At 39.4% G+C, this 144,179-nt stretch overlaps 1 protein-coding gene and 1 long non-coding RNA gene across 3 annotated transcripts; one reads left to right on the plus strand and one right to left on the minus strand.

Annotated features, from left to right (window-relative positions):
• Window positions 1–39,990: 39,990 nt before the first annotated feature.
• Window positions 39,991–44,934, minus strand: LOC124229257 (uncharacterized). Its single transcript, XR_006885840.1, has 3 exons — window positions 44,831–44,934; window positions 40,656–40,749; window positions 39,991–40,237 (listed from the first exon to the last, which is right to left on the minus strand). It is a non-coding gene; the product is annotated as an uncharacterized LOC124229257 (long non-coding RNA).
• Window positions 44,935–45,050: 116 nt separating this feature from the next.
• SLC38A4 (solute carrier family 38 member 4) lies at window positions 45,051–115,440 on the plus strand. 2 transcript variants are annotated; one of them, XM_046644375.1, is made up of 17 exons: window positions 45,051–45,157; window positions 75,452–75,509; window positions 87,129–87,359; window positions 91,501–91,591; window positions 92,098–92,213; window positions 95,014–95,087; window positions 95,550–95,642; window positions 99,932–100,013; window positions 100,104–100,186; window positions 100,287–100,345; window positions 101,165–101,440; window positions 101,556–101,635; window positions 102,931–103,031; window positions 104,969–105,093; window positions 110,495–110,639; window positions 111,549–111,646; window positions 113,130–115,440. In XM_046644375.1, exons 3-17 carry the CDS (start codon window positions 87,241–87,243, stop codon window positions 113,229–113,231), a joined length of 1,644 nt encoding a protein of 547 aa, XP_046500331.1. In that variant the 5' UTR covers window positions 45,051–45,157; window positions 75,452–75,509; window positions 87,129–87,240; the 3' UTR covers window positions 113,232–115,440. The 2 variants fall into 2 exon arrangements, with proteins under 2 accessions (XP_046500331.1, XP_046500341.1); XM_046644385.1 differs by lacking the exon at window positions 75,452–75,509 and having other exon boundaries at window positions 45,054–45,157.
• The last annotated feature ends 28,739 nt before the right edge of the window (window positions 115,441–144,179 follow it).

Consider the following 144,179-nt stretch of genomic DNA (forward strand, 5'->3'; position numbering starts at 1 on the left):
GTGGAAGCTCATGTCCTCTAGTCATAGGAATTTTTCTTGCTATTTCTTTTACCTTTCTCTACGCTGTATTCTCTGCTCTTTCTTTCTAGAAATCTTATTGTTGAAATTCCTAGGTTGATCCTCTAATTTTGTTATCTTGTCTCTATTGGGTTGCAACTCTTTTCTTTTTGTTTCGCTTTTTGGGATAGTTCCTTTGATTTGCTTGTAATCATATTTTTATATTCAGGGGCTCTTTCTTTATTCCCCAATAGCAGCCTGGTCTGCTAGGAAAATACCGAGATGAAATATTTTCTCTTATCTCTCTGAGGATACTAACAAAATATGTTCAATTTGACCTTTTCTTCTATTTCTCATATCATGTCTTTTTCTTCCAAGTTCATTTTTGTGGTTTGTTTTCATTACTGTGTTTTCGTGGTGGCTTTCCACAGATGTTTGGTATTCTGTGGGTGTCCATTCACATTTTCCGAAGAGCTTTATTGAGATATACTTCACATACCATACAATTTACCCAAAGTATGCACTTCAGTGGTTTGTAGTATTGTCACAGAGTTGTGCAACCATCACCACAATACACTTTAGAACATTTTCATCACCCCAAAAAGAAGCCCTATACTGACTAGTAGTCATTTCCCGCTTCCCCTCCATCAATCTACTCTCCCCTGCCCTCGCCTGACCCAGCCTTAGGAAACCACTAATTTACTTTCGATTTCTATTTATTTGCCAATTCTCAACATTTCCTATAAATGGGGTCACACAAAGTACGTCTTCCATGACTGACTTCTTTCGCTTAAAATGTTTTCAGGATTCATCCACGTTACAGTATGTATCAGTACTTCAGTCCTTTTCATTGCTGAATAGTATTCCCCTGTATGGATATACCATATTTAGTTTAACCATTCATCAGTTTATGGATATTTGGGTTGTTTCTACTTTTTGACTATTATGAGTAAGGCTGCTATGAACATTCATGTATAACTTTTTGTGTGAACATATGTTTTCATTTTTCTTGGGTTTGTATCTAGGGGTGGAACTGCTGGATCATATGATAACTCTACAAGTAACTCTTTAAGGTAATGTCAGAGAGATTTCCAAAGTGCTGCACCATTTTATATTCCTACCAGCAATGTAGGAGGTTTCAGTTTCTCTACATTCTTGCCAATAGCTGGTAGCTGTTATTATCTGACCTTTTGCTAATAGCCATGCTAGAGGGTAGGAAGTGGTATCTTGCAGTTTTGATTTGCATTTCTCTAATGGCTAATGATATTGAGCATCTTTTCATGTGCTTATTGCCTATGGGTATGTTTTCTTTGGAGAAATGTCTCTTCAGATCCTCTGTCCATTTTTAATTGAGCTATTTGTCTTTTTATTATTGAGTTGTAAAGGTTTTCATATATTCTCAATGCAAGTCCTTTATCAGATATATGATTTGCAAGTTTTTTCTCACATTCTGTGGGTTGCCTTTTTGCTTTCTTGATGGTATCCTTTGAAACACAAAAGTTTTAATTTTAATAAAGCCCAATTTATCTATATTTTTTCTTGCTTAACCTACAGTCACAAAGATTTAATCCTATCTTTTCTTCTATGAGTTTTATAGTTTTAGTTCTTACATTTAGATCTATGATTCATGTTGAGTTGTTTTTTGTGTTCGATGTGAGGAAGCAGTCCAATTTAATTCTTTTGCATATGAATATCCCGTTGCCCCAACACCATTTGCTGAAAAGACTTGTCCATCCGTATTTAAGAGCGAAATACTAAAAGACTAATTGGAAGTGCTGTGTGCATGAGAGGGGCTAAGCAACCAGTAGGCTTTACTCTAGGGTTATTGGGCTGTGAGCTGGCCTTTTCCCTAGGTTCCCTAAGAAGATAACATTCAAAGATATATCGCTCTATCCTCAACCCTGCTCCTTACCCCATTGTACCTACTACTTTTAGGTTCAGAACATCTCTTGCTTAACTTCTCCAAAGAATTAGCCTGTGGTCCCTTAGAGAGAGGTGATGGGTAGGTGGGTAGGAGAAGGTTGTCACTTGTCCAGTGAGAGTTGGAGGAGAAGATCTGGGGGTGTGCCACTACTTCAAATGCAGACTTCCACCTTATTCCCCTGATTTTAACCTTTTGTTATATCCACAGCTTGGTGCCTCCGAGTCTTGAGATTTCTATGTGAGTTTCAGTGGAGCAAATTGACTCATTCCTCATCTGTGTCTCTTTCAGCAGGCACTTCAGTTTTAGCTTCTTCCACTCTGCTAAGTCACTTCCCATGCCTTCTTTCAATTTTATCATCTGAAAATCTACTGAAAGCCTTTGTCTACTGATGACTCATCTCCCTTTCTTGTTTTGGTCATTTATCATTTTAATGGTGTTTGGGAGCAAGAGAAGATAACCACGTGATAAGTATGCCACGTTTAAAGGAAATTTCTCTTTAGTTCTAACTGTGCTCTGCTTTCAACTGAACTGCATTTCAAATCAGAGTATAGCTCATTTCAGTAGGAGAATCTGATTTAACAATTGTAAATTTACAGTTAAAGAGGAAGAAAGTGACAGAGAATAATTTTTCTAAATTTAGAGCCTATTTTCTTCATTAGATGCCATCGCATTGACAAGTTTAACCTCCCTTAATGGCAGGCACCATGTCTCTTGGTTTCACCAATTATTTCTCAGAGCTTAGCACAGTATTTAATGCTTTGGGAGTTCTCAATAAATGTTTTGTAAATGAATGGAAGGATTAATGAGCAATCACACGACACCAATCAGAGTTTCCAATTACCATTAGTAGCCTCCTGTTACCCAGTAATTTTTTTCAGCACTTACAGAACTGATTTTGACTGACTTTTACATCCTGACTTGAGGGAGGTAAATGAAGGACATTAGTTTCTCAACTCTAGCTCCAAAGCTGAGCTGTGTTTTACTCATATGCGAGTCAATACAGACTGATGAGGTATAAGAATTTACTCCTAGTTCAAAGAAATCTGACTTCAAAGCAAGTTAAATTTACTCTTAAGTCAATCTTCCCACATTCTTCCTCCCACCAACTCCAGAAGACAAAGTGTTATTGTTCACTAACTCGTCTCTGAAATTGAATTAATAAATTCAATCCATTTTGATAGTTATAAAAAGATACCTGAATTTGTAACAAGATACTAATATATTACCATGCTGTTTCAAGATTATTTATCCTTTAAAGCCTATTTAGATATATGAGACAAAATAAATATTTCCGTTGAGTGTGCTTTGGTTTTATTTTATCACGAAAATTCTGAAAAGATATTTAGAGTCATATCACTTAGAGACATTTTCTCTGAGTTTAATATTTTTCTTGTATGAGGTCATCAAATGCCATGAGAGCTGTAAAAATAATAAGTTACTCAAAGTTGAGCTAGCAGGAGGAAAATGGGCAAATAGAGAACATTATATATTATATGATTATAGTTTTATGTAGTTTTACTCACTGTATTTACTACACCTTAATTTAATCTATTAGTAAACTCTGGAAATGGAAAAAGCAAAATAGAAGATGTTGGTGAATTGACTTCTGAAAATGCTTAGCTTGCTCAGAAAGTTTCAGATAACTTTTTAGATAACAGCACATCTAAATTGTTAAACTCATCTCAATCCATTGCCTGCATCTTGGATTGCTGCCTAGCAATTTCTTTAGAATTGTTGGAAGGTGTTGTTGCTTGTCTTTTCGAGAATAGCTGAGACATGATCAAGAAAAGAACATGTTCCCATCATTCTGAAAAAATGTAGAAGCAAAGTGTTTTTCTCCCCAAAGCAGAGAAAAAAGTTGTTTGATCTCAACTAAGTTCTGCTTGATAATTACAATGCTTTGTTTGTGTTTGTTTTTGTTTTTGTTTTGGCTTAGATGTTTATAATTAGTGGCCCTCATTGGTTTTATTTGTTATCATTCAAGTATTTTTTAAATTATATGAACATAATTTTTAAAAATCTCAAATAACAATAAGTTGAAAAGTCATTTATGTTACATTACTTATACTATGATTATGTAAATATTTTGCTAGCAGAACCACATGCTGAGCTTGGAGTTCCAGAGAAGTAAGTATATTGTTTTCATTTATATTTTTCTGAAGAGGACCTTTTACAAGCTCCAGCCTAATGAGTTCACTTTTAATTTTGTTCTGGAGTCTTTCATTTCTGCATTATATTCAACTGCTGATGTTTCCTGTAACTCAAGTCCTACTGTTTCTTAAAATTATTTTGCTGTAGACTGAATGTTTGTGTCCTCCCTCTCAAAATTCAGATGTTGAAAGCTTATCCCCCCATGTGATGGTATTTGGAGGTGGCGCCTTTGGGAGGTCATTAGTCATCATGCAGGTGGAGGCCTCATGAATGGGATTAGTGTCCTTATAAGAGATCCCAGAGAGCTCCCTCACCTCTTCTGCTATGTGAGGGCACAGCGAGAAGACAGCCGACTGTGAACCAGGAAGCAGGCTCTCGCCAGACACCGAATCTGCCCACACCTTGATCTTGGACCTCCAGCCTCCAGAACAGTGAGAAATAAACAAGTGCTGTTTATAAACCACCTAGTCTATGGTATTCTCTTATAGCAGCCCAAACTGACTAAGATACACTTTATAGTTTATAAATTTGTCTGTCCAAATAGCAACGGATGCTAGACTTTGTGAATTCTTGAATGACCAAAAATGTCTTTATTTTGCCTGACCATTTGATTAATATTTGTCTGGGTATAGAATTCTAAGTCCAAAACTTCAGAATTTATCAACCATTATTCCATTGCTCTATATGAAACATCTGATGCTAACCTGATTTGCAGTACTCTAGCTAGTTGTTTTTTCTCTGGAGGCTTTTAAGTTTTTCTCTTTATCCAGGAGTTCTAAAATTTCACGATATGTGTCTAGATATGTTATCTTTTTAAGTTATTATGCTGGGCACTTCGTGGGGTCTTTCAAGTCTTTTTCTAGCTCAGTACAGTTTCTACACTTGTTTCTTGGTTATTTCCTTCTTTCTATTCATCCTGTTTGCTTCTTTTGAATTCCAATTAGGTGGTCATTGGACTTCCTGAATGTATCTTCCATGTCTCTTAACTTATCTCCTCCTTTTTAAATAGGCAATGTAGAATACAATAATTTAAGAGCAAGGACTCTGGGATCAGATTCCCTAGATTTGAATTTCATCTCTGTTATCCCATTAGCTGTGTGACTTTGGGCATGTTACTTAATCTCTCTCTGCATATAACAATAGTAGTTCTTAGCTCAGATAGTTGTTATGAAAATTAAATAAGTTATTATAACTAAAACACTTAAAACAGTCTGGCACGTTTTAAGTGCTACCATTATTTCCCACCTCATTGACTCTTTGCTCTGTATATTCTAAAGCGTTCCCTGAATTTACCATCCATATCATCAACTTTTCTAGTTGTCCAATTCATTATTTAGACCATTCATTAGTTTCTTTCATTTGGGTAATTGTATTTTTAATTGCAATAAGTCTTCCCCATTTTCTGATTGCCTTGTTTTCATAGCAGCCTGTTTTCATTTTCAACTGCAAAATCTTCTTAATTCTAATTTTGTTTCTTTGAAAAGCATAAGGTCTTTTTTGTTCACTAACTTAGTTCCTTTTCTCTAGGGTTAGTTTTTCTGTTGTTCTTCTTGGTCTTTTCTTCCATGGTGTTGATTTCCCTCAAATGCCTGGTGACCCTTGATTTTCTTTTCATATTTGTGAATATTGATAAGTACATATACTGACCTTGCATTTCCTTTGTAGTCGTGTTCCATCTGGCTCTATATCAGTCAGAATCCAAAGAGGAATACAGAAACCACACTAGGTATTTCAAACATTAATACAGATCAAATTTAATACAAGGCTCCTTTACAAGATTGTTGGAAATTTTGGAGAAGCAAAGTTACTCAAGAGATTACTCAAGTTACTCAGAGATTAGTAACTAAAGGAAAGTGCTACCATCTCTATGCTTAAGAGGCAAAACTTTGCCCAAAGGCCAGGTTCGGTGTGCTGCTAAGGCTCCTGATGTTGGAGCCCAGTTGCACAAGCAGGAACCAGTAATTTGAGGTAAATGTTTGGGACTGGGCTCTACAAACTCAAATGCCTTCAGGGGCTTGGCAAGCCCCATAATATATGAAGCAGGCGGGCTGGAGGGCATGAAACAACAAGGGTGGCAGGCACCGTGGCTAGCGGGAGAAGGCATGCCGGGCCAAAGCCTTTGCGTTCAATTTCTACAGAAAACAAAACTGACTTTCAGCTAGATTCTATGTCTATTGGTTTCCACTCCCCCAAACTATTTTAAATATATGTCTTAAAGAAAAACTTCTTTTCAAATTTACCAAAGGCTTAATGCACTCCTCAGAGAGTGAGTTTACTATTATTTGTGGAATTTGACCATTTGCAACTTGTATCCAACTTTATTTTGTTTTAGTCATTTATCTCAGTATGATTTTGGTCATACTGGACTAATCATTCAGTTGTTTTTTGTGTCAGTTCTTTGGAGGATATAGGAAAATATTTCTGTTCCTTTTAATATTTTATGTTCTGTTTTTTGTAGCCCTGTCTGACAAACATGAGCTGGAGTATCATTATGATTTGGATGCTTTCCAGATATGAATATCACTTTTCAGACCATAAAAGGAGTGATAGGATCCTTGGCAAGTGGACTAGAACTGACTGAACCTCAGAAGGACTGACTGTATGCTGACTGAGGCACTGGGGAAAAGAAAGCAAGGAAAAGCAGAGCAAATCTGTCATAGAAGGCTCGGATTTTTCCATATACTATCAAACTTATGGGGGAAAAGCTCACACCAAGATCAAGCAATTATCTTCAACACTAGGAGAAAGGAACCAAGAGGTTGCTGTGCCAAATACGTGCCAGGCACTGTACATGTGTGGTTTTGTTTTCTCAAGTCAACCCCAGGCGGCAAGCGTTTTAGCGCACGTTACGGATGGAAACCTGAGACTTAGAGAATTTAAGTCACTTGACCAAACAGCCATTCAGTGGCAGTTCTACTAGTCCAACATAAATCTGTCTGATTCCAACACTCAGGTCCTTTCCTGTACCCTATACTATCTCTTTATGAAGTCAGAAGTTGATGAGAAATTTCAGAAGACCTTGGGGAATTTGTCAACAAAGAAATGTTTTCAAGAGCTGTCTATTTTCCCCAACAATGTGTTGAAAAAGTGTTATAAGTTTAGACGTTTTACTGGTTAATTTGCAAGCAGAGCAATAAAAGAGTAGAATCATTCGAACTTAACATCCATTTAGATAGCTGTTGAGCCAAGTCACGCATCGAAGATCCCCCGGCGTCTTTGCCCTGTTCCACAAATAGAGCAGTGATGACTCATGTGCATAGAGTGGTATGAAACCCACTCACTCACACATGCATGCTGAGCTGTGGTCCCCAGTGATTTACTGCATCTCTGAATATTGACAGTCAGCCACATCTAAAATCACGGCTAGGAATAGAAGGGGCCCAAGAAACCGGACACTGCTCTCTACTTCTAGAACCTCACAGCAGCATAATGGAAAAACCAAGGCAGGTCTTCAGTGGGCAGTTGAATGATTATGTTCTGGGATGGCAGAATTAACCAAGCTGAAAAGTAATTGTTCAAGGGGCAATTCATCCTGTGACTTGCAGTAAATAAGAGGCCCCCGAAAGCCTGGCAGTTCACTGAACACTGTCTGGTTGTATTCCCTTTAAGATCAACACGTTGATAGGTTTATGAGCATCTAATGGGCACTGCCTAATACCGCTAATTGCCACTTAGTGTTAATCTTGGGCTTTATTCCTTCTGTGTACTTTCTGAGCCCTTACTTGGTTAATTAGACCAGCACTGGCTGCGTTGCCTCCTGCTTCTTCTGGTAAGAGACTAGAAGTCCTACACTATCCTAGGGAGACCACACCTCGAGTTTTCCTTTGCCACATCTTGTTTTGAAATTAGGTACACTGGGAAGGCCCTTCACACTTTTGTTAATTTTAACTAAAAAGGTCCTAAATGGTTTCCCAACATCCTCTCTTGCCTCTCTAACGAAGTGGTCCTCAAACTTTAGCATGCATCCAAATCACCTGGTGGGCTTGTTAAACCGAAGATTGAGGGCCCCACCCTGAGAGCTTCCTATTCACTAAGTCAAGCATGGAGCCCCAAAAGGTGCATTTCTAGCAAGTTCCCCGGTGATGCTGATGCTGCTGGCTGGGGTCACACTTGGGGCACTACTGCTCTGACTGGATGCTTCAAAGCTGCCCTAGGAGACAAAGACCTGGGGGGTCCTCAAAGACCTCGCCTTGCAGAAGCCCAAGCTGGAGACTCAGGACTTTGTGAAGAGAAACATTGAGGTAAAAACCAAACTCTGTTTTTTCCCTTTGAAATGAATAGAAACGGGGGAAAGCCACAATGGGCCCCTGATTTAGTGGTTCTCAAAGTGTTCTTCCTTAACCAGAAGTCTCAGCATCACCTGGGAACTTGTTAGAAATGCTAAGTCTCAGGCCCCACCCCAGACCAGCCAACTCAGAAATTCTGGAGGTGGAGCCCAGGACTGGAGTGGGAGAACCACGGCTTCAAATCCACTCTTTACAGAGCAGTCAGGGTGACCATTTTTTTAATTGAAATTTTTATTGTGATACTTGTAAATTCACATGTAGTTGTAAGAAATAGTATGGGGAGATTCCTTGCACACTTTGCCCAGTTTCCCTCAATGATAACATTTTGCAAAACCATGGTATAGTGTCATAACCAGGACTTTTTTTTTTTTTTTTTTTTGCTGAGGAAGATTCACCCTAAGCTAACATCTGTTGCCAATCTTCCTCTTTTCGTATGTGAGCCACCACCACAGCATGGCCACTGACAGATGAGTGGCATAGGTCCATGCCCAGGAATTGGTTGAACCTGGGCCACTGAAGCAAAGCACACCAAAATTAACCACTAGGTCACCAGGCCTGGCCTGATAACCAGGATTTTAAGATTGATATCATGCACCTGTTTTATTCAGATTTCCATAGTTTTACCTGTAGTGATGTGTGTGTGTGTGTGTGTATTAATCTCCATGCAGTTTTATCACCAGTGTATACCATGTGTCCACCACCACGGTCAAGTTCTAACACCATAAAGATCCTTCAGTTTGTTTATGACAATACCCACCTTCCTCATCCCTAACCCCTGGCAACTACTAATCTGTTTTCCATTTCTAAAACTTTGTCATTTCAAAAACGCTATATAAATGGAATCATACAGCTTTAACCTTTTGAGATTGGCTTTTTTCACTCGGCATAATTCCCTGGAGATTCATCCAAGTTGTGTGTATCAATAACTCATTCCTTTTTATTCCTGAGTAGTTTCCATGGTCATCATGTACCCCAGTTTGTTTAAGCACTCCTGTTGAAGGACACCTAGACTGACAGATTTTGGCACTTATGAATAAAGCAGCTGTGAACATTCATGTATACGTCGTTGAGTTAACATAAGTTTTCCTTTTTCTGAGGATAAATACTCAAGAATGCAATTTCTGGGTGGCATGTAGTTGCATGTTTAGTTTTGTAAGAAACTCTTAAACTATTTTTCCGAGTGGCTAGACCATTCACCTTCCCACAGCAAAGTATGAACGATCCAGTTTCTCCACATTCTCGCCAGCACTGGGTGTTCTCACTACTTTTTGTTTTAGCCATTCTGATAGGCATGTAGTGATATCTCAATGGTGTTTTAATTTCCATTTCCCTAATGGTTAATGATATTGAGCATCTGTTCATGTGCTTATTTTCTATCTATATCTCCTCAGTGAAATGGCTATGCATGTCTTTTGTCAAGGTTCTAATTGCATTATTTTGCTGTTGCTGCTGTTTTTACTATTAAGTTTTGAGAATTCTTTACATATTCTAGATATTAATCTTTTGTTAGATGTGTGGTTTGCAAACATTTTCTCCCAGTCTGTAGCTTGTCTTTTCATCCCCTTCACGTAGGCTTTCACAGAGCAAAAGTTTCTAACTTTGATGAGGTCCAATTTTGTTCTTTTATGGAAAAATTGTCCATAGTGACTTTTTAAAAATATTGTGGTAAGACATACAGAACATAGTGACCTTTTAAAACACAAATCTGATTATGTTGCTTCCCTGTTTAAAACCTCTTCATGTTTACCTATTGCCCTTAGGATAAAGTTTAAAGCCCATAAAGTAGATTGAAGCCCTCCAGTGTCCCACTGTGAGGTCACTCTTCTCTGCTCTTCAGTCAAATGGGGACTATTAGTTCCTCTAAGACATCTGGCTTTCTCTCTCTTCTCACCCCAAATTCTCATACCCGCTCCCCTCCTCCTCACGAATTCTTTCAGATATTAGCTGTGTGTGGTTCTGCTCCTATACATTTCATAGCACTAACATCTACACTCATGAGGCACTTACCACATGGAGTTGTAAATGGACATTTTTCTGCTTTCCCCATTCTCTAAGCTCCTTGAAGGCAAGAACTATTTATTCATTGCTCTCTTTCCATTGCTTGTCGACATGCCCGCCACACTGGATGCTTACATCTAAGTCACTGACTCCCACAATCTGCAGCCCTCCTCACAGGACCACCCCACAAGAAAAGAAAACAAAAATCTAACCAGAACATTAGCTCCAAAATTAACATCACCGTCATCGTCTCTGATCAGCTTTCAAAACATTCTGCAGTTACAAAGCAGCCTTTATTATTGAGCACTTGTGTGGCATGGTATTTTGGCAAAAGCGTTTTATAATTATCTTGTTGATTGTTTCTCAAAATCCTTAAGGAGAAATGTTCACCCTCCCTCCGAGATTAGGGAACTGAGCCCAGAGAGATCAGAAAACTGCATCTAAGATCATATGGCAAATCATCAGCCCTTAACACAAAGTGTCTTTGTCTCCTTGGCTTTGCCCCCGAGGTGTAACTGCTCATTCTATTGGGGAAATCCACAAAACCAAGAGGACACCAGCGGGTCGGGGTGGGGGGCGGGGGAGAGTGGTTATCCAATACAACTTTCCCTTTTGGACTATTAACAAAAATCAAATGATGACTATTTTAAATGTCTGTTGAATGTATGAATTGAACAAACACATGATTACCTTTTAAATGTGGAACTAGTATTTCTGTTTGAAGAGGTGGACTCATTATGAGTGCTGCTCATCATTAGCTTACTAAATAGTTTCTGGTTTATGGAATAGACTCCACAAATTAGTATGATCATAATATTGCAAGTAAAGAAAAATATTCACAAATGGCACTAGTTCTTTATTTTGCACAGTTGAATCTGGACCTCTTCTCTATTAATTGGGTGGAATTTAAGATATCCATTGTAACCCACCCACATTGTCAGATCAACTGGAGCCTTCAATACTGGGTCCTTGCAAAAGGAGGAAGGGCCTACTCAAAGGGAATAGTATGCAATAAAGAAAATTCAGGAAGAAGACTGACCAGCCCATCCCCCATATAGCCTGCTCTTTTAATTCTAAGGTAATATATTCTGAGAGTGTACATAATATCCCTTGGGGCAGCTGGTGTTGGGCAAATGTAGTATTAGGGGTCCTTCTTGGGCCAAGGCTCAATTGCTGCTGGATCTCCATCCCACATTCTCATCCACAGGAAGAAGACATAGGGAACAGGTCAGTCTCAAAGCAGCACCAGAACCAGTGAGCCGGGTACAATAGCAGCCCTGGTCTGCCCGGGGCTCAGGGCTCACCCCACATCCATCGTTAGAGCAGGACCTGCTCATCTCTGCTTGATCTACACCAGAGCTGTTGCATCAGGAGCAGAAATTTACTTTCCATAGACTTATTTTCTCCTAATCTCAGTCCGAAATAGATTATAGGCTCAATGGTTTTATCTTGCTTATGAAGATAACCTTTAACTAATACCAGGATTTAAAACGTTTTTGTAGTCTTGTTTTACCGACCAAGATAAAACTGGCGTTCATGTATTTATTCAACATATACTTACTGCGCCCTTCCTCTGTGCCAGGCACTGTGTTTGGCACTGAGAATAGAGTGGTGAACAACATAAGCAGAGCCTCTGCCCTCTTGAGGCTTACAGTCCAGCAGGGGAAGTACTTATGTTAAAGTCATACAAGGAGACACATAGCTCCTTTAAAGCCAGTCTATGTATGCAGCATTGATTTATTATAACTACATTTAAATTTGAAACATTTTCCTTAAAAGAGTCACACATACACACACACTCACACACACACACACAGAGTACGTTATATATAAAACACTGTATTGCGGTGCATTGTGGGTATGTGAGTTTCCCCCAGACTCAGCGAGAGCCAGCTCAGCCTTTGGAGCATCGTGCACCCCCACCAACCACACTGCAAAGACCCTCAACCTGCATGCGTTTCTCAGGAAAGCAACACTGCATTGCCTACATCCGCATGGAGCTGAATTCTGCCAACACTTTGAAGGAGCTTGAAAGAGGATTTATCCCCAGAGCCTCCAGAAAGGAATGTAGTCCTGCCGACATTTTGGACTTCGTAAATCCTGGGTTAGAAAACCAACCAAGCCTGTTGGATTGCTGTGAAACGGAGATTATGAGTGTTGTTTTAAAATGCTGAGTTTTGATATTTTGTTACCGCAACAGAAAACTCATACAGGAGTAAGGGCACAAACACTAACCAAGAAATTATTGCAAAATTCTAGGAAGATGGTGGTGGTGTGGTCCAGGCAACAGTATGGAAGTGATGAGAAGTGGTCAGATTCTGTACATATTTTGAAGGTAAAGCCTGAATGAATAGCTGATATAGTGTGTGATTGGGAGGAGCTGAGGGTCATTCCAAGGTTTTTGGTCTGAGCAACTGGAAGGATGGAGTGTCCATTGAAATAGAGTCAACTGTGGGAGGAACAATTTGTAAAGATGAATTTAGAGAGGTAGGTGGGAACGGAATTATACAGAGCTCTCTGAGTTATGTTAAGAATTTTGAACATTATCTTAAAAACAAAGGAAAATTATTGAATACTTTTAAGTAGGCAAAGGTTAGAATCAGATTTGCTGGTTTTTTTTTTTTTTTTTTGAGGAAGATTAGCCCTAAGCTAATTGCTTCCAATCCTCCTCTTTTTGCTGAGGAAGAGTGGCCCTGAGCTAACATCCATGCCCATCTTCCTCCACTTTATATATGGGATGCCTACCACAGCATGGCTTTCGGCAAGTGGTGCCATGTCTGCACCCGGGATCCGAACCAGCGAACCCCAGACTGCCAAGAAGCGGAATGTGCCAACTTAACTGCTGTGCCACTGGGCCGGCCCCCAGATTTGCATTTTAACAAGAGTGCTCAGGAGCCCTCACAGAGGTGAAGCTGGTGTAGTGAGGTACACCCATCTATGTAAGCAGGTAACTTGCACATTTAGGAAGACCAGCAAAGCCAGGACCCTCCAAAGTGAAGCCAGGGAGAACCTTCTAGCTAGTTACACAATTTCTCAAACGTAAGTAATAAAACAAGAGACAATTTCAAAGGAAAAAATCCCTCATAGACCAGCAGGGTTTATTAAAAACTATTTTAATTATAATGTTACTTAAGTATATAATAAAATTAGGCATAAACAATGTATAATTATAGTTTTATACCTCTATAAAACCAAATAAATTTACAAATTAAACACTAGGAAAAATATAACTCACATTTAGAACATTAATATGCTATTAGAGAAGATGTTATTTTGCAAAAACTAAATTGCCAAAGCTTGATTTAGTCGTTGAAAGATAGACTGTTTTTCTTTTTTTTAACATGCACAATGCAAATGCCAATGCTTGCTCTCAAATGTGTTGTAAAAAGTGATGTTCCTAACATCAGAGCTTTTCTTGCTAGTTCAAGATAATCAGGTATCATATTAGTCAAAATTTTGCCAATAGGCAATCTTCAAATGGCATTTTTAATGAGGCACAGTTTGATAATTCTGTAAAGTGTTCTTACAGGCTACAAGATCATATAGGATTGCAATATCTTAGAAATCTTCATTAACACGACATTTAATAGTTTTGTTGAACATTTTTCATTGTGTATTTACCTCTCCACTTACTGCCCATGAACTATTGCAAATGGATGCACATAAAGGTGGAATCTGCATAATACATCTACTTACAACACATCACCATTTCTTTTGAATTTAGCATGCCTAAATGCAAAGAAGACAAGGAGAAGAAAGTAAAATTCCAAGGATTAGAAAGAGAGAAACAAAACAGAAATTAGTTGCAAATGCTGTGATTTTGTGCATAAACCCTTCAAAAGACACTTTAGAAAATTAGTAGAAATAACAAGAGAGTTTAACCAAGTTGCTGGAAATAGAATCAAATAAATGTTGATATGCATTTCACATACCAGCAGCAGTTGAAAAATAAAGTTAAAGACATATTATTTAAAATAACATGAAAACGAAGTACCTAATAATGAATATAACAGGAGGTAGGCAATACCTTTCTGGGTAAATGTATCGAATTTTTCTGAATAATGTTTAAGGAGGCCTAAAGAAATGGAAAGATAGAACACATTCATTGATTAGAAAATGAAATATTTTTAAAAAGATCAAGTCTCTCTAAATTGATTCAATGAAACACTAATCATATACCCAATAGATTTCTTTTCTTTTTTGAAAATCGGTAAGCTAATTGTAAATTTTATATATGGCACAGAGTCAAGAATAACTGACAGTTTCAAAGATAAAAACTTCTTGGGGTGTCAAGTGAGGGGACACCCCAAGAAGAAACTCTTTGCATAAGGCATATCATGCTAACGTAATTAAGACTGTGAGGTGTTGGTGCAGACATGGGAAAACATACCAGCAAAGCAAATTAGAAACTGCCAAAACGAACCCTTTAATATATCACACATGGGTACTACTGCAGAGCAATAGGAAATGACTTCTGTCAGTAAATCATTCTAGGAAATTGGCTATCTTTTCAGAAAAAAAGAAAGTTAGATGCCTTTCTTATACCATAAACAAGAAATAATCACAGATGGGTTAAAAATCTAAATGAGAAAGCCAAAATTATTAAACTTTAAAAAGATAAAATACAATATTTTTATGACGTCAAGGTAGGGAAGAATGTTGTGAATATGATATAAAGAGTGTAAGCCATGAAAGATTGCTGAATTTAATTACCTTAAAGTTAAGAACTCGTGTTCCTTAAAAGACACCAGAAAGAGAGTAAAATGACAAGCCACAAACTGGGAAAGGATGTTGATAGCACATCAATAAGATGAATGAAACCAGAGTTTCTTCTTAAGATGAGAGGGATCTACATAAAAGGGAAGACACGGGGCTGGGATATGATAATCTGTCAGATCGAGGTCTTTGGGAAGGCAGGAAAAGATGTGAGCGCCCAAGGAAACGCTTGCTTTTGATAACTGTGGAAACATTTGTCCCTTAACAGAAAGGATGAAAAAGAAAAGAACAGAGACAGGAATAGTTGTAGATTTGCTGGAGCGAAGAAGGCAGGCTCCTGAGTGATGGTATCTATTTTCTTTATAATTCATGAGGCAGTCATAAGCTAAGTTTAGGGAGGTCAGATGCGAGATTTAAAATGAGGGAAGAGACTCTCCTTTCTCCATCGTAAGCTCTTGGCTCCCTTGTCGAATATTAGCTGTCCATAAATATGTATTATGCTGAGTGAAATAAGTCAGAGGGAGAAAGTCAAATGATCTCACTCATAAGTAGAAGATAAAAGCAACGACAAACAAACACATAGCAACGGAGAATGGATTGGTGGTTACCATGGGGGAATGGGGTGAGGGGCAAAAGGGGTGATTAGGCTCACATGTGAGGGGATGGACTATAATTAGTTTTTGGGTGGTGAACATGATGTAATCTATACAGAATTTGAAATATATTATGATGTACATCCAAAAGCTATATAACGTTATAACCCAATGTTACTGCAATTAAAAAATAAATAAATAAATAAAATTGGAAAAAAAATAAGATGAGGGAAGAACATACGAAATAATTGTAGAAGGAAAAACAAATTTCCTTCGAGCAGTATTGAGAGTCTATTTGAGTTTGATGATGAAGAATACCTACGGCTACTATTTTTTACAATTACATGAAAATTTTCTGGTAATGATCAGTCTTTGAATACATGCTCAGAGAATACCAGCAATTGGGTTTATCCAGGCTTGGTTGTTTGGGGGGTGGGGGGGCAGGACAGAATAATACTTATTTAGTACTGTCTCAGTTTCAGGTAAACTTCTAAGTGTTTCACATACACTAACATTTAATTCTCCTAACAACCCTATGAGATAAGAACTAATGTTATTCTCATTTTAAAGATGAAGCAACGGGATTTGAATTCTGACCAAGGGAATGGAGATTACCAGGGGAGAGAGAGTGTAGTGATGCACCACGGAATCAAGGCTGGATGAGGCGTTAGAGAAGGTAGAAGGAGATACAGACAGAAATCGGCAGGGTCGGTGAATTGGAAGTCTTAATGAAGTTAAAACACTATTTCAGTGAGTGTTCTTGAGCAAAGAACCAGAAAGATAGTGGGTTGTGATAGCAGAGGAATGTTAGAATTAGTGGTTCCAGGGAAGGTCTGTTTCCGGTGATGACAAGGCACAGGGAAAAAGCGAGTGCTGTCTGAGTTGGAGGTCAGGAGGTCACTGGAGGTCAAGGAATAGGAGGCTGGGATGTTGGGTAGCACACCTTCGTGGGCATGGATGTCCTTTAGGAGGAAGGCACAGTAACCCTCTGGACTGGGATGGGGAAGACTGTCACCCAGGGGCTGTCTAGTCAGCGAGCAAGAGTGCTTAAGGACGTTATGAGGTGAAGGTGATTAGAAAGAAGAAGGAGTTGTAGCTGGATAGGACAAGCGTCAAAGGCAGGAATTTCACAAGAGGAAAGGGAAACAATAATCTTGATGCAGCATAAAAACCATCAGGAGCAACCCATCTTGACTCTGGCAGCACAAAAAGAAACAGCCCCCCCCCCCGGAAAAGGCTGCAGGGGAAACAGCCTGGGGGGTTATTTCAGTGACGCCAAGGAGGTGGAGCTAACGTCCAGCAAAGAAGTTGAAGATATAGGGAAGATTGATGGTGACAGTGCAGGAATTCTAGAGGTCACAGGGGTTGGGTTATGAGAGTGAGGGGAGGATGGGGTCTGGTTAACAGACAGGAAATAGAAAGCAGTGTGGGAACGACCAGAGATGCCTGCATGTGCTTCACGTGCCCCACGTAAACTCGATTAGGAGGTGAGCACCTAGATTTAGTAGAACTTGGCTGTGTCCTTAAAGTAAGACCGATCACTATAGTGGGAGCCCGGCGTCACTTCCCTGGCTATGGTAGCCGCCGTGACCACGCTGTGGTTGGAGAAGACGCACAGTAAGCGTGAGCCTCCAGTCTCTCCGTGGAGGACCAGGGAACCCAGTTTCCTCTTCTCAGGAGTGGGTTGGCATTTTGTGTGCTTTAACAGGTTCCCCGTGTACAAGCTGATAACTAGTGTCCCTACCTTCCTTCCCAAGGGAAGATAAACTTAACTTTTAAGGTATCTCATTTGAATATTGGAAGTTGAGCCATTTAACCTTGTTTATGAACATTTAAAAGTATACATACGCCAATTATTTACTCTGGGTTAGTAGATCAAGGCTGACTGAATATCAAACATTTGCTGGTTGGGTTTTTTGGGAGGCTATAATAGGTCCTGTGGTAACACCAGATAATATGACCGTATGCCTTAATAAAAGATTTCTACTATATTTTATAAGATACATAACACTATGGAAAGGCTTATGGATATAACTGGACAGGTGTGGTAGCCTTATGTCAGCAAGGATTTGCTGATAGGTAGAAAAGAAATTTAGGCAAAGGAGCATGGATAGCTCAGGGATTTAACTGAAAGCACAGAGGCAGAGCCACCATATGCTGGCAGAACCCTGCAGCTGCCAGGAGGGGGTGCTTTTTTCTTTTTCACATAAAGGTCTCAACAGGCTCATGGAGTCCTCGGGTGGAAAATTTAGTATAGGGTGACAGATCTAGAAAATGCCACTATCACACCAGAGCACTGGTCTAGGGAAGCCATCACTGCCACCTCCTGAGCACTGCAGGCTGAAGAGTGACAGAGCAAGCACAGGCTCAGCCCACACCGCTGGCAGTCCTGTGCTGCTGCCAGAGAGAGCGCCCCGCAAGTCTCGGTGGCTGAAGACACTGGAGATGCTTTTGGCCCTCACTTCAAAGGAGGTGGAGAAAGCAAGTCCCTGACATATTCATCTTTAATAATGAAGAGCGTTGGAGCCACTCACCTAGACTCAAAAGGTGAGGAATTCCCCAAACACAGGAAGGGACACTGGGCAGCTAGCAAGAATGCTTCAGGCTTATTTGTTGTTGTTGTTCCCCGTCTTTGTTGGGTTTTTTTTAACCTTTATTTTAACTTTACCCTGGCATTCTAAAACACAGACAGAAGAGATGGTGCCTAAACGCAATACAAGGCTATGTAAGGAAATCAGCACAAAGTTGAAAAAGGGTTAGCCCACAGATAAGTGAGGACCTTAACTCAGAGGAGAAACCATTTTTCCAACAACTATGCTGTCTTTCAGGCTACCTCATGTGCGCTCCATTCACATGCATCACTGTGCGACATGAAGAGATGTGGAAACTGAGGTGTTAGTTTAAAATGAAAGAACTAGATATGATTAAGTTTAACCCCATTTCCTATTTATTAAAATTTGACCCTGTAATATTATTGCTTTATATATACAAACACAAGGATGGAGACTGCTACGTATATACATGCGTGTAGCAGGACATATGTGTGTGTATCTAACAGTATAGATATACATATGTAACAGTAGAGACATATGTATGTTGCAGTGTAGACATATGTATGTAACCGTATAGATAAATGTATGTAACAGTATAGATGTATGTATGTTACAGTATAGACATATGGATATAACAGCACAGATACATGGATGTAACAGTATAGATATGTATTATATATAATGTCTGTATGTACCAATCCCCATCCTTCTTATCACTCTCTCTGCACTTTGCTCCTGTTTTCTTACTTTGTTTTGTATTTTGCCTATTTTATTTCCATTTTTTTCCCCCAGGAAGATTGATTCAACTTGATACCATGGCAGCATGTATTTCAACCATCAGCCACATGTACTTGATCCTGATTCACTTTACTTCAATCAATAAATATTTATTATTTGCTATTCTATGCAACATATACAGACATTACCAACAATTCAGCAACATATCTTTTGTCTCGTAGTCGGCCTCCTCACAGCTCATAACAGATCAAGCTGCCCCAGATGGATAACCCATACAAAGCAATGAGGTGAATGGATGGATATGGCCAGATACACACCAAAGGAATCAGTTCTCCATAAAATAGCAGTAATGTACTTTGTCACAACTTCTTTTTTGTTATTACTCTTTAACATCTGAAAACGCCCTGATTTTAGTCCACCACTCAACAGCAAACTCCAAATGTATTTAGAAATTCACTACATAGGGAATAAAACCTGTGGATAAATTAAATAACGCATACTTCATACAAGAAAAAAATGTCAGAGATGCCTGTCTCATGTTTAATTCTCTTTTCCAATCTTCAGCAAATATATTCGCATAAAATAGTGAATGACAATAAGAAATGTGAACTGAAGATTAAGAAAAAAGTTGCTGAGGCACTTATAATTTACAAGAATTTAATTAAGATGTTATTGTTTAAATATGCTAGATACAACTGGAGGCAATTTATTGGTAACACGCTTTTGAAGCTTAACCAGGGCTATGTGTCTGTGTCCTAGGGAGGCAGTGGTTCCGAGCTTGCCAAAGCCCAGGGGAAGAGGGCTCAATGACTCTTAAGAGCAGCGTGTTACAATCTAATTAAGAACCTAATAAAGACACAGATGTATTGATTTTAATCTAAACGTTTATCTTGTCACTTCACAGCCCTGAAGACGTGGATTAGCTCTTACTAGTACCATTACTGTGAATTGAAGATACTTCTGCAGAAGGAGGTTGTGGTTGGCGATGCCAAAGACAGCAGTGATCAACAGATTCTGAAAAAGAAAAGGACTTGCTTTTCTAAAGCAAATACGTGACACACATGGCCAGCTTAAAATCGAGTTCTGGGACTTGAATTTGGAGAGATTCAAGCAAGAAGGATGCCCCACTCTGCTCTTGTTTTCATATCCCTGGTCTGACTGTTGCCCTTTCCTCACCACTCCTCTTCCTAAACTCCGTGGTTCCCTTCAAGGCCCCCTCTCAATTCCATCCCCTTTCTGAGCACATGACCTTGCCTCCTACCTTTGAGCGAAAACAGAAGCTTTCAGGGTCGAACTCTTCCAGAGTCCCAACTTTCGTACTGATGTAAATACGTGTGTAATTATTTGCTTAGTGTCCGCGCGTCTCCCTTGATAAACAGAAAGCTCCGTGAAATCAGGGATGGACCCTGTTCACAGTGGCCCCAGCACCCAGCACATGGCCTGCCTGGGGCTCCATAGGTATCTGTTGCATAAATGAATGAACAAATTTCCTTGCCCTCATTTATAAGTTTTGTTTTAAAAACAAAAGTTTCATTTTTAACATAATTTATTATTATGGTCAAAAACCAAAATACTACAGAATTATATTAAAGGAAATGCTAAAGTCGCCTTCCTCAGTAAGTTCCACCAGCTCCCTTCCTCAGCTCCGTCTCTCCAGCCGCAGAAGCTAACTTTTCCCCTGGGCCTCAGATTTCCTCCTCGTGTGGAGATCTCCTCCAGGAAGCACTTCTCCTCCACGTGGACAAGTCAGGGACGGGGGCTCGGCCAGAGGGTACTCAGAGTGGCGCAGAGTTGCAACAGCTGAGGGTGAGGGCGATAGTGTAGCCAAGGAGAACAGTGGCCGGGAGCCAGAAAAGCTAAATCAGTCATCAGATCTTAAGAGGGAGTGCAGGCTAAAGAAAATAAGAGGCAAAGGGAAATGTCAGGAGAATGTAGTAGGAGGTCAAGAATGTAAATGCGAGGTAGGACCAAGTGAGAGGGTCAGGGGCCACATAGATGAATGGAGAAGGGATACCGAGAATGTCTTTTTATTAATTTGGGGGGATCTTGCTAAGGGGTGCACAGTAGGTTACTGAGGGCTGGGCTGGCACCCTGACAGCTCTTCAGAACTTCACCTCTATTAATGATCCTCTCTGTCCAGTACACTGGACATCTGCCTTTCCCCTAATTCTCTTTCTCAGACTATAAATAGGCCAAGCCTCTTTCCCCTAAAAACAAAACTACAAACAACAAACTTTCTCTCAATCCTGTCTCTCACTTTCAACCTCCCCCACTCAATCTCTCCTCTGCCAATTCTAAACAAATTTCTTGAAAGAATACTGTAAGCTCGCTGTGTGTTCCTTGCCTCCACTCGCTGCCCTGCTTAATTGATTCTGCCTTCTGCCCCAACACTTTCCTGACAATAGTCTCTGCCAGTGCTCATTGACCTTCATGTGGCTATATTAGCTCTAGATAACACATTTTCGTTTCAATCTGAATTGACTCTTTGGAGATCTGACGCTGTTGGCCACTACCTCCTCCTTGGCCCCTCTGATGTACCCTCCCCTCTTCTGGTGCTACTCCACCATCTCTGGCTTATCCTTTCATTTCCTTTGTGAGACCCTATCTCTCCACTCAAGTTTATCTATAGCTGCCTATGGACATCAGGTCACGTTGTGTGGTAGGCAACTGATTGTACGTATTTCCATTCCTGAGCAGTTAAGAGTCAACCTGCTTAGACACCACACCCTGAAACAAGACTGCCCTGGATTGTTCTCCAGGACTGCTCCCCGCTTACTTTCAATCTTCTATTCCCACATCAGCTCCCTGCTTCCTTTTTCTTACAAGAAAGCTTTCTCATCAGTCATGTATCATATTATGATGTTATGATTCACTGGGCACTTGCTACTTGTTCAGACTCCAGTGACTTCTTCACTTTCACTGATTCATTCATTCATTGAGTTGTTTCTTTAGTCTGCAGATACTAACTATGGTGCAGGTACTGTAGATATATAATTTCTAGTTATTACAACTAACTTAGAAGATAGCATATTGTTATTTTACAGATGATGAGACAGCCTGAGAGTTGTCCATCTTGGCTAAACCTCTAAGAAGACTTAAGAGGCAGACCAGGGATTTAACTCACAGCTCTTTCCATTTCACTAAAATACCTGAAAAATTAGTGAGCATCTTATGCCAGGATCTTTCCCCTCTTTTATCTCATTTTGCCAGTGAGAGAATTAGCCTACGACATGATGTTGTTTTTGAAACACAGGAGGGAGAGATTCATAGCAAATAAAGACCCAGAATTCCCTCACTTTGTTATCAGCACTATCACAACTCGTTTCCACATGATCCAGACAAGGCTACCTAAAAATCATGTAGCTCAAGATTGACTCATTTATTCACATTCTCATAGAGCTCATGATATATTAGTCTAGGGGGCAACGAGGTGGGGAGACAGATTTTAATCAATTAAATGAACAAGAGAATATATTATTCTACCTGAGAAAAGTCCCAGGAAGGAAAAAGAGTAGAGTTAAATATGAGCTAATAACAAAGAAACTTGACCCAGATTGGGAGGTCAGAGAGGCTTCCCTACAGAAGTGACATGTGAGAGGAGGTCTGAGTGATGAATGGAAGGTAACTCCATAAATGAGTCAGGAGGAGCACCGGGATGAGGGAACACTGAAAGCAAAGCGTCTGAGAGGAGGAGCATCATGCTTTCAGAACCCAGAAAGCTGGGGCATAGAGCGAAGGAGTCTGAAGAGGCCAAGAGAGGTAGCCTGGCCAGACCATGCAGACCTCGCATCATTCTTTTCATCCTACTAATCACAGTCTAACAGGAGGAGGTCTTATCATCAGATCTGTACACTGGGAAGTTCACTCTGGCGACAGCGCAGAGAACCTGCTGGAGGTGCCCAGGAAAGATGCATAGTCATTTAAAAGGAAGACATTTTCTGAAGAAATTTATGAACTTCTTAAAATAAAATTTCTCTTAACCAAATTTTAAAATATGAACATCAATAAGGAGGTTAAAATAAAAACTCTGCACCTATCTGACCCCAAATGAAACTGTAATGTTTTACTTATTGAAAAAAAAAATGCCAGAGCATGCAAGATATTGGCATCTGTTTAAATCTAAGAGTGGATACATGGGTGTTTGTTTTATGTCTTGGTACTTTTTGTATGAATGAAATATTTCATATTAAAAACAATAGCAACAACAAAAAATTCCAGGAAATAAAGCCTAAGCCAATAAAAACTCAGGTCAGAAAATTAAATACAAGAAGCAGCTGAAGGAAAATTAAAGGATCACAGACATTGCCAAGGAGCCCGTTGGCCCCAGTGGGAAAGGTTTTAGATCCAACCCAATAAAATGTACCCCGAAAGATTCTGCTGGCACTTTTGTAGGAATTTCCAATATTATAGACACCATAGCAAATAAAATCTTGGCTCTATTTATATTTCAAGATAATGAGAAGCAAGAAGTTGGCCGACATTATTTGCTTTGGCTGCACATAAAAGTCATTAGTCTGGTTTAATGAATGGATATTACTCTTGTGGGACTATACAAACAGAAATATTTTTCAAAGTTTGGAAGCAAACTATGTCTGAAATAAGAGTAGTGATCCTCAAGTGATCTCTAGCCAGAAATGGCTTTGGTAGTACAACAGAATAATGAAACCGCTGTCTCCTACCCCACTACCACCTACTACTACAACCAGCATCATCTCTTCCTATCTCCTGCCCCCAAAAGAGGGTAACGGATGATTTTAGAAGGGTGCTTTCTCTAAGAACTAACCCAGGCCCTTATATTAAGGGATATATGACCCATTTTCTCATAGTACCTAACAGAATACAAATTCCATTGTTTTCAGAAACTGTCCTTGAGAGATACGGAGACAATCAGAAAAAGAAAGGGGCATAGCTGTAACTCACAATGGTGGTATTTCAGAAGGAATTGGGCATGGAGTGCTACACCTCGCCCAGATTTTTCTACAGTGGTGAGGGGGTCCCAAGCTCACCTTGGACCATCCCGTTGGACTCAGCCTTGTGATGTTACTCTAATAGAAAATAACTTAGCCTTAGGAAAATGGTTAGTGATGACTGGGTCTATGGGCTGCCTGGTGGGCAAAAGAAAGGTCCCTAGGGTAAGGCCAACCCCTGAAGGGACAGTCACAATGTGAAGTTTTGAAGAAGGAAGCCCTCCTACAGGCCTTATGGGCTTGAAGTAGAAGTCCTATTATTCATGGGGTGATGGCTATGAAAGATTTAATTTCTTTTATTTAGTCCAAGAAAATCATATTTAGATATAGTTGTTTTTCCCTTGCATGCTGCAATTCCTTTTTATTTTCACCAAACTTTCAGCAAAATCTGATTAACCCACATAATTTTGTGTAGTGGCATTGTAGAGGGGCAAAAGGTTAGGCCGAAAATAGAAGTAGTCACTCACCTCTTGTAATGGGTTGAATAGTGTCCTCCAGTAATTCATGTTCCCCTGAAACCTCACACTGTGATCTTATTTGGAATAAGTCTTTGTCGATATCATTAAGGTAAAGATCTCTAGATGAGATTATCCTGGAGTAGGGTGTGCTCTAAATCCAATGACTAGCGTCCTTTATAAGAGACAGAAAAGGGGAAGACACAGAGACAAGAGGAAAAGGCCATGTGAAGCCTGAGGCAGAGGTTAGAGAGACCCATACGACCAGAAACATCAAGGATTGCCAGCAGCCACCAGAAGCTAAGAGAGAAGCATGGAATGGATTCCATGCCTCCGGAAGGAAGCAATCCTTCTGATACCTCGATCTCAGACTTCCCGCCTCCCAAACTGTGAGAGAATAAATTTCTGTTGTTTTAAGCCATCCAGTTTGTGTTTATTTGTTACAGCAGCGCTAACAAGCTAATGCGCCTCCACAAAGGCCCTTGTGAAGGTGGCAGTGTTTCTTTGAGAGTGGCTGGAATCCTTGAGTCTGGGGCTGTGAAGCACAGCAGAGCAAGGAGCGGCCCATGGCCAAGAGCAGTGGAGCAGAGTGGAACACGAAACTTGAAGGATCAGTGCTCAAGCAGACCGTTAGAAATGGACATAAAGCAAGTCCACTCTGCTTTTCCAACCATGCTGGAAAGAGGTACTCCAAGGGAAGACGGACAAACTGATGCTCAGGTTTCGTGAGAATCTGCCTTCAGATCACAAGAGCATTCGTGATCTCCTCTTCTCTTTTCTTCTAACGACCTTCTGACTTCTATGCTTGGCAGGGCTGTACAGCTCACCTACGCCCACATGCATCTTGTTCTGAAGCTTATAAACAATTTGGGATAATGCAAGCTTAAATTCCAATTAATGTCGGGTAAAATTTCCTGTGTATTGTTAGAGAATGAGCTATCAAGTGAAGAGCTATTTTTTTCACTTAAAAAAAGGACAGCTGTATTAGGTATAATTCACATACCATACAATTCACTTCATTTAAAGGGGTCAATGTAATCATTTTTGGTATACTCACACACATGTGCAACAATAACCACAATCAATTTTTTTCAGTTTTATTGACAAATAATTGACACATCACTGTATAAGTTTAAGGCTTACAACATGATGGTTTGATTTACATATATCGTGAAATAATTAGCAAAACATGGTCAGCTAACATCCATCTTCTCATACAGATACAATAAAAAGAAAAGAAAGAAGAAAAGAAAAAAATTTTCTTCTTGTGTCGAGAACTCTTAGGATTTACTCTCTCAATAACTTTCCTATCTGTCACACAGCAGTATTAACTATAGTCATCATGTTGTTCAGTACGTCCTTAGTACTTATTCATCTTATAACTGGAATTCTGTGCCTTTTGACCACCTTCCTCCAATTCCCCCTCCCCCCTACCCTTTGCCTCTGGTAATCACAAGTCTGATCTCTTTTTCTACAAGCTTTGTTTTTGGTTTCCACATATAAGTGAGATAGTATGGTATTTGTCTTTCTCTATGTGACTTATTTCACTTAGCATAATGCCTTCAAGGTCCAACATGTTGTCCAAAATGGTAGTATTTTCTCATTTTTTGTGGCTGAATAATATTCCATTTTACATATATATATATATATATATATGTATGTATGTATATATGACAACTTCTTTATCCACTCATCCATCGATTGACACTTAGGTTGTTTCCACGTCTTGGCTACTGTGAATAATACTGCAAAGAACATGGGGGTACAGATATCTTTTCGAGTTAGTGTTTTTGTTTCCCAGAAGCAGAATTGCTGGATCATATGGTAGTTCTATTTTTAATCTTTTGAAGAATCTCCATACTGTTTTCCATAATGGCTGCACCAATTTATAATCCCACCACTAGTGCACAAATGTTCCCTTTTCTCCACATTTTAACCAGCATTTATTATCTCTTGTCTTTTTGATGATAACCATTTTAACAGGTGTGAGGTGATATCTCATTGTGGTTTTAATTTGTACACAATCAATTTTAGAACATTTTCATCACTCCCAAAAGAAACTCCATACCTATTAGCAGTCACTCACCATTTTCCTCCACATCTTCAGTCCCTACACCTATCCACAGCCCTAGGCAACCACCAACCTCTTTTTCTCTATATAGGTTTGCCTACTTTGGACATTTCATATAAATAGAAACATATGGTATGTGTGGTTTTGGTGGTTGACTTCTTTCACTTAGCATAATGTTTTCAGTGTTCATCTGTGTTGTAGCACGTATCAATATTTCTTTTTTTTTTTGACAACTAATATTCCAATAAATGAAAACACCACATTTTATTTATCCATTCATCAGTTGATGAACATTTGCCTTATTTCCATTTTATGAATAATGAATTTATTATGGCCATTATAAATAATGCTGCTATAAACATTAGTGTACAAGTTTCGGGTGGATGTAGGTTTTCATAGGAGTGTGATTACTATATCATATGGGAATTCTTGGTTTAACTTTTTGAGTAACTGCCAGATTGTTTTCCAAAGCAAAAACGTTTTTATTTATTTCTCTTGAAATGTCTTTATTTCACCTTCACTTTTGAAAAATAGTTTTAGTGAATATAAAACTTCTGTTTGACCTTTTTATCCTTTGAGCACTTTGAATACCTCATCCCACTGCCTTCTGGCCTCCATTGTTTCTGATGGGAAGTAGGCTGTCAATCTTATTAGTTTTCCCTTGTACATAAAAAATAATTTCTTTCTCGCTGCTTTCAAAAGTTTCTCTTTGTCTTTTGCTTTCAGAATTTTTACTATAATGCGTCTTGGGATGGATCTGTTTGTGTTTCTCTCACTTGGAGTTTGTTGAGCTTCTTAGATGTGTAGATTAATGTTTTTCATCAAATAGGTAAGTGTTCAGTCATTATTTCTTTAAGCACTTTTTTTCCTTCTCCTTTCTCTCCCTCCTCTCCCTCTGGTACTCCCATTATACATATGTTGGTGTGCTTAGTAGTATCTTACATTTCTCTGAGGCTCTGTTCATTTCTTCATTCTTTTTTCTCTCTGTTCTTCATACTGCATAATCCCTGTTGATCTATCTTCAAGTTCACTAATTCCTTCTTATGCCAGTGAGAATAAACTGATGAGCTCCTCTTCATTTCAGTTCTTCTATCTTTTGTCATCAGAATTTCCATTTGGTTCTTTTAAATACTTTTAATCTCTTCATTAACATTCTCTATTTCATGAGACATTGTCATCATAATTTTCTTTTTTTCTTTAAACACAACTTCCTTTAGTTCTTTGAATACATTTATTGCTGCATTGGAGTCTTTGTCTGTGAAATCCAACATCTGGACCCTGTCGTAGGCAGTTTCTGCTGCCTGCTTTTTTTCATGTGTATGGGTCACGCTTTCCTTCATCTTTTATGTCTCATAATTTTTTTTTGTTAAAAACTGGATATTTGAGGTAAAATATAATAGTAAGTCTGGGTATCGTACTCCCCTTCCCCTTGGGTTTATTTTCTTTATTGTTCACTTGTTCATTTGTTTAGTGACTTTGCTGGAAAATTTTAAATGAAGTACATTTCCTATGCCACATAAAGTCTCTGTCATTCCTTAGAGGGCAAAGTCACATGCATGCACACATTGACCCTGGGAGTATGGTAGTTTTAACAGGGTTCTCTTTGTCTGTCTCTTTCCCAGATTTATCTATCAAGTTGTCTGCCTCTGCTGGTATCACATCCAGATGTTAAGCTCCACTAATTGCTGGCTGGTTGCTCTTTTGTTTTGACAATGCCCTGGAGCACACACTGTTCCACAGTATGATCCAATTAAATTTAGGCTCCTTTGCAAGGGTAGTCTTTCAAGAGAGTCTTTGAGGTTTGTTCTGACTGCAGAAGGGATCTTCTCAGTGGTCTCTTTCTCTGGTTCCCTTGGTAGACTAGCTGGCCTACAGTTTAGCTTGTTACCCTCATAAAGATATCAGACTCCTCTTAATTGCTTACCACCAAAACCTCCATTGTTTTTAAGAATGTTTGGGTTTGAACTTCCCCAAAGTCTGTTTCAAATAAAATCAGTTCCTCTGGGAAGAGCTCTGAGCTGTTCTTATGGACTGCCTCTCTCCCTAAGCAAAATTTCTGAGTCCCTGCTCTGGAGCTGTGGGTGGGGATAACTGTCTACTTCTCTCGGAGTGACCCCTGATTTATGAGCAGAGTGCTGGGTGAGAGTGATAGCCTCTGATCTCTGCTTGCCTCTCCTGGTGTGGAACTCTCTCTGAGTGAGCTAGTATGAAGGCAATCAGTCCCCACTATTCTCGCTGCCACACTTGGTGTGAATATCCATCTTATAAATGGAGGCTGGATGGAGCAGGGAACTCCTGATCTCTTGGTTGCATGCACCAGGAATTTGGCATCTGCAACTGAGAGAAAGGAGTAACGAGAAACACTAGCAGCCTTCCCTCTTAGTGAGAAACTGCACCCCTTAACTATGATCTGAGGAAAGAAGGAGCTCCATTTTCTTAGCCACATCCCCCAGAGTGGAGCTTCCATTCCACTGAGCTGGGTAGTGAGAACAGATCATGGCTCGAGACCCACAGACTCTTGCTATTCTTACTTAGATTTAGTAGATTTTCTTGAGTAAATGTTTCTTCGCTTGCTGTATGCTTTTGGGACAATTTCCAGAGACTTTAATTTTTTTTTTAAATAATTTTAACTAGTATGGTTGTTTCTCTGAAGGGCAGATCTAGCAGAGCACCTCAAGCTGCCATTCTAGACATAAGTCCTAGCACTATTTTTAAACCTTTTATTTAATAGAAATCTTCCTAAAACATGCTATACACTTAATTGTACTAAAGATGATTTTTCTTATTCCTGTTAATTCATGCTCATTGTGATAGATTCAATATGGTCTCAAAGTTTCGACACTTTTGTCATTAAGAGAACAAGGGTCAAGCTCTATGACTGCTTGATCAATAAAATATGGTGCCGGTGACACTATACCTTTTTCTAGGCTCTAGCTTAAGAGAGTAGCCGTTTCCAATTCCTGCTTCCTGGGACATTCATTCTTGGAAGTCAGTCACCACAACTATGAGGAAACTCATGCAGTTCCATGTGAGAGGCCCATGTGGAGAAGAACTGAAGCTCTCAGACCACAGCCCCAGATGAATTACCAGTTGACATTCATCACCAACTTGCCAGCCATGTGAGTGAGCTCTCTTGGAAGAGAATTCTCACAGTTGATGCTCTTTAGAGCAGAAATGAGTCATTTCTGCTGAGCAAATTCATGAGCAAAATAAATTACTGTTTTAATTTTAAAAGATTAAGTTTTAGGATAGTTTATTATGCAGCCATAAATAACTAGAACACCCAATAAAATCATTCACTAAACTTGTTATTACATAGTTTGCCCTCATACGCACTTCCTCAGCTCTTTCCCTATGACTTTACTTGCGCATTTGAACAAGAGCTACCCAGAGCTCAAAAGATATTAGAAAATAAAGATTACATTTGGCATTACAATGATCTCCATAGCATCCACTCCATCACTTCATCATTGATAACAACCAAGTAGTTTGGGTGGGATTAACCTAACTCCAAGATGCAGAGAAGAGACTCTGATTGGTAATCAGTCAGGGCACCCTAATTCCTCTAGCTAGCTTGATTGACTCAAAAATAGGGAAATTACTTATTATTTTCTAATCAGAGAAAATTCCAGGACTTTGGTTTTGATAACCAATAGAGAGCTGTTCTCTCTCTCTCTCTTTCTCCCTCTCTCTCTCTTGATCTCGCTTGCATGTGGATGTCAAAGGATGTAGCCCTGAGTGAGAGTTGTTGGCAGTCACCCAGGGACCTTTAAGAAGAAGCCAGCCTTAGTATAAAGCTGATACTGCAGGAGACAACATGGAGACACAAAAAGAAAACCATGATATTGCTAAGCTGCTGAATCACACCATCCCTGAAGTCTACCCTACCTCTAGATTTTCCAGTTATGGGAGCTAATAAGAGCCTTTATTTTTTAAGCCAATTTGAGTTGTATTTTCTGTTACTTGTACATAAAAGCATCTTCACCGATACAATGGCTAATGATGAAAGGCAAAAAGCATAGTCAAAAAGACATAGGATTTGTATTTTGGTTTCCTGTTTGACCATTGTTTCTGATTGTCTGCCAAGGACCAAGCACTTTTACTTACATGCTCTGGCTACTTACCACCGGTGTGACCTTAGGCAAGTCTTACTTCTTTGTACCTAAGTTCCTTCATCTGTAAGGAAGAGATGGTGGGATTGGAAGGAATGGACTAAATTATTTTTAAGATCTCTTCCTGCTCTGATGTTTAGACTTTATTTTTTAAATTTTAAATAAATTATTAAATTTAATAATAAATTATTTAAAATATTTTAAAGTTTAAAAAACGAATAATATCATCCCTCTAGCATTGTTAATTCCATCATTATTCATTAAGTGAAATTAACTGGATATATACAAGCAATGTACTGAACAATGTACAAGCGATGTACTAAAAGGATAAATAAGATATGGTCCTTGATCTTAAGGACTCCATAGTTATTAGGGAGATAGATATATAAGCAATTAACTGTAATGAGTGTAATGAGTGATATTAATGACATAGGTAACAAAGCACAGTTGTGACTCAGATAGGAGAGTGGATCGGGAAAGGCTTCAAAGAGAAAAATACACTTGAGCTAGGTCATGCAGATGGAAAGTTTAGAGATAGATGGTAGGAAAGAGAGCAAACTGTTTATATATTTTCTATATTTCTCTCAATAGATAGATAGAAAGACAGATGGATATAGATATATTATTCTATAGAACTCTGGTCTGGATTCTTCATCCGCTTTCATTTATCAGCAAGAATGTGCTACCTTTGGTCCCCATCTTTCATGACTCTTTGAGACTCAGGTGTTATAAACTGAATGTTTGTGTTTCCCTAAATTCATGTGTCGAAATCCTAATCCCCAATGTGATGGCATTAGGAAGTGGGGGCTTTTTGGAGGTCACTAGGTCATGAGGGTGGAGCCCTCATGAATGGGATTAGTATCCTTATCAAAGAAACCCCAGAGAGCTCTCTAGTCCTCTTTCTGCTGTGTGAGATCACAGTGAGAAGTTGCCAGTCTGCAACCCAAAAGAGGGTCCTTACTAGAACCCAACCATGCTGGCAATCTGATCTCAGACATCCAGCCTCAGAACTGTGAGAAATAAATTTCTCTTGTTAATGAGCCACCCAGCCTCTGGCGCTTTGTTGTAGATGCCCACACTGACTAAGACATCAGGTTAGGAAGCCCCTCCTTACGACCTCCTGCCCTCAGATGAAGTTGAGTGTCAGGTTCTGGGTACGTATCTTAATCTTAGCACGCCTTTCTGCCCGCACTACCACCTTGAAAACTCACTTGTGTCTGTCACCCCCATTAGATTACAAGCTCCCTCCTCATGTTTATATTGTGTCATGGCATAGAGAAGATGGATGTTCAAGAAATAGTCATTGAATGAATGAAAAACATCAACTTTTCACTTTGCAAAAAAGGGAAGTAAGGGGCCAGCCCTGTGGCTGAGTGGTTAAGTTCGCCTGCTCCGCTGCGGCGGTCCAGGGTTTCCCAGGTTCGGATCCTGGGTGTGGGCATGGCACCGCTCATCAGGCCATGCTGAGACGCCGTGCCACATGCCACAACTAGAAGGACCCACAACTAAAATTTTCAACTTTGTAGTGGGGGCATTTGGGGAGAAAAAGCCAAAAAAAAAGGAAGTAAAAGGGAACTCCGTCACCGAGTTCCTCAGATTCTTCCTTTTCTTGCAGGTATATTAGCATCATCGATAATATCTCCATGAAAGAAGTTAGGCCAGAGTTTGAGATGGCCACTTGGAAATTCTATGTCTGCACCTTTGAGGCCTCTTTCACCACAAGGGCCAGGCACTTAGCTAAAGGTGTTATTGATAGAGCAAATCTCCAAATTTCTTTTTAGTGGCTACCTGAGGGGGATGGGGAGGTGCGGGAAATACTGCAAACCATGGGATTCTTGTGTATGTTCTTTGTCAGGAGAGCCCAGAAAGCTCTGTCTCTTAAATGTAAGCGCAGGGCTGTATACACATCACTCTTTTTTGGTAGCCATGAACCTTGTCTTTTTGTCAACTCTGGGGCACAGCTGTGCCGGCAGGTTTAGTGTGAGACGATGGGCTCCTGGGCATGGAGAACAGTGAACATTCCTGGAGATGGCAGCACTAGCGTCTGTCCCTGGTCGTCACAGAGAGCCAGAATCTGAGGTCTCAGGGGGTGAGAAGCCACGGAGACTCCTAAGGCACCCAGCCTGAGGCCAGGGAAGCAGCACCAGCTCCTCCTATCTTCCCTGCTCTGTCCTACCCCTCCCAGCATGGCCCGCCCTCCGATCTCCCAACCCCCCAAGCCGGCCTTTAACATTCTGACCCAGAGGAAGGAAGGGCAACTTTCTATGGAGCACCAGGGTCTGGGGGCCTCTGCTTCCTAAAGTGAAGGCCTGCTGATGCCTTTCTCTCCAGCCCTCTCTCAACATAAATAGAGCGCAGCCCACACAAGGGTCCCAATTATTTTGTCAGACTGAAGTCACTAGTTACTGTACTTATTTGTGAGCTGGTAATATGCAGTAATGGGAAGCCACCTCCCCTGTGACTTTAAAAAGAACTTTAATATCAGATCTTTGTGTTTCCCAAAGCAATAAAAAGAGATGATTCGCCAGAAGAGCAAAATTTAGTTAACTAAATATTAGCATTCTAATCACTTCAAATATATTTGCCTCTTTTCCTGTCCTATACAGAGAGAAAACTATATTTGCCTAAAAGCAATGTTTGCCTCATAGACCATAGGAATGAGAGGCCATACTCCTTAGTAGCTGTCCTAAAATCTGATAGAAAACATGATTCTCCTCTCCAGTGCTAAGCACAGCCCGGGATGGGTTCAGCAGTTGAGAAAGTCACCCTTGGGGCTCAGTTGCTGCCAATCTAGGAGGTGCCAAGCCCCAGCTCCTTTCCCCCGCCGCTGCCCTCAACTCATTTCCTGCCGGTAACATACAGGGAAGGCTTTTATGGCTGGAGGGCTGGAGGCTGAGCCAGGAGGAGGGCGAGGATGCAGGGGCCAGGGTGCCTCCTGCTTCCTGCCCAGGGCCCAAGGAACAGAGAAGTTCCTCTCCCCACCACTGTCCCAGCCCATCCAGGCCCTGCTGGACACTTGGGCATCTGGAGACCACACTGTGGGTGTGGGCCAGTATGTCCCTCTCCGGGCTTTTCCAAGTGTCCCTTTGGACAGCTGGGGTGGAGTAGGTGCCAGAGCAGGGGAGGAGGAATAGGATGGTGACTGTGGCTGACTGCAGTGGCGGGTCTGTGGGCATGTGTGGGATGTCCCGTTCGGGCATACTTGGAAATAACTGGGACACTTTGAAAGAGAGGAACCAGAGATCCTCATGTTACTTTGATGGGAGATTATGTATATATACATGCACACATAATATAATATACATATTGTGTATATATGTATATAATATATAGTAATATAAATAACTTATATATGTTATATAAATAATATAAATATTGTATCATTTTATATTATATATGATATTATATTTTGTATCATATCATATAGTATTATATTATCCTCTATTAAGTTTAGACTTATATGGGGTAGAACTTTCTATCTTAGAATAGATAGGCAATAAATATTCGCAAGTGAAAAAACATACATTTTTAGGTGGGTAAAACTCTATACAATGCCTTCATACATTAAACATGCAGAAAGGGACAATGACTGAATTTATTCGTTTGCTTAATTTCACATTTAAAAAATTTGCTATTTATTCCAATTCACATAACACAAATTGCTGATAACGTATTATTTTCTTAAAAAACACCTCCAGATTGGGATTGTTTTCCCTAAAGTCTATTGGTCTACTTCTCTTAGTTATGTACTGTCTTTTACATCCTTTTGTTTCATTTTTCTTTATAATTATTTTCTTGTAGGACTGAAATATTATGAGAAAATAGTACTCTAGAATGATTACCCCAGAGTTGGGGTGCAGGACTGTTCTCCACTAGTTAGGATGCTGTGGCATGCTCCCCTGCACCGTGGCCTACCGTTGACGCAGTGCTGTCAAGTCCTGCTCTCCCCCACCTTAAACCTCCCGTCACTCATAGTGGCCATTTGATTCCCCGCCTGCAGAATCAATTTCAACTCAGTTCAGAGAAATCTTCTATTCAGGGACTCCACCTTGAGTCACTGTTGTATCAGAGTTATCAGCAAGTTTCGACATTCTTTCTTCCACCTAAATTCTTCCTTGGGAGCCTGCCTTGGACCCCAGTTTCCTTGAAGAGATGGCGTCCTTCCTCCAGTTCCCAGTGCCATACCTGGAGTCCTTCTGCTCAGACAACCCCATTACCAATACAGCAGGGCCTCCCTCCACCCTCCCCAAACCACCCCCTACAATTTCCTCCTCAGCTGCTCCTCTCGCTTGGCCCTCTTGCTCCCCTACACTATGTCAAGTTATCACTAGACCCTTGAGGTACTCTATTTGGCCTGCTGGACCTGCCACTTTGCAACACAGCCCTCAAACCTGACTCGTCAATGGGTAAGCCTGGTCTAGGCATACTCAATCTTAGCAGGAACAGGAACCACTTGAGGAAACTGTTCAATATGCGGATTCCTGCTCCTTTCCAGAGATCCTGATTCAACAGGCCAGGAATGGGATCAGGGAATTTTTCACAAGTACCCTGGGGAATTCTCATTCAGGTGGCCATGCAGGGACCCTGCTTTGTAAAACATTGATCTGGTCCCAGGTCCCATGCTGCTCGGCCCCATCCTACTGAAGTTCATGCACCAGGGTTCCAGAGCAAGAAGCATCCGTGGAACAGGTTTGGACACTGAAACACAAAAAACCCAGCCTGTCTGGAGCCTAAGTCATTCTCTGACACTAAGTTAGGGTCCTGGGGAAGGACGAGAGCTGATTTTCAAAACAGACATGCCCTGACCTGGTATAATTTCAGGCATTTCAAGAGATAGCACAATAGTTTCCAAACTTGGCCACCCATTAAAATGACCTGCGGTATGTGATTACAATACGGATTCAACGGCCACAGCCTGATATTATGGAATCAGCTTGTCCAGAAAGGAGACTGGGAGGTTCTACTTCACCCGTGCTCCAGATGACTCTGTCACAAACCAGAGTGGCCCTGTGGACTCGTGCACAGACCTCTCAGCGACTGGAGGCTACGAGGATACAGCACGTCCCTTCCTGGTACCTGAATTTCCACAATGACAAGTTCTAGGTCCTTTGGCCAAAAGATTGTTTTGTTGTTCTGTTAATTTTAAACATCTTCAGGAAAAAGGGCCCCTTCGAACAGCAGAGAATAGGAATAATTAACATTAAATGCCACCCTGTTGCTTTTGGGAGGGTACTGAGCTTTGTACCCCATGTCCCAGCTGGAACCCTGAGGCTGCTGCTTCCTCCATCCATGCTCCTCAACCCACGCTCTACCCGATCCCAACAATTACTCTCATTTAAAGTAATTGTTTTCACATGTTTGCTCCCCTCCACTGGACGGTAAATTCTTAAGAACAGAGAATGTCTAATTTGTCTCTCTGTGTCTTAAACATTATCCAGCACGTGAGTTTCCAATAAACTGTCACTTGATAAACAAAAGATAGTAGCTTACATCCTCACACCTTAATGCCAGGGGGATTATCAAGCCTTTTCCTCTGAGCAAGTTTTGATATGGAGAAGGAAGAGAGTGTGAGGGCACTGGGACACCCCGCCCCACGCACACACCCCGCCTCCCATGGAGCAAGAGAAAGCTGAAGACACGTTAGACAGATGCCAAACATTCTTCTTGTGCGCTGAGGTCAGTTCCAGAAAGGCTGATGGCTCCTCTCTCATATCAGAACGCCTCTGCGGCTGCCATAACATATCTCTTTCCAGGGCTTACTCTGCAAGCCAGCAGAGGAGGTAACCCTCTGCGGGTTTGGGTTTAGGAGACACCTAAAGCCCTGCATGCTCTAAATATTCAGTCTGCTGATAGCTAAGGAAGAACAAGTTTCTGACAAAATGAGAGAAAGGGCATTAAGTTTCAATGGGGTGTTTGGAGATTGGGATGCTACGCCAGGCAGCAAAGTAGGGAATTTGTCTTCCCTATAGACAGAAAGCTCTTTCTCGTCCTGCAAAAAGTAGGAAATAGGACTGTGGACAGGCATGCAGGGACCAGAGGACACTCAATGGGGAAAGTAGGACTGTGTGCCAAAGTCTCATTCCATCCAATTTACTCTTCCACCTAAGGCCACCTAAAGAGGGGTGTGCTTAGGCACAGAGTGGGGACCTCGTGTAGTGGCATGCTTTTAAAGTGAGAGCAAGGCTAAGAAAATAATAGGTTTACGAGCAGAAGACTCAGTTTGATTTGGAATTTATATTTGGAAACCAATTGTCAAGGTCATCTTGACAAACTCGTGTACTAGCTCATCCCTTTGAAAAGGGATGGCCAAATTTGTCTGGTGGAATTTTTCCCTTTACGTTATAAGTTAAACTGCTAGCATGAAAACTGATTACAGTAAAAAACACAAAACCCAGAACCTAGGATTGAGGTGTGACTTTGTCCTTTACACATTAAATATTGCAACACATCTTTCCTAACATACTATGTGCCGCAATATGTCAACATAAGTTTAAGAAGAAATGCAAGGACTGACTGTAAATCTCAGTTTCAAACTGACTTTCACACCTTTTGTCTGTTTGTTTAAGATTTAAAGGGACCTCTCTCTGTTTTAGTTACCAGACCCTCCTCAAAATGGAGGTACTCAATGTCCCCGCATTTGAGGCTCATTCTTTACTGACTTACTCAGAGGCTCTCTCCAATTCACAGTCCAGCCTTTAAGAAGCAGAATCTTCTTCTCCTCTGAACTCCTTGTGGCAAGTTGAGCTAACAGATTCCTCCCTCCCTGACCTCGATCATCAGCAGAGGCTCTGATATCAAAAAGACTCCATCAAACTGGATCATTCCTGCAGACAGCAAAGGAAACAACCACTGACAACCAGTGGACTATGATCTTTAGTGCAATGTGGCTGGCCTAAGGTGGGGCAGAGAAAGAGTCAAAAGCTTTATATCAGGGGTAGGGTGGGGTTCTCTGTTATTCTTAAAGGATTAGGCAAAGGGAGGGTAACTCTGGTTATCTCTAGATGAGTAATGTGTGTCTCTGCAAGATGTGTTGAATCACAGGGGATCCAGTAACACAGACCAGCCAATCCATGACTGTCACTGGTAGACACAGAACTGGGATCAGGGCCCCTCATTTATCTCATTTTGGAGACAGGAGCTTGTCTGCCTCTGGAGAGCGTGAGTAGGGGAAACTGAGGAATCCGTCTTGCTACCTAAGGTACTCACTCCACTTGAGATGGGTCCACCCCTCCCGCCACCTCAAGAGCACGAGCTTATATCCTGTCTCAACTGCAGGCATGGGCTTCCTGTGGGCATATAAATATGCTAAAGTTGCTACCATCTTAAGAAACAAAAACTTTCCTCAAAGTCATCCTCAAGAGTGATTTCCTCAGGGAAGTCTTTCCTTAGGCCCAGTGCATCCTTCCTTCTCTGCAGTCTTTGTCATTTTATATTTATTTGTCTCACACTTTTTTTGAGGATGCTTAGCCCTGAGCTAACATCTGCTGCCAATCCTCCTCTTTTTTGCTAAGGAAGACTGGCCCTGAGCTAACATCCATGTCCATCTTCCTCTACTTTATATGCGGGACGCCTGCCACAGCATGGCTCGCCAAGCAGTGGTGCATAGGTCTGTAGCCGGAATCCAAACTGGTGAACCCCAGGCCCCCGAAGCAGAACGTGCGAACTTAACTGCTGCACCACGGGGCCAACCCCTATTTGTGTCACACTTTGATTAAAATATTTCTTCCTACCCAACTATAAACTCCACAACGACAAGGATTACGTCTATTTTCACCCAAGGTTCTGTCCCTAACACCTACCACTAAGCAGGTACCCAATAAATGGCCATTAAATCAGAGGGTGAGCACATGTGGACAGGACTGGGTTTCCTGCGGGAGGAGATGGGGTCACCAGATTTGACTAGAAGGCTACCTGTGGGCAGGCGGACTCCAGAAGGGAGAAACATCTCAAGTGAAGGCAGCATTCGAGAGGCTTCGTGCCAGTCTTCCTCTGTGCAGTAAAATTAGTCAGAATTTCAGCCTTCAAACTTCCACATTGGAATACCCTTCTGAGGTGCATCTCACTCTTCAGAATTTAGCATATCTACATACTCCTGCATTTGAAGGCTGCTGAAGGCTCATCAGGTAGGATGGCCATGAAAGAGAAGGGCCCAGACCTCCTACCTTGCTGAAACCCTCATCAGAGAAGGGGCTGGAAGAGCATTGGCCCCTCAAGAGGAATGGAAGGCAGCATCCCCCTTGATGCTGAAGACAACCTCAGTAAGACAACTTCTCCAATGTCCCACGTAGGTTAGGAAAATCCCCCTTCCAGACTGGAATGCAACAGGGCCCCCCATAAACCCGGGTTATAATTTTAAAACCAATAAATTCCAAAGTCTTCTTCATAGCAGTATTTTAACCTGAAATGTTTTTGTTTGATAAAACTCCATCCTTGCCTTTAAGAAAATTATTGCTCAATTTTTCAACATCTTGAAAAACAGAGAAGCATCAATTGATTTACCCATCCATCCCTCCATTTATTTCTTCAGCAAATACATTTTGACAAGGCAGCTGCAGAACTTACAGTGTCAAGAGGAGCCACGCAAACAACCTATTACACAATGAGAAAGAACCAAGCAGCACGCAGCCTGGAGCGGCCAAACCTCGGAGGACCGCGCAGAAATAAGCACGTAATCCTGACCTCTTCCACACCATCCATCGCCTGCATTTGAGGACTAAAATTTAATGTTTTCATGGACTTTGTAAGTTTTGTTTTATTTTAGACTCAGTCTTGTGAAAATTAGAAAATAGATTAATAATAGTTTCCTGTTCTCCATCTCTTTAGAAGGCAAATAAAAGGAAACCAGAGTTTTGTTGTGGCAACCAGGGAAGAAGTAAACACCAGAAGCTGTGCAATGGCAAAACGTTAAGATCCTGCAGGACCCGAGGATCAGATTGTGTGTCCTCTTGTACTCAGGATGAGGAAACAGGCCCAGGGGAATAGAATGAAGCTTGGGTAATTACAAGAATTTTTCACTAACAAATGATGTGACTATAATTAGCATTTTCCATTTGAAAAAGGATATATGGTTTGAGTGCCTTAAGTAATTCATTGAAATTTTTTTAACAACTCTATGAATAGGCCCAATTGTCATGCCCACATTACAGATGAGGAAATTGAAGCATAGAAAGGTTAATTTGCCTAATTATTGTATAAACAACAACTACTTGTCAGCTAGTAAGTATTAGAGCTGGAATTCAAACCCAGGGAGTCTGGTTCCAGAAATCAGAAACAAGGTGTTTAACGTCACATGTTTTACCTCTTGTACTTTTGGAAAATACACACGCGTTTTTTTAATGGGATCATTCTCATTGAACAGGTCTAGTTTTTGGTGATGAGTGGTTTCATTTTATTTTTCCAGATAAAGGAAATATGAAGTTAAGACGGACATGAATACGTTTCTAACTCTCAGGGAATATCACAAAGGGTAAAATGTGCTTTTACAGTAATTTAATATCATTTTCTGAAAGCTGCCATGCTATTGCGTTACCTGGCAATATCAGATCAACGTCAGTCTCTGTTCAAACACCAGTTGTGCAAAGCCGGTCAGAGTAGCTGGTAGCCAGGCAGACTCAGTCACAGACTGTCTCTCTAGGCACCGAGATTATAATTGGCCACCTAATCACGGTGCCTCTTCACTTTAGAGAAAGAAAATACAAGATACAAAATATCATTAGGGATAAATCACAGGTAACTTTATTTAACAAATAACTCAGGCACAGATAGTGTTTGTTAAAATATGCAAATAATAGGGGCATTCTTCATTTGTTCATTCACTCATTCAGCACGTGTCTACTAAGTACCTATGTGCCAAATGCCACGGCAAATGCCAGGAACAGATAAGAACGAACAGGACTGGCTGCTAAGGGGCACGAAGTCTGGTGGGGGCCAAAACAGTGTATTATCATGTGCTTCTGGAACCCAAATGAGGGCAAGTCTCCTGATGGGACTGGATGGGAAGAGCTTTGGAATCACATACACCCGAGTCCTAATCAAGCCACTTAACTCAATCACTCTCTGTGCTCTCATCTGAAAAGTAGAGATAAATACACCCACCTCACAGGCAGTAAGGACTAAATTCCATGCCCCAAACATGCTGGTTCTCTTTTCCACCGTTCTTCAAACTTCCCAATCACCCCATGCTCCCCACCTACCAAGAAAAAAAAATAGCTGGAGGAGCTGGGGAAGGTTTCATTCACTTAAGTGGCGACACATGAGCTGGGGCTTGAACGATGAGTAAAAGGTGAAGTTGACAGGCAGAGTCAGGAGCCAGGGCTTCCAGGAAGTGGGGACAGTGTGTTCAAAAGCACTAAGGTATGAAAGACCGTGGCACTAGGGAGCTGGGGACAGTAAGGGTTTAGAACACGGGCTGCATAGAGGGGCGTAGTTGACCAGTGCTGTGAGCACCAAGCTGGGAAAGGCAGGTGGATATGACTGGTCAGCTGTGTGCATATAGTGCCATTTCCAGACTAGAGAGACAAAAGCCGACCTCCCTGGAGCTGGGTGTTGAACGCTGACCACGTGATACACCTTCTCCTCTCTGAGCTCCATCCAGGCGCAGCGTGGGCTCTGCTCCCCCTCTTCACCCCCCGGAGAGGAGCTCAGAGTCCAGGCCTCACGTCCCAATGTTGGACACTGAGTTGGATCTTCTAAGATCCTAGATCTTCCTTGATATTTTAGTTTTGAGACCCAGTATCTAGTTGTTTCATCATGTGTGAAACCGAGACAGTGAGCGATCTACTCGAGTATCTTCTTCCTACCAGTAGGAAATAGTAGCCCATTTAGGGAGCACGACTCTAAAGAAACCCAACCATAAATGTAAGTCATGGTATTACTCAGTTTCTCACTTAAATCAAATTCAAATTCATAGAAAAGAAAATCATTATACTGACATTAGAAGTTTATAGAGGTTCATGTAATTATGATAAAGAGATCATTACTTTTATAGTAATTATTTTAAAAATCATAATTTTATGGCTAACTATGCTGCATTGTAGGGTTGGCTACTTTGTAGGCAGGAAAACAGTAATCAGCTTTAGTAAAGAAAATGCTCAGGGGCCGGCCCGGTGGCGCAGTGGTTAAGTTTGCACGTTCTGCTTCTCGGTGGCCCAGGGTTCGCCAGTTCAGATCCCTGGTGCAGACATGGCACCGCTTGGCACACCATGCTGCGGTAGGCATCCCACATATACAGTAGAGGAAGATGGGCATGGATGTTAGCTCAGAGTCAGTCTTCCTCAGCAAAAAGAGGAGGATTGGCAGTAGTTAGCTCAGGGCTAATCTTCCTAAAAAAAAAAAAAAGAAGTAGAAAATGCTCAGAAGAAAAGGGAGGTGAGCTGTGGAAGGGGAGACATTGCATTTGAAGCCAGAAAACCTGGTTCATGCTCCAGTCTGTCATTTATTGGCTCTGTGTCTTTGGAGAAGTCATTTAACCTCTCTGAACTCCACTTTCCCCTCTCACTGAATAGGGAAAATAATAATACCTACATGATTGGCTTATTTTAGTATCAAGTGGCATAACATATGTCAAGGTGTTTTGTAACCTAAAGTCATTTTACTATTTATAATAATTACTAATTGGAAAAATAATCTATGTTAAAAGTGTACTATCAAAGAAAAAATTTATACAAAAGCCTACTAACATCACCGCTATCAAACTTTGCAAGGATATTATGGAAAACAAGAAACTTCCTATGTATGTTGCTTGAATAATAATGTTCTATTTTCTTCCTAAGGCATTCATTTATGCTAAAATTTAGTAATGGCTGTTCTCTGGATCATTAGAGATGTTCCTGTGAAAAGGGCTCATGATCATAGAGAAATACTGCACATTCCATCCCAACTTAGAGAGACTGATTAAAACCTCTGAGAAACCCCACAATAACTTTAACTTGGTGTTTCCCAAACTTATTGGAGTGTAGAACTCTGTTTTCAAGTATTAGCTTGAGTTAAAAGAACATACTTGGGGAATATTTTTATACATACTTTTCTTAAAACAAAAGCATCCACAACAAACCCAATAACGCTTGCTAGGAGCAGTGTGTCAATATAATTTCAGAGCGGAGAGCTCAATCGATCAAGCTTTGTCAGAATGGTAGTAAATTCCAACTGCTTTCTAAGCTTTTCTCTGGATTGCAAACGTTTTGTTTTCCTCTATCACTAGGCGAATGTGTAGTACTGTCTGAAAATAAGTCACGAAAATAATGTCTCAAGAAGCGTGCTCTGTTTTTCAGATGGAGAGACTGAGTCACTAAGAACTGAAGTGGTCACGGTGGCCAAGCTTGCACAGCTGGTAGGTGGCAGCTCTGAGATTCGGACTCAAGCGATCTGCTCCAGAGTCAGCGAATCATCTGACGATAAATGAAAATGTGTTTCTCGATGTGGTCCTGCAGAGAGATTCATATCGCCGGTGAGAGCTGCTCCATATTCCTTCACACACTAGTTTAAAACAAACCCTTGAGGAGTGTTGAGTCAATTCAGCACAGCTGTTAATAGCTCAAGTTTTTGACGGTAGCAAGTTAGATAATGGTTGTCAGCTGTGTCACACCACCCAGACATTGCTGCTTTGAGCTTTTCTAAAACTCTAATGATGTACAATAGCTATGAAGGCTGACAAACTTGAACTTTACTCAGCACTTCATTGCTTCATAGATGAATGCAACTCATTTTACCTCAACCTATAACCTGATTAATATTAACAGCATATATAGATGAATAACCCATAGTTCTCTAATAAATTAGGCAATGAACTGCTGTTTTTGATCTTCTCTGTACTAGCTAAGATAAAATGCTAAGAACTTATTAAATAAGTAGTTCACTAAAAAGTTGAGCAGTTGCATAGTCAACTAGTTTTCGGCTTAGAATTGCATTGATGCCATCTTCATTTGTGCTTTCTCTGGAATGGCTTTTCATTTTAGATACCTGGGTTTTGCTTTTACTGAATCTCAAGTTAGGCAGAGAGAAACATCTATCTATCTCGATCTCTCACTAATTCTCTCTCAAGCTTACCAATTTTGACACTTTACTCGCTTCTTAAAAGATGTTTATATTTATTAAATAAGATTCAATGGAGAAGTGTGGTAGTATAAAGATAATCTAGTTTCAACAAGCTTAAGGGGACTTCACAATTATTCAGATGTATTCTAATTTCACAAAATGGAAACTTCTAGTTATGAGAAACTAAAGAGGTATACCATATTTGGTCAAGTGGGAGATAATCAGCTTTTATAAAACAATATTTCTTATATACTCCTTCTTATCTGGTTTTTCTAAGTTCCAAAACAGTAACTCCTGGGAAGATATTTATTGCATCATCTTTCTAATGAATCTGCCTTGTCGGATGGTGTTAGTACAATTTGATGCATGGATGTGCACATCAATGTCGTATTTTGTTAACGTTCCTGGTTATCATACATCATCCAGGTGGATTTTTGTTGTGTTATCCTGTTTCTTAGAGTAGTAAGTTGCTGCTGGTGTTTTCGTTAATGGGAACTGTAAAATGAGAAGGTTCCGGGTATTCATGGTATGAACAAACAGTGAGACCTACCATTCTGAATCAAGCTCAATTGGATATGCGAGAATTCAGAAAGGAATTTGTGTTGCCTGGTGAGTTTGCTAAACTGTGGGGTCAGGTCTCCGTAGGAGAGTTTTTTTTTCCCTAAAGAACGACAAATGAGTACTAAATAAACAGGAGATTGTGGACATATTTGTTACGTGGGCCTTCTTTGAAACAAAAATTTTGGTTAACATCAGAAAATGGCTTTAATATAAACAGTTTTTCTTAGAATGGTAGGTAGTGCCTTTAATAACCAGAATTGAAATTATACTGCTATTTATTTTTTCCTAATTCCTTCTTTATATATACTGAGGATTATGCTTAAACTGAAATCCTAGGGAAAAAAATTACTACAAAAGCCCCCTACCCGTAGTTAAGCGCCAGCAGCTTATTCCCTGCTTCGCTCTTGCATAAGTGACTTTTACTGTGAATGACAGGTTTTTCATTTGTACCCCTTCCCCAAATGTTTACTTTTTTCCCTTTATGTCAAGTTCAGGTTTGACATCCCCAAACCTGGAGGAAATTTAGAGTCGCCAACCAGATGGACACTTTTACAGACCAAAAAATGAAGATCAACCTGCATTCCTGCCTGTGTGGCAGATCCAATAAACACAACCTTGACCAAGGAAGAAAGTTAATCATCAAAAAAAAAAGAAAAGAAAAATAACAACCAACTCACACCAAGATCTTCGGTGTTATGGGGCTCCAGGAAAGAGAAGCAGGGGCTTACAGCTCCCAGGCTTCACTCTTGAGGGACAGCTGGACAACTCAGCCCCACCTGGGAGGATGCTGTCGTTTACATCTCAGGTTGCCGCCTGACGATTGGTGGCTGGGCTGGAAGGGAGGGTCCGCAGGAAACGCGACACTGGGGATGCTGCCCCCTATCACATGATGGAAATTTCCACTCTTTAGGAAGGCGAAAAGAAAAGAAAGAAGGGTCTGTCTATCCACCCTTTTCCGATACTTCCCCTGGATCCTAATCGGAAGAGAGTAGAAAAAGAGGCAGGTGAGTGAAACTTTTCGTATTTTCTGTTGGACTTAGAAACGTGTCAATGTGCAAACTCGTGGCTGGATCCCAGCCGGGATGGGTGTTTGCGTGTGTGTGCGCGCGCACGGGGACACTCACACGTGTGCAGCGCAGTCCTTCAACTGTCCGGGGCTTAGGTTAGGCGTTGCTGCTCATCAGACCTTGTTGATGGTCCCCAGTTATTCTTACTATTTTCCAAAGGATCACAGTTTGGGTGGGTTATTGCAGGCTAGTGACCAGATTGACTACAAGTTAAGTAAACCAGGGCACACGCAGGGAAGGGAGACTGGCTGGGCAGGCTCATGTGTGACTCCGTTTGCAAGGAAAGGTGGCTGTGCCAAGGCAGCCTATTCCCGGGGGGCAGGAGGGGGGTGGCTGGGGCACCCCCGGCCGCGGCCCCGGGATTCCCTGGGCGCTTGGGTTTCGAGTTGGGTGTACTGGGACCGCTTCCACCGCCGGGGCCGCGCCGCCTGCCTAGTGGAGGGGACTCGACCCCGCTGCGGAAGCTGGCTCTGCCTCAGCTCGGGATTCTGCTGGCAAGGTGTTACCCGAGGCGCGGGACCTGGGCCAGGTGGGGACACTGGGTGCAGGACTCAAAATAGAGCCCTTGTCCTTGACAGCTGGGCCACCCAGGAGGCAGCACAGTTCCTTGGGTGGGGGTGGGGGGGCACAGTTCCTCGGGTGGGGGGCTCCGGCCTGGGGATCCCCCGCGGAGTCTCCTTCAGGAGAGGAGGAAGGCGAGAGCATTGCTGGGTCTGGGGGGGCCTCTGCCCTGGGCGGTGGGCGGCTTCGCACACTGAGCCCCTGGCTCCGAGGGAGGCGTCCCGCGCCGTCGGATTGGAAAGCGCGGGGCGCGCTGGAAAGAGGGAGGCGCAGCGCAGAAATGGGGAACGGAAAGGCGAGTGGAGTCCGGGAAAGGGAGAGAGGGCGTCGGAGAAGAGGGGAGAAGCCCACGGAGGAGAGGAGAAGGGAAGAGTCATAAGAGGCCAGACCCCAAGAGGGTGGGAGTGGGAGGGAAAATGGAGAGAAGAGGAGAGAAGGGAGGAGGGATCCTGTACGCAGGGGGCCTCCCCAGTCCGGGAGAGGAGAGAGCTGAGCGCAGGGACGAGCCAGCCGCGCGCTGGGGGCGGCGCGCAGGGAGGGGCTCTTGGTCTCGCGGTGGCACCGGTGGGCTCTGCGCCCCGGGTCGGCGTGGGCTGGAGTGGAGGCGCGGAGCGGGGGGACTCGCGAGTCTTCTGGGCTCCCTTTGCTGATCAAGCAGGGAGAGGTGGAGAGTGTCCCTTCCATGCGCGCAGGGACCAGCCCAGGGAGGAGAACCGGGCTGCTGACTTGGTTGGAGGAAAGGGGACGAACTAAACTGGGAACCCAGGCCTGGGAGAGTTAGTCGCTGGTGTGCCAGGGCGTGTGCGGAGGAGTGCGGGGTAGTGGTTGGGGGCCTAGAGGGACTTGGCGAGGCCGGGAGATCCCGAGCCGCAGTCCTCCGCCGAGCCCTTAGCTACCTGGGCTTGATTTCACTGAAGGGGGACCGTTTACTCTTGATACCTGTTTCTCAGTGCGAAAGGTACATGTCTACCTGTCTCAAGGGGCTCTCAGATTCCCAGAAAAAGAGATGAAGGAAGTAGCAGCGGCCCTGGAGGTGTAAGCAGACCCTGACTGCCCACTTCCCACGGCCGCCCCCTACCCCGGGGCTCCTGGACCTGCTTGCTTTGTTATCCGTTGGGAGTCGCACAGCTTCTCACCCTTAAGGAGAGGAGGCAGCGGACTTCACCATGGATGGCCTTTTTCTCAGTTTCCTGGTTTCCTATATTCAGCTGCTGCTTCTTTTTTTCTTTTTGTTTGTTTGTTTGTTGCTTCCAGGCAGCGCGGACATAATCATGAGGCCTGAATTGTCTCATGCTGTAAAGACAGCATCCTACACCTGGATCACAATTTCCAGGGCCTGGGAGCTGGGGCTGTAGCTGGGGTTCGTTCCAACTTTAGCTTTGCCTTTGGCAGACCTTAACTTTTTTGTGGAGCTGGGGTGGGGAAATTAGTCCCCTCTTGTTTTTTGTTCTTGTTGTTTTTGTCCCCGCTGCACTGCAAACACGTCTCTAAGGAGTCAGTGAGATTGGTGGACTCTCTCTTATGGAACACAAGAAATACGTGTGTGTGATATACCCTTTCAAATTCTAGAAAAATCAATCTATAGAAAATCTATGTTCCAGGTAGAAGTTTGTGACAGAGATGCTAAAGAGAATATCTGATCTTCCCAAATTACTGAAATCATGTGTTCAGAGACAGGAGGCTTTTTTGGGCTGATTTTTATCACAAAACATCAAAAAGCAGGAAGACTGGTATAAGGGGCTAAGTAACTTCCCCAGCTGCAGGGGTGGGAGCTCTTCTGCCAGGGTACGCAGAGAAGGCGCCCCAGGAGGCCAGTGGCTACCAGATTAACGATAATAATGGCTCACACATTAATAGCAGTTATTAGATTCCTGATGTGTTACTAAGTGCTTCTTTGATGTTAACATTTGATGCTCGTAACAACTTTATAAGATAGATTCTATTATTATACCCATTTGACAGATCAGGAAATGGAGATACATAGTGTGGAAAACACAGAATGTCTTTGGAAGTTCTATTTGGGTGTTCATTATTCTCAAATGTAAATGGGCAATTCTTTTTCACTTTGCCCTTTGTCATGGGCAGGACTGGACAGGTGACTTCTAGGGACCCAAAGCTGACTTCTTGGTCTATTACAGACTAATCCTATCCAAGAAAGCCAAGGACATGATCCTGCAGCTAAGACTGAATCTTTGCAGGCCCAGGACTGGATTTGCTATCCAGTGACATTTGAGAAATGCATTGTCTAACTATGGTTACCTGGCGGCTTATCAAATGCTGAGGGCGGGCAAAAAATGGACAGCACCTGGGAGACTTCTGTGTTAAATATTTCTCTTCTGTATCATTGTCTTTGTTCATTTCTGCAGTGTTTTCAGGTATCTATTCCTTTTTTTCCCCCTTATCCCTTGGACAGACTTACTAATATTTTCTAACTATTTTTAAAAATTTAAACTCCTTTTTTTTACTTTTTATATATCCAAAGCAATGATTTTTATAAAATCAAAGGTTTAATGGGGTTTAATAACTAGTGAAATATTGTAATGTATGTCAAAATAATAATACAGTTTTTAAAAACGTGCTTCCATGGATCACCTGAAATCATCTTGCCTGCCACTACTGCCCTGATGACATCTTGTAGGGACAATAAGGGGTGGGAGTAGGGAAGAGACAAAGGAAAGAAAAGAAGGACTCTCGGAGCCAGACTTGGAGCTAAGCCCTTTACACATGTGAACCACATTTCATCGTCATACAGGACTCTCTACTACAGGTGTTTGTTATCTTCATTTTACAGAGGAGGAAATCAACGCTCAGAGAAATTAAGGAAAGAACCAAGGGTCACACAGCTAGTAAGCAACAGTTCTGGCATCAGAACTATGTCCCTCCTATGCCAAAGTTCCTGCTTCTAGTAAAGAGAGCAGTGAGAGAAAGACTACTAGAGAACAAAAACTTAAGGAAACGAGAAGCTTAGAAAGATGTTACACAACAGAGAAGGATTGAGAGATAGGAGAATGGAAAAAACCGAATCACTTTCATGTGACTGCTAATCTGCCCCTGGACTTCCTTTACTGTTTTCGTAATGACCTAATTCCATTCATTCATTCCACAAACAATCATTGAGTTTTATTATCTTCCAGAAACTGTATTAAGAGTTTCTTTTATGCCTGTCTTCCTAAATCCTACCACTGTCCTGGGCAAAGACTAGGTGCTCAAGAAATGTTTGTCGAATAAATGAATTAGTCTGGCACGGGAAAGAATAAATAAGCAAACAGTTGCACCAACAGCATGTTAACGGCCAGGAAAAAATCAGATTTGAGCGCTCTGCCACTGAACCTGGCTTAGGAAAGGGGTCAGAGAACATTTCAAGACCAGGTGATGCCTGAGCTGGGTTTTGAAGCAGAAGTAAAAGTTAGCCAGGCAAAGAAGTGAAGAAAGTGGGAGAGGATTCTCAACAGAAAGACCGGCCTGAACAGAGGAAGGAGAAGGTGGGAGCCACTTTGGGAACTGACATTCAGTACTGGGAAGTGAAGAATGCCAGAGAAGGGGCTGGGACGGAGGTGTGGTCTGGGAGGTGGAAGGTGTGGTCTGGGAGGTCCTTAAACATTCCCTCTGCAAGTGTCTCATAGCTCTCTACCCGGCCCTTGGATTTCGGAAGTGAACTATGAACAAAATGACTGAACCCAGGAATTAGCAATACATTTTATTATTTTATCATTTTATTATGGCCCTAGAACAGTGAACCTATAGTGTTTAGACTCCTTACACTGTTAGGGTTTTAAAATCTGTGTTCAAATGGAAAGACGAGACTTTGTCGTCCCATGTATGGGAAAACCAAATTATTTTTCTTGTTCTCAAGGGGCATTTCTCTTTTAGCATAGATACAATCTACACCATCACGAAAAAGACTTCCAAACAAATGTTCTTCTAGGTTTTTCTTGGAGGGTAGCAGGGGAGGGGGGGATTTCTCTCTTTATATCAGTTTTTAGTGGTTTTATTTTTTATATTAGTGTGTTACAGAGTAGTCAGGAAGTAAAATGTATTTCACAAAAATAAGATGAGATGGGGAATGGAATGTCACCCTCCTATCTCCAAAGTAGATGTTTCTCCCAGTCAAGACTCTGGCTTTTGATACTAGACTTTGAAAACTCAACTGCTAATGTCTCTTCTCTCTGTAGGCATCTTTTATACCAATTTGTCTTTCTAGGCTCAGAGGTCTGCATGCCACTTCCACACTTGCAAAATACTCTTAGTCATACTGCTATTAGGAAGGGAATTCAAAGGATAAATGAAATTACAAATAATCCAAAACCTAATTTCGGTTCATAGATTAAATCCTCCACTTTTTAGCATTATCCTTGAGCAAGTTTTGTAATCTTTCTGAGCTTCAATCTCTTTATCTATAAAATCAGGATCATAATAATATCTACCTCGTGAGACTGTTATGAGGATGAAATGAGTTAACAGATGTAAAATGCTTAGGCTAATGATTGATACAGAGTAAGCACTCAATATGTGATAACTGTTATTTATTATCTGCCGCCCGAAGCATTATTTGAAATGTTAACAAACGTCTATACTAAATGTTCTTTGATAATGTGTTTTCCTCTAACTGTTGTAACTAAAATGAAGGAAGCAGAAGGGAGGGAATGAAAAAAGGACTAAATATGTAATACTCAAGCAGGACAGTCCAGCTCAGAATACCATCATTCCGTGTATAATAAGACTGAAAAGTTCCCTTATTTCCTGTTGGCTATTTGCTGCTATGGCTCCTGATAAATCTACTGTGTATTCATCATTAAAATGAACAGCAACTCCAGTTCCCTCGTTTTCTCTCATTTTTCTCTTTTGATCATGCAGTCGCCCTGGTGCCTCACATAGTACCCAGCATACATAACACACTCAGGCTTGTTTGTTGAATGGATGAAGGAAGGGAAACCTATTTCTTTTTTTTTTTTTAACAGTATTTATTCTTCAACTGAACATTTTTTCATTGCAATATTAAAAGCCTTTGCAAAGTGAATTTGTTCATTGTTGATAGTATAAATATTTTAAAATTATTTATTGAGTATGCATTGCTGCGTATGAAGTACGCATTGCTGCACGTGAAGTACTCAGGCTTGCGCGTCAGGCTGTGTGGATACGAATCCCAGTGCCCTCAGAGCTGAGCTACCTGCATTCAGTTCTTTGCTGTCTTATTTGGACTTCCTGCATTCAAATTTTGGCCCTGCCACTTTATAGCCAAGTGACCTTCAGCAGGTCGCTTAACCTGACTGCTTCTCTTCATCTGTAAAATGATGGGAATAGTTCCTACTTCATAAGGATTTTATGAGCATTAAATGAGTTAATATGTGTAAAGTATTTGGAACCACATTTGGCACTTTGTGAGCTCTAGGGGTGTCTGTTAAACAGTTAAAAGAAGCCCTGGTTTTCCAATTAGATATAATAACAGTACCTACCTTACAGAATTGGTTCAATGCACATAATTGCAGGGCACATAAGAAACACTCAAAAAATGTGACAATTACTATCGCTATTATTGCAAATCTTTATTTATTTTTCTGTTATGAGCAATGGGAGCCCTGACTTAGTCTTTCCATTTTTTGGTCTATTGAAAGTCTTGTTGATTCTAACTTAATTTCCACTGCTAACTTTTTCTCCCCACCCTGTGTTTGTCCTGTCATTTTACCTTGCGTCGTTTGCGCCTTTTACACCACATACTCCTCAAACCAGGACTTTGCTCTTTGTTTTGGCATAATTTTATAACACTGGGTACACTCACGGTACTATAAAAATGTTAAGAAAAAAGATGTAATTCACCAAGAGGCCACTTTGGCCGACACCTGGTCCGGCTGCTGTTCTGTTTGCCGTGTTGGTCCTGAGGCCGGCCGCCCGGCAGCATCTCCCACGGTGGCTGGTGGCTGGGGCCTCGCGGGTGACGAGCGCGTCGAGCGCGTCCTGCGCGGCCGCCGGGGCGCAAGGAGCGTGAGCTGAGTGGTGGCGCGCGGGAAGGACCGCGGGAAGCCACTGGCTCAGGACACCGCGCCGCTCACAGATTTGCTGGCGTTGCTGCCACTCTGCTAGAGACCAGGCAAGGGAGTGACATGCACTTGGAAGGAGAAGTGAACAAGGTGGGAAGAGGGAGGGATTCATTAAGGAGAGAAGCTACGGTGGCCCTTGCTGTTGTAGGAAACATTTGCTGCGTGCTACCTGGGGCTACACCTGCTATGGTCTGATTTTCTGGAATTTTTCCAAATGGGAGGAATGCCGTACCTGAATGCAGAATGTACTTGTAAACAATATAACCAAACTGACCTCGGTTGTTAAAGCGCTCCCTGACAGGGTTCGTGTTTCCAGTCTTGCTTCCTGAATGCCTGAAAAGCAATCAGATGGTTCAGAGCACTACATAAATGGAGCGATTTTATTATAGTCCTGAGAACACTTTTCATCACTATTTTATTCCTTCTTGTTTTTCAATGCAATTCTTTAATAACAGCACACTTTAAAAAAATATCAGACATTTTTGGCGTGTGTCTCTATGCTATGTTTACACTTGCTCTGCAGATGAGTTCATACTGTTGGTTGACTTACATATATTTAAATTTTTTATTTTGAAGTAATTATAGAGTCATAGGAAGTTACAAAGGCAATGCAGAGAGGCCCCATATCCCTTTCACCTAGTTTCCTCCAATCCTTATATGGGACCTGATTTTCTTAGAATATCAAAAGCAGGAAATTGGCATTGGTACAATACGTGTGTATCATTTCTATGTCACTTTATCACATACATAGATTTGTGCAAACACCGCCACAACCAAGATACAAGACTTCCATCGCTACAAAGCTCTCCCTTATAATTACACCCACTCCTTCTCCCTACTCCTGGCAACCAGGTGTTTTCCATCTCTAGATTTTTGACATTTTGAGAATGTGACATAAATGGAATTGTACTGTATGTGATCTTTTTGAGACTGATTTTCTTTATTCAGCATGATGCTCTTGAGATCCATTTGAGTTGTTGTATCAATAGTTTGGTCCTTTTTATTGGCAAGTAGTATTTCAGTTGCTTGACTATATTTAGTGGTATATTTTTTTCTCTCCATTGACATACTTATTTAGAGCTTCAGTTGGTTTAAAGAGATGCTGAGGGCACTTGGTAAGGTGAAAATTGTGAGGGCAAAATTTGAATAAGCTTTTCTCTTCACAGTGACATTTGTGTGTGATAGGGCAAAAGGATGGATAAACTACATCATCGTTTAAGATAGGCCACCTGAGGATTGGAACGGAGAAAAGGAATAGGGCAGAGAAAAGTGTGTAATTAGATGATAAAGTATAAAATTGGTCACATTTTAAAATTTCCACACCCATATGATAATCTATCCTGTGATTTCACCCTTAGTAGGACAACTCAGATTTCTTGAAACTAATAAAAACAATGCCTCTGCAATAGAGAATTCCCTCCCAGTCTATGCTCAGTCACATTACTGACAACTTCGGGACAGAGGCATGGCTGGAAATGGCAGCAAGTCATTCTAGGGTTTGACAGGGGTCACCCAAAATCAAAAGAGCATCTTTAGCCCTAAGGTAGCTATCAACTCTCAAGAGACTGTCAGTTTTATACTACTCTGACCTTTCACCCACACCTACTGGTGGGAGGAGCTTAAGTCAGTTTTTTTTGTTTTGCTTTGTTTTGCTTTTGCTGAGGAAGATTTGCCCTGAGCTAATATCTACACCAGTCTTCCTCTATGTTGTGTGTGGGTCGCCATCACAGCATGGCCACCAATGAGTAGTGTAGGTCCACACCTGGGAACCGAATTTGAGCCACCGAAGCAGAGCATGCCGAACTTAACCACTAAGCCATGAGGCAGCCCCAAAGTCAGGTTTTATTTAAAACAAAGATGTTATCCTTCACCCAAATGCCCACCAGCATGGGGAACCTGGGCACTAGTGGCTATACCTAGCTAAGCGAAGCGCCTCACTTCTCAATAGTCCCTAGAGGAGTTGGGAGCGTCCCTGCCTTCAGCCAGCATGTATTGGAGAGCTCTCGCCCCACCCTACCCTGGTCCCCAAGCGGAGGAGAGGACAACATATCCACTACTCTCTGAAAGTGTAAATATCCCTTTGAGTTTTTAGAATTTTACATTTGGGACTTTCAAAGACATATTGTCAATTCACAAAATAACAAAAACTATCAGTCTAGAGCCCTGATTAGACCCACATCTACCTGAGGGTACACCCCAAGTCTCCATTCTGATGATTTCTGTTACCAGAAAAATATTCATTATCCTAAGCCCTGCCAGAGGATGGAGGGCAGGTAGGGGATGCTGGTTCCAAAGTCTAAACAGAGGAATGACCGTCATAACTAAAATAACATATAACTCCTTTTATAGACAAATCTGCTTTTCTGAATCTTTCGAAATGGAATAGAATCATTTGTGCTGTCTTTATGATTTATTTTATTTTGTGTAAACCTTGGATATCTCGTGTGGCTTTGCACGCTGTTCTTCTGGGTCCTGTCTCCTGTGTGTGGACCATACGGTCCCCCAGCCTGCGGGAGGGCAGATAACTCAGGCCTGTAATCGTGAGGGAGTGCATACTTCGCTGTCCACGGGGAAACTGAACAAAAGGCCCACTGGACTTTGTTTCCCCCTCTTACATTGTGCTGTTTACTTATTTGACTAATGATGACAGTCCTTAGAGGGGTGTGACAAGAAATGTAAACACATAGACTATGGTTCCCAACATTGCAGGCATTGCTTTCTTAAGGGGTGACTGGAGAGCTTGTTTGTTTTTTAAACTTTGTCTGTAAAGAGAAGAACTAGAGTTTCTCTGAAGGAAAAATAAAATACAAATGCTTCATGCACTGTATCAATATAGACAAAAATCAAGCATTAGCTGTACAATTACTTTCGAGCAATTTTGTAATACTATAGCAGTACTACACTTTGAAGAATGAAAACAAATACAATGCTTTCCATTATTTTTTTATACCAGAATTCCATAAAGTGCAAACTCTTTAACCTGGCAGGCAGGGTCAGCCTCAGCCGGCCTCTAACAAACATTCCATTTGAGCTCAAGTGGACTCTAGCTGTTTTGGTGTTCCTGAGGCCAACCTTCTGATCCCATTTCTCCTGCCTGGAACCCCTGCCCCCCACGCGAAATCACGCCATTGAAATCACTCCATGAAACCTGGTCACTTTGCCCCAGCTCCCGTGCTGAGCTCTCCAGTTCAGTCCCAAGACTTAAATATCGGGATCCTGTTAGGAATAGTGTCCAAAACAAAGTAAGCGCCCAAAGGTGATGGAATGTCATTAGGAGCCAGGCTCTGCAGTCAGCCATGGAGGTGAGTCCTGGCTCAGCCACTCCTTCACTAGCTTTGGTCTCTAGGTAAGTTACTCCGTCTTTCTGAGCATCAGTTGCGTCACTTGTAAACTGGGGATAATGATAACACCTATCCCAGAGGTGAGGGTATTACTGATTTGATACATGTCAAGTGCTTGGCACTGTGCTGGGCTACCATGAATATGCTTACTACTAGTGAGAACTTTAAAAAACGAGATTTCAGACTTTACAAAATTATCAGGATTATGGTCTGAGTGAAGGATGCAGACCACAAAACTTGAATGTTTAGGCTTCTCTGTGTCTCTCAACCCTAATTGCTATCATAAGAAGGGACAGGGTCCCTCTATACTTCTCAACCAGGAGGAAAGACTCTCCAGTTGGCCACCCAGTGAGATTAAACACAAACAGATTGAAACAGAATGACTCTTCCCTTCTTAGATGTAATAGAAATATGTGTGGTTTGGCACAGATTTTATTTTTGGTAAGAAGTAATCAAATCATGGATGAATTTCTATAAAGAAGGGAGCAAATGCTAGATATTAGCTTAAAGAGTGATTAAAATAGCCTCATGATGAGTCATCCATCCTTGAAGCTATTTACAAATACAACCTGTAGCCTTAGAAAAGTGAAAATTTTAATGAATTCACTGGTTGTTTGAGCTACGTGATATAAATTATTAGGTTTTCTGATATTCTACAGATTGATTGATATTTTACTGAAGCATGGCTTCAGTCAAATCAAGGGCATAACCATTAGTGCTTTTTTTGGTTACACTGGTATCTAAACAAACCCCTTTTGTGTTTTGCATTACACTTCTGAAAATGATGTGTTTAGACCACAGCATGCAGTTACAAACAGAACAGCAATACTTGCAATAAACAGCAAGGTAGATTGGATTGGGATAAAGGCTGCAGTCAAATGCAGATTCTGGTGTCGTCCTGTTCCTGAGGCCACATCTTAAATAATTACTCTGTGTTCAGTGATTGGAACTCTATATGTACCAGTGTTTGAAAACAACAACCCCCCCCCCCCCCACAAAGATGTCCTTAAAATTAAGTAAGGTGCACATGTGCACATGGATATGCATAAATTTTACAGGTACGAAAGATGGAAATTCTGCTCAAAAGTCTCACTTGTCTAACTAAGGATATGGAAAAACTCTTTGTTACGTGATTAGAGAATGTGGTGTTCTAGTTAAGAGGAAATTATACCTGCCTTGGATCGTCAATTTTCAGAGAATTAGAATACAGCAAGATCTATTTTAAAATCAAAATTCTATTGAACATAATTTAATCTTTCAATGTTTCAGAGTGCCTTAGGCTCACTATTGTTAACTTCATCTATAATGGCAAAACTCAAAAGTGCTAGTTAGTAGAAGTTTCTGGTTGGCTGAAGGAATTTGTAGTATCATCCTTCTGCAAACTTTTGGGAAGAATATCAAGAAAAATATATGTAGTAGTTCTAAACTAAGATACTTAAACCTTTCTAATACAGAAAATTTCTAACATATTCTAAAGCAGAGAATAGTATAATGAAACTCCAGCTTCACCCAGGTTCAACAATTATCAGTATTCATCTGTTGCATTTCATCCATACCCACATCTTTCCTCGCTGCTACCCCCACCACCATCATCACTAGATTATTTCCTAGGAAATCCAAGTCATCATATAATTTTATCCATACATGATTCAGTATGCATCTCAAAAAGATAAAAGTCTTTAAGAATAACTAAAATATTATCTCATCTTAAATAAACCAACATTTCCTTAATATTATCAAATATCCAGGCTGTGTTTAAATATCTCTGTCTCCTTCTTTTTTGTTTTCCCCTTAGTTTGTTTGAATCCTAATCCAAACAGACTTCACACACTCACTGGCTGATGTCTCTTAAGTCCGTTTCAATCTGTAGGTTCAGTGACCTCTCATCTCTTTTTTTCCCCCTTACAATTTATTTAATGATGAAACCCAGTCATTTGTCCTACAGAATCTCCACTATTCTGAATTTTGTTTATTTATACAACTTTTAAAGTCCTCAGACTCCGATATTCTCCCTTTTCTATCCAACCCTCATAACCGCCTTCTCTTTTAAAGAAAAATTGTACCTTGTTGTCGTTTCTTTACCTGTTTCCTTGAGGATCCTCCAGCCTACGTTTTGCCCAATTTTGCCCAAATCTTTTCTCTTAATACCCATGATTTACCTAACACTTCTTCCTGATGGAACCTGGCTGACCTTTTCAATCAAGTTTCAAAATGTGTCCTGGTCTACTCACCCAGGGGGCTTATGCAACTCTCTAAGATTGCAAGACATCACCAGTAAACAAGAGGGGTTGTTTTGATTTAAGAAATTGTGCCACCTATTTTTTAAAAAGTACTTCTCTATAACTGATACACAGATATATTTACTAGGAAATTATATATTTGGGATTTGCTTTAAAATAATGGGGTGGTGGGGGTGGTTTACGTGTAATAAGATTGGCCACGGCTGATAATTATTGAAACTGGATAATGCCTGTGTGAGGTTTCACTGTATTTTTCCATCTACAGTCGTATAATTTGAAATTTTCCATAGAAAGAAAGAAAAATGAAGTGTGCCATATTGTCTAAGCTAAGTAATGAAACATTTTGTTTGGGAGGCTTATATTGTAACACTTTGATGTCTAAGGAAGAATGCACTTGCTTTTCTCAGTCTGCAACTCTGGTTCCCCTAAAAACAAGTCAGTTTTTAAGTAAAAAATCAGCAAACAAATAATATTTAAATGAAATGGGGAAGTGGTTTGGAAAGATTGAAAATGTGACTCGTGCAGAGGTAATTCATAGGTTTTCGGATTTGTCTGAGCTGCCTTCCTTAAGATTCTAGTGTGGCAGAGCTCCTTGACGTGCCCCTGTAGTCTACCAAGAGCTGATGAATGACTCTTGAAAGAGGAGCGACCCAAACCATTTGGTTATCTCATGACAAAAGATGCTAGGATGGATTATGAAGGCCACACTTACAAGCTTTCCCTGCTACTATGCAGGTGAGCAGGCAGATCCTATTTTCCAATGCGCAAGTCAAAAGCAAACCTTTCCCACAACCCATCAGCTTTTAACTTTGGTCTGATTTCTCTTTATTCTATTCAACTGTTGAAAACAGAACAGCATTTAACACCTTGGGTTTACGCTCGCTAGCCGTCTACACTAGAAAACGCTTTAAAGGACACTTAGCCTTTATTAATAATAATGTCCTATTACTTCATTAGATTATATTTAATTGAGTAATTTATTTGCTAGTAATTAATTTTTCACTGTAATCAGCCACACAACAGCAAAATTTAAGGTTTTAGAAACATTTTCGTGAGCAAAAGGTGAGAAGTCAACATTTAATCGTATTTATTATTACCAATTTAAATACATAATAATATTGTTGGTGATATTTTTACTTTTACAAGTGTAAAAGTATCTTACAGATTCGTGCAGGCTGGGCCCCAACTCCGTAAGCCATATCTTCTTTGTAAGCTATTAAGTTGCTCAACCTGGAACTCTCCTGTCATGGATTTTTCAGGAATTTGATCCTCTCCACTGGTGCAAGGTTAGTCTATACTCAGATTCCCAGTGCCTCTGAGCTGTTACTTCCTACATAGTCACTTTTTAAAAATTTTTATCAGAATTGAAATAAAAAGCCAGATGCTGCCCCTTTGTAATTCTTTCAATAAAACTAATATTATATATGTCTATATTTCTGAGTTTCTAGGTTTGTAAATATTTTACGTTTTGCAAAAAAAATTAGCAAAACAATTCAATGGCCCATGTGAATACACTTTTTATTCTTTTATTCTCCACCAAAATTGACTGAGAAAGATAAATGAGAGCAGCACACTTTTGAACACTGACAGTAAGGAAATAGTTGTGTGATGGATTTTAAATTCCATGTGATATGAGCCCCAAATATACCAGTTATTGAGGCCAAAAGAAGGCCCAACCACCTGCCTACCTCACACTAAAGCACAATCATTTTCTCACAATAAAAGTAAATGTTTTATACTTGTCCTTTAGAAACAGTATAGAGTGGCTTTTTTGCAGATTCTTCAATGTTTACTTTTAACAAATAAACTTCAAGCATACATAGAAAATATCAAGCAAAATAAAAATGAGGCATTATATTTACGTATCATGTTTTTATGAAGCAATAGTTGTCGACTTCAATTCTTACATTGCTATGGTTGTATCTTCTTTGCCAGAGTCACTGTTATGTATCCAAATACATTACACCTTTAAGATTCCTTTTGTAAATATAACAATAGTAATAATAAGTACTTCGAAATATGCAAACTACTTAGAAATATTCTTATGTCTCATATGAAATATTATTACTGTACACATTTCCATTTTGCAGAACATCTAATCTGTACCTGTACAACTAACATATTTTTGTATGTTTCTTTAAAAAAAAAGTTCTCTTTATCTTAGAAACATGTATATGCTTTGTATTGCAGTGGTTGCTATGGCAAATCTGTATATTTTTTAAAATACCAGACCAGAGTAAACAGACATTGCAGAAGACTGAGGGAGTGCTGGAGGCATCAAGACCGTGTCAGCATTTCTGTTATAAATATATGTTTTTTCAGGGTTTCCTAAGTGTGAAATGTTAACTCCATAACAAGTTAACACAATGCTAATGCCTGAGTGGCTGAATATTTTAAAGGGCCTGCTATAAAGAAACAATTTCTCTTGGGGATCTGTGACTATTGCAGATAACAAAAGTTTGGGGACCATTCGTGGACCATTCATGGAATGTTTGCCGGTAGGCCTAGGAATTAAATTTGCCATCTGGTTTTTAGCCAAGAATACGGAATGAAATTTTAGAATTGGGGTTTAGTTAATATATGATTCTTCTGAATGAAAAATAATCTTCTGTTGAAGAGTAGATTCTCATAAAAATATTAAGCACCTAGGCTATTTTATGTGGCTCCCCAATTTAAAAATGTACAACCAACAGCAACAATTCATATTTATTTAGTTCTTACTGTATTCCAGGCTCTGTACTGAGTTCTTTACATATATTATCTCACTTGTGGAAAAGTAAATAAAGAATATATATGGCATCTTTAATAAGTTACTATTCTGTGCAAAAATAAGGAAGGAAGAAAGGAAAGAAGGAAGGAAGGAATAACAGAATAAAAAATAAGAAGAGGTCTTAATTTACCAGTCTGCTCAAGATATAAAATGAAGGCCATCTCCGTATGTTTGTAGAGCCAGAGAGAGAGAGCAAGATAGGAACCACTTAGAATCCTTGAAAAGTTATTTCCCCCGCAAATTTACTCAAATACAAGCCTTGTGTCAATTATTCTTAAATAGTTTCAGCAGTCCCAACATAGAATAGCTGTGATTGGATGAGATCATGCAAAGCTTTGAAAGAAAATTGTTTCTTAAACACTTTAGGTGAAAACTCATGTGCCACAAAGCCATGTGGCCTCATCTGTTTCTGCATACTCAAAATGAATTTATATATACTCCTGAATATTCCTCATGGCTATATATAAACATTTGTGCTGATGCGTATAGAAACTGAGTAATTTTGTGTGCTGAAATCCTAGGAAAAAAAGAATAAACAGAGCCTCAAATTTTTCACTGTAGCTGGAGTGATTTAGCTTATTGAGTTCATCATAAGGAGATTTCTCTGCTGAGAAGGCATCTAAAAATGCGTTTCATCTTTTTGCCATATATTCATAAATCCTTATATTAGTGTAATAAAAATAAACTATACTGGATATTAAAGAGATATCTAAATAATGTTTCTTGTGACACAAACATGACCAGAAAACGCTGAGTAAAATCCTAGAAGCTTCTTCAACAACTCCCTGCAGCTTCATTTTCTGTATTTTGTGTTGTGGTTCTTGCTCCTGTTGATTCTTTCCCTAATTGGGTATGCGAGTAATGCTAATCTTTTTTTTTTTTTTTTTTTTTTTTGAGAAAGATTAGCCCTGAGCTAACATCTGCTGCCAATCCTCTTTTTGCTGAGGAAGACTGGCCCTGAGCTAACATCCGTGCCCATCTTCCTCTGCTTTATATGTGGGATGCCTATCACAGCATGGCTTGACACTTGGTGCCATGTCCGCACCCAGGATCCGAACTGGCAAACTCTGGGCCGCCGAAGCGGAATCCGCACACTTAACCACTGCGCCATCGGGCTGGCCCCTGAGTAATGCTAATCTTGTTTACTTACTGATTGCCCCAGGAAAACCAGTCTAGAGGACTATACATTAGACAATGAATAATTCAGCAGACTAGGTATTGCTATCCTACCACCAAATAGTGGGATTGATTTTTTAAGACTAAATTTACCTTATAAAAATTAAACTTCAAGTTGTTTAATAAAAATTAAACAATTTCAAGTTGTTGAGACCATGAATCTTAGTAGTCTGAATAGGTACTAAGCTTAAAAACATCTATATTTGTGTAAAAAATATACTTCAATATTATTCTGTTTAGGAGAAAAACAGGAAGTTAGTCCTGTCAGTATATTTACACTCATGTGAAAACAGCTCAATATCTCAGCAACTGGAAGACCAACTGTTTGAAAGAGAAAGAGATGGAAAGCAAGTAAATTATCAGAGCGGACATCAGCAGCTTCCATCAGCATTGTATTCATTCCCGTTTAGACCCATAGCACCCAATGGGTGAAAAAACTGGCATGTTTCTGAAATAGCATAAGAATATTTTATAAGAACACTAAAGTTTTTTTTTTTCAAATAAACAAGTTAGCTTTATTATTTGGCTTGTATTTCACTGTAGAAATGTGCAATATAAAATTTAACATAAAAACAATAGAATTTTGTACAGTATAAAATTCTTTGAACAAGCAATAAACACACAAACACTAACATACACCATGTATAAGGAGGATCAATAGATAGATGAGAGACAGATATAATATTGGGACTATTATAAGGAAAACAACTCAAAATTAATGAAAATTCTGTTAAGAAGTATCCATAATTTCAGGTATAGAACTATAAGTAGTGATTCTTTTTTTTTTTTTATTGCAGTAACATTGGATTATAACATTATATAGCTTTCGGATGTACATCGTAATATATTTCAAATTCTGTATAGATTACATCACGTTCACCACCCAAAAACTAATTATAGTCCGTGAGCACACATGAACCTAATTACCCCTTTCACCCTCCCCACTCATTCCGTCCCCTCTGGTAACCACCAATCCAATCTCTGTTGCTATGTCTTTGTTTGTCATTTTTATCTTCTACTTATGAGTGAGATCATATGGTATTTGACTTTCTCCCTCTGACTTAATTCACTTAGCATAATACCCTCAGAGTCCATCCATGTTGTCACAAATGGCTGGATTTCATCATTTCCTTTGACTGAATAGTACTCCATTGTGTATAAATACCGTATCTTCTTTATCCATTCGTCCCTTGATGGGCACCTAGGTTGCTTCCAAGTCTTGGCTATTGTGTATAATGCTGCGATGAACATAGGGGTGCATGTATCTTTATGCATTTGTGTTTCAAGTTCTTTGAATAAATACCCAGCAGTGGGATAGCTGGATCAAATGGTAGATCTATTCTTAATTTTCTGAGGATACTCCATAATTCTTCCCATAGTGGCTGCAGCAGTTTGCACTCCCACCAGCAGTGTACAAGGGTTCCCTTCTCTCCACATCCTCTCCAACACTTGTTGTTTCCTGTCTTGTTAATTATAGCCATTCTGACCAGAGTGAGGTGATATCTCATTGTAGTTTTGATTTGCATTTCCCTGATAGCTAATGATGCTGGACATCTTTTCATATGCCTGTTGGCCATCTGTATATCTTCTTCGGGGAAATCTCTCTTCAGATCTTTTTCCCATTTTTTAATTGGATTGTTGGTTTTTTCGTCGTTGACACATATGAGAAGAACACTAAAGATTTTAAAATAATGTTTTTAATTTCTATAAAGCTTTCTATTTGAAAACACCTGCATATGTGTTTCCTCATTTCTAAATCTCAAAGAGTGAATCAAACTAGACCTAATAAGGGATTTGACACCATAGTCTTTCAGACTTCAACTCAAATTCTAAGTAGTCTTATCCAGGTTAACGTCAAATTAATGAGAAGTAGCAATATATGCATGCTTGTAAGACTTCCTTATATTCAAGAGATGTAAAGATGGAAGCTATGGAGTCCTGTTTGATCAAGGAGCTGCCTCGAAGAGAGCCAGCCATCTGTTTACACTGCCAGCTTACCGTGCACTGATTCACAGTGCTTAAAGAGGTCTTACCTTTGAATCAACTCACTACGATTAGACCAAAACTATGTGGTTAGCAAATTTCAGAATTAGTACAAAAATGCCCACAAATCTCAAATCCTAGAGGGTAAGCAAAATGTAGATCACTTACTTTGGCATTTAGAAAATGTGTCTTGGCACATCTTTGGGTCTTGATGTTTTGTCAGTCTCACCAAAAGGAAAAATAACCCAAAGCAAAGCCTAACCAAACCCCCCCAAAATCTACCAGTGAGTTTGTATGTTTAAACACTGCCTCTGAGCACAGGCCCAGAGGTAAATATGTACCGTGGTGCTGTGCAGCTTCACAGGTTGGTTAACGTTAAACACGTTTTGCAAACCATCTTATTACGAGGTTGTTTTCTGAGATTCCATGGGTCAGGGTCAAAACCTGCCGTTTTCTAGCTTTTCGGCAGTGCTAATCAATAGTTTAACAAATGAAATAATGGTCCGATAAGCAGTAACAATACCCTTCCAAAGCAAAAGGTGTTGAAATGAATTTAATTCTATGATCAATTTTGCTAATATCACATTGCTCTTATAAATGAACGGCAATAAAAATACCTTTCACGTTTATAGTGCTTAAATATCCATTAGCTCATTTAACTCTCATAGTAACCTTGTGTAATAGCTTTTATTAGACCCAGTTTTAAAGAGAAAATTGAGTTCCAGAATATTTACATGACTTTATCTATTTATTCAACAAAGACTTATCAGGTAGGTACCATATTAGGTTTTGAAGTTACAGACAATTCATTAAATATACATATATAACAAATACTTACATCATGTTTACTTTGTGCCAGACACTCTTCTAAATGTTCTACAAATATTAACTTCAATAATCCTCATAACAGCAGTGTGAGGTGGGCACTATTATGTCCTTTTTACAGATGAGGAAACTGAGGCACGGAGATGGCAAACAACTTGCCCAAAGTCAAAGCAGCTAATGAGTGACAGGAATCGGATTTAAGTGTAGGCAGTCGAGCTCCAGAATCTATACTAGTTGACCTTGTGCTATGCTGAATAAGATACTGTGTCTGTTCCTGAGGACTTTGAAGTCTAGAAGGGCAGATGTAGACCAATATATTAGGACAGCGTATAAGCACAACAGCAAAGCTTGTAGGAAGCAGAGACAGCACAGAGGAGGGAGGCGTTAACTCTACCTGGTCTAGAGTCTCTTAGCTATGGGGAATGGGGAGATCCCATTGGAATGGCGTACAATGGGGATCACATCTGAACGCTTGAATTTGAACTTCAGAGTCAATAGGTTCTGCATTTCACAGGGCAGTCCCATATTTGGTAAAAGAATTTGGAATTACAGTGAGAAGACAACAGTGCACTTATAGGAACATAGCATATGAACTAAAGGATAAAAACTGAGCTTCTTTGAACAGGAAAAATAAGCACTATGGTTCCTACTAGATATAAATGTAAACATAGATACAGGATTACAGATCTCTGTCTTCATATATGTAACATAGAACACATAATTTAATATATGCGTAGATACCAACAGAACTTTCCTGTGTATCTACTCAACTGTAGAGCTCTTTAGTTATTCTAAGGCTTGTGGTCACTCAGAAAACACAGAGCCAGACATTCGGAAATAGAAGGAAAGCCTAAAGACAGGGAGGCACTGATGGACATGATTCGGGGCACATTATAGATGTTCAGTGATTACTCCCTCATGGAATGATTGCTTGATTGACAGATTGAAAAGACGAATGGCGGGGCTGGCCCCATGGCCAAGTGGTTAAGTTTGTGGTTCTGCTTGGGCAGCTCAGGGTTTCGCCAGTTCGGATCCTGGGCACGGACATGGTGCCACTCATCAGGCCATGTTGAGGCGGCATCCCACATGCCACGACTAGAAGGACCCACAACTAAAAAAAACATATATACAACTATGTACTTGGGGGATTTAGGGTGAAAACGCAATAAAAAATTTATTTATTTAAAAACAGGAATGGGAAAGAAAAAAAGACTAAAGACAATTCATTTGTTCTTCACCTTTTAACTTTGGTAAAAATTTTGGTGAAGAGAATTAGTTAAGTCGAAATATTTAAAACCAGAATTTTATGTCAAATGTTAGAATTTTACATCCAACATGTTTCTGTTAGACAACTACTTTACTATTTTTTTTACTGCTACATAAGTGTACCTACCACCTATTTACATTTTTAAGTTTTCTAGTCCAAAGAGTGGCAAAGGAGCTCCGTGGGAAGAAAGAAATAACTATTTTGCCAGTTTAAACTACAGTCATGTTTACAAGTGTATTTTCCTCCCATTGTAGATCCTCGATAAATGAATGAGTGAATTTCATTTGTGCCTCCCAATGGTCCTGTTGTCACCCCAGAAATCAAATACTTTTTTTTTTTCTTGTGAGGAAGACTTGCCCTGACCTAACATCCGGTGCCAATTCTCCTCTCTTTTTGCTTGAGGAAGATTCGCCCTGAGCTAACATCTGTGCCAGTCTTCCTCTACTTTGCAGGTGGGATGCCTCCACAGCATGACTGATGAGTGGAGTAGGTCTGCATCTGGGATCCAAACCCACAAACCCGGGCCACCAAAGCACAGCACGTAGAACTTTAACCTCTAGACCACGGGGCCAGCCCCAATTATATACTTTTTCTAAATGAGAAGATGAAGGCCCAGAGAATTTACTGACTTGTTGATACTTCCACAGCTAGTACGTGATGGAGTTAGAACTTGAACCCCAATCTTCGGAATGGGAATCCACTGCTAAATGTTAGCATAACAAAGGAGGAAGGACTTGTTCAGCCATTCAGATCCTTTGGGTGCCAGAAGCCTTCCCTTGTAGATTAGAAAGGATAAACAAGACAGTTGCAAGACAGAAAAAGTGAGCTCCTCTCAGCATTCCTTTGAAAAAATTAATGTTAAAAGTCTTAAGCAAGCTTCCAAGAAAATGCCATCAGCCTTTTTAACTGGAGAAAAGGACACGAGCAAAATTATTTGCATAAATACGATTGTCTTATGCATATATAAAAATCAGATCACCCATCTTAAAAAGCAAGTGTCAGTCTTCCAGTTGTTACTTATCACACTACACTAAATACTGTAAAAAAGAATTAGAGACTATAGAGGCTTGCAAATTAAGATATTAATATTACTGGGTAAATTACTGATCTAATTTACTTAAGTATCAGTCTGTACTCAGATGTATTTTATAATTAAGAAAAGGTTAAATGTGTGGAACCTTGGATTTTAACTCAAAAAATAATCTTCAAATATCTAGGAAAGAATAGAGAAAGAGTGGAAATTTCTAGAGTTAAAGTTCAATTTCCTTAAGACTTGTAATTAGCTCCTTTCTCATATATTTTACATTATTTGAAGCAAAATACCTCATGAACCTGAACTTTTCTGTTCTTAGCCAAATTGTATAACATAACAATCCTGATGGTCCCAGCCCAGGCGAACACTCTCTCCAGGGATGCAATGCAGGCAAGAACTGGCTCGTGCTAGCCTGGTGGTTTTTACTGTTTGTGGCGACGTTTATTAACACAATTTCTAAGGAATCACACTTTCTTCACATGTCTGAAATTTTGGCACTGATCAGCTGCTTTTGTTATGAACTCATTTGAACTAAACAGAACAAAGAGAAGACAAGGCACCCAAACCTCTTGTGATTGCACCAGTGACCCCTACAGTCACATTCCTCAGTGTTCCAGGAACTCCAGGTGGCCGGGAGCTTTCTTTCTTGCCCTTGCTCATGCTGTCCCTCTGCCTGCAGTCTGCTCCCCACCCCATTGCCCCTGGCCAGCTCCTGTTTATTCTTTCAGTCTGAGCCCATCTGTCACCTTCTCCAGGAAGTCTTCTTTGTCCCTTTCAAGCCGAGGTGGGTGCCACTCTTCTCTTGCCCGCAGTTCCCACGGACATCTCACCCACCACATTATAACATCATGACTACTTAAGTAATGGATTCCCTTGAGAGACTAGGGACTGTATCTTATTTTTTCATTCTCTCTCTTGCCTTAGCCTCTACCATAAAGTCTGGCACATAGGTGTTCAGTAATATTTATTGAATGAGTAAATAAAGATGACTCCTTATCATGCTGTAATAGAAACTATCTCATAGCATTACGGAAAAAATATTGAGGCTCAAATATATTCAAAAATCTCCATTTTTCTCAACAATATTTTGAGGTCTATTGGAGTACCTCTTGCTGATGGGGAAGAAACAACCCATCCTTCCAGAACAAACTGGACATGTATAATTTTGTCTAGACTCTAAATAACACATGAGAATTGAAGATTTTTTAAGAGAGTTGATTGTTGCTGGTCACACACCCAAAATATTCTCACTACAAGTAGAGATTTAGCTAGTGGCTACTATGTGGGTTGATTAATAATTGTAGCAAAACATAAGGGAGGAACTGTTTGTTTGTTGCTTTTGTTTTTAGTAATGTTTACTGTTTTTCTTATAATAATCCATACTTTTTTTTTAAAGATTAGCACCTGAGCTAACATCTGTTACCAATTTTTTTTTTCTTTTCTTCTTCTTCTTCTCCCCAAAGCCCCCCAGTACATAGTTGTATATTCTAGTTGTGGGTCCTTCTGGTTGTGCTATGTGGGATGCCACCTCAGCGTGGCCTGATGAGCGCTGCCATGTCTGTGCCCAGGATCCCAACCAGCGGAACCCTGGGCCACCAAAGCAGAGCACATGACCTTAACCGCGTGGCCACGGGGCCAGCCCCTAATCTATACTTTTTAAAAGTTACTTGGCAAATACAGATGAGAAAAAGAAAAGATTATCTACATTCCCATAATCTGAAATAACCACTATTCATATTTTGATATATGTTCTTTCAGGCATTTTTTCTTTTGCATATGTTTTTATATATTATATATATATATATATTACTTAATTTAAAAAACAACATAAGGATCATATTAGTATTAGACTTTGTATCTTGCTTCTAAAAACTTATTATTGTTTTCCTATGCCCTTATTATTCTTAGAATATTCTTTGAACATATGATTGGTAATTACTGCTTCATATTCCAGGAAGGCAGCTCTCTGTGAAGGGACTAATGCAGACAGCATGCGCATTCACTTTATCATCTCACAGTGGCTCTGAGCACCAAAGGAGCTACTGCCTTTTAACATATCAGTGGATCCATCAGTTAGAATAATTGTTACAATGTTTCCTGCTCCTGACATTCCTCATCAATAAGTTTTAAAGAAAGGTTTTGGATACACAGATTGAATCAGTGCCTTTAATAGAAACTCTCATTCATTCAACATTTATACAGTACCGACTATGAACCAGGCATAGGCTAATATTAATTGGGGTAAACGAACAAGAGATTGTTTACAGTTAGTTAATGTAAATTGGCTGTTTAGATATGCTTGAATCCATTCCACACTTCCTAAATAGACCATCTGCCTGAATGTCCCCCCTTTGCTACCATCGTGCTGCATGAGGTCAAGACATTTGCTTTTTCTGAGTCAGCTTTCCTATATTTAAAGAAAGACTGGTGCTACCAACTTTATACCCAGCCCTCCAGGAATTATAATTCCTGACTCAAGCAACCCATAAAGTACAAAAAACTCAGTTAATCTTGCCATGCTGGGCACTGGTGACCCTGGCAGCAAAGGACAGGACATCAGTCAACAAGTGCCCTATTAAGAGCTCTGACAACACTATGGTCCAACCCTGGAGTTGCTTACAGCCCAGCAGGAGAGATGAGATTCCCAGGCAGAAACCTGCCCTCTCACTGAGGAGACCTGACTCAGGAAATCCTGTGCCTTCACTGAAAAGTCCATTAGAAAATGTCAACGTCACTATTATATAGCTTGCTCTGCTCAAAGTCCTTTGAAGAACACTTCATGGTGGGCATGCATTCCTATTTCAACATTTTGGGTAGGATACCAAAAAGGCCAGCCCGAGCATATCTTTGTTATTGGGACACTGATTCTTTTACAGCACGGGTTCATGTTATCACCTTTTACGAGAGAGCCCCTTTCCTTTAAAAATCCTGCTGAGCGCCATTCTGCTTCTTTGTCCTCTATCTCATCCCACTCTAGCCAGGCAGCCAATTGGGTCACAGCTCAAGAAACTGTTGGGAATCCAAATTCAAGCAAGATGACACCAGGTTGACAAACTCCAGTCACTGATGAAATTACAAAAGCCAAATGCACAGACATCATTCTGGGAGGGAATTTGCTTTTAAAGGAAAGGGATGAGGGGGAATGTGAAAGAGAGCAATGGAAATTAGTGTACTGTGGCCCGAAAAGAATGGAATTTGTTACACCATCCATTGCTATTAACTAGAAAGGCAGTCAACAACCTAGCACTGTATTAATACTGCGTTCTGTACGAAGAACTTAAATTAACAAGGCGACTTATTTGTTTAGGAAGTATTGTTATCATTATTATACGTCTCTTAGCAGTGCTATTTCTTTCTCAAGCGGGCATTTTAAAGGATAGGAATCATTCTTTAAAGCAAGCCTCTAAAAGCTCTAATTTAACGTTTGGAATTTCCATACATTATTGAAGTTGTAATCACCCAGACACCGCAGAAACCTCGTTACCTGTCTTCACCATGATGTATCTGCTTAGGCAGAAACCTGCAGTGAACTTGTGACACCTTTTCCTCTGCATCGTTTCAACGTGGGATTAAGAAATGAAATGGACAGAGGATTTCAGTTGCTTAAATGAGGAAATGCAGAGAACAAAACAACAATATGAGCTGTCTTCTAATTTGTTTTTTCCGTCAGCTGAGGCTAAAAGGAATTTTCTATTTAGGTCTGTGGCAAAGTCAGTAAGTTTGTCAAACTGCGCCAAACTTGTTTGCTAATTTTGCGACGCAGTAGTTGACTATTCAAACATTTCCAGAATGCTCCATTGTACTGGAAAGGTGGTTTAGGCTGGGCTGAAGAGGGGGCATGCCATCAACTAAGTCATTTCCTCGGAACGCATGGGTGGTGACATTTCCCTTGCTCAGGGAGGTTTTTAGAACAGAAAAGCAAAGCCTCTCCCAGGGACCTGGGCTGGGAACCCCTTTGGGGTCTCATATTCAGCAAGGTCCCAAATTTAGACTTTTTGAAGGTATCATCAAATGAGGCTATTCATAAAGTTGTTTATATTATATATGGGTTAAAGTGTTATTTTGTTAAATAGGAATATTGAAAATGTACTACAACCTAGCAACCCTGTTTTGGATTTTTAAAAATTTTTAAAAATAAATTTGGAGCCTCAAAAGATAGACGTGGCCTGAGTTTCCATGGATATCTGAGAGGATCTGTCGAAGGGGAATTAAAAAATTATTAATCTTTACTTCTGTGTTTACAATTAACTTGATGTGTGGCTTTTTTGGGTAATAGTCATTGTTTTCTTCTTTTATTCCCTCTTTCTTTCTTTTTTTTTTAGGAGATTGGCCCTGAACCAACATCTGTTGCCAATCTTCTTCCTCTTCTTTTTTTTTCCTTGCCAAAGCCTCAGTACATAGTTGTATATCCTAGCTGTAGGTCATTCTAGTTCTTCTATGTGGGACACCACCACAGCGTGGCTTGATGAGCGGTGCTAGGTCCGTGCCCAGGATCCGAACCGGCAAACCTTGGGTTGCCAAAGCAGAGCGAACAAACTTAACCACTTGGCCATGGGGCTGGCCCCTCGTTATTTCTTACAATGTAAATTGAAGTTAATAATTACATAACTGTGAAGAGAGACACCTATGGCATACCTAAGCTTTCATCCCTCTGCAAGTGATGCACAGAATATGGTAGCACAAGTATATAGTGCTCAAGTCACCTTCAGGATAACATGGAATTCTACTATTTGAATGATTTAGAAAGACTTCTGTAACATTTCTGTATGGATTTCCTTCTTTTTCTTTTTTTGCATGTATCCACATTAAGAGACATAAAATGAAGAATTTGGAGTGCCAAACCGTGACATCAAAAAAGATCACAAAGGGCCTGGCCCCGTGGCGCAGCAGTGAAGTGTGCACGTTCTGCCTCAGCCGCCCGGGGTTCGCCGGTTCGGATCCCAGGTGCGGACATGGCACTGCTTGGCAGGCCATGCTGTGGCAGGCGTCCCACACGTAAAGTAGAGGAAGATGGGCACGGATGTTAGCTCAGGGCCAGTCTTCCTCAGCAGAAAGAGGAGGTTTGGCAGCAGTTAGCTCAGGGCTAATCTTCCTCAAAAAAAAAAAAATCACAAATTCTCCTCATCACTGTAAGCCTGAAACCCAAAAGCCAGAGGGTAAATCCTACATTAAAAAGAAATAATCCAAATCTTGTTTCTAGCTGCAATGGTGCTACTGTCTTCTGTTTTTAGGAATGACTCGGTAGGTCAGATAGACATTTACCTACAGTACCAGAAACAGCAGTTGGACTAATGGAAGTGTTACTCCTCGGAAGCACTAATGTTGGCTGTCGGATGAGGACACACATCTAGTCTTGGCACTTGATCTGCTTTATTAGACTTTGAGTTTACAAGTCTAAAGGCTGAAAATGATAAAAGGTAACTCTTCTTGGAGAATAAGACATCATAAAAACAGTGCAGTATACAAAAGTTAAAAAGAAACAGAATCAAGAAAAAAAGATAGGTGACCTACAGGGAAATTGAAGTAGGAGCAAAGAAAAGCAAGTGAGTGCAGACACCAAGGCAACACAGAATTACTAAAACTTCGGTAATTTGGCTTCTTAATCCTTACTGTTTTTATCTGTCTTCTTCCAATTTGGCCATAACCAGATTCTATTTCCAAGTATTATTTTGTCTCATGATTAAAATTAGAAATTTGGGAACAGTGGTGATAAGAACAAGAGGCTATCTTTCCCAGTGTCAGTGCAAAATGCCGTGATGGTCTGGCTAAGAGATTTTCTGTTTTTAATTGTTAACCAGTTTTGACTTGATCCAGCTGGAACTTTCTCTTTGAGGACATCATTGAAGGTAGAAATTTTAAATAAGACGATCAATGATTTTAAATATGGGCAAGAAAAATCCTGAGTCAATGCATAGGTATGATTTGAATCACTTTATTTTGACCCAACAATTTTGTACTTTCAGTAGATAACTTTATTTTGGGATATTACATTCTAAGGCCCTCCTCTGTACTATTTGAAATGATATCCACAGATTGATGGAAGAGGTGCTGAAATTGATGAGTTATCACCGTATATTCCCCATCTCTATGTAAAGAAAAATGAAGATTTTGTTGCAAGTTTCTAGATTCTCAGAGAATGAGCACATGAAATTCATAGCATGTATTGTGAGCTAGTGAAAGCGATAAATAGAAACAGTAGTACGAGAAACAGGCAAACTACCATTGACCCCAGTTTAAATCCTTTCCATGTGCCTTTTCCTCTGCCGTCATTCTCAGACAGGCAACAACTGCCAAAGCCAAACTATTAGTCAACTTCCTCACTGTCCTCCTTGTCCCCACCGCTTTCTCCACCCCATCATCCCACCTACATCCCTTCCCTGGTGATTTTATGATTTTCTTCAGAAGCTGTCGAGAGACCCTCATCGATAAAAATCTGAGGTCAGTAGACTTAATGCCTTTTATAGTCTGGACTAATCCATTCTATTCTCCTATTTTGCTCCAGAAAGTTTCTACTGCAGCCAGACTGGTTCTCAGGGTTGCCAGAATATGCTTTAGCATGACTGCATTTTTTCATCCAGGATGTCTTTCCCCTTTCTCTCTACCTATTAGAATCTCACCTGGACTTTAAGGCCCTCTTCAAAGTCCACGGGCTCCCTGGAGCCTTCTTGGGTGGCCTCGGGCCCTGGGGACTCTTCATCTTCTGGAGTCCTGGGGCATATTGTGCGGTTCTGCTGACATTAGTTACGTTATGGTCCAGGAAGCCAGTTATCCCTTTATGTGGACCTATCTTACCCCTTGCAAACCGCCCCCCGGCACCCACAGATCAAGTCTCATATACCTGTTCGTGGTGGCGCTTATATGACTTCCTCATGTGAAGGATCAGTTAAAGTGTTTGTCATCTCCTTGCTCAGATTGGCTTCATTGTTCACTACCCACATATTTTTCTTTTTATTCCTTTTTTTAAGCCTATACATATTCTAGTTCATTGTTTGTTTCTACAGTGATACTTGAGCCAAATCAGAGTCTAACTGAATATAGTTCATTGGCCATGTTTTAAAACTCAAAAGAGCATAGAACTATTACCAAATGTATATGAAATTACATCATGTATCATTTTAAGAAATATTCAGAACATTAAACCGTAATGTTTAAATTTGTGTTTTCCTTATGAAAGGAAAGTTACACTGAGATTTGTCAAGACCAGACCACACGTTTCTTCATTAATTTTGCTATGTCTAAACATGTCAAATATCAAGGGAAGAAAATAGTCAGACAGCAAACAAGTTCCTAAGCTTTTTTAATTAACCTGACTTTTGTCAAATTAACTTCAAATGTGTATATTTGATTCTTGAGTCAGTGTTAGGAAAGTTTGTGATAAAAATTTTGCAATTAGAATAGGTTCAAAAAAAATATAAGACCCTTCATAGAACACTCTTACGTGTGCTTTGTATTTTAATCCAACATTCTAATTTACTATAATTATTTAGTATACTCAAAGAAGATCAGAATTATAAGGTCAACACTTAAAATTTTAAGAGAGGTAAAACTTTAGATATTTTACATTTATCTCCACCCTATTTTATATGAAGATATCATAGTTTGAATTCACACAGTGGAGTACATTCATTCACAGTTGAGCCACTATTAAATGGAGTTTTACTACAAGTATTTAATTTTCTAACAATTATTGCATGCTTTTGCTTGCTTAGTCTTATACCCATCTGATAACTTTGAAAGTAGAAGGAAGTCTTAAGTTGGAAAGATCACAATTAAATGATGGAAGTAATTTGAAAAGGAATATTCCTTAAATTTCCCTGAAATTAAAGTTAGTATATTTGTTATCATTTTTTCTCTAGACCATAGTAATTTTCATCAGATAAAATTAAAATTTCCAGATTGTCTGGAAAATAAGGAACAAGCTAACAGACAAATAAAAGTAAAGATACCACGTTAAAGTTAACAGACCAAATGGGCACATCTGAAAAGGAATAGAAAAATGGGCAACTGGACGTGTTGTTTAATGTTTAATGTCTTGCATCAACTTAAGAATTTCTTATTCAAAGAACAAAGTTTAGTCGTTTTTTATAGAAATAGGGAATTGACTCAACTGTTGTAATCTAGCATTTCTTTCGATTGGTTATCAGATTGCTCATTCATGTTAGAAATCTTGAAAAGGCAAAGAACCCTTCATTCTGGGTTAATTTTTAAACTGTTTTTCTCACCTCACTTTCAGAATGATAAGTCTACTTGATACATTTTCATAACAGAATCAATTATTTGCTAACGCACGTGAACTCTTCCTCTGATATGTGGAGAGCCAAGTAGAATTTTTTTGAAAGGGGGAAAATATTTGTTTAGAAAGTCTTTAAAAACTTCACACAGGCTTCTGCTTCCCCCGCTCACTGCCTTTGGAATGACAGCAGTGGCTGATAACAGCCCATGATTTCCAACCTCATGTCACCTGGAGTAACTTAGTGCCATTTACAAGTCTCTGTCATTCTGTATCATTTCCTCTGGATGAATCAACAATTCTAAAGCAAATGACTCTCCTACTATAGAATTAATATTTCCAATGCATTCTGATTATAATATTTCATTAAACAATCTGACTCCATAAATATTACGGTTACTGTACTGTTTGACTTCAATTCATAAACCTTTTGAAAAATTAACATTTCTGGATTTATCGGTCAATCAACCTATAGAATCTTGATCTGGAATGACACCAGTCAAGGTAAAACTTTCAGTAAGTGAGGGTTTTGTTGTATAAAAGCCAGAATTCTAAAAGCAAATAGAAATGGGTGTAACGGATGTTGAATCCAAATGTACAACAGTAAACTGATTTAGCTTCTCTCTTTTTTTAAAGAGCTGACGCAAGTTAGACACAGGGAGGTGTTGGGGTGAGGTGGTGGTGATGATTGGCTTGTCTCATTCACGCCCACTGGTCTTTAAATCATTGTCTAGATCGCCAAAGGTTCATATAAGTCACCTCTGTTGCAGGAGTCTGCCCTTCCAAACAATTCTGGAAAGATTGCACAGGACTGGATAAACAATTAAGGTAAAGCTGTTTTTCCCATAAATATTTGCAGGGTTAAAACAAGGCTTCCTTTCTTCTTTTTATGGTGTTGATTGTTTAGTCATTACAAATTTAAACATTTGAAAATACTACCTGAGTAATTTTTTTCTCACTTTAAAAAGGGATCAGTTCAATATAATGTCAGGCATTGAAATTATTTACCCAGATCCTGATTGCAGTTTTCTTTTAGCAGATAATTTTAGGTTTGAGCATAAACTTAGGGCAGTGGATATAGGAAAGCAAAACATTGCAAAACAAGCAGGTAAAAATTATTTATTTATTTACGTCCTGGTTAATCGTTGAATGGAGTGAAGAGTTGAGGTAAGTTGTCTTAGGAAAATATATAAAGTTTTAGAAGTGCATTATCAATGTTCCAATGTTAAAGATTTTCTTTATCTTGGAAACAACACTACCCACAAAAACTTAGACTACAAAGAAAGAACAACACGTGATTGCAGCAGATGTGAAAGCCTAAGGGTTTGGGCTGCATCATTGTCAAATGAAAAAGAAAAAAAGTTGTCTTAGCTTGTCTTCTTATGTGACCATTTTAATGAAGGAGTACTTTTAGAGCAAACTTACTAGAAGAAACTGAGAAATTGTGTCGAATATAAACATAGCTTTAGATTTTGAAGGACTGGAATCAATTAACTAAAAAAAGAGCTGTACTCAAATTTATTAATCAGACAGGAGGAGAATTCTCAGTGGATTCAAGTATCCTTGTATTTTGGGCATCTTATAGAGCACATGGTGATGGTATTAATTAAATGCCCAGGTGATAACAAAACTGAGTGCTTTATAACTCAGAGAAAAAATATTTTAACTGATGATGTTTATCATATTCATGGACAGTTGGCTGAAAGAAAATTTATTTTTGACAAACTAAAGAGATTTAGCTGTGATTTTTAGAAAGGATTGCCATTTATTTTATAGGTCAAGATCCTTCAGTCAGTCAGATTTTTACCTAGATAACATTTTGGGATTTTCAATAAAGTCTTTTATTTATACTCCTAAGAAGTATATTAGTAACATTTAAGTATTGAGAAATGTATTGGAAGGCTGAACTCTTGACTTCTCTTTAACCTTGTTATGCAGTACGCTTTATGCGTTATTTTTAATATAGGAGTTACTTTAAAGAAAGAGAAATAATTTATTTTAAGAAGAAAACAATACCTCTGGGAGTGGTCAAGTGTATATTATATAGAATGTAGACATTTTGGAATTTACTGCATCCACATTTCATGAAGGCTATTAAATATCATGCATTAATATGTATAGCATAAAGAGTTAGCTATGTTAATATCATATATGCTACATATCTCTGTACATTTCTGGAAACTACTGCTTGGAAAATAGGCACTAAAATTTTGTAGAAATTTAAAATGTTTCTTAATTTTTAAGATGACTAGAGAATCTAAGTCTTCTACGAACAGAGCTGGAAGGTTTGTAAGCAGGTTTTGCGCATAGTCCTTTATACCTCATCAAACGGCTGCTATAATTCTTCTATTAGCACGCATGTTATCTTCTTAGCAAAGGGAAAGGACTTCAGCATAGGGTTATTTATTTTAACTTTTCTAGTTCTCCCTGGATATTATTTCTAAGTTATGTCTGAGTAAAGGAAAAATGGAAATGCTAAAATATTAGCATGAGCAACAGGAAGTAGTCAAGTAACTATGGTTCTTCTGCTATAGCAGTTTCTTTTCTAAGATGGACCTCAGACAATGACAGTGAATGCTTTTTATGGATGCTGATTTCTGTGAGAAGTCGTGCCATAGACAAATAAGCCATCTGACTATTGATGTGTGACTAGGATGGCGCTGTTGGAGAAATTGTTTAAGAGAATTTGATATAAAGATAATGTTAGATTGATTTTGTTGTCAAAGGTCTGTTCGTTTATCTGAGATATATCTTGGACGTGGATTTAAGTCAGTTTCCTGGATGCAAGGAGTTGCCTGACCAGTTGCTTCCCACTTGCTCAACCAAAGGGTAAATGGCTTGTGGGCCGTCTGCTACCTAAACCTAGATTTCAGAGTAGATTCATCAAAACTGGGTTGGCATGAGAGACCAAACAGATAGCCATGATGGGAAATGCTCTGACAATGTTAGCTCCCTTTTCACTTTCACTTATCAGGTAAAATAAATGTTTGCAGTAACTAGGGAGGGTCATAACTTTTGTCTCTTGATTCAAGGACAGTTTTGTTTCCCAGACTTGATGCCTTTCTCTGAAGTTGAATTACTTAAGTAGAAACGTGAGAAATTTTTTTTTGAGAATCTTCCATCCTGAATTTCTTAAGAACCTATTCAAAGAACAAGACATTACGATGTTTAATAGGTAGAATTTGGGTATAAGGAATCAGCTAATCAGGACATTTAGATATCTCCTAATGAATGCGATGAAACAAAGTTTTCTAATGGTGATAGTATTCTAAATATCTTTGTTTCAAGTTTTGATTTTGCATCTTTATGAATGAGCAAATAGAAGCAACAGTGCAGAAGTTACTGCCCTGGAGTATCCAGTCTGTTTCTGCAAAATCTCTTCATATCACAGAGAAACTTAACTTCACTGGGGAGAAGGGCTACACTTCAGAAAGTTCTGTCAAACCAAATTTGATTTTTCACATTCTTTGTACAACAAAGCTGTTCCTTCTCCTGGCAACCAGAGGGGAACATTTCCATTTCACTATAAACTATAACAAGAATTATTACAATATTAACTTATGAAGCTATTACAAGAATGCATACTTGGATCTATGAAGGAGATCATACTAAGTTGCACTGGTCTTAGTAGACTATAACATCAGGCACTATTCTAGATATTGGAAATATGTAGAGTCTACAAACCCAGCACTGACCCCACCTTATGAAGCTTTCTGCCTAGTGGGGGAGGCAGTTACTTATCAAATAGTCACACAACTAAAAGTGTACCTACAAAGTGTGATGAATACTGTGAGGGAGAGGAGAACATGCTATGAGCACATATAAGGGAAAATTTAATTTAGATGTGGGGCCCCTCTGACCACATGGCATTTAAAGATTTTGAGCTTCTTTTGGTTAACTTTGGGAGACACCTGGGTTAAGAACGTAGGGAAAGCATTTCAGGAAGGGGGAACAGCATGAGAAAAGGTCCTGCAGTGGTAATGGGGAAATGAAAAGAGCCCGGTGTGTTTGGTGAGTGAGGGCAGATGCGATTCATTATGGCACTAACAAGCTGTGTGTGCTTAGAACATGTAGACCCTTGCAGCCTATTAGGAAATTTGACTTTATTCTAAAAAAGTGATGAGAAAATTATTTTGGGGGCCTTTAGCAAGTAGTCATTTCGAATAACGTATGGTCATGGAGAGGGATGCATGTGAATTCTAAATAAATGTTGAAAAAAGGATTGATAGGACTTGGTGATAGATTGGACATGGCTCAGGAGTCAGGACAGAGAATGAGAGATGTCCAGACTGACAGCCAGATTCCTCTCAAGAGCAGGGGGCGAATGAAGGTGCCATGTACTGAGACGGGGAGCAGCAGAAGCATCTATGCCTATGAAAATTATACTTTTTTTTGGTCAGGAAGATTGTCCCTGAGCTAACATCTATGCCAATCTTTCCTCTATTTTTTGTATGTGGGATGCCACCACAGCATGGCTTGATGAGTGATGTGTAGGTCCATGCATGGGATCCAAACCTGTGAACCTCGGGCCACCAAAGTGGAGCACAGGAACTTAACCACTACGCCACCAGTGATGCCTGAAAATTATACTTTTCAATCACAGTGTTTGCCAGCATCATTCTTTTCCATCCATGATTCATTGATTAGTTCAGTAAATATTGGCTCAGAGAAAAAAGTAAAAATGTTAGTTTTGTTATACTATAACAGTTTGTTCAAAAATCTATTTTGTGGGGCCAGCCCTGTGGCCAAGTGGTTTAAGTTTACGCAATTTGCTTTGGGGGCCCAGGGTTTCATCGGTTCGGATCCTGGGCGCGGACCTAGCACTGCTCATCAGGCCATGCCGAGGCAGCATCCCACACAGCACAACCAGAAGGACCTACAACTGGAATATACAACTATGTACTGGGGAGGCTTTGGGGAGAAGAAGAGAAAAAAGAGATTGGCAACAGATGTTAGCTCAGGTGCCAATCTTTAAAAACAAGAAAATCTATTTTTTCTGCTAAGTAGAGTTCATCAGATGAAGGGAGTCTGTCTTACTCACGCTTTATTTTTCACAGTTTCTGGCTCATATTTTATTCTCGATATCTGTGGAATGAATAAATAAATGCCATCTGTAAAATTCCTCTATACTGAAATTTAATCATGTGATTAAATTTTAGGAATTATGGTGTAGTCCAAATGCTTCAAAGTACCTACTTTGTGCTGCTGGCAAATGATTCAGAATATCTAGTTTCTCATAATGTTCTAATTCTTTTTAAATTGTGCTTTGAGCTGTTGCTCCTTTAAAATCAATCAGTACTAGAATCTTCAAAGCTAAAGATGGGAGCTATGAAAAGTGTTCCAACTTTCATGAGACAATCTCTTTTGGCCAGGGCCAAAATTAGGATTAGGGTTGAGTGGTTTGTTTTAAAGAAACCACTATTTCATACTTAATGGGATAAATCATATCACCTTCAAAAGAGAGTGGAATAAGTGTTTTACATACAGTAAAAATAACATAAGATTAGATTCAATTTCCTTATCTTTGAAAGGGCGCCTACCTAGCTTACAATGTTTGTGAGAGTTTTGAGATTTGTAAAGTCCTCTTTTATAACTGTCTAAGGTAAACTATGTGTGTATATAGATATACATATAAAATACTGTATATATTTGCATGCTGATGAAGAGGACAAATGGATTGTGATTATTGGAAGAGAGAAAAGGGATTTAAGTTTATTCAGGGCCTACTACACACCAAGCTTCGACAGCATAATCTCACTTAAACCCCCACAATGTTGCCTGGCAGTAAATGCTATTACCCTAATTTTGCAAATGGACAGAAAAAACCAAAAGTTAGTTAATCTGGCCAGGATTTACACTAGTTTTATTTATCCTAAGCCTGAGTTTCTGTCCCCTGTCCAGGCTTTAGTCCTCTCTAGTGGAGACAACAGGACAGAGGTGGATGGCAAGGAGGCCTCTTAACCCCTCTGTGCCTCCATTATCTCATGTGTAAAATGAGAGTAAGGGCAAAATTAGTACCTGCCTCAGAGGGCTGCTGGGAGCTTTAAATGAGTTTTGATAGATGTGAAGCCCTTTGAACAGTGTCTGGCATGTAGAAAGTGCCATATGAGTGTTTGATACGTATTTTTTTAATCCTGGGATTAGCATGGCTTAATGTGAATAAAATCAGTGAGGTTCCTATGAATAAGTTCAAAGTGAAGCAGACCTTAGCTGAAGCCCTCAGGGCTACTGCCATGTATGCTCTTGTAACCCCTTCGAGGGGTTGACTAAGTAAAGCGCGGAATGCAGGAGGGAGAGAATATTCCAGATGCTGTGACCTGAATGTGCAAATGACCTGAGGTGATAGAGAACACAGTTCCTGAAACAGAAAGAAAGCTAGTGAAGCTAGAACAGCAAGATGCGGAAGGTGTGGAAGGAGATGAGAACAGAGAAGTGAGCGGACCATGTAGAACATTGTGGGCATGTTGAGAATCTTAGATTTTATCCTAAGAGTAAACAGAAGACATTAAAGAGATAAATGATATGATCTAAGTTTTGTTTTTAAAAGATCATCCTGGCTGTTGTGTGAAAGATGAATCCATGGGGAAGGTCAGAAAGAGAGGATTCAAGGACAGCTATTAGGATTGTTGCAGTTGACGATGTAAGAAATGATGGTTGCTTGGACAAGAGTGATGGTGGAAGAAAGGGAAAGAAGTAGACTAATTTGAGAACTACTTTAGTTAGTTGTAAAATCAACCAGATTTTGTACAAGACTGGATGTGGGGGTAAGAAAGAAAAATTTATAACAGAAGATGCGTATGTTTTTGGTTTGAGTAGCTGGATAAATGGTGACAACAATCTTTGGATAGGAACTATTGGAAGAAGCGGAAACTGTCATGGGTTAGATTTCTGGCACATGGAATTTAAACTGCCTTTGAGATATGCAAGGCTGTATATCTGTTAGGGGAAGCCTGGGCCGAAGATGAAGCTTGAGGAGTCCTTGGTATTTGAAGTCTTGAGAGTAGACTGGAAGAAGGGGGCTTAGGACCTAGCCTTGAGGAATTCAAGCAATGGAACTTCAAACAAAATAATACTTCTTCAAAGAACAAAACCACAAAAGTTCTGAAAAATATTAGCAGTGTCATTGACAAACAGAAGTTTAGAATTCCTAGAAGCCAGAAAGCAGATAGGGCTGGAAAAATCTGTGAAAGATAATAAAGCCAAGGTAAACCAGGATCAGTGGGCTTTTTCCAGAGGGCGCCCCAGAGCAGCTCCAAGTAAGTCAACAGAAATAAAGAGGAGGCGTGGGTCACAGGGAACCAATGACCAGGTACTCCTCAGGGAACCGCAGGTCGGACATCTTGGTCTGTTTAGGCTGCCATTTTTGCCCATAGGATAAGGCTGTGATCTAGTCTATAAAGAAAGCCTGTGAACGGACTCCAGAATGGGTATTAGGGCCTCTACAGGACACAATGAGGAACAAGAAGGAATGGAAGCTCCACCAAGAGGAAAGAAAGTACATCACAGCGCTTTGCTCCCAGAGGCACCTCTCCTAGAGACGGCTGAGTCTGGAAGTGGGCTTCTCCAGGATGCTCCGCACACAGACAAGCTGCAGAGAAGCCACTTCCACAGGACCTGCAAGGGAGCAAACCATCAGAGAAACAGGCCTGCACGATTTCACAGGAACCCCGAGTACTAGTTGTCTCAGCTAACCAATATACTCTTCGTTCATAAATATGAACGAGGATTGCTAAGAATTTAAGGAAAAAGCCGTATGAAAGAGAAGGGCCAAGATAAACAAACAATAACTCTAGAAAAAATACATGATTTGGGGAACAAAAGGAGCTTTTGAAACTTCTACTCAGTATCCTTAGAAAGATTTGAGAAAAGATTGCATCTGTAAAACAAAAAAAGTTGATATGAAAAGGAGGAAGAAGAACAAATAATTAGAAATTAAGAAGATGATTGTGAAAAATAATTCATTGGGATGAAAAATAAAACAGATATACAGTTCAAAAGTAAACTATGTTTTCCTGCTCTACTCTCAATACTTCCTTCTGATTCTAGGTGTGTGGGATTTTTTCCCACATGGACCAATTCTCCCACACCAGCTGGGTGTACTATAATTTAATTCAATTCTGACACTGTCTGCCTGGAGTTAGCATCAGATTCCACAGTAACCTGTCCCACAAGACTGTCCCCACTTCCAATGCCAGAAGTAAGTCCAGATCTCCTGTGCTTCTGCCTGACTGGCTGGCTATATAAATCAGGAGTTCCCACAACTCCCCTCTCGGGTTTGATAATTTGCTAGAACAGTTTACAGAACTCAGGAAACAGTGTACTTACTGGATTACTGGTTTATTACAAAAGGATACCACTCAGGAACAGGCAGGTGGAAGAGATGCACAGGGCAAAGTATGGGGAAGGGGTGTGGAGCTTCCGTGCTCTTTCCTGGTGTGCCACCTTCGCAGCCACTCCTTGTGTTCACCATTCTGGAAGCTCTCCAAACCCCTTGGGTTAGGATTTTTCTTGGAAGCTTCATTACATAAGCCCGACTAATTAACTTAACCTCCAGCCTCTCTTCTCTCCCTGGAGGTAAGGGGTGGGGATGAAAGTTTCAACTTTCTAATCATCTGTTTGGTTCCCCTGGCAACCAGCCCCCAACCTTAGGGGCTTTTCAGAAATCACCACATTAACATAAATTTAGGTGTGGTCGAAAGGGGCTTGTTATGAATAACAAAAGATGCTCCTTTGACTTTATCATTCCAGAGCTATTTCAGGAACTGGGGACCAAAACCAAATATTAATTTATTGCATTACATTAGGAGCTCTGTGCCAGGAACCAGGAATGAAAACCAAATATTTATTTCTTATTATATCACAATATCACACAGCTGAAAATCAAATTTGTTATTTTGAACATAGCATCAAGGAAAGATCTCTGAACTTTGAGTAATAAGACAAAGAGATGGAACATAAAGGGAAAATTTTAGCAATATAGATCAAGAGGTCTAATAACTTGACTAATAAAAGTTTTAAAAGGAGTAAATATAGGGAGGAAACCATTTTAAAAATAACACAGCATTTTTCTGATCACAAGAAAGATACAAGTCTTTTGATTTGAATGGGCTCTCCACCTGCTGAGCAAGATGAATTTTAGAAACCACTCACATTTATTTGCATCCTGGAGAAATTTCAGTTGATGATAAGGAGAAAAGTTCTAACATCCTTCAGAAGAAAAAAATCAAATAAATGAGAATCAGACTCATCAGTAGAAACTAGAAGTTGAGACAAATGTCTTCAAGATTATGAAGGAAAATGATTTTGAATCTAGAATTCAAACAATCAGCAAAGTTTGAGCACAAAGTAAAGACATTTTCCAACATGAAACAACTCAAATTCTGTTTACAAACATAGACACGTTGTGTGAAAAAAAGTTATTCAAGGCGAATGGCATTTAAGAATCATTGGCAGCTGGGTGAGGTCCGGAGGATGGAGGAGGAAGCCACTCTGAAAAGTAAAAAAGCATGGAAAATTCACTTCCAAAGTTTTAGTAATATAGGATTCTATTTTATTTATTATGTAGTCAAATATGCCGCTTGGTTCTTTGGAACATACTATTTACACAATCATAATGCTGTAAATGCTAATTATTGGTTTTTAGTATTTAGAAATAACCTATAGACAAATTATGAGACATTTAATTGTTTTACAGAATAGGATGAAAATATTATGAATCTCAACATTGTAAAAAATATTTCATTAACTAAAACTGAAATTAGGAGCAGGAGGAAAGGCAAGATAGAAAGAAGTACACTAATTTTCTTATCTGTCATAGGTGCCATAGAGTTGATACACCAAGTCAAAGGTTTTAGTGAATAATTTAAAGTTAGAATGACTAACTTTGAAGAACTAAAAACAGAAACTGTCATTAGTGAGTGGTGGCTACTGGGAAATGAAACTGCTACTAGGTGATGGGTGAGAGAAACCTTTGTACTCGTTTATTATGTTTCTATTTTTTCTTTTAACCATATGTATGTCTTACTTCTAGTTCCTCTGGTGACTTTTAAGAGTTTTCTCTTTATCTTTGATGTTACACATGTACACTACCTTGTATTAATAAATATGTTCATTTTTATTCCTCCCACTTGAAGCAATTTGTGCTTTTTTTTAAATCCTGAGAATTACTGACTTCTCCATTTCTTGACAACTCTCTGCCATTATGTCTTCCCATTTTGTCTCTCCCTAGTCTCACAATTCTCTCATATTAGAAAGACTATTAGAGTATATTTGAACTTCTTATTTTTCCCTGCCATGTTTCTTAACTTCTTCATATTTTTTTTTGTTTACCTCTTTGTGATATAATTTGAGTGATTTCCACAGATCTGTCTTCCAATTTCATTACTCTCCCTTCAGCTGAACTTTCTCTATTTCAATGACTATATTTTGTTTTTTAGAATTCCTTTTTCAGCTTTTGTTCAAGCTAGCCTGATCTTCTTTTACAACATTCTTATTCTGTGGATATTTCTTATTATGAATCTTTTTATTACTCTTTATTATATTAATTTTAGTCCCTTTTAATTTGCTTTGCAATCTGTAGTTACTCAAGCATGAATCTTATCATTTCTTGTGCCTCCTGACACTCATCCTAATGAGTTTCCATGTGTGTTTTGTAACTTTTGTAATTTGGAGTGTGAACTCATCCCATGCGTGAATGACCTTCCACAGATGTGCTGCTGCAGCACTGGATTGTGGAGGCATTCCCTTGTGGTTGTTTCATTTTGTCACAGGATTTAAGGATTTCATGAGTTCCAGAGCAATTTTTATGTTAATTTCTCTGCTCAGGATTTCCTTATCAAATGGATAGTGTGCCTTCCAGAACCATACCTTCCAAGAATTATGATGTTTTTATCAATACGGTATTCCCTCCTTTCCACAATTTTGCTTTCTGTGAATTCAGTTACCTGTGGTCAACCATGGTCCAAAAGGATTACATGGAAAATTTCAGAAATAAACAATTTATGAGTTTTAAATTGCTTGTCGTTCTGAGTAGTGTGATGAAATCTCCTGCCATCCTGCCCAGGATATGAATCATCCCTTTGTCCAGCATGTCCACCCTGTATGTGCTACTGCTACCATCTTTTAGTCACTTAGTAGCCATCTCAGTTATCAGATTGACTGTTGCAGTATCTCAGTACTTGTGTTAAAGTAATCCTTATTTTACTTAATAATGGCCCAAAGTGCAAGAGTGGTGGTGCTGGCAATTCAGATATGCCAAAGAGAAGCCGTAAAATGCTTCCTTAAGTGAACAGGTAAAAGTTCTCAACTTCATAAGAAAAAAAATTGTACGCTGAGGTTGCTAAGATCAGTGGCAATTTTTATTACAGTATATTGCTATAATTGTTCTGTTTTATTATTAGTTATTCTTGTTAATCTCTTACTGTGCCTAATTTGTAAATTAAACTTTACCAAAGGTATGTACGTATGGGAAAAAACATAGTATATATAGGATTCGGTTCTATCCACAGTTTCAGACATTTACTGGGCGTCTTGGAACATATCCCCCATGGATAAGAGGGGCCTACTGTACAACGATTCAACAAGAATTGAATGATTTTAGTAGTAAAAATTTCAGAAGAAATTGTATCAACTAAATATAATGCATTCGTACCTTTTTTTTTTCTTTTTACACAATGCCAGTCCACCCCTTTTCACTTTATGATTGAGGAAAATGAAGTCTAAAAAAGTTAAATAACTTGTGCTGAGATTCAATGAATTAAAGACAAAGCAGAGCCTAAAATCTGGATCTCATGGTTGTTAAAATGCATTTTAATTTTGTAAAGATGGTGACTGATGCTGATTCAAAGATAAACCTGTGCTCCCTCTTGTTACTATTCTTGACTTCGGCTTCATGAACCAAGTGCCTGCAAGTGGTCCCCTAAATGTGATCCTACCCTGTGTTGCATGTACCAAGCATTTTGGTGGTGTTAGTACTTTCATGCCCAATTAACAAATTAAAGTGGTAATTTTCCTGTGTTACTGCTAATAGAGACACTGATAGATTCTGCCTTGGCAACTCTTCCTTAGTCAACAATTTACTTTTGATGCCATTTCTCTTAATTCATGCAATCTGCTTACAAATACCTAAAGCTTCTTGAAGACTGCTGCCATGTCTTAAGATTTATTTTTTTCTTCCCACAGTGACTAGCAAAGTACCTGCCATGTTCGTATATAGGCACTCTATAAATATCTGCTGATTTGGCAGTTTATTAATAATTTTCCTTCTTCTCTCCCATTTTCCATTCTTGTATTGGATAAAGGAAACTTTCCAGATATATTTATGTGACATTTTCAAGAGTTTACTTCCTTTCCATGTTTTTACAGAAAGGATACACGAAGTAGGTGATTCATATTCATTTATCTAATTTAAAGAAAGATGTAATGATTTATTTTGTGTTCTGTTTGCAGAACAGAGTGTTCTGAACATCAACACAAAGTAGAAGAGCCTTAAGCTGAAGGTACAGTATCTTGTTTACACTGAAGGAGCTTGTGTGTGGACGAGAAAGCGCTGACAGCTCAAATGGACCCCATGGAACTGAGAAATGTCAACATCGAACCTGATGATGAGAGCATCAGTGGAGAAAGTGTTCCAGATAGCTACAACGGGATGGGAAATTTAGAAAAGTCAGCAATGAGCAGGTATGGGGTTAAAAATGACCAAGTTCCATGGAAAAATAAGAAACATTTATGGATGTGAAAAACCAGATTTTTGTTAAAGAATTGGATTTATTGTCCATTTGAGAGATGACAATGACATCGATGTTAATATATCAACTCCCTGATCCTGAAGTACACATTATTATATCATTATTATGTGTCAATCCTTTGTGTGACTCTTTTAGAAGTGAGGTTACAGGATTCTTGTCCCTGTTAGTAATCTGGAATAACTTAAATTATATTAGCCTATCACTCATCTTGCCTTTTGGACTATTCTCTCTCAGCTTCCTCCTCCTTTGACTGCCCTTTTAATGTTGCTGCATCTCCATTGTTCTGTAAGGATTCTTTTCTCACTAAAAATATCCTATGAGCAAGCTCATTCACAACTCTCCCAGCTTCACCCACTGAACATATGCCATATCTTCAGCCTGCTAGACTTCTCAACCAGATTTCACATCATTATATCCAACTGTTTATTACACATCTCTACTCATGTGTCTGAATTGCCTCATTTATAAAGTCCAATTGTAATGTCTAATGTTGAGTGCCTATAATTCCCTTCAATATCTGCTCCTCCTCCAGTAATCCCAATCTTGGTGAAAGTCACCACTACCATTCAGCAGCTCAATCAAAAGATCCTAGGGTTCAACTTTGACTCATTTCTTCCCCCAAACTGCACATCTATTGTTTGATTATATCCAGTTGGTTCTACCTTGTTAATGTTTCAAATCCACCCTCTTCTCTGTATTCTATTGCCATCTTACTTTGGGCCCTCATCATCTGTCACCTGTCTATTACACCAGTTCTGATTTGTCTCCCTGTCTTACATTTTGCTCTCTTCCAACTAGCCCTCCATGTCCCTACAAAAATAATCTTTTGTAACTGCAGACTGACTCGTGGTCCATCCCTGGGTAAAGCCCTTCAGTGGCTCCCCATTAACTATCAGGTAAAGACTAGACTATCCATTGCTTGGCATGTAAGGCCTTTCATGAGCTGTGCCTCCCCGAGCTCTCCTCTCCTCTCTCTTGCTCTGTTCCTAGATTGTACTCTCTTCTCTAGCCTTGTTGAGCCACCACAGCTCCCTGTGACTTCACTCATTCCGCTCCATCTGCCTGGAGTGCCCACTTTAAGTATCATCCACCCACCTTCCCCTTTCTCTCTGTTGATGCCTCTCATCCTTCAAGACTCAGCCCAGTGTCAGGTCTCCTGTGAAGCCTTCCACCAGGTAGAAGTGACCACTCCGACTTTTGTGCACCCCTTCCCTATCCAGATGGTCATCATGTCACTACAACAGGTTAATAGCCTCTGGTCCTAGCACATATCACACTGCCTGGTATGTAATAGTGCATGATAGTTATTTGAGAAGTCAATTAATTTCTCACAAAATGTTATGTAACACAAATAGGGCGTGTAACGCAAATAGGACTTAGGACATGCAGAAGTGAATTTTGGACCAAATCTAGACCTGAAATAGAGAATATTATCCTCAAACAAGGACGTCTCATTTCATTCATCACATCCAGGAAAGGCCCATCAGGAGGAGCACTGTCCTTCCTCCAAGGAGTCAGTGCAGACAACTCCGGTGTTGGGCTAGAGAGGCCATGGAGATGGAAATCGTGGCGTCTTCCGGGTTGCACGACTTGAGGAGGCACAGCGTGGTAGAACACAGGGCTTTTGAATCTTCAAAGTAGTTGCCTGACTTTGGAGAAGATATTTCACTTCTTTGAGCTTCAGTGGAAAATGCAGAATGGCAAACCAGCACCTACTTTCCTGGGGATGAAATGAGTACCTGGAAGGCAGATGAAGCTCAGTAAACTTTTGTCCTTTCTCTTCCACTTTATTGCCCTTAGTAAATCGATCAAGTCTGAGGGCTCCTTTGTTTCTGAGAAGGATGCACACAGATATGAGTTCTGCAGAGCTGCCCAAGCTGAAGGGGACACTGTCCCCAAAACAGTCCTACAGAGTCATTTGATTTGGTCTTCTAAAAGTCTTAGTGGAAAGAGCAAGAATGTTTTTGTTAAGCTTCGTATAGTGTTTCCTGGATGACTTCCAGTGACTTAGCTTTTAACTCCTGACTCAAACACGAGGCAGTATTCTGCAATTTTGTAATCACTTTAAAAAGATGGGTTTTGTTTATATTTGCTTTAAACCGATCCCTTAAATGTAAATTTTTGGGAAATTCTACATAATGCATTTATTTGGAATCATTATACTTACTTTTTCAATACATGCTGGGTTCAGTATCAAAACATTTCAGACACTGGGGACATTTCTCATGTATTTTATACAATCTTGGCGTGTTTTATGACTACAACTCATCTCTTGCCAAAATAAGAATATGCAAATGCCTCAAAAAAGAAAATCTATTTGCGTTCACATTCTAAATTTTAAACACTACTCACGAACTAAAGGATTCTAGATTATTGATTAAGGTAAAAAATAGAATGTTGAACATTCCAGAATTTAAATTCAGATGACACTTTTGTTTTTATAATCCTTAGACCTATTTTAGGCTCCATTTCATCTTATTGTCAACTATGAACGTTATGTACCAGTCTCCACATAGCAAGTAGATTAAGTACAGACTAATAAAATAAAGCACAAAAAGGAGGGGGGAGTGGAGGGCAGAGATGGGAGAAGGCAGCATGTGAGGGCATAACGCTTCCTACGGGAAATAGGAGGAGAACACCAGGAAATGTTCCTAACTTGTACACCGTGAAGTTCTAGAAAACCCACTCCTTGGGTTCTAGGAAAGCACATAAAACTTTGTGATTTCGTCTGCTGTTTCCATCTACAACTGATATTGTTCTCTATTCTCAAAAAGTAAGCCTGTTATCCCTCTTTCTCACAAGATAGTTTCAGGATTAGCTCCTATTATAAAAGGGAATTTGTACAGATCTTCTGTAATAATTATTTTCCACTTTTTTATTTCCACGGCTTATTTTGATAAAACACTCTCCAACTATTTTATCTTACTCTCTCATGCAAGAGATGCCCTAAAAAAATGCCCTAAAAATTGGAATCTATCTAATTATAAAGCACTTTTAAGACACATATATAGTCAAACATTTCATGCAACAAAAAGAAAGCCTGTGTGATGTTTTTCAGTGTCAGAATGCAATGGTGGCAGCTGGACTCATTAGTCGAGCCTTCTAGAAATATGGCTGCCACTAGACCCATGTCGTCAAAGCCCCTGGCATGTAACTGCAGGAGCCGACCAGCACAGACAGGCAGTGCACAGCTCCAGCCTATGCCCAAGCAGACCGTGATCTCAGTGTTCCGTGGGTAGTGAGATTTTAAGGTCCTGCTTCCCTCCCAACCCCTCTACTAATTCACTGAGTATTTAAAAAATATTTTTGCTAGTTTCGTCTATTGTCTAATAACCCGAGTACATTTTCAGAGTAATTAAAATACACACACTCACATATGAAAACAACCAAACAGAACACAGAGCTACCGTTGAACTACTTTCCAGCAAGGGGTATGTGGATAAACAGATGGAGCCAAAAGAGAGGAAAATACCAGCTACAGGGCCCTGCCTGGGACTGCAGGGTGCTCTGGAAGATCCTAGACTTGCAGTCCGGTGGGTAGGGGCCTGCTACTTCACCTTTCTCGGCCACAGTCGCCTCATCTTTAGATTTCCTCTCTTATGGATACTTGAGCATGAAATAACATGAAGATCACAGTACCTAGGCACTTAATAAATATTTATTGAATTAATAAAATCATCTGATTACGGTGTGTTAGTTGAGAAAACTCAGCCACTACTCTGTACGCTTTCTTGGGAAGGGCTCTAAATGGGAGCAGAATTAGCTCTAATTCTTCTCTTTCTTGCACAGTTAATGTGGGAAGAAGAAATGTGGCTTAAAAATGGTCTCCATTAAAAGAATATTTTCTTCCTCCATAACTTCCTCCCTCCCTCCCAAGGTACATTCCTAACTGGATCTCAGGTGTTGGTCTGGAAGGAACATTAGCAGGAAGGAGGAGAAGAAAACGGTTTTAGGTGTCTTGTTTTTCCTCCCCTTATTCAGTTACTTACATCAGCTGAAACATTCGTGTAACGTAGAGCATTTGCTTAGATGTTTTTACATTCCTATTTTCCTTTTTTTGTGTGTGCATTCAGTCAATTTGCTAATGGAGATGATGAAAGTCAGAAGTTCCTGACAAGTGGATTTTTGGGGGAAAAGAAGCTGGCAGATTATGATGATGAACATGTGAGTGAATCTCTGCTCTCAGGCAGTAAACAGGACTTAAGGGTGTCTGATCTACCCAGGTCTCTGCGGGAAAACAATGTGACTGAAATTTTCCAAGCCTTCATCAGCACATTCTCTGTTTATTCAGGCCCTTACTGGAATAAGGGCTTGTTTTTCCTGTTCGCCATATGGCTGTATAAATCATTTATGAAATTTATTTGTTTTTTGGAGAAATCATTCTAACCCAAATGGAATCTGCCATCATACATGCTTTCCCTTCTTTGTGTTACTTGACCTGTATTTTTTATTTTTACTGAGATCCCTGCTGAAACCAAGCGCAACATTCCATTGAAAATTACACGCTTTTATTGAAATTGAGTAATGGCTGTAGTCACTCTGATTTTATCTTAGTCTTCCATTTTGGACCATAATCTCCTGCAGTAAAGATGATGTGAGAGTAAGAATAACCCCCAAAAGCTTCATCCTTTGGCAAATATGTGTTTATAATGTGTCCCTTTTTCTTCAAGCATCCTGGAACCACCTCCTTTGGAATGTCTTCATTCAACCTGAGTAATGCCATCATGGGCAGTGGGATCTTGGGCCTGTCCTATGCCATGGCCAACACAGGGATCATACTTTTTGTGTAAGTGAATGGACATATCTGCATGGTTCAAAGCTTGTACATACCTGGTGTTCTGTCAGTTAGCAATCTGAAGTTTGATCTTTGTGAACAGGAATAATCTGAGAAAGTATTAGCATATTGCTCTTTCTTTTAGATAAAACAGCAACCCGAGGAATAATCAAAGCAGTCTAATCATAGTACTTGTTCAACCAACCATCCCTAACCCAGTGGCAGAGAGTTTATGTGCTCAACCACTCCAAGTGCTGGAGCAGCCCCACCAGTCCATAGGAACCGTTTTACAAAGTAATTCATTGTTCAGGGGATGCTTAAAATAATTTGCTGTTGTTTCCCAGAAGCAAATCTGACTTTATCGCACTCTTAGGAAAAAGACCACTTCCCACACCAGGCCTACAGAGCCGTGCATGCCCTGGTTCCATCTCATGCCCCATCTCCTCTGCCCCTAAGCACCAGGTACACTGGGCACACTGGCCTTCTCTCCATCCCATGAAGGTGCCGTGTTCTCTCTCACCATAGGGCCTTTGCACATGATCTTAGAATCCTCTTCCCTTTTCCTTTTCTTCTGGTTAACTGCTCATATCTCAGCTCAGCCTCACCTCAGTGCTGCCTTCCCTGACCTCCATAACTCAGACAAACCACCTTATTATACACTCACTAGTTTTAATGTTTGAGTGCAGTTGTCTGATTCATTTGGGTTATGTCTGTATCCCTTGCCAGACTGCAGTCTCCAGAGAGTTGAGCCCATGTCTGTTTTTACTCACCACATGTCTGTATCCCCAAGTCCTAGCACAGTGCCTGGCACAGGGAATGTCAGCAGAGTGGCCGAAGCTTATTCCTAAACCTACACACTTTAACCAAACTTGGTCAAATGCTACCTAAGGGTAGCAGTGTCACATAGCTGACCTGGAGGGTGGACACCGCATCGTCTGTGACAGACGGGCACAGACATTTGTGTGCATTATGTATGACCTGGTATTTTCCAGGACACAGTTGGCAGCAGTGGAATTCTTCACAGGAATAAAGTCTAATGTTAGGCATCTGTGTGAATGCAGATCACAATCCCTAAGGCAATGCTGGAGAGTTAAATAACTGTCTAAGAATGCAACATTTATATTATAAATATATGCTATTTATGTTTTGAGCATCACTTCTGATTAGATAATCACACAGCTATTTGAGGGCTAAGGAATAGGCAGGACTATAAATATTTATATTGTGTTAGTGCTTTGATGGAAGAGTTTTAGGTATAATATTTTTTAGCCAAATGGGTTTTTATATCAACTTTACTTTTAGAAGCCATGTTTTAAATAAACTAGTTTTTTTTAATTTTCTGAATCTTAACGGCTAGAGATGTATTCATATGTGTATTTGTATACTTTTGTAATGTATGGTATCTCTAAGACAAAAAGACTGCCTTCTCCTTATTAATTATACATACCATTCAAATAATTAGGGAGTTATCATAGACCACTGATGAACAGAAAAAAGAAACACTCCCCCCAATCCTGGAGTCACAGATCATTCTCATAGGATTTAAAACCAAGGGCCTCATTTCAGGCCTATAAACATGTAGCCAAATAATTTGGCCCAAGCAATTAAATTGCTAGACATCGTGGGTCTGTTTTGCGTACCCCAATAGACAGACTGGGTTCAGCAATCTCCTTTAATTCACAGCAAGTGACACAGGATTTGATTGGTTTCACTTTTAGTATTTTCTGCCAAAACAAGTCTATGTTTAGAATACAGGGAATGCTGTTAATTTCCCAGGGAACAAAATTATATAGTCTAAATTACATAATTCTTTAAGAACAGGTAAATTCATAAGGCCTGTGGAAAAATATATGTCATTGATTAGACAGCTCTGGCAACATATTTTATGGAAAATGAGTATAATATAGCTATGGTAGTTATAAAATTTATAACTCATGGTCCAAATATACATTTGCAACATTGGCTTCATCGGGAATTACCAGAGAATCAGATCAGCTGTGGGGAAGTTGTTTAGTGTGCTCTCATTATGTAAAATAGACAAAGAATAAGATTTTTTTTAAAATTTCAGGTGAAGTTTAGTGTTGTTCCTTAATGTATTACAAGGTACTTTTATCTATATTCTTATTTTTGCTCTCCAATTCCTAGTTTTGGAGAAACACTGATCACTGTGTACATGAAACCATATCTGCCTGTGGACATGTGGAGGGTCCTGAATCAGAAATGCTTCTTTCTGAATACAGCAAAGGAATTTTCCTGCAGCCTGCATTTCCCTTTCTCTGTTTCTCTATTACACAGGCGATTGTCTGACCCTCTGTTTCGCAAGGTGTCTTGCCATCTAATGCACACGATCAGTGGTAATGAAGCTCTGACTCTGCATGCCTTGGCTTCTATATTTCTAGATTTTCAATTAGGGTTTAGTCGGACGATTGAATAGCCATTGCATTATAAATGTTGATGCATATGTCATGCAAATATGATGTACATATACCCGTATGTTGAGTAAATAGATACAGTATTTGCTAACTTGCTATACATTTAGCATCTAAATTATGAACCAGATTCTACCACTGGGTCACACTAAAAAAACTACGTTAGGAAATTCAGGTAGTAGGTTTTGGCACATAAAATTTGGCAAATCCCAGTTCTGTGACGTTTAAGAGTATGTGTGGAGTTCTGAAAAAAATTTCTCAGCTTCCCCAAAATACACATCCTTTGGAAAGATAATGACCAATGTGATAATCTATTATAACATCTAACATTATGTCTTATTTGTTATAAACACTTTATTTTTGACTCTCGATTCTCTCCACAGAATCATGCTGCTTGCTGTGGCAATATTATCGCTCTATTCAGTTCACCTCTTATTAAAGACTGCCAAGGAAGGAGGTACGCTACCGCCTAAGTCGCAGATGTTCCATTTTGATTCTCGTTAAAGGGTATTTCAGCCTGTAGCGCCGTAACGGTGGGATGATTTTGGTCAATTTCATATCTCATTTTCTTCTGACCCCAATGACATGGTTTCTCAATGCTTTTAGTTATTCGGGCAACTGAGAGAAGTGAAAGTCAATTAGCTCAGGTTGAAATCAAATAGAAAGAGATTTTTGGTGGATGATGCAAATAACAGTTTTGACTTGCTGCATGGAGCTAACACGAATGAAGCCATTGCTTCTTGTTAGGAGAATATTCTAATGTCTTTCATACCGGTTTTTGAGATTGCATCTTTTGGGTTTATAATTTCCGGATGGTCTTTCTTTACATTTTTGAGACTCCAGTGTCGAATTACATTATAGAAATATGTTAGTCGTTAAAATAACCTTTTTAACAAGGATATTTTATCTTTGATTGTAGGGTCTTTAATTTATGAAGAATTAGGGGAAAGAGCATTTGGATGGCCTGGGAAAATCGGAGCTTTTATTTCCATTACAATGCAGAACATTGGAGGTAAGGGGATATAGCTTTCAATAGACCGCTTAAGCTTTCCTAAAGAATGTTCAATAAATAAGAAAACTCTTATGGCAATGAACAAGCACTTTAAATACAAGAAAATATCTGCTTTATAGTTCTTAAATGTAAAAAATAAATTTTCTCATTTATTGTTTCCCCTTAATTAAAAATAGCAATATCTAACAGTGAAATACTGTATAAAACCCCATCAATTGAATTCTAGAATTAAAACATAGAATAAAATTTCTCTTGATTTCAAATGTTATTATGGCTTTAATTATTACTTGTGAAAACTAAAGCATTAGTGTTTCTTCCTATCCTTGCCAGAACGGGTGATGTTTCATACGTATGATTGAATTTATTTCATAAAATTTAAAATTAAGTATCTGAGGGACATAGCCAAATTTTGGGGTCCTTGAGACACAAGCCTGCACAGAGCCAACCCACTGGAGACTGTCCCTAGAAATTGTGCTAAGGCAAAAATCTAGCTAGGCGTCAGAAGCATCTAGACCCATGTTTCAGATGTCCAACTGGCTACATCCTCTTGCAGAGCTATCCCCACATAGTGGCACTTATTCCTCAACTTCTACTTGCTTCTTGCCCAAACCTGCTATTCTATTCCTCCGTTCTTCCTTCTCTCAATGAACAATACCAGCAGCATCCAGTTTCTTAAGCCAGAAATCAGGGTCTCAGCCTAAGCTTTTCCCTTTCTCCCTAACCTTGGACATCCAGTCAAATACCAACTCCTGTCCATTCTGTCTCATACTTAGCTCTTGAATCTCTCCTCTCCTGTTCTCTTCTCCCCAGTTCAGGTGATCATTATTTCTAGCTCAGACTGTTGCAGTAGCTTTCTAACTGGTCTCCTTGTCTTGAACGTCCCCTGCTCCCATCTCTAATTCATCTTCCAGATTCACTTTCTCAAACTCAAATTAATTCTTGTTTCTCTTGTGTGTAAAATTCTTCAGTGTACCCTCATTATTTTCAGGTAAAATTTAAACTCTTTGTCCTGACACATAAGGTTCTTCATCATCTTTCTTCTCCCTACTTTTCTGATACCTTCCCTACCAAACCCACAGCTGTCATCTATCTATCCATCTCTCTCTCTATTTATCATCTATCTATCTCTATCTGTATGTATCACCTATCTCTATCTATCATCTATATCTATCCACCTGTCTATCTATCCCCTATGTGTCCTGTGTCATGCCGTAACAAACTGTATTCAGTTCCCTCCTCTTGTCCTGCATCCCTAACACACACACACACACACACACACACACACACACACACACACGCATTCTCTCTCTGTTTGCTCACACAATCCAACACTTCTCTGGGCTATTAGGTATCAGTTCCTCTGGGCTCCCTTGGCCCTGTTTGTATGTATCTGGTATGTTACTGTTTTTAAAAAGATATCTTAAAACTCTTGAATAGAGAATAGACTTTTGGAGTGTGATGTACCTGAATTTTACTCTGTTTCTGTCACTGTCTGTGACCTTGGGAAAATCACTTTACTCCTCTAATTTTTCCATCTATCAAAATGAGAGTAATATCCCATCCCCACGAGGTCATTGTGAGGATGAAATAAGATAACATATGGTGCATAATAAGGGTTCAGTACAGGCTTCCTTCCTTCCTGGTTCTCGGATTCAATTTCCACGTCTCTGGAGCCCACCTGATAACTTGTTAAATGGATATTTTTACAATTATAAGACAAATATATGCTAATTGTGAAAAGCTAAAACATTACATAAATACATAAATTACAAAGAAATGTTTATGTATGGCACCTTTAGAAATAACTACTCCATGTTTGCCTCTATGCCAAATTTAGCAAGTATATTGTAACTGATAAAATTGGGTCATCTTGCAATACTGATTTGCAGCTTCCTTTTTTATTTAACAGTATGTCTTGAATGCTTTTGCATACTATTCTTTTTAATGGCTTTTGAGTTTTCCGCTGTACAAATGTGCCATAATTGGTTTACTGAAGACTTTATTGATGAACAGTTGCATTCTGTCCAGTTTTTCTCTGTTATAAATGATGCTGCAATAAATAAACTTGCACGGAGGCGACCCTTTTGGTAAATAAAATCACTGGGGTCACCTAGGGTTTCTGGAATGCAGCAATTCTTTTAATAACCTTTATCCAACCATACCTGTTCCTGATAATGGATACTTGGTAAGCAGATAAATAAATTCCAGCCATATCTTAATGATTTGTTTTTATTTCTTTTCACATTTTTATGTATTGAGACTACAGTCCTGGGTGGAATTTGACAGTCACACCAGGATTGTTCCATTCATTTTACTGGTTTTGGGCCACAAGCATATAAGCCCTCCTCCCCCACCAAATAGACTGCTTTAATTTACTTGTTTGGACAACTGAAATAACTGGACATACACATATTTAGCTCTGAACCCAAAAGGCTGAGTGGCAACAGGACCGTCTGCTGCCCAAAGTGTAGCTATTATTGTGCTTCTAAATAATGAAATAAACTATAAAGTGGATCAAGCCACATACACACACACCAAAGAAGCATGGCTTTAAGGGAGTAAGACGAAATTTCATATACCTTCTCTGAAAATGCTCTCATTTTGGTTACTCTATATGATTAGTGGTTATTTTGCCTAAGGCAAATCATTTGTATTTCTGTATTTAGCAATTCCACATTTAGAATGTTTAACTTTCTCATTCCCCTGAAAAATTAACCTTTACCACAGATGTTTCAACATTAGCAGAATAGTGTTGACATTACTCAGACAAGTCTGGATCATTCTGATTTTTCAAAGACCAAACACATTAACAGCAATGACATCACTGAAAGTCAGCAATTAATAGCTCTAAAATTGAATGGTACCCCACTGAGCCAGTTAATCAGAAATATCTCCTGTGTTTACGCTCTGTAAGATTTAGCTTTAGCCAAGGTCTTTGTAAAGATTAACCAAATAATGTTGACAAAAGACACATCGGGTATTGTAAAAAATCATTTCACCTCACGATAGAGAAGAAAGCCTAGCCCCAAATCAGGGATCTTGTATTTTGGATATGGTCTGTCATTTTCCAGCAGTGTGTGATCTTGGACATGTCATTGAAGCTCTCAAAATCTTTATATCCTCAGCTGTGGAGTGAAGATAATAATATACATCTTGCTGTTTCACATGGCTTTTCAGCTGATCAAACGGAGTGATTTGCAGAACTAAACAATGTGGGGAATTATTTTCATCATTATCACTTTTGTTTGAGGAAATATTTTTTTTAAGGAAATATTTTTAAACTATTAATAGTTCAGTTTGCAACTTAGATATCTGCTTTAAATGTCTGTTAGCAAAAATTCACCAGAAGGTTGTAGCACACACTTAAATCTTGCAATGTAACACTTATCAATTTAATTTTTAATTGAGTCTTTTGACCATATGTCAATAACAAATTAGTATTATACTTCACTGAGTGAATGGACTTGGGAAGGGATGTTGCATAAATCCCTACAATTGTAGCAAACTTGTATGTTATGCATATGTATATATACGCATTTTTCCAGAGAGAGAGTTTATAGATTTCATCAGATTTTCAGAAGAATACATGATCACACATATATCACTTATCTAGATGCTCAAGAAATTTTGCCACTTTGCAGAATTTGTTATTTGGCCAAAGGGAGACTAGGATATAGAAAAGAAAAAAAAGAAAAACTCCATTGACAAAGGGAGGAGAAGCTATCATCTCTTGTATTCTTGTATCAGTCTAGTATGACTCCGGCTTAGACGATCAGTGATCTGAGACTCCGTGTGCCCCTCAGGGAGATTACAGAGGACTAGACTGGTGCCCACCCAGGGAGAGCCAGAGGGACACGTAGTCTACCCAGCTCCACCCTGCAATTTTGTCCTTTCTCTTCTGGCCCATGTCTTTGGTTGCCAGACCCCTACCCAAGTTATAGACACTAAAACAGGCACACTCAGTACAGGCCATAATGACTCATAACTAACGAGGGTAAAACTTGGAAACTGCAGTTTCACTGAAAACATCAGAGCTGAATTGAACCCAGAATCAGCATTGATACTATTAGCAAAGGTCCATATGCAAGAGCCAGAGGGCTGAATGTCTAGTTTTGAAAAGAACTTGGAAGAGTACGGAATATACACTGAGTGGCTTTTTTTTTCTGTTTGGGGGATTAGATGCTCATCTTACTGAGAAGAATGGATGTCCCAAATGCCGGGACTTCTCACAACTTGCCTGTGACTTTAGTGCTGTGCACACCACTAAGTTGTCACATTTTCCATTTTAGCAATGTCAAGCTACCTCTTTATCATTAAATATGAACTACCTGAAGTAATCAGAGCATTCATGGGACTTGAAGAAAATACTGGGTATGTCTTATGTTCTCTCTGTAACGTCAAGTGTTTCACTCTACTTGGTCTTTTCTGATCCTAACATTCTTGTCTCTCTTTGTCTTCTAGAGAATGGTACCTCAACGGCAACTACCTCGTCATATTTGTGTCTGTTGGAATCATTCTTCCACTTTCTCTTCTTAAAACTTTAGGTAAAGTCAATTTTAATTTTTCTTTTCATTTCATTTTCTAATAGCTAAGCTGATTGTAGATGCCATATTCACCTTCCAGAATTTCTCTGCTAACTCCTAGGTTACCTTGGTTATACCAGTGGATTTTCTCTTACCTGCATGATGTTTTTTGTCAGTGTGGTAAGTGATTTATTGACATGCTCTTTATAGCTTGGTGAGCATGAGATGCTTTTAGTGACTGAATTAATGTTCTCATTTTTATTCAAGCACTTCACTAACATGAAATAGTTCTTGCATCACAAGCAATTTTCTTATATTCTAATTTGGAATGAGAAAAGAACAGTCATGTGTTTAAAAATAGTTGTTAGAATGTCAAGGCCATTACTAATTGTATGTTCTAGACACACTGAATGTATATTTGGACAAAAGGAACACTTCAGGCAGGAATGTGACAATAACCCAATATTTAGAAAGGAAGAGGAAGAAGACGTGAAGAGTCTCAGAAGAGAAATGAGTAGGCCATAGAATTAGCCATATCTGCATGAATCCGCCATTTTCTCTCACACATTCTACCCATGAAGAAAGGACAACCACAGTGGACCCAAAAGGGGGAATTTCTTATAATATGGATGCCCAAAGAGGCAAAAGAGGAGGGGCGACTTTTTAGTGAACCATATTATCGTTAGTTTAAAGAAATAAAAGATTTGAAATGTAGCAAGGAAATTCTCATCTTTCTCATTGTTGAGTCTGAATGAAGCTTGGGATAGATTCATGCAAAATACTGTCCCGTGTTGACTCTAAGGGGCAGGGCAGCCAATCATAGTTTCAATTCTTTCCTTAGGACAAAGGCTAGAGAGTCTCCATTGCCCAATAATCTGAAAGGAATCCTGAGGAGAGGCCCCTCACCTCTACCCCATAAGCCATATGGATTTTTGTTTTATTGTTTTTCTCAAAAGGCTGATTTTTTCTTTCTTTCTTTTTTTTAATGACCATGTCTAGGTGATTTACAAGAAATTCCAAATACCCTGCCCTCTGCCTCTTCTGGACCACAATGTTGGAAATCTGACATTCAACAATACAGTTCCAATGCACGTGGTAATGCTACCCAACAACTCTGAGAGTAGTGGTGTGAACTTCATGATGGATTACACCCACCAGAATCCTACAGGGCTCGATGAGAACGAGGCCAAGGGCTCTCTTCACAGCAGTGGAGTAGAGTATGAAGCACACAGTGATGACAAGTGTCAACCCAAATACTTCATATTCAACTCCCGGGTAAGTCACAGGCCTGGGGATGTGCCCTCTGAGTTTTTATGTCGTAAGCTGAGATGGCCTGGCATTGCCATCTGTGTTGGAATGCTAAACATGCTGTGTTGTCTTTGTTTTGCAGACCGCCTATGCAATTCCTATCCTAGCATTTGCTTTTGTATGCCACCCTGAGGTCCTTCCCATCTACAGTGAACTTAAAGAGTAAGGCAGTCATCATTTTAGCCTTCTAATTTGCTTTGAAAATGAGCTCATATGTTCAAAGGTGTTTTATATAGAAGCGTAGTTTATAGCTTTCTCTTCACAGAAAGTTTGTGCTACAACCACTTATCAGTAATGTACTTTAACCAAAAAGGTACGAATCAGCCCCCTCACCTCATTACCTATTCTTCCACCCTAATGGTCCAGGGGAGAGGTTCAGGGCAGGGGAAGGGGGAGCCGAGGCTGTAAGGATTTGGGCAGGCATGGGGAATGGGAATTTGAATTTTGGTAGAAAGAAGTGATGTCACCTAAACTGGATATGATGGCACCCATGAAGATGAAAAATTTTAGTTAGAGTGGCCTTGCTAAGCCACTGATGTCACTTGTGGTCACTTCCTAACCCTTGCCTGCAAGACAGTCATCACAGAGATGTGCCAATATCTGGCCTTCATTATCTTATCTGTACATGGAGACTCTGGTTAGACAATCTTGTTTCTTCCAGCTCATATTCTATGACTTGTTCATATTCCTTTCCCTTTGAGGTTGTTGACATCTACTTGGGGATGAAGTGGATCTGAGCCCACTACCACAGCTTCTCTCTTTACCCTTAGGGGACAGTGTCATGTAATAATTCAACTTCTTTAACTCAGACATCAATAACCTCAGTCTTTGTTCTCACTAAATACCAATAACTTTCCCCATAAATTCTGATCTACCTCATAAAAAATTTTTGGAACACTTTCAAGTGTTTTGATGTCTTTGATTTACTTGAAAAATCGTATGTAGCAGTTACTCTAGAGGCCTGAGAATTGACGTTAAAAAGCTGGGTGCCCTCTAGAAATGGTTTCCAGAAACTACAGGAAACAATATCAGGCTTCCTGGTAGTCTGAACTCCTGGAGGTAACGCTTAGCTGATTCTAATAGGTTCTTCTCCTCATTAAACCCATCGCATTGTGAAATATGGAGGCTTCTACACCAGGAGCCAATTTAATCCTCACATTAATTACATCCTTAAATCTTCAGTAGACAAGCTAACTTAGCAACATGAAATAAACAGGTGCTCTTCCAGAAAAATGGTTGCTTCTAAGACTGAAGATCCAGTGTTTAAGAAAAATGGAAACGAATCCCCCGCAGCTCTCTAAGATAAATTTAAAGAAGCTATATTTCTGCACTAGAAATGTGGTTTTATAATGAACAAAACAGACATACATTCTTCCATTATTTTTTAATTTTAATTGTAAAAAGTGATCTTTTCGTAAGTTTAGAAAAACAAAACTCAGTGTTCTTTGTCTTTTCAGTCGGTCCCGGAGGAAAATGCAAACAGTTTCAAATGTTTCCATCACAGGGGTGCTTGTCATGTACCTGCTGGCTGCCCTCTTTGGTTACCTAACCTTTTATGGTAGGTCACTCTGTCACAGTCATTCTCTTTGTGCAAATCCTAGTTGGACTGATCATTAACCCGGGTAGGTATAATTCTTTTAATTACCCTCTATAAGCAGCATGATCTGTAGATACATGTATTCAATTCATATACTTTGTCACTTGACCTAAGAAAATGGGACCCGAACCAGTCTGGCTAACAGGCTACAACAATTTGTGAATAACACATGTTTCATAAAAACCACCCTTCAAATTTAATTATTTTCCTTAAGGTATAAGTTATATTTATTTGGCTTGACTCTCTAGGCCATCTCAAGCTAGGAGCAATGAGAGGGAATCCAATTGCATGTTGTAAAGCTCTTTTGGTGGAGTAACTACTAAGCAAATGGCAGAAAAAGTACAAAGTCCTTGCATTGGAACTTGCTTTTTATTTACTGGTCAAGTGGAATCTGGGGGCTTAGAGCATTAGGCAAATTTTCTGGCTTATCCCATTCTATTCTGTTGTAGTGAATAGTTCCCTTAGAAAAGAGAAGGATATGACAGCATTGCCTTCAATCTAAGAATGTACTACCAAAAGGAAAAAACTGCCTATGGCCACATTAGATTTTGCCTGAAACATTTCCTCTTTTTGTTTTTCTCCCCGAAGTCTGAGTATACAGTTGTATATCCTGGTTGTAGGTCTTTCTAGTTCGTCTATGTGGGATACCACCTCAGCATGGCTTGATGAGAGGTGTGTAGGTCCGTGCCCAGAATCCCAACAGGCAAACCCTGGGCCACCAAAGCAGAGTGCACAAACTTAACCACTACGCCAGTGGGCTGGCCCCTCCTCTATGGCATCTTAACAGGATGCAAAAGGAGTAGGATTCCCTTCCATGAAGCATGGCCCTATAGACTAATTTCAGGGGATCAAACATTGACCTGGTAGCAGATGTTCACGCTAATCTATGTTCTCAACATAACTATATTTTTTGTATAAACCTCTCTAACTTTTTGGATTTTTTTTCTGATTTGGTAAATTAAATTGATTGCAAGACAAATTAGGGAAGAAAGGTATGAGGAGAGCACATCTGCTTGGGTTTTATTCTATTTGACTAATATTTGGCGGTTAACCAAGCACTCGCTTTAGATTGGACAGCAACTCCTTGCTGGTTGTGAGTTAATGAAAGTCAGGCCAATACCATTGAAGGTATATTTTACCCCCCACTTTGTCTGATTTTGAGGGGAGTAGTGGGAAAATCAAACTTCATCTGATTCTAAAAGCACCTCCATGTCATTTGTGTCTGGAATTCTGAATGAATGTGTCTTCCAGGAAGGCAGCATCTCATTCTTAGAGCAACATTCATTGGGAGACCCTGTAAAAGTCATAGTAACTCATTCTTGCATTTTACTTATACTGACTCCAATGAGTTTCGAAAGACAAGCAAAAGCTTGAAAAAGCCCAAAAATATGTGTTTCAGTATCATGTTGGAGTCATAATTGTTGACTTGAAAAAATATTAGAGATCATTTGTTCTAGAATTTCCCTACTGGGTTCAGAGAAGCTGCATCAGGGATAGCTGGGCAGGTGGGGACAGAGGAAGGTGGTAGGATGTGAGGGACAGGCTGGTGAGGCTTGGGTCTTTCACACCCTCCAATCAGAGCCCCTCAACTTGTCATCTGTTTTGTGATGTTTCTGAATAGCAAAGATAGATTTACCACAATGCAGATGAGCTGGAGGAGCGCCTTAGTAATTTTATATTAGCTCCTGCAACTTTATAAACTTCAGGGCCCCTTTGATCATTTGAACAAAGGTCACACAGCTTAATAAGCTCAGAGACAGGATAAAAATGGAGGTGTGTGGATTCCCAGATCTGGGTTCTTTCTACTGTACTGTGTTCCCTCTGTAAAATGTTACCACAGGTAACCAGTGCCGACTTGACAACACGCAGTGGACTCATTCTCTTCTTGCTCTTTGCAGGAGAAGTTGAAGATGAACTACTTCATGCTTACAGCAAAGTGTACACATTTGACACCCCTCTCCTCATGGTGCGCCTGGCGGTCCTTGTGGCAGTAATGCTAACTGTGCCCATTGTCCTGTTCCCAGTAAGTACATGCAGGTTTGATGAAATCTTGACCCCCGAGATTAGTACATATGTTCTCACTTGATGTGGATTTAATTTTATTGTGAGTTTGCAATTGCAGTGCCCAAGGACATGATTATTTTTATGTAGCATTTTGGAGCCATTTAAAATAAGACCATTTAATATGTAGATATAACAAATATTTTTAGATGTTAAATATTTTTGAAGTGAAGGAAAAAAGTTACAAAATTTATTCCTATTTTCCAGTTTTACAGAGGTCAAAATTTATTTTTAAACAAATTCAAAAGGCAGTTCTTCAATTTCTATCTTGTGGATCAGTAGAAATCAATAGGAATTCATATAACTTCTGAAACTTGAAAGCCAAAGCCATATAAACTTTTGAATCATATCGCATTTTCACCACAGTTTTGAAGATATTTCATTTTCTCCCCCCAGTTTTTTGTGTTGCAGTAATATTCAAAATTCATCTAGTTAATCTCATTCCTTGAAGGCTAACGAGAAGGGGACTCATGTTAAGTAAATGACGTACTCGAACCAAGTTTCTTGAAAAATAGTTATATTATTCATCATATGTCTCTTCTGTTGCCCCCAGAACTGATGCATGCCCTCTGCCAGACTTACACTGGGCTCGCCCCTTCTTGGCATTTGCCGTTGGCGGCAGTCGTTCTGGCATCACAGAGCAGGGCAGGTTGTGGAAATTTGGGCTCCGTGAGTGAAAACCACCACCTATGGATAAACACAATTCTCCAGTCCCCTGCCCACTCTTCTCTTTTCATAAACACTGAATTTGCTCATTCATTTTAGGGGGAAAAGTAAGAGACACAGTAACCAGCACTGTTCTGTCCAGAATATTCCATAGGACCTAGCATATGAGGACAAGTCACATAATGACACTGTGGTCGCTTTAAATGCAGCTCATGTGCTGAAATATTTTTTGGCACATTCCTTTTGCATGAGCGCATGAAATCAGATCCTTATAACTATGGTGGCTAATATTTGACTCTTAAATAACATCTTGCCTTTCATATATCTGAAGGTATTTTTCAAGTGACATGCACACAGCTTTAGCCTAAAATCAGCTCCATGGTGGGTGCAACGCAGAGACAACTGTAGGCGGAAAGTGTACCGTGGGGTAAAATTCCAAGCAAACCGCATCTCTGAGAAAAGAGTATCTGGAACCTTTGTTTTTGTGTGTAAAGATATCACTAACTAAATTTTGGCACACGGTAGGCTCTCACATCGTTACTGAATCAAAGCCTTTTATAAAAGAAATCTGTGATGGGCTTCTGTATTGCTTTATTTATAAGCGCTAAATATGGTGCTTTCAAGTTGTGGTCTCAGGAGATTAATGGACTTGGCCGAGGTCACGCAGCGGGTTGGTAACTGTTGAACTAACGCAGTGCTCAGAGCATGACGCTGATAGCTGGCATCACAATAATGGGAAGGGAAAGTCAGCCTTTCATTCACTAATGACCATGTCACTTCAACATTAAAAAGCCAGACCTCCCCATAGAAATTCTTCCCCTCTGTGACGATAAGGCTCTTGTGTAAATCTGACCATCAGGAAGGGCAATAGTTTGTAAACATCTCCCACTAGATGTCCATTAGAACCAAAATTGACCATTAGAACCAGATTTCAGAAAAATAACTACTGCTGGCCTTTTTTATGTATTTTCACTCAACAGTAGCATCTATGAAACATTTTGCACGTAATTCTGCCCTGGCCCTTAGAGTGTTAATTGAGACGATCTGTATATCATTGAGACGATCCACCTTTTCCTCTGGGTTATAAGTCACTGGAGGATAGGGATGCACACAGTGACTGACTGGCACAGGATGAATTCAGCAATGTTTGCTAAGAAAAACTATCTCCAAAGGAGTCTTGCCTTTTCCTCAGATGTATAAACTGCCTTTTCTAGCAAAAGCATAGGCTGTTCCCCTTGCCACCGTTTGCCATGGACTTCAGTTGGAATGAGGATCCTGGCTCAATGAACCATCCGTGGATGTGATGGACGACATCAAAGCAGGTCCTGCCTCCTTGTCTCAGTCAAGTCGCACAAGGCTACATTTAGAATCTTTTCCCCCAAAGTGATAGAAGTTGTTAGTGGTGTTTTTGTTTGTTTCTTTCAATTTAGAGCCACAATTTTCAATGTGTCAAATGAAAAGTCACAGCACCGTTCTCCTGACAGGTTTCTTTGAAGTAAGTTTATTTGACCAATAAGTTTATTTACTTTGCCTTGATATCCCCGCATACAAGTAGTAAAACAAACAAAACATAATCTGGATTAAAATCTGTCAGTTTTAGGTATTATTTTGTGTTCTCCTTCTTTCAACAAATGATAAGTGGGCTCTCTTTCTTAGGAGCCCAGGCAAAGATGACAAAGGTTTTGTTGGTGGTGTGTGGTTGGTTGGGTGGTTTTTTTCTTTTATTACTCCATTTATTATCTTTCTTTTCTCCAGTTAGATTAGTTTTTCCTTCTTAGTGGAAGGCACAAAGTAACTGCTTGAATTGCTTGTTGAACAAATGAATAAATGAAGTGAATTGAGACTAGCTTTTTTACCAGCAGCCTAACATTTTCTCTTCTCTTTCTTCCTAGTGGGAGGGGGGTGATATGGGGCAGAGGTGTCTATTATGGGACTGCACGTCCTTCCCAGGGACTCATAATGCCATTATCAGCTTGTGCTTCCTTTTATGTAGTAAAATTCACACATCACCATGAAAAACAGAAAACCAAATAATCTGAACAGGTTTGTCAAGAACACACAGATTCAAATTCCACCCGCCACACCTTTAAAAAAAAAAGAGGTCATGTCGCAGATTAGCTTCTTCTATTTCATTTTATCCTAGTAAAATCATTCTTTTCACTTATGTTGCCTTCAGATCTCCTGTTTTGAAGCAGACGTAGATGTAGGCATCAAAATATGGCAGGTGATGCTGTGAACTGGAATAGAGTAGTGATCCACAGGTATTTCCAACAGTCTTGTCCTAAGCAATCCTGCGAGGTGAAACCGGTTCACTTCTAAGCAATAAAAGTGTTTTTTTTTTAGAGTTCAGGCTCCCACTTTTCACTCTGCTTCCACATTTCTGAGTCTCACATTGGGTCCCCACATTAGAACATAGCACCCTCCTAATAGATTCCTGTTCTGAACACTCTGGAAATAACAGATGTTTTCTCTACAAGCTGCATAGAACTTTTCTGGAATCCTTCTGAGTCAGAGGCCATGACTGTTGCTGGGGACTGCCTCTACTCATAGCTTCTGACCCACATTTCCAGGTTCTTATCAGTATGCCCCAGTAGAGAAAAGGGCACTTAAATGAGTGGAACAGCAGGCAATGCTTTGTGGGCAATAAGCCAGAGTTGTCTCGATCCTGACATAGGTAAATAGAACTGCTGAGGACCTTTTGATCCCAGGCTCACCCCTCAAGGCAGCATTTTAACATGGAATGACCAGTGAGTTTCCTTCTGTTCTTTTCCACCACCATCTACTGCCAGTAGCAGCCTACTCGCTCCCTGTTCCTCTCTCCTGGAATGCTTTGGCAACTCTATATGCCTTGAGTTCCGTTTGGGATTTTGTTATTCCTTACTCACTATGAGGAGCAGGCTTTCGCAATTTACTCCAACCATTATTCCTGTGAACTGTCTGTGTTCTTACAGCAGTAGGCCAAAGCTTAGTCTTTCTGGGAGCCATGAGACCTTCGGAAGCTGCATTTACATCCAGAGGCCCTGTACATATGGGGTTGCCTCTAACTCAGCTCATTAAATTAAATGCATTATTTTAGCAAAAGACTAAAAAGTGCATAGAAGTGCCCTCTGCCTAAAAACAACCTTTTATCTGCTTGTTTATTCTATAATGTTAGCACTTTTAGACAAAAAATCCTTAAGCACTATGTACGTACCACAGAAAGCTTATGGTAAGCCTGCTAATTAGACCAGTTTGGACAACATTGAATAGGCACTAAGTGTAGGTCATGATGTAGAATCTCTAGGCTGCTGGGAAAACGAGATCAAACCATTTGCTTTCCTCAGTCTACGTTTCAGAGCGAGTTTCATAATTTTTGCCAATTCAATGTTTAAAATCCGTACAAAGTCACTCGTAAAGCGTTTCCAGAGACTCTCTGGTTTGCCATTCTGGAAGTGAGATTGCCTTTTAAACCTAAACAGATGGCTTTAATTTTTGGTCGAGTGGTATGAAAGGAATGTCACATTAGTCACTGCAAGCAATTCAGCGCGAAGTTTTTGTCATTCATACGTGTGTTTCAAAATGTAGTTTACATTTTCTCTCCTTGAAATGGGTTCTCGTCTCCACACCATTAAGACACTTCAGAAGTAAAATTTGAAAGTGACCATCAATCCCAGTATTTCTAAAAATGTTAAGTCCTAGCTTAACTGAAGTGCTCACTTATTGAAAAGCCAATAGACTAATTCCACTAAGTCAAAAGTGTCCTCTAAAAGATTCCAAAGATAAGAGTGATTTCAACTTGGTTCAGCTGTTGAAATACAAACACCACTCCCTCCCTTTACTCACAAGGATCTTTTTATCCAGTTACACGAGAGTAACTTGAGCCACTGCCGCAAATGAGCCTCTCTTCACCCTTCACCTACTTATTTCAACTGCTGAAATAAGGCTGAAATCTGTCAAGGATCCTGGAGGGGGGAAAAGATTCATTCTCTTAATTTAATTCAACATTTATTGAGTGCCTGCTGTGTGCAAGACACTAAGCCAGAAATTTTGAGGAATGTTAATATTATCAGACCCTGTTCCTTGACCTGTGTGTTTATAATCTGTGGATGAGGGGCAAATAAAAGGGAAAAAGAGAAGGGCATAAATACCAAGAGTATCATATGTTTTTAAATGTGAGGTAGCAAAATTGTTAAATAAAATGCAAAATTAAGAAAAACCCAAATTTGCAAAAATTCTGTTCACAATCACATGCAGATCATTTCAGTGCTTGCCCTTCATGCTTAATCCAGTTGGATGAGACATAACTAGAAACCAGCAAGGGTTTGGCTGTGCCTCTGAGTTATATATCTGGTCTGTTGTTTTATCTCCTTCTGAGATGATTTTTAAGAAAAAATTCTGAAAGCTGAGAATGTAAGCACAAGACATATCACCACGGAAAAATGACACTATCTCAAACATCAAAAATCAGCATCAAGTTTGCACAACAATATGAATGTGCTGAAAACCACTGAAGTGAACGCTTCGAAACGATTAAGATGGTAAATTTTATGTTGTGTGTTTTGCCACAATAAAAAAAATTAGGAAAGAAATCAGCATCCAGATCTTTTCTTGGAAAAAAAATGCAAAACAAAGAAAATGCTTTAGAGGGATGAGAATGTTTGAAATAGTAGATAAAGTCAAAAGCAAAGCAGTGACCTTGGCTTTGAACTTTGTTGCAGATTCGTGCATCGGTGACCACACTATTATTTCCCAAAAGACCCTTCAGCTGGATAAGACATTTCCTGATTGCAGCCATAGTGATTGCGCTTAATAATGTTTTGGTCATCCTTGTACCAGCGATAAAAGACATCTTTGGATTCATAGGTAAGTTTCAGAAAGGCATTTATTTAGTCAACTCAAGCTGATAGCTCCTCAAAGAGCAGACAGGGAGCCAGGGCTGGGAGATCGAGGATCCCCGGTCTATCTCAGCCTCACAGGATTCCTACCAGCCCAGCCAGGCTCCAGCTCGTCACTTTCCCTCCCTCCCAGGTGACACTGGAGGTTATTCACAGGATCAGAAAATGTCAGCGCTAAAAGCTATCTTATAGTTCATCTAGTCCAGCTGCTTTTTCTGACATATGAGGAAACTGAGCCCCATAGAAATCAAGTCATATACCCTGGAGTGGACCCAGGATTTGGACGTAGGTCTTAATGCTGCATCAAAAAGTAAGGAAGATAGATTTAACCGACAGGATGCTCTCTCAGGTCTGTGAGGATCAGCTGAGCATTAAAGGGTACCTTTTAAGGAGAAGGAGGAGGTTGACTTTGTAAAGCATGTTATTTCCCTAAACTATGTGACCTGATAATACATTTAATTTTTCATTCTGCTGATTTGAAGGATGACTCAAACTTGAAATACAATATAAAACTTTCAAAAATTAGGTGTAAGCAGCTAGAAAAGTTAGAAGTGGATAGGAAGGGTGTGTGATGAGTTCAGCCTCCTTGGTACGTGTTTCTATTACTAATTTCCCGTAAATTTGTAACATTCAGCCTTTTTGTTGTTTATTATATGTCGTGTATGCTTAGTCTGCAGCTAAATTTGGGCACATTTTAATTTTCTTTCTAAACATATTTTCTTTGAATAAGCAACCAAGACAAGCTTATAGTGCTTTGACTGCTAGGACTGGGGTAGCTGTACATTTGGTTTCTTTAAGAAGCTTGTCCCCGGGCTCTGCCTCGGCGAGTCGGACCTGCTGTGTATGACATTGACTTGTCCTATGTCTCTCTCCTCAGGGGCTTCTTCTGCCACTATGCTGATTTTCATTCTTCCGGCAGGTTTTTATCTTAAACTTGTCAAGAAAGAACCTCTTAGGTCACCCCAAAAAATCGGAGTAAGTAAGGCTTGCAATTCTCCCCTTGTAAATTGCTCTTTGACCACTTAGAGTAAACCAGAAAATACACTTGGCTCAGAACAATGAATTGATGGACAAGAACCCCAAATCAAAGATGGGCCGAAACTCTCCGGTGGAGAGAAAGGGGGGTAGATTTCTGGCACCCAGATGATTCCAGGACTTCTTCTCTTCAAGTATCAAATGTCTTGTGTTGAGTCCTTCCTACTTGTCAAATGCTAATGGAGTGTTCCCACAGGTGGACATGTGTGTCAGTTTCCACCCCCACCAAGCCATTGCTGCAACATCTACAGGAAATTACGCAGGAAGGAATTAGGCTCCCTAGCAGAGTGTGAAATAATTTAAGCATTTCGGTCTTATTTGTTAGGTTTGCAAGGCTGAAAAGAAAAAAAGATGCTGCTTTTTTTCCCCCTCCATAGTACCTTGTTGTCCCCTGGTATGGACTGAGATCCAGAACAGAACCATTTGTTTTCCAATTAACCTCTTTAGACATAAAATATAGTTTTATTAAACTAGAGAGTATATATTTCTTTTCCATAATTGTACTACAGAAACATATACTAGAAATAATTTTTTTCCAATAATTAAATGTTATCAATGACTGCTTAATAAAGTCTTATATCAAGACTTGAAATGAATGGCTCTTACAGCATTACCCTGAATTTTGCCTGGGAGCCATTCATCTCTTGGGATGGGTCAGGGATTCAGGCCAGTCTGGTATCAAAAGCTCCTCCTATCATCTCATCCCCAGATTTCCACTCTATGCAGTCCATCTTCTTGGACGTTGACAGCAGTGTGACCTTAGCAAATTACTTGTCCTGTTCGTGACCCATTCTCAGTTTTGCAAGATGTAAAAATGAGTAAAATTATCTCCTAGATTCTTTCTAGTGAAAAAAATTTTCGCTGCTGCTTCCTCGTATATAGAATTAGGAGGGTGATCTGTGTGGTAATATATAAGGCCTCTTCCAGTGTTGAAATTCTGAAATATTGTGTATTACATACGCATACACATATATACACTCTGGGTTTTTTTCAAGGAATGTACAACATATTATTAGACTTTTGTTTTTATTTGTTTGCTTTATAAAATCTAATACTGCTCTTTTATGACTCACCCTCTTTCACCTAAAAGATTGTGAGCACTCCCTAGGTCATTAATCTTTTTTCCATCACTTGATTTTTAATGATCACGGGCTGTTCCATCATTTTGATGTACCAAATCAATTAACCATTATTCTGTTTTGAACATTTGGAAAGAACATAAATCTTTCTATTGTATTCACCCTCTTTCGCCAACTAGGGTTCTAAATTGACTGAACTGCTAGGCATGGACATCTGAGCTACAAGAATAATATAATTCAATATGAAAATCAGATCATGGCCTTAGGTAACCAACTTATACAAGCAAACTGTGCTAAGTCAGTATGGTTCCTGTGTTCCCTAACAAGTTCGCTCTGACTTACAGGCGTTAATTTTCCTTGTGGTGGGAATCATCTTCATGATTGGAAGCATGGCACTCATTATAATTGACTGGATTTACAATCCCCCAAATTCTAAGCATCACTAACCCGAGGAAAAATACTTTCTTTTCCTATTGGAAATGGTTGCAAATTATGCTCCAAAAGACCTTTGTGTTATCTTGATTGGAATGTTATCCATAGGAAATAACAGGAAGATTCCAAAGACGTTTACTAGTAACATCACCGGGGACCTGCGGAAGAGAAAATCATCATGTTGGTCAAGAATGGCTGTTTGTATGTTTAAAATCTGTGGTGCACATTTCTACCCAGGTTTTACTGGAGCAGTGTGAGAAGATGTATTTTTGCTGCTGTACAAGCAGAATAAGTGTAACTGCATGTAATGGCCATCAGATTCCACCCTTTCCCCGACCCCTGCCCTTCCTCCTCCTCAAAAAAGTACCAAATACTTGTATTCTCAGAACAGCAAACCAAAGTGCCCTGGTGGCAAAGCCATCACCACTTAATGCCTTCCGCCAGTCTTGCACCAAATACTCTGGGTCGATGTAGTAACAGAGGCAAAAGGCATGTCTTCTGAACTGTCCCTGTCAGACACATGAACGATCAGACACCAGGCTAGAACATCTTATTGTCAACAGTAAAGGAATATTTTGCCCATCCTGTTTGTGACATTGAATTAGTGACTTCTTTATTAAATAGATTTTTTGTAAATGTTAAAACATCTGACTAAACATAGAGAGGGGCTTTATTTAAAATATAGAGCAACGACAAAAAAAGTAAGCATTATTGCTTACAGCTCACCTGCCTGTTCTGGAAGCATTTGCTTTTTAATGTTATTCCTCGTCCTCTTGTCATGCTTTGTCATTGAACAATGCTCTCCCTCTCGTCTTCCATTCTCATTCAGAATTTTTAGAAGGCCACGATTCATGTGGAGATATGCTACCCAGTATTGTTTGATACATTTTTATTTGATAAACATTCAGTGCAGGAAACTGTGATTGCTATACGTTTATGTATATAATCTTATTCTGTAGTCATCAGAATTTTAATGTATAGTACAGTTGATTTTTATTTTTTACATGTGTAGTAGTCTCTCTTCACAGTCCAAACATTTATATTATTGGGGGTGGGAGGGAATTAAGTTGATCGGCTCAAAAATCCATTTGTATGTATCTGTCTATTGGGGATATTTTAAATTTGAGACCTAAGTTATATATAGTTCAGTAATGCTCTTCAACATTTACGATAATATCATAATCATATACAAGAGAATAAGTTCTTTCTTTGCAGATAATTATCAATCCTAAGGTCATTCTTTTAATTTAGCTTGTCTAGTATAGGACTTGGTTTATTTTAGCTTGCACAGGTGTTCGCTGACATTCGTTTGCCATTTAATACAATGCTGACTGGTTCTCCACAAAAATAAAAGTGCTAACATCACAAAGAGATGCAAACTATTATTATTGCTCACTTCTGCAACATACTTACATGAAATGGACTTAAAAATTAGTACTTACTGCCTAGAATTTCTGGAGCTTGCTACTATTTTTTTTCAAATCAGTAGCAGCATTTGTTGTATATTTTATATTTTTAGTAAAGCCAAGAATGAAATAAAAGTATCATATACGTCTGATAATGTTGTCATATTTCAATAGTTTTTCTAGAATGTGCCTTAAGAAAATATATATTTGTTTTGTGCATTACTTTTTAGAGGCATAATACTGTAACATGGTGCAAAGCTATGGAAATTGAGCATTACTAGAAACTATCATAACTTGTGAGTTACTACTATTGGAAAAAATTTGCCAAAGAGCACCTTTAAGACATATTTTCATTTTCATTCATCTAAAGAGTGTATCAAAATAGAAAGTGGAAATAGGTACCTTCTGAGTGTTAAAAAAAATGTTTAATCTGAATGTATTTAAATGTAAATATCAATGATTAATCCAAAAAAATTGGAATACTGTAAAATCTGTATATATTTTGAATGCTTTACGTTTGAAATGACTAACTTGAAAATATCAACATGTGTAATTTATAAATATTCAAGAGCAATACTGTGTGCCAAATGATAAAGCGCCATCTTGTTCTCAGAGCCATCTTCTGGATTAGAGTTCATATGGACTGCAGGGCAGACACACATATGGTATCTTGGACTGGTGAATTTAACCCCATTTATAAACAGATGAAAATTTTATTTTCTTATTTCATTTATAAGATGGTTCAATGTATTGGGAGGCTTTTTTTTTATTACAGAAAGTGTATATTGGTATATAATAAATGAACTTATCAAATGACTATGATGTGATTTTCTTTCTATTGTTGAAGGCTGTGAATTATTTGCATAAAAAAATTTAAATCTAAATAATATCTTATATTGGTATATGTTCCATTTTTATTGTTACTTTTGACATATAACTAACATGTATAGGTGTCAAAAAAATAGTTGCCATCTTATTTTGGCAAAATACACAGCTCACCCTAAATCATTTTTATTTTATGTCATCACATATTTACCTCCTAGAATGAATGTGGAAGAAATGAGTCTCTTTGTGGTTAATTAGGGAGAATTCATTTAGAATGGAAAAAAGAGAAAATAGAAGAAACATGAGAATAGTAAAACAAAGACATGGGAGATTTGAGAGAGTGGAAAGCAACATGGGAGCACTGAGAATTGGGTAGAAACAGACTACTAGTGGCATTGACAGGTCATATGGTGAGTGTATGCTTAACTTTCTAAGAAACTTCCAAATGGCTCTCCAAAGTGGCTCCCCCATTTTCATTTTCATTAGTAATATATAGGAGTCCCAGTTGCTCCACAGCCTTGCCAACATTTGGCATTCTCTTTCGTACTTTACAGCCTTTTGAGTGGGTGTGAAATGCTACCTCATTGGAATTTTCATTTCCATTTCCTTGATCACTAGTGTTGTAAACTTTGCATGCATTTAGTGGCCATTCATGTCTCCTTTTATGAAGTGTCTCTTCAAAGCTTTTGCCCATTTTTAAAATTAGGTTGTCTTTTTGTTGTAGATTTGTCAGAGGTCTTTATATATTCTGGATACATGTCCTTTGTCAGATTACAAATGTATTTTCCTAGTTTGTGATATGCCTATTCATTTTCCTAAAGATGTCTTAATTACATCCTTCTGGGGCCAGGTCTTTATCGCTTGAAGTTCTGCAATTTCTGTCTTACTGAGATAAGATTAATTAGAATGGTCTTGTCATAATTAATGTTTAGATTTTCAAATTTGGAGGGTACGAGTCTTCTTTTTTTCTTTTTCTTTTTGTTGGTATATATATTTGCCTTGTAAGTAGCTTTATTTAATGTATGCTAACCTAGTTCTTGTTTTATAGAGATATCTGGTTAAGAATAACTTTTTCTAAGTTACTTTGAATCTTGATTAGGAAACCCAGTACTACCTAGATAGGCCCAAGACATCAAAAACCATCTCTGGCTATTTGTAATCAACTTTATATTAGTTTTCTCTGCCATTGTTACAGGCACATATTGATGAAATGGGAGAAATGACTTCATTTGTTTCTTACCTATCAGCTTGGAAGTTCTGCCATTTTCTCTTGACTCTGCATTTTCCTTCATGTGCAGAAGCAGTTTGCATAGCCTTGCTCCTGCAGCATGCACCCTCGTGGGTGTCTTTTCCCAATAAAAAGTTTTGTGCTAATTGTTCAATAGACAGCGTTGAAGAAACTGATTGAAAAAATCAATTTAGAGCTTTTCTTCACACCTCACACCAAAATGAAAAAGTTCAATGTGAAAGCCAAAACCAGTAGATATTTCAGGAAGAACTATTTGATAGCTGCGTGTGAAAGTAAAACACAATGGAAGAAATCACAAAGGCAATGATGAATACATACAACTAAACAATAGTAAAAAATAATTCTGTACATTAAAGAATAAACAATTGAAAAAACAGTAGCTAGTATAAAATACAGACCAATATACCCTCTATGTGTGAAGAGATAATACAAATCAACGAGGGAAATACTAAGAATCTAATAGAAGAATGGGCAATGGACATGAAATCACAGAAGAAAAACGAATGGTGAAGTATTTGTAATGGTTTGACCTCACTATGAATCAAAGACATCAAGTAAAAACACAATCAAATACAATTGCTTTGTCTACCGTATTACTAAAATAAAAAAAGAGAACCTTCTGTGCTGGTGAGTGTGGGGAGTTGAGTTTGTCTCATTCAATGCTGGTAGCAGAAATCTTGGCTCAGTTGTCTGGAAAGAATTCTGGCAATACTTATAAAGATCCCACAAAATGTTTGTAGTAGCCAGAATGGCCCCCCAAAGATGATCACTTTCTAATCCCTGGAGCCTGAGAATATGTTAGTTTACATGGCAAATAAATCTTCATAGATGTAATTGAAGTACAGATCTTAAAATAAGGAGATTATCTTGAATAATCACATGAGCCTCAAAAATCAGAGAATAAATTAACAGATTCTAGTACCTTCATAGGCTGAAATATGATGCAGTCATTAAAAATGTTTTCAGGATCTTGCCCTGTGGCTGAGTGGTTAAGTTCGTGCACTCCACTTCGGCGGCCCAGTGTTTCGCCGGTTCGAATCCTGGGCGCTGACATGGCACCACTCATCAAGCCATGCTGAGGCGGCATGCCACATGCCACAACTAGAAGAACCCACAACTAAAAATACACAACCATGTACCAGGGGACTTTGGGGAAAAAAAGGAAAAATAAAATCTTAAAAAAAAATGTTTTCAAATAATCACGAATTTCAAATAAAAAACTATGGTATAATATTAAGTGGAAAAAAAACAAGAATAAATGCTTTATTATCTCAATTTTACATATTAAAAATGCATGTAGTATAAAAATAGGAAGAGAAAAAAAGAAATAGGACTAAAATGTTAAAAGTAGATATTTGTAGGTAGCAAAATAACGAGTGACGTTAGTTTTGATCTTCATATGTTTCTGTTATTTTCTAAATTTCATACAAAGACTATTCCTTTTGTAGTTAGGAAAAACTTTTAAGAAAGAGAAAAGTTTTTCTGCCAATTTGTATTTTCTGGAAAAAGAACTAAAGCATGCTGCCAATTTCTATACATTTTTATATATTCAACTGAGTCTAAAGGCAGAATTGGATGAAAGTGCAGTTCACAACTGGGGAACCATCGTTGATGACTGAAGCAGAAGCTGAAAGGATGAGGCAGACCCTGGCCAGAGGTGGGGCTGGGAAGAGACGGGAATGACTTGTTGAAAACAATGGTGTAGCATAGCTAGTAGACCAGGATTTGAGCCGAACCCACGTTTTGAGCAAGTCACTTGATTTGTTGAGCTTTAGTTTCTTCATTTTTGTTGGAATGATTTCTGTGTAATGCAATTGCCAAGATCATTTAGCTTGGAATCATTGGAAATATCAAAGGCCCTTATAACATAGTCACATCTCTAGTACAAATGTTTGGCAATAGTCATAGATGAGGGATCACCAGAGAGCTTCAAAGCACACCTTGCAGCAATGATTTCTGCAGCTTGGTCCTGTAGGTGAATAGATAAGTCAAATGCTTCTGAGGAATACTATGCCTTACCACTCAAGCTGAGTAATTAATGGACAAACATTTATTCAGCGAAGACCACACACCAGATGCGGCCGTAGGCACGGTAGTATAGAGTAATCTGGGTCTTTACGTACCTTACAGTCTAGAGGAGTGGACACAGGTATACAGATAGTTACAACATAAAATGGAAAATGCTATATGATATACTCAGGATTCCTTGGAGCCTCCAAAGGGAGTGCCCAAGTCAGCCTTGGGGAGAGAGAAGTAGTCAGATTTTGAGCAGCAAATGCCCCCTAAGATGAATCCTAAAGGACACATTGGAGTTATCAGGCAAAGAGATGGAGAAGCAAAGTGAGCAGCGTGCACAAAAATGATTCCTTCAGGGAGCCCCCACCCTACACATACTCACAAATACATATATGCATACACCTTCCACATCTACTGTATTAGATTCTTTTTGCTGCTATAACAGATTACTACACACTTAGTGACTCAAAAGAGCACATTTTATTATCTTATAGGCAACAATAGTGGGGATCAATAGAAGCCCCAGCAGAATCATATAAAACCAAGCAGACCAAGTAAAACAACAAAGATTCTTAAAATTAGATTGTGATTAGTACTACAGATGTAAAGTAGGCCAGGAACTGTGTGCCAAATCGAAAGAGAGTAACTGCTTGCTACAATAAAAGATCTAAATAGACAAAATGTCTAATACACAACTGAAAATCACCCATCATGCCAAGAACGAGGAAAATTACAACTTGAATGAGAAAAGATAATCAACTGATGCTAACACTGAGGCAAATCAGATGTTGAAATATCTGAAAAGGATTTTAAAGCAGTCATCATGAAAATGCTTCAATGATCAATTATGAATTCTCTTAAAACAAATGGAAAAATAGAACATTTCAGCAAAGGAAGTGAAGTTATAAAAAAAGAGTCAACTGGAAATTGTAAACTGAAAAGAATAATAATAGAAATTTAAAGAAAAATTCATTGGATGTGCTCAGGAGTAGAATGGAGATAACAGAGGAAAGAATCACTGAACTTGAATAAATATCAGTAGTAATTCACCCAATACGAACAACAGAAAGGGAAGAGAATGGGGAAAATAAAGAAAGGAAAGAACAGGGCTGTGGACACTGTGGGACAAAAACAAAAATAAAGTGAGCATTTATATTACCAGAGTCCCAGAAGGAGAGGAGAGAGAGATTGGGCTAAAAGACAATTTGAAGAAATAATGGCTGAAAACTTCCCAAATTTGGTGAAAGACACAAAGCTATATATTTAAAAAGCTGAGAGAATCCCCAAAAGGATGAATCCAAAGAAATCCATACTGAGTAGTAGACAAACTTAGGAAAACTAAGAAGAAATAAAAAATCTTGAAAATATCCTGACAGCAACAACACATTACCTATAGGGGAACGTTAATTCAAATGTCAGAGGATTTCTCACCAAAATATGTGGAGATCAGAAAGAAGTGGCAGATTTTTCAAGCACTAAGAGAAAAGAACTGTCAACTGCAAATTTTATATTCAGCAAAATTATCCTTCACAAATGAAAGAGAAATAAGTAGCAACATTCTAGAAAAAGAAAAACTAAAAAAATTTAGTTCAGATCTATCCTTAAAGATTGACTAAAGGACATTCTTCAAACAGAAAATAAATGATAAACAAATGTTAGAGCATCAGGAAGGAAGAAACACAGGAAAGACCAGAAATACGGACATATACACTAGATTATCCTTTTCTTCATCAGTTTTATAAATACATTTCCTGATTGAAACAAAAATTATAATACCATCTGATATTCAAGGCAATGATTTTTTTAAAGCAGGGAAGGTAAAAGAGATTTAAATTGAAGTGTGGTTTTCACAATTTGCCCAAGATGGTAAAATGTTGATAACAATACACTGTGATAAGTCACATATGTATACTGCCATTCCCAGAGCAAACACTACAAAAATGATTAATAGTAAAATGGCAGACTTAAACGATGACGTATCAGCAATTACTTTAAATGTAAATGGTCTAAGCACATCAATCAAAAAACAGAGATTGGAAGAATGAAGAAAAATCATGACCTAACTCTATGCTGATTACAAGAAACTCACTTTGATGTCAAGCAATGGGCTGGCTCTGCTCCCCATGATCTGACCCAATTAATCACAATGAGTTAGGGATGGAGAAAGGAAGTTTTAATTCAATTAGTCAGTATAATCAGGAAGATGGCAGACCAATGTCTCAAAAAAACCATCTTCCAAAAATTACAGAATCTTGAGGTAGTTATTTAGGGAAAATGGGCAATAAGGAGGGGTTTTCCTTCAGGCATGATGTACTTCAGGGTCTTTTATTGTTCCATTCTTCTGTTAGTTGTGACGGATACCTTGTAGGTATGTTTCCTGCCTGTGATCAATCTGCTCCTGGAGAGAAACTCATAGAACAAAGTTCTAATTTACCAACTATCAGAGAGTACACAAATTGGAGGCCATAAACCAGGAGAGCATGTGAATTTTTTAGAGTATGTGCAGAGCAGCAAGTAGCCACATAAAAGAGAGGCTGGGGCCATTTAGTGTAACAAGATGGCCTCACTCTTGCTCACTTATAACTTCAAATTCAATGGCATAGGTAGGTTGAAAGTAAAAGAGTGGGAAAAGATATACATGCAAAAAATTAATAATAATAGAAAAGCAAGAGTGGCTATGTTAATATCTGATAAAGTAGACTTCAAAGGAAAGGAAATTATTGAAGACAAAGAGCTGTCTCTATCATGTACATAATGATAAAAGGATCAATCCAGCAGGAAGACATACCAATCCTAAGTGTGCACACATCAAATAGCAGAGCCTCAAAATACATGAAGCAAAAAGGGACAGAGTGGAAGGAGAAATAGATGAACCCATGATTATAGCTGCAGGCTTCTCCACTCATCTCTCAGAAACTGATAGAACTACTAGACAGAAAATCAGCAATGATGGAGACGATCTGAACAACCCAATCAACCAAGAGGTTCTAACTGATATATACAGAACACTCCACCACCACCAGCAGAATACAGTTTTTTCAAGCACCGATGGAACATCCACCAAGCTATAGACCAAATCTTGGGCCATGAAACAAACCTCAAAAAGTTTAAGAGAGTTGTTGTCATACAGAGTGTGTTTTCTGACCATAATGCTATCAACTAGAAATCAATAACAGAAAGGCATGGAAATTAAACAACACACTTCCATACAATCCATGGATAAAAGAAAAGGTATCAAAGGAAATTTTAAACACATAGAACTGAATAAAAATGAAAAAACAATATGTCAAAATATGTAGGATGCATCTAATGCAGTGCTGAGAGGGAAATTTATAGCACTAAATGCTTACATTAGGAATGAGAAAAGGTCTCAAGCCAATAATTTAAGTTCCTACACTAAGAAACCAGAAAAAGAAGATCAAAATAAACCCAAAGCAAGGAGAAGGATGAAAGGATAAAGATAAGAGCATATATCACTGAAACCAAAAATAGGAAAATAGAGAAAATCAATGAAAGAATAGCTGGTTCTTTGGAAAACTCAATAAAATCAATAAACTTCTAGCAAGATTGACAAAAATAAAAAGAGGAAAAGATGCATTGTGTCTCAGTTTAATAGGCAGCATTTTTCCTCCTCTAATGGCACTTAAAATACTGTGCATCTTAAAATAAAAACATCTACATTTAATAAAGTACACTTTTGTAAAAAAAAAAAAAAAGGCAAGCTTATTAGCCATCTGTGGTCAAAAGGATATAGGCCCATTTTTTCTAGAGTTTCTGTACACGGTAGTACAAAATGGTATGGGTACCATCACCATGTGCCAGTCTAATTCCAGGATGGTAGGGAGTGTGTGTGTGTGTGTGTGTGTGTGTGTGTGTGTTTTGAGGTGGGACGGAGGGGGCTGGGCCAGACCAAAGGAAGGTTACAAAAAGTAACCAAATAAAACACGAACCCACTGCCATCTGGATTTTTTCCCAGATCAGTCTGATTTGGGTCTAATTGATTAGCTTAGTAGACTCATAGAAAGAAAATGTTATATCCAATTTCCCGGAGGGAAATTTAGGCCCCAGGAATGAAGGAGTAATAGCAGAATAATCAGCACCCTGCAATCAGCCTCCTGGTCTCTGTACGTTCCAAGCCTGGCTCAGGCAGTGAGTAACTCTAGCAATAGGGCTCCCAGACAGCAATCTTTAATCTGAGTTTGACATTAAGTGTGAGTGTCACTAAGCTGGAGTTTTTCCACCGGTTCTGGGGGGTGCAGGGATAAAGACAGAAACCCAATTCTCCCCTGTTCAGCGTGACTCAGCCTCCTTGGCACAGCGTCACGGAGCATTTTCTCGGGGTCCTTTGGGAATATGCTCCTTGAGACTGATACTTTACAGTCAGGTTCCTGGTATTGTCGTCTCAAAGGAAAACTTGACTGTTCTCCATAAAGTAATGGGCATATTTCCTCTATTACTGCCAGCTTTTTAACTTAAAATTTTGGAAAACCACCAGGTTTTACTTGGGGAGGAAGAGGTTGTCTAAACCTGGTCTGCAGCCCAAACCTCTTCCCAAATGTATAATCAGCATTTCCTACAGCCTGTGCTAACTCTGCAATTTAAAGAGGGCCAAAAATAGTTGTCATTTTGCTTGTATCGCTTTTCCTAAAGGTACAAATCTCGGCCAGCCGCTGACGGGCTGCTGGAAGCATATAGCTGCTAAGATGGTAGCAGTCCTCATCTTGCTGTACAGGAAATGAAAAGAAGATAGACTATTTCGTCAAATAGTTATTTACCTATGAAGGATGTTCATCTCATGGGTCGTTTTTTATCGAATTAAGTTCTGAAATGAAGCACTGTCTAGTAGAGCTTTATGTAAGCAGTTTGTCTACTTGTTTAGAATAAGAGTTAACTGAATTAAATTATTTTATTTCTAACCCAATTCTAGTGATGGGATATTTGAAAAATCAAGAACTGAGGCTTTGAAGGCCTCAGGTCTAGTCATGACCGCCTGCCAGACGACCCTTGAAAAGCCCCTTCCTGCAGCAAAGTCTTACCCACAGAAAACACAGATGAACTGAACTGGCTCCTCTCCAAGGACCCTCTGAGTCTCTGCAGGAGCCTTTAGCTAGAGGAAAATTTACCAAGTCAAAGTTGTAAAACTGCTGGATTCCTGTGAAATTTTCAAAATCTCCCTGAAAGACAGATTGCCCCACAGTGTGGGCAGAATCTTGTGTTAAAGTAGAGAGTCAGGACGTAGCATCCTGGTTTATACAGCTCTTCACATCCCAGCCCCACGTTTCTCTCGTCAGTAACACACACTGCTGAGGACTGAATATTTGTATCTGTGCCAGATTCATATGTTGAAATACTCTCTCCCAATTTGATAGTATTTGGAGGTAATTAGGTTTAGATGAATGAGATCATGAGGATGGGGCCCCCATAATGGGATTAATGTCCATAGAAGAAGAGGAAGAGACCAGAGCTTTCTCTCTTTCTTACATGTGAGGACACAGCAAGAAAGCAGCCTTCTGCAAGCCAGAAAGAGGGCCCCGAACAGATTCCAAATCTGCAGCCACCTTGATCTTGGGCTTCCCAGCTTCTAGAACTGTGAGAAATACATGCCTGCCATGTAAGCTCCCTAGCCTATGGTATTTTGTTATGGCAGCCCGAGCAGAATAAGACACACGCACTCCCCTACTTCACTGTATCACATACGGACAGACATGCCACACGACACACGCATATACACATGCCCACATACATATGCATATGGACACATACACGCACACACCATAACATGCATATATGCACACCACTCTACACACAACACATGTACACATGCTCCCTGTCCTCATGACCCATGCATACATACATACCACTCAGCACCGTGCCCTTGATCCACACTGCTCTGTAATTCTCCAGGTGTGCCATGCCCTCTCTCACCTTTCAGGCCTTGACCCATGCTGTCCCCTCTACATGGAACATTTCTCTGTGACCCTCCTCGTTGGGCTCATTTTTCCTCATCTTTCAGTCCTCGCCTTAGATGGCTCTTCCTGCGGAAAGCCTGCCTGCCATCTGACATCCCTGTCCTCCTGCCTCAACTGGTTTAGGTCCAGTGGAGAAATGAGTTGGCTTGTACTCACTTTCAAGAGCTGCGTCCCTCTTCATAACTCCATTCAGTGACATCATGTTGGAGTCTTGACACCAAGGAAAGTAGCAAACACTACAAATGGGTGGGGTGGTGGGGGTGTTGTTTTGTCTTTTTTGTAGAGCCAATTGTTAAACACTTACCAACATACCACTGTTTAAATCCCTCCACGGTCTTCCCATAGCACCTTATAATTTCCCTTTATACTTAACACATATTACACTTGCTGTTTCCTTATCTACGTACTCCACTAGACTATAAGCTCTGTGAGGGCAGACACTGACTAATCACTATTTCCCTTGTTCACTGCTAGTACACCCAATACCTCACATGGTACCCAGCTACACGGGCCTCCAGGAATATCTTTGAATGGATGAATTCTTGTTGTCCTTCTCCTCCTATCTGATATCTGACATGGCCAATAACTAACTAACTGTGGCCCAGAAAGCCATGAGAACGTTGTTAGACACCTCTGTTCCAGACAACACTGAACACCTCTTTGGACGCTCAGAGCCAGGCTCTGTGCAGCATCTGTGACTGGAAAGCTCAGTCCCTCCAAGGTGACATTATCTTTTTCTCCCCAGTCAACTTTTAAGAAGGTGGAGGAGGTGAACCCCTTAGAAAGCCATAAAATGTGCCTCGAAAGAAAAGTTCTGAAAAGCACTTCCCCCACCTGTTAATGCCTGAACTTGCCTAAAGAGGACAGAAATCATTTCTTGCCATAATCAGAGAGAGAGACAAAATGTAAATGTCCCGTTAGAATGGCGTATCTTGTTTTAAATTCACAAAGTAAAAGAATCCTATAAAATCTCTTCTTCAAAGCAATCTTTGATGGTACATAAGAGAGAGCAAATGAGCCAAGAGCTGGAGGGGCTAGTCGCCTGAAATAGGAGAAAGGAAATATGGTAGACAGTTTCCAAAGATGGTCGCCATCAATTCCACCACCACCAGCGCTGCACATACGCTTGCCACTCCTCCCATCAAGAGGTGATGTCCCCTTGAATCTCGGATGCTCTTGAGACTTGCTTTGACCAAGAGTATGTAGTTGAAATGACCCTATGCAAGTTCTGGGTCTTTCAGAGGCCTGGAAGCTTCCACTTTCACTTTCTCTGGGGCAGTCACTACTAAGAGCTTGCTGTGTATCCTTCCAGACCTTTTTCTATATTTTTATATCATAGATAAAATTATAAAATTATTTCGTGTCGTTTCTAAACATAAGGTTATATACTATATTTATTCTATAACTTCCTTTTTTTTATTCAGTATAATTTTTTGGGACCTGTTTTTGTTGATTCATGCAGATTTAGTTTATTGCTTTAAGTACAGTAACTATTGTATATCACATTTTATTTACTCCTAAAGTAACAGTCATTTTTTTGTTCATACTTTTGTCATCATCACAAAAATATTGCAGTGAATTACACAGATCATAATTCACAACTCCCCATATACATGTACAACTGTTTCTCTCCTGGGTCATACAGCACACACAACTTTAATAGAAACTGTCAAATTATTCTCCAAGGTAACAGCATTGATTTATTCTCTCACCAGTAGTATATAAAAGTACTCATTTCTTTATAATTTGATAAGTCCTTGATATTGTCATTATTTAATGGTTGGTTTTATGATGGGGAAATACAGTAAGTCATTGTCTTAATTAGCATAAATCTAACTATATATTTAACAATATGTTTATAACCACGGTTTCATCACTGGAAAGTTGCTTGTTTATATTCTTTACCTATTTTTTCTGTTAGAATGTTTCTTTTTTTTCCCATTAATCTATATTTTCAGTTTCTTATAGATACTCTGCTGATGTGAATTTAAAATGACCTGCACAATGTCTTCTGATCTCAGATATCTCAGTACAGATAGTAATTTTGTCACCTGACTTGATTACAAGGGAGAATATATTTATGAAGCAAATATTCATAATAATAAGATAGAAGGACATAAAACCACTTACCCAAGATCCTTCTGAAATAAAATGTTGCTTTTGGATAGTTTGTGCTGAAGTATTTAAAACTATTAACTTCCTGTAAGGAAAATTCTCCTGCTCCAAATAAAGTTACAGCTTAAAAATCTAAGTGTTCTGTTTTTGTTTTCATAATCTTACATCAAAAGATAACATTAGTATTTCCTAATTTTTATACATGAGTTAGTGTTACCAAACCAGGTTCGTTTTTGTCCACCGCCCAGAAAGCCAAATACCGAGACGACGAGATTGCAGTAGAGAAAGGGTTTAATTACAAGACAGCCATGTAAAGAAGTGAGAGTATGGGCCTCAAATTCTCTTCCCCAAAAATAGGGACCCAGGGATATTCATGGGATAGAGGGCAAGGTGGTCTGAATTGTGGAGGGAGGTGATTGTAGGTGAGGAGAGGTGAGGTAATTGATGATCGGCTCAAGCGTAGTCAGACACTGTGCCCATTCACAGGACTCATGTTCACAAAATGGCAGTCTTAGCATGATCTGAGGATGGAGTTTTTAGCCTCTTGACATCAAAAGGTCACTTGTCGGACATCTACACTGGCCCAGCTGATGAGCTGTTGGTCTCAACCAGCCTGGAGTAGACAAAGGGGTTCTCATTCCTAAAAAACAGCTCACACATCCATTCCCATGGTGACCCAGGCCCAAGGGAGATGTTATCTACAGGAGTCTAGTGGGAGTCAGGTAGCATATTGCCTGAACAGCACAGTTAAGAATGGGTTGTTAAACACCTAAAAGCTAAATCAGTAATTGCAGAAAAGAAAAAAACCTTTAGTTCCCAGCTACTTAATCATCAATGGCTAACTCTCTGCCAGCTTCATTAGTTCATTTGGCATTTTGTTACTTTGTAACTTCTCCTTAATGCTTAGTGTGTGTTATTACCATGAAATTGGAAGCATACAGTTAGAACAGTAGGAAGAGCCGTCCCGCAATATGGAGGCTTTCTAAATTTAGCTTTCAGCAAGTTAGGTGACTGGGGATATAAAAAAGAAAAGCAGGTCAGAACAATTTCTTGTTGCTGATTTCATCATGATTAATACCTACCTTGTATATTTCTAGCTTTTCACAGCACATTCACATATACAATTCAATCTTCGAAAGACGCTCATCATCACTTCATGAACTTCTATGGTCCTTTATAGGTATGGCTGAATTTAAGCTCATTGTTTCCTCTTCCTGGAGTATTTACAGATAAAGCTTCTCTCAAACTGAGATTTAAAGTTCTGATTTTTTTTTCTTGCAGTTAAAAAAACATATACCATAAAATGTACCATCTTAACCTTTTTTAAGTGAACAGTGTTAACTACAAGCACCTTGTTGTGAGACAGATCTCTAGAACTTTTTCATCTTGCAAAACTGAAACTCTCTACTCATTGAACATTCCTCCTCCCCACAACCCCTGGCAACTACCATTCCGTTTTTTGTTTTTAAGAGTTCGACTGCTTTAGAATACCTCATTTACGTGGAATCATGCAGCATTTGTCTTTTTGTGTCTGCCTTATTTCACTTAGCATAATGTCTTCGGGTTCATCCATGTTGTAGCATATGTCAAGATTTCCTTCAATATGAATGAATTAGGAGTTAGAAAAACTATAAAATTAGGGACACAATTAGAAAGCAATAAATGGAAGCACAGAGTAAGAGGTATGACATCGTCCATAAAGTCCATAGAGTTCAGATTGCGCAAACTTTCCTTTGGATTTGAACAGTCGGTGAATGGTGTGCCTTAAAGCTCAAAAGGGATGGACTAGTTATTGCTCTCTCCAAAATGTCATAGAAGGAAAAAACAAAGAACAAATCCTTAGAAGCACTAGAAAACCAAAAAGCTGTGTCATTAGCAGACCAGAACATTAAGGAATTCCTGTATAATATAAAGCAGATGGACTTGGATATTGGCAAAACCTAACAGAGTGCAGGAATCTGCTTTCCAAGCAGTTGCCTATAGCATTTGCCCCCAGCTTACGGCCCTGAGAATACCTCTCCAGATAAGAGTTTACTTCTAGGGAGTGCCCAGCGTGAGCCCTCCTGACATGGCTGGAGAGAGACAGAGACGTAGGGTAAGGTCCCAGGTCACTTCTGGCTTCACTCTGGACGTGAATCTCCATACTCAGAAGAGAAGCTTCTCCGGCCTTCAAAAGAAGCCCACGTGTCACGCAGGCCCACCCACTTATAGAGCCAGGCCCCAACATTGGAGAAAAAAAGAAAGCAAGCCAATAACCTGAATAAGTGAAAGAATTATCCTCAAGGGAAGCACAACCAACGCAAGACACTAAATAAATCCAAAAAAATGACTTACAGAAATGTCTTCTGCAAATTCAAGAAAATCATATTCATTAAATGAGAAGGGAGTAGTATGAAATTTAAGCGTGAGAACACTGATCGCTAAGATTTCTGGTCGCTAGGATGAAACCTCAGTAGAAGGAGGAATAGAAGAATGGAGAGAACTCGAGGCAGACTTAGCATCCTGGAAGCTGAAGGTAAGACTTTTCCAAGAACACAGTTTAAAAAGGAAGAAAAATGAAAACTCTGAGGGAAAACAATAAACATGGAGCTATATCCAGAGATCTAATGTCTACCCAATAAAATGAGAGAACAGAGAGTATGGAGGTAAAAATAAAATCAAGGAAATAATGGAAGAAATTTCCATATTCTGAAGAGAGACATGTGCGTTCAGATCAAACGGATCCACCACGTGCTTTATGCACATATTAAGCAACAGCACATTTCGGTTGATTTTTATGAATTCCGAGGATAAAAAGAAAATGCTATGAACTTTCAAAAAGAGAGAGAGGGTGGAAGGAAAGAAAAAGACGTTAGAATGAATCTGGCACCAGACTTCTGATTGGCAAGTGGAGAAGCTAGAAAACCATGGAGAAATAGCCAAAATATTCTGAGGGAAAAGAATTTGGAAACTTTTCCCAGGCAAATTACCATTCGAGTATAAAGGCAAAATGAAGATAATTTTGAACATGCAAGCAATTTAGAAATTTTGCCACCCACATAACCTTCTGAAAATATTACTCAAAATAAAAATGTAATCCAAGAAAGGGCAGGACATGTGATACAAGAAATAGAACAAGAATAAAAGAAATAGAACAAGGAACCAGAAAAGCATACAATTGACAAATAATTTCTTATACTGCAGCTGTAATATGTATTCCAATTGTTCAGCAAGGAGTCGCAAAAAAGAAAATGTAATTTAAAAACAGTCTAGAACAATAGTTTCAGAAGCAGCAGCAGCAGCAACAGCCGCTAGATAAAGGAGAGTGACCAGGTGGGAAAGGGGCGTAATGATGCCAAGGGTCTTGTCTCGTATAGTTGTAAGGGAGGGTTGAAGGGAGGGGTCAGTGCTCAGGAGGCTGCTGATCAGTGGGAAGGACAACCCCAACCATTGTCACTGAAGATTCTGTTAAGTTCCCAATTCAACTAGCAGAAATCACACCAATTTCCCAGAACTCAAGGAACCCTATAGGGCAAGAGCAGATGCCGCATATCTTGGTCTGAATTTTTCCTGACCTTTTATTTGTTTAGAAATAAGTTGTGCATAAACTTTATCATCCAAATCTGGACATGCTTGAGAGTGAGTGGGGCTATTAATTCCATGGATGCAGGGACAATATACATAAACCAGGACTCTCCTGAAAATGGGGATACACGGTCATCCTACTTGTAAGGTAGTCATCTGTCGGTCACACTGACTATGCTGGATACAGCTGCATCAGGTTGGAGAAAACAGTTGGGTCTTTGCTTGGCCACAAATCGTTTATGGGTTTTCAACAGCATTGCTGAAGACCTTGCATTACAATGTATGCGCTTCCATGTAAGCAACGGTTTGCAAACATCAAGATCCGTCCGTTCTTGAGTCAAGCTCCGCAAGGCCATCCTTCTTGTTGCCAGCCTCCCACTCCGCCATCCTGCTTACTCCTGAAGTGGTTAAACCAAACAAAGAAGGGGCCACATTTGAGTATGGCAACCCTTGTTTAAAATGCTCATTTCCTCACATTCAGGAGCCGAGAGGCAGAGGTTGTAAAATGCTCCTTTGAAGGGACTCAAGAGATGAAATTGCTGTCTCAGAGGCTGAGAGCTCTGCACACTGTCCACAGGGGCTGGTCACAGTTGAAGAAAAGATAGGGAAGCATGTGGAGCCAAAAACACCATCAAACTGCATGATTAAACCCACCTGTGCTGGAAGTGCAGGAAAACAAAGCAGCTAATAGCTGTAAGGACCCAGGCTGGCCAGACTCGCAGTCCCTGTCTCCACATCCTGCAAGTCTTAAATGACGTCTTTGCAGGCAAGGCTTTCCCACATATGGCCTGCCCAAGATGTGGCCTTGAATGCAGGTTCCAGTACATCCTCTCAGACTTGAAAGTGTTTATTCTCTGTCCATGTGCCTTTTCTTTCTTACTGTCTTCAAAGCCTTTTTAAAAAATCCACACTTAGCTTATAATTAAAATTGTCCCTGATACAGGGGCTGGCCCTGTGGCATAGTGGTTAAGTTCACATGCTCTGCTTCAGTGGCCAGGGGTTCATGGGTTTGGATCCTGGGCGTGGACCTACACACCATTCATCAAGCCACTCTTTGGAGGCATCCCACATACAAAATAGAGGAAGATTGGCATGGATGTTAGTGTAGGGACAATCTTCCTCAAGCAAAAATGGGAGGATTGGCAGCAGATGTTAGCTCAGGGCCAATCTCCCTCACCAGAAAACAAAAAAAGTTCCCCAATACAAATAGCCATGTGATAAATAGGTGTATAGTTCCCTTTTAATTATTCTCTGGTTTTTTCTGCAAAACCAGTATCCAATCTTGTTAAGCAGAAGTTTAAGTAAGTATGAAACCAGGTGTTAAAAGAAATGCAAACCTGAGCATCTATAACAACTGGGTTATTTTTATTTATAATATTTAGGTTTAATCTAATGAAATTAGACCTAATGTTCAGCATCGACTTATTCTGTCTGTAATATACCAGCTGCAGCTTTGATGAGGTTTAGGATCTTTGTCTTAGTAGCACTGAAATCATCCTCTGATGTCTTTCCCACAAGAGCCAGATTCAGTACAAAATAGGTCTATCTTGGATCCCATTCAAAGTGGTTTAATTCCTGAAGTTTTAAAAGAAAATCACTCTAAGACAAGATGAGCCCCAGAGTATGCCTAAAGTGTGTCCATTTTTTTAAATTAGTAGATAAAGAAAAGTGAATATTCAAACAACACTTACTATGTGCCTGGAATCATTTTAAGTCCTTTACAAATATTAATTCATTATAGTGAAGTCAAAAGAAACTGACTCTCCAAAAAGGATAACATACAATGTTTCTAATAACGTACAAACTTTATTCCTAAGGCAGGAAAGGGAGACGAGGCGGGAGCAGTAGAGGAGGAAGAGGGAAGGAGACCAGGGAAGCGGAAAGCAGAAAAGTGAGGAAAGGAGAGACAGAGAGTGGAATTTTCTTCAACGGGAGATTGAGATAATTGATGAAGAGAGTTAATGATGAGAAAGAGACAGTATGAAAAGTTACTCATCAAAAACTAACCCCCTTCCAGCATCGGTATTGGGGGAAAGCCTTCTATAAGAGCACAATGCAAACAGCAAAAAGAAAACCATGTAAAGGCATGTTTCTACTCTAGTAGAAGAAGCTTCAGGCTCCCCAACCCTGGAGTCTGCTCTGTCCCATCGATGAGCAATGCCAGGCTGACGACAACAAAAATAAAACAGTTATCGTGAATTGAGTGTCACCTTTGTTACTGGCACTTGCACAAAGCATGTTCCATTCATATTAGCCCTTGTGTTGGGTTCTATAGATAAGCTTGCTTATCTCTATGGCCTGACAGATGATGCTGATGCCACTGGGCAACAGATATACTCTGTGTAGTCAGGAAATGGAGGATGAAAAGTGAAATACTACATTTCCCTGATTCCTTATAGTTCAGCTGGTCACATAGCTGAGGCCAAGTGGACATACCGAAATGAGACATAGAAGATTCAGATTCCGGGGCTTTTAAAAAGGTAGAAGTTGTGCTCTGTTACTTCTTCTGGAAAACAGTGGGTATTTCTGTGTCAGATAGAGAAGCTGGCCCTTTAGGATCACCTCTAGCTTTATGAGTATTGGGAGGTAAGGAGCAGAGGATCCATTTACCTGGGCCACATCATGGCAGCGCTCAGGAGTGGGAGGAGTTCTAGAACCGGCAGTGGTGGTGGCAGCTTCCTATTTTCCCAGCTTCTCAATTGTGACAGAGGCACAGGCTCAGTTTGTGGGCCAGGTCTGCAGTACCATTTAGGGAGTCATTCCAGGAAGCTCAGACTAGAGCCTGCTTCTTCAGCCTTCAAAGTTTCATTAGCACCTAATTCCCTACACTAAATCTCTTTTTGCTTAAACTGGCTTGAATGGGTTCATTATCTGTTACTGAACTCTCACTGGGGTACCCTGACGGACCAGGACTGGTTATCTGACTTGGTTGGGTTGGAAGGCAGTAAAGATCCAGTTGCTATTAAAGAATGGAATACTTAGAATTCACAACATGCAGTGGTGAAATAGCTATTTAAACCATCATTTATAGCCATACAGAGGAAGTGCCTGTTGAAGAAATGATTTTGGCCGATGGGGGCTACTTTCAGAGCACACTGTGACAGACACAGGAAAGATGAGACCTGAGAGTTGGATGCTTCTAACTGCACTTCAGAGCTTAGAGAAAGAAAATTTAAGGCTCAGTGTCATAAATTTTTAAATGTAATGGTCAGAGAGCCAGGGAGCTTCTCAGGTTACTCTAAAAGAATTTTTTATCTCTTATGTCAAGAATGATGTAGCTAAAAATTAGATGCAGAGTGTCATCACGTGGGGTGGGGAATTAGGTCTCACAATGTATTTTCTGTGAAACCAGAGCATTGACTGAGAAAGAGTGGAACCATGAGAATTAGAATGGTGACATTTGGGAGGAATAAGATGATTCTAAATTCCCTAAACTCGACTGATCGTCCTTTGACAACAGAATCACCCTCTTATTCCCTGAAATTGTTCTTGCTTGAAGTTTCCTCGTGTTCCACCTATACTATCTCTTATTGCCTTTAGACTTTTAACTATATCCCGGCATGCCCCAGGAGACCAATTAGAAAATCAAACCCAGGGGTCGGCCCCCTGGCCGAGTGGTTAAGTTCATGTGCTCCGTCTTCGGCAGTGCAAAGTTTTGCTGGTTTAGATCCTGGGCACGGACATGGCACCCCTTATCAGGCCACGTTAAGGCGGCATCCCACATGCCACAACTAGGAGGACCCACAACTAAAAATATACAACTATGTACTGGGGGGGGGGGTTGGGGGAGAAAACGCAGGGGGAAAAAAAAGAAGATTGGCAACAGTTGTTAGCTCAGGTGCTAATCTTTAAAAAAAAAAAAGAAAAGAAAAGAAAAGAAAATCAAACCCTGAAGGAGAATGCTTACATACCCTAAAATTACAAAACTTTGCTAATTAATTTTATCTATTGCTACATAACATACCTACCCAAAACTTAGCAGCTTAAAGCAATAATAATGTTATCTAGCTCATGAGTCTGTGCTTATCAATTTTGGCTGAGAACAGCTGGGTGGTCCTTCTAGTCTGGGCCAGGATCAGCTATTCAGGCCTGAGTTTACTCACATGTCTGGGACCTCAGCTGGAATGGCAGTGGACTATTCAAATGGTCTCTAATTCTCTAATAGACTAGCTTCGGTTTTTCACATGGTAGTGGAATGATTCCCAGTGTTAAAACAGAAGCTACAATACCTCTTGAAGCCTAGATTCAGAATTTGAATAATATCATTTTCTCCATATTCTATTGGTTAAAGCTAGTCAGAAGCCTGCTCATTTTCAAGAAGTAAAGAAAGAGACTCTACTTTCTGATGGAGACGGAGCAAAGAATTTGTGGCTAATTTTTCAACCTACCATGTATGTATAATGACAAACAACAACAACAAAACTAAGCTGATAAAAACATAAGGAAATGGACCTGATGGTGCTAGACTAGGCAAAGGTGGGGGGTGGGGGGGATATAATATACATCAACCGAATTTAATGATATAGATGCACTTAGAGATTTGAGGTTTAATATACTAGCTAGAGCAGCTAGGAGTGATTCTAATTTTTTGCTTGGTTGATTGTCTTAAAATCTGAATTAGTGGCTATACTTTAATTGAGTTGCAAAAATGAACTGGTATAGCACGAAAGAAGGAAAAGCTACCACTTGATTAAGTTTATGATACTCCGCTGTCACTCTCCAAGCGCTAGGTCTTCACAGTCATACAGGTGAATTAACTGGTATATAATATTGCTTCATTTTTCCTATTTGTTTTGGAGGAAGAGCTCCAGGAGAATCTACTTGATCCTCCCTACCATAAAGCTAAGAAGCATATTTATAGTACTTGTGACATTTCTGCAGGGATCATCCTCCAGGGGCTATAAGTCAGTTGACTGACTCCAGTCTGGAAATTGCATGAGAGGCTGTGACTTTCTATTGAAGTGATTTAAATTAGGCCTCTGCTTTCAAGATTTAGGATTCTCTTTGTTCAAAATGGTGTAATTCCAAGTGAGAACAGTGTTGAGAGAGAAAGAGAGCACTGGAAATAATTTTAAAAATACATATATACACACTTTATCAATAAATTGGCTTATTATATTGGTAAACATGCACAAAAGTTCCATTTAAAAACTACCTTTAAAAAGAAAATTCTGGGGGCTGGACCAGTGGTGTAGTGGTTAGGTTCACACACTCTGCTTTGGTGGCCCAGGGTTCCCAGGTTTAGATACCGGGTGCAAACCTGTATACCATTCTTGAAGCCATGCTGTGGTGGGATCCCACATACAAAATAGAGGAAGATTGGCACAGATGTTAGCTCAGGGACAATCTTCCTCAAGTAAAAAGAGGAAGATTGGCAACAGGTGTTAGCTCAGGGCCAAACTTCCTCACAAAAATAAAAAACCTCTTGAGACAAATAAAATGTAAATAAAACATTTAAAAAATAACTTATTTATCTTCATTATCTAAACATTAAAAATTAATGTTAGCAGGTCATTGGAGACCAATCATCTCACCAAGAAAAACATGCAAAGGAAGATTAAAAAAATTTTTTTAGATCTCTTTTGAAAACATTGCAGAACTATCTAGGCAGCCAACACTTGAAGACCAAGATCTCAAAGAGAAGACAACATCACTGATGTGAGCCCAAGAGTCTACGCTGTTTCCTTTGGAGTATCTGTTCTGCATAAATAGCATGAGCTGAGCAGAAAGCGTCAGATAATCTGGGAAGGTAAATAGAACTTTCAGAAGTCTTACCTACTGGAAAGACAAAAAACACAGTTCGGAACCCACAAAGTAGGAAGAGCCTACCTATTGTTTTTAGGTAGGACTCCTGAAGGGCTAAAACCTATAAGTAAGGATAAACTGGAAATAAACAAGCTCCTACGAATGCTGAGACCCACCTTCAAATCAGATCTATGCTCAGTTGTATTGAGGTAATCTACCCTACTGTCTGCTGAAGAAAATTAAATTCTCTTGGGAGGAAGAAAATATCATCCCAAATCCCTATAGTTTTTCATATACATTGTTCAACACTCAATTTAAAAAGTTATCAAGCTGGTGGGAATGCAAACTGGCACAGCCACTATGGAAAACAGTATGGAGTTTCCTCAGAAAACTAAGAATAGATCTACCACGTGATCCTGCTATTCTACTGCTGGGTATTTATCCAAAGAACTTGAAAACACAAATGCATAAAGATACTTGTATCCCTATGTTCATTGCAGCATTATTCACAATAGCCAAGACTTGGAAGCAACCTGGGTCCCCATCAAGGGATGAATGGATAAAGAAGATGTGGTATCTATACATAATGGAATACTACTCAGCCATAAGAAATGATGAAATCCAGCCGTTTGTGACAACAGGGATGGACCTTGAGGGTATTATGCTAAATGAAATGTCAGAGGGAGAAAGTCAAATACCACATGATCTCCCTCATAAGTAGAAGATAAAAACAATGACAAATAAACACGTAGCAACAGAGATTAGATTAGTGGTTACCAGAGGGTAAGAGGGGAGGGAGAAGGGCAAAAGGGATGATTAGACACATGTGTGTGGTGATGGATTGTAATTAGTCTTTGGGTGGTGAACACGATGTAATCTACACAGAATTTGAAATATATTATGATGTACACCTGAAAGTTATATAACATTATAATCAAATATTACTGCAATTTAAAAAATCTAGAAGAAAAGAAATAAAAAATTTTAAAAAATAAATAAATAAAGTTATCAAGCACATTAGCAGAAAGGACAAAGGGAAAAGAAAACAATAGAATCAAATCCACAGATGATCTAAACACTATAGCTATCAGGTTGGACTTCAACAAGATGAAGAGTCCTCAGAGAATTGAAGTCTATTTTTTAAAAAAGCACCTAAAGGAAATGATAGAACTGTAAATAAAATAACTAAACTTAAAAACTCAATAAGTAATTAACTACAGTTATTCACAGCAATATACAGGATTAGTGAATTGCAAAATAAACAGAAAAATTGCAAAGTGAAGCATAGTGTTGCAGGTCAGATTCCTTAGGAAGCAGAATCTAAGATGGAGATTAGCCCGCAGGGAATTTTGGGGGGGAGCACTTGGGATAAACACCTAGAGGGAAGCAAAGAAAGTGAAGGAAGTAGAATTGGGCAGAGGGAAAAAGTAGGTCTCAAGAGAATCAGCCAAAGCCACAGGAAACTCTCAAGTGGGGATAGCCCTTTAGAATTTTACTAAGGAAGAAACGGGGCCCACATTTCATACCTCTGCATTGATCAGTGATTTGACGCAGGCTATTCCCATGAAGAGGGCATGAACATTGGGAAGGTGGCTCTCTTCAGCTGAGTTCAATTCCTGGAAAAGACTGACACCTGAGAGTTGTCAGCCCCAGCATTCCCAGCAGCTGGGGAAATAAGCTTCCCAGTCCTGACTGGGGGATGTGTGTGGTGCAGCACAGGATCCACAACATAAGGAGAGAGTAAAAGGTTTAAACAATAAAGAAAAAAAAAGTATATATAAGAGAGAGATGGGATACAATGAAAGAGTCTAACATACGTACAACTGGAACCCAGAAAAACAATGGGGCAGAAGCAATATTTGAGAATTTTCCAAAATTGGCCAAAGATATCAAACCACATATTTTAAAATCCTATGATTCCAGGATAAATACAAAGAAAACCACACCAAGGCACATCACAATCAAATTGCTGAAAATGAAAAAATTTTTAAAGCAGCCAGGAAAGAAAAGCACATTATCTTCAAAGAAACAGTAATAATACTGAGAGCTGAATTATCGAGAGAAATGATGGAGTCCAGAAGACAAAGAAAACATTTTCAAAGTGTTGACAATAAGTAACTGCCACACAACCTGGAGAAAATAATTCTTTAAAAGTGAAAATAAAACAAAGAACTTTTTCAGAGAAAAACTGAGAGAACCTTTATTAAAAGGAACACTAGGAGACTTTTTTTAAGCAGAAGAAAAATGATCCAAAAAGAAGCATAGAAATGAGGAAAAGAATGAAGAGTATTGGAAGAAGTAAATGTAAGGGAATGTTATATCTACAAAACAATGATAATAATGTCTTGTGGTGGTTAGCATATGTGTAGAATTAAAACACAAACATAAAGGATAGGAAGGGTAAATAAAATAAAAGTGTGGTCTGATCCTTGCATTATCCAGAAACTAGTAAATGTGACAATTTTTATTACTCAGCAATAAGTCAAGAATGCATGTTTTAATCCCTAATATAATCTGTAGAAAAATAGTAAAAGAGTAAATAGGGTCTTCCAGTGTCAAGATGGCAGCATAAGAGGACTCTGAACTCACCTCCTCCCACAGAGACAATAAATTTACAACTATTCTTGGAACAATTACCCCTGAGAGAGAACTGAAAACTGGATAAAAAGAACCCCCAAAACAAGGGACAGTGCTGACTGAGGTGGAAGAGGAAGAAATTCCTTTCTGGAGAGGAAAAAGCCAAATTTTAGCTGTGGCACTTCATGGCCAGGAGCAATCTTAAGGTATGAAATTTTTCCTGGAGGAGTAGGGGATCTGAGCAGAGAGCTTTGTCACAATAAGCAGCTTTTGGACTCAGCACAAGTGAGATGAGTGTCATAATATCTGGCTTTGCTGGCTATTAACAACAATGGGGACTAACCCCGGAAAAGCTATTGGACATAAGGGAAAGGAAAGCCTGCTCTTAAAGCACCCATGAACAAATTCACCCATTTTGGAAAGCTACCTAAAATCACCATAAAGAAAGGTGCACTGTCCTTTGGTGAAAAGAGACTCACCTGATAGGCTCTGGGCACATCTTGGCGAGAGGTGAGACCTCCCTAGGCTGGGACCACCTCCTCAGGGACCGAGATATTGGCAGCAGCTGTTATTGTGACCTAGTACAGGTGTGCTGACACAGACTCTGGCAGACACTATTGAAGTTCTATCCCTGGCCTATTAGTGCAGGGATCTGCCCCACCCACTAGAACACTGATTTAATATAGCTCTGCCAAGGCAGGCAGGCAGCCCCCCCCTAGGGAGTGACCCCACACAGTAACAAGCCCTTGGGCCAACTTGTGGGCCCACGTAGGTGGGGTGTGTGGGACCTCTGCAGCAGGGTGAATGAGTCAACCTCTGCAGGGCAGTGCATGCATGAGGGGCAGGGCATGCACAACATGTAGGCCTGCATTAGTGGAGTGTGTGGGCCCTCCCCAGTGGGGTAAGTGTGCCCACTTCAGCACATTGGGGCGTGCACACAGTGCAGAAGTGTGTTGACAGGGTATGTGGGCCTACAGGCTGTGGAGTTTGTCAACTGCAACAGACGTGTGCTTCTCAAACAGCCACATGGGGATAAGCCCCACCTTCCAATTCCCAAAACAATTGAGTATTGCCATGCCTGGGGCCAGCCCTTCCCAGCTGCATTCCTGAGAGAACTGACAAGAGCTTTGTAGGCCAGAGGCCTAGAGCAATTGTAAGCTCCTGAGCCTAGCAACTAGCCATGCTGGGAGCCTACTCACTTAATAGGAAAACTGCAGCAAGAATGTGCTATTAGACCTTGCAGCAAACTGTGCTGGGGCTTCCCATGCCCAATAAAGTGAGTGAAGGGGCTGTAACAGCCACAGACAGCTGAGCATTACAAGCAGCTGACCAGGGGGACAACCTAGCCTCTCCATGCACCTGCAGCAAATGCAACCCTGCCATAACAGAAGGACACATGTAGCACACACAGGGGAAACTCCTGGAACATTTGGAACTGGTGATGAGAGGAAAGCACTCTGCGGGCCTCATAAGGCATCTGTTACATAAGGCCACTTCTCCAAGATTGGGAGACATAGCCGATCTACCTAAAACGTAGATATGAGCACAGAGAAAGAGGCAATATGAGGAGACAAAGGAATATGTTCCAAATAAGAGAACAGGACAAATCCTTAGAAAAACAGCTAAATAAAACAGAGGTAATCTACCTGATAAAGTGTACAAACTGATACTCATAAGGATGCTTACTGGTCTTGGGAGAAGAATGGATGAATTCAGTGAGAACTTCAACAAAGAATTGGAAAATATAAAAAAGAACCAATCGGAAATGAAGAATATAATACTAGAAATGAAAAATTCACTAGAGGGACTCAATAACACAATAGATGATACAGAAGAATGGATCAGTGAGCTGGACGAAAGACTAGAGGAAATGACCCAAGCCAAACAGATAAATGAAAAAACAATTAAAAAGAATGAGGACAGTCTAAGGGACCTCTGGGACAACATCAAGTGCACTAACATCCATATTAAAGGTGTCCCAGAAGGAGAAGAGAGAGACCAAGGGGCAGAGAATTTATTTGAAGAAATAATAGCTGAATACTCTCCTAACCTAAAGAAGGAAACAGACATCCAGGCACAGGAAGCACAGAGAGCACCAAACAAGATAAACCCAAAGAGGCCCACATCAAGACACATTATAATTAGAATGTTAAGAATTAAAGATAAAGAGAGAATCCTAAAAGCTACAAGAGAAAGGTAACAAGTTACTGACAAGGGAAACCCCATAGGGTGATCAGCTGACTTCTCAGCAGAAACATTACAAGCTAGAAGGGAGTGGTATAATATATTTAAAGTGCTGAAAGGAAAAAACCTATAGCCAAGAATATGCTACCCAGCAAGGTTATCACTGAGAATGGAAGGAGAGATGAAGAGTTTTCCAGAAAAGCAAAAACTAACAGAGTTTATCACCAAGAAACCAGCCTTACAAGAAATGCTAAAAGGACTTATTTAAATGGAAAAGAAAAGACCACAAATAGGAATAAGAAAATTATTTTTTAAAAAAACCAATAAAATCACTGGTAAAGGCAAATATATGGTAAAGGTAGCATATCAATCACTTATGAAGCTAATATGAAAGTTAAAAGACAAAAGTACTAACATTATCTATTTCCATGATAAGAGGGTAACAGATACACATGCACAAAAAAGAGGTTAGATATGATACCAAAAACATAAAATGTGGGAGGAGGGGAGTAAAAGAGTAGAGCTTTTAGCAAGAGGTCAAACTTAAGAGACCACCAAATTAATATAGATTGCTATATACGTATGTTATTATACATGAAGCTCATGGTAATCACAAACCAGAAACCTATAATAAATACACAAAAAATTAAGAGAAAGGAACCCAAATGTAATACAAAAGAAAGCCATCAAACCACAAAGGAAGACAGCAAGAGAGAAGAAAGGAACAGAGAAGAACTACTAAAACACCTAGGAAAAAAATAACAAAATGTCAATAAATATACTCTTATCAATAGCTACTTTAAATATCAATGGACTGAATGCTCCAATCAAAAGGCATAGGGTAGCTGATTGGATTAAAAAAACAAGACACATGTATATGCCGCATGCAAGAGACACACTTCAGACCTAAATACCATCACAAACTGAAAGTGAAGGGATGGAGAACGATACTCCATGCAAATGGCAATGAAAGAAAGCAAGAGTAGCAATACTTATATCAGACAAAATAGACTTTAAAACAAAAACTGTAGCAAGAGACAAAGAAGGGCACCAAATAATAATAAAGGCAACAATCCAACAAGAGGATATAACACTTGTAAATATGCACCCAACATCAGAGCACCTAAATATATAAAGCAATTATTAATAGACATAAAAGGAGAAATAGACAGCAACACAATAATAGGAGACTTTAGCACTCCATATACACCATTGGATAGATCATCCAAACAGAAGATCAATAAGGAAACATTGGCCTTAAATGATACAATAGAGCAGACGGACTTAGTGGATATATAGAGAACATTCTATCCAAAACCCACAGAATACGCATTCTTTTCAAATGCACATGGAACATTCTCCAGGATACATCACATATTAGGCCACAAAACAAGCCTCAATAAATTTAAGAAGATTGAAATAATACCAAGCATCTTTTCTGAGCGCATTGGTATGAAACTAGAAATCAACTACTGGAAGAAAATTGAAAAAGCCACAAGTATATGGAGACTAAACAAAATACTACTGAACAACAATTGGGACAATGAAGAAATCAAAGGAGAAATAAAAAAATACCTGGAGACAAATGAAAATCAAAATACGATATGCCAAAATTTATGGGATACAGTAAAAGCAGTTCTAAGAGGGAAGTTTATAGCAATACAGGCCTACCTCAACAAACAAGAAAAATCTAAAATAAACAATCTAATAGTGCACCTAAAAGAACGGAAAAAGAAGAACAAACAAAGCACAAAATCAGTAAAAGGAAGGAACTAATAAAAATCATAGCAGAAATAAATGAAATAGAGACCAAAAAACAATTTTAAAAAAATCAATGAAATGAATAGCTGGTTCTCTGAAAAGATAAACAAAATTGGCAAATGTTTAGCTAGACTCACCAAGAAAAAAAAGAGAGAAGGCTCAAATAAATAAAATCAGAAATGAAAGAGAAGAAATTACAACAGACACCTCAGAAATACAAAAGATTATAAGAGAATACTACGAAAAGCTATATGCCAACAAATGGGATAATCTAGAAGAAATGAATAAATTCTTAGACTCATACAACCTCCCAAAACTGAATCAAGAAGAAATAGAGAATCTGAATAGATCAATCACCAGTAACGAGATTGAAACAGTAATCAAAAACCTCCCAAGAAATGAAAGTCCAGGACCAGATACCTTTCCTGGTGAATTCTACCAAACATTCAAAGAAGACTTAAGACTTATCCTTCTCAAACTCTTCCAAAAAATTGAAGAGGAGGGGAAGTTTCCTAACTCCTTCTATGAAGCCGACATTACCCTGATACCAAAACCAGACATGACAGCATAAAAAAGAGAATTACAGGCCAATATTACTGATGAACATAGATACAAAAATCCTCAACAAAATACTAGTAAATTGAATACAACAATACATTAAAAATATCATACACCATGATTAAGTGGGATGTATTCCAGGGGTGCAGGGATGGTTCAACACCTGCAAATCAATCAACATGATACACCACATTAACAAAATGAAGAATGAAAAATCACATGATCATCTCAATAGATGCAGAGAAAGCATTTGACAAGATGCAGCATCCATTTATGATAAAAACTCTGAATAAAATGGGTTTAGAAGGAAGTACTTCAACATAATAAAGCCAGTATAAGACAAATCCATAGTTAGCATCATGCTCAATGGTGAAAAACTGAAAGCTATCCCTCTAGGAATCAGGAACCAGACAAGGATGCCCACTGTCACCACTCTTATTTAACATAGTATTGGAAGTCCTAGCCAGAGCAATCAGGCAAGAAAAAGAAATAAAAGGGATTCAACTTGGAAAGAAAGAAGTGAAACTGTCACTATTTGAAGATGACATGATTTTATATATAGAAAACCCTAAAGAATCCACCAAAAGACTTTTAGAAATAATAAATGAATATGGTAAAGTTGCAGGATACAAAATCAACATACAACAATTAGTTGCATTTCTATACACTAACGACAAAGTAGCAGAAAGAGAAATTAAAAATACAATCTCATTTACAATTGCAACAAAAAGAATAAAATACCTAGGAATAAATTAACCAAAGAGGTGAAAGATCTGTACACCAAATACTGTAAAACATTGTTGAATGAAATTGAAGATGACACAAAGAAATGGAAAGATATTCCATGTTCTTGGTTGGAAGAATTAACACAGTTAAAATGTCCAAACTTCCTAAAGCAATCTACAGATTCAATGCTACACCTAACAAAGTTCCAATGACATTTTTCACAGAAACAGAATAAAGAATCCTAAAATTTATATGGAACAACAAAAG

The sequence above is a fragment of the Equus quagga genome, chromosome 1 (genome assembly GCF_021613505.1).
Source record: "Equus quagga isolate Etosha38 chromosome 1, UCLA_HA_Equagga_1.0, whole genome shotgun sequence".
Lineage (NCBI taxonomy): Eukaryota > Metazoa > Chordata > Mammalia > Perissodactyla > Equidae > Equus > Equus quagga.

Bases quoted from the DNA above. Each gene is read 5' to 3' on its own strand.
- SLC38A4 (XM_046644375.1), top strand. From the start codon at position 87,241: ATGGACCCCATGGAACTGAGAAATGTCAACATCGAACCTGATGATGAG. The intron at 87,360-91,500 runs GTATGGGGTTAA...GTGTGCATTCAG, and splicing joins GAAAAGTCAGCAATGAGCAG to TCAATTTGCTAATGGAGATG. The intron at 100,014-100,103 runs GTATGTCTTATG...TTTGTCTTCTAG, and splicing joins GGACTTGAAGAAAATACTGG to AGAATGGTACCTCAACGGCA.